At 36.5% G+C, this 144,179-nt stretch overlaps 1 protein-coding gene across 1 annotated transcript; it reads right to left on the reverse strand.

Moving 5' to 3' along the window:
• Positions 1-29,235: 29,235 nt before the first annotated feature.
• Positions 29,236-95,507, reverse strand: Fsip2 (fibrous sheath interacting protein 2). The gene is made up of 23 exons (XM_057755786.1): positions 95,409-95,507; positions 95,002-95,127; positions 91,090-91,251; positions 89,515-89,604; positions 88,290-88,429; positions 86,622-86,763; positions 85,960-86,070; positions 82,416-82,539; positions 81,218-81,301; positions 78,163-78,278; positions 77,119-77,155; positions 76,065-76,168; positions 74,270-74,333; positions 70,131-70,188; positions 66,843-66,876; positions 56,117-65,057; positions 46,041-55,333; positions 42,276-42,773; positions 38,191-38,282; positions 36,455-36,501; positions 33,320-33,363; positions 30,944-31,013; positions 29,236-29,372 (listed from the first exon to the last, which is right to left on the reverse strand). Exons 1-23 carry the CDS (start codon positions 95,505-95,507, stop codon positions 29,236-29,238), a joined length of 20,613 nt encoding a protein of 6,870 aa, XP_057611769.1.
• Positions 95,508-144,179: the final 48,672 nt, after the last annotated feature.

A 144,179-nucleotide genomic window follows, 5' to 3' on the forward strand; every position in this document is an offset into this window, starting at 1 on the left:
GGTTGTTCCCCACAAACTGACAGCAAAGCCCCATTGCTGAAGACGATACCTCTACAACTCATTGAACATGGAGTTGTCAAGCTGGTACCTACATAGAACCTTCAGCTCTATGGTCCAGTGTCTTTGACAGGAAGGTACTCTGCATGTTCTCAAAAGAGAAATGTAAACACCAAGCTGGTCGCAGACCCTTCAGCTACAATAGTGTACTTTCTGCAGGTATACTATGGCAATGGTGGCATGAAGCTGTGGAGGCCCCAAAATGAGAAACTATTTCAACCTCGTCTGAAGGTCAGAGAGTTTTACCTTGCTCATATATGTTGACAGCAAGTGCGGCTGTGTGTCCTAACGTAGGGTATGGTTCCATGGTCTTTTTGACATTAAGATGGCCCATTCAGGTAGCTCCACTTCACCCTGACCAATGGAAAGGATATTCAAGCCTACTTTTGCTTCTTCTTTTGACCTAGGAAGTGGCTGCCTTCAGGTTGCTTGGTTTAGGGTGGACTCATTGCCTAAACAGCAGAATGCTTTTCTCATGGATTAGTGGATTGATGGCTCAAAATATTGAAGCAAATAACTGTTTTAATTGTCCTTTGTATGATGTTAAAGCAGTCTTTTGATTTCTTCCCCCTGTTGTATCAGGGTATAGAAATGTATGGAAAATTAAATGCAGGAGAATTTATGTATTCACTGAACCTCCCTCCCGGTACTACCCTATGTTTTCTGTTTTACTACGTTCACTTGTGTCTTCATGCCCTTTACTAACTCTTCTGATCCCAATGCCCCTACCCTGGTTAGTGGTATCTTTGTCGAAGCTGGTCTTGACACAAAGCAGTTGAGGTAATCAGCCATCAGCTGATTCAACTTAAGGCCCAGTTAAATACTGACACTGGATGAAGACACAGAAAGAATATAAAAGCCAGAGGGGATGGAGGGGATGGTGGACCCCCAGAAAACAAGGTGCTCTAAATCAGTATGATCAAAGCTCATATGAACTCACAGAGCTTGAAGCAGTATGCACAGGGCCTGCACATGTTCACACAAGGTCCTCTGCATTTATATTATGGTTTCCAGTGTTTTTACGGTATTCCTGAGAGTACGAATGAGTGGGTCATGTGCCTTCTATTGGACTCTTTTTATTCATTCTATTTTAAAATGAATGAATGAATGAATGAGCTAATGAGGACCTAGACACTAAGGTGAGGGGTTAAGTGTCAAGCTGTATAATTTATATCTGCTGGGAGATGGAGGATTGCTTTTTTATTTCAATAAAATGACACTAGGTATGTCAGTCACCCCAGGGCTTGTCTTGTGCTGAGGAGTGGTTGACCAACAGATGATGAAATCCATAATATTTTTGTGTGCTTTTGTTTGGTTATGCTTTTTTTTCCTTTTGGGGTGTGGTTGTGTTTTATTTACTGGGTTTAGAGATTTTTTTTTGCAGTATTTGATTTTTGGCTTCATAGGAGATGGAAATAATATGATCAAAGTATATTTAAATTTGAGTATTGTTTTAAATAATAAAAAATTTAGTAATAAAAAAGTCGCAAGATTTTTTTGTTCACACTCCCGAAGCTCATGGAGCTAAAGTCAAAATAGACAAATAGGATTGTGTCAACATAAAGACAAAAACTGAATGTCCTCAAGTGAACAACAGAGAAAGATGCAAATTGTGAATAGTGAGAAGTTGTTCTAATCCATATCTAAAACCAAATTGATAACCTTGATCAACTTGATCAATGGGGCAGAACTCTGTAGTTTAACTCTATCCCTCCTGAAATATGACCCTAATGTGATAGCATTTATAAGTAAGAACTTTTTGAGGTGTTTATGCCATAAGGAGTCTCTATATTGAACAGGATTGAGTCACTTCTGATAAATGTATCACAGTTCACCTCCTGTCCGGCCTTTCACCATGTTAAGGGGTAGCAGAAAGGACCTCATCAGGCTAAGGAGGCCCTTATTTTTTTTTTTTTTTTTTGGTTTTTCGAGACAGGGTTTCTCTGTGGTTTTGGAGCCTGTCCTGGAACTAGCTCTTGTAGACCAGGCTGGTCTCGAACTCACAGAGATCCACCTGCCTCTGCCTCCCAAGTGCTGGGATTAAAGGCGCGCGCCACCACCGCCCGGCAGGAGGCCCTTATTCTAGAACCTTCCTACTTCCTAAGTTGTAAGAAATAAACTTTGTCCTTTAAAAAGTCCTTAGAGTATAAATTTTTGTGGTAGCAGCACAACTCATAGAAGATTGCCATAATATGACACAATCTAGCTAGAGAATTTGCCCATAAATATTGACTCCCCTACAGTCATACTCAATGGCAAATTCTGTTACCCATCAGAGTTTATTCAAAAGGTGGAGACAAACAGGCTTAAGTAACACTTCCTGAGGCTGATGTAATTTTCCTACTCTCAGCTCCAAATGCTACTACTAACTTTTTCCAACTGCAGCAAGAAATTTATGCTCTTTTGCCAGGATCAGGTCATGGTAGTACCCTTGATCAAGAAGGCCCAGATGATCATGATAAATTTCCAGCACCTTGAACTTTTGCTTGAAGAGAATTGGACCCACACCACCAAGAGACCTCTGGTGTTCTTATGCCAAGAGCAGTCCCATATGCCATTTGTTTTTGTAGGTCTTGATTCTTAAGTGTCTGTACTGCTAAGAAACCTTACCAATATTATCAAACTTGATATAATAGTTTATTTTAGCTAATCTAGAGGCATGTGAATCCTTTATGTCATTAGTGGCTGGATTAAGTAAAATCAAAACATAGAGTCCAGCTTGAAGGAGACTACTCAATACGGTATTCTGAAAAATCTATAGAATCTACTGAAGATTGAGCTCATTAATACAGGGCAATTATTATTAACTGATAAAATTAGAGGGCTTATACATGTATGTATAATGCATACACACTTACAAATGTGTGGGTGTCTCTATTTCCTCAGCAAAGATAATTCACACACTTCTCACATTTTCAAAGCAGCCTTGAGCTCCAACATGATTAAAGGCAATGATTTACAGAAACCATCTTTGGTAAGGCATGTTCACTATAGTCATACAATATAAAGTTCTGGATGCCATAACATAGGTTATATCAATACTGATCTGCCTGCAAGTAGTCCAACATGTTAGAGTGTCAGAAGGCAGCTGAGAAACCAGTCTGAAGTTGTGAGGTCACATTCATAAAAAACACTTGAGATACAGTAGTAAAATTCTTCGGTCTGGTGCATTCTCCTCTGGGAAGTAAGCAAGAGGTTCCCAGTTCAGATTTGAATTTCTTTCTTTCTGACTCCCTGAAATGTGAATATTATCTGAAACTCAGAAAAAATACAAAAAGAAAGATGTAGGATGCAGGGGAATGATTGATGTATGAACAATTTTTTATCACTAAATAAAATGATAAGACGTAGTGTAGGAGTCTTCGAGGAGTTGGACATTATCTGCCTAATAATTTTTATGTCAGCATGAGTGAAAAGACTTTAAAAAGATGATGGATTGACTTGGGCTTCAATTTAGCCGTTAGTTATAGTTATGGACAAATTTCACTCTCCAGTGGTAGATGGGTAGATGCAGGTCATTGAGCTGCATGATTAGATCCTGATACATATGGCAGCCACTTGTCTGTCTCAAGATGAATCTCAACTCATCAAGTAAATGTTGTGCGCTGATATTTTATTTATTTATTTTGTTTTCATTTCTATGAGAAAGCTTTTTGTGGAAACTGAGTCTGGGCCTGTTCACACAATAGCTGCAGAACTTCTGAGAGCCTGGTTGGCTTGAACATTTCTGGGAAATCAAAGAGGTTGGGGGCGAGACTTATATTAAGAAATTTGCTTGGAATATCTTTGAAACAATTTTTTGTTTCCATGATTCTTGAGATGCCCTCGCGGTATCTCTCTCACTTCCCTGGTGAAAACACTTGGCTTTGTTTTTTGGTGAGCATGGGTTACCCACACTTTCCTTGGCCATATTTTTATGCATGCTCTCTGTTCTATATATGCTTTCCATCTTTAAACTTTCCCCTGCGCTGCTCTATATAATCTCTGCCTCTTTACGATGGTTGACACATGATGTACTGGATGCCAGGTCTCCCTAAAATTTCTTCCACTAAGTAAACTGTCACCTTTCATAAAGGCTCAAGGAAGGACAGAATGCAGCCCAGCATGACACAGGTAGCCCTGGCCCTGTTTCTGGCAGAACCCTCATTTCTGTCTTAAAATTTAACATAATGGCGTTTATGCCCATAATCCCACAGCATCCTGGCCTTCTGAGTCTCCTACTGAAGTGCTGGTTAGGGCCTGGAAGAGCATGCTGGGATTATGTTACCTCCCCCAAACAGTTCTAAGTTTCTCTTATAAGCCAATATCAAAGACTTGTCTGCATATTCACCAATATATCAAATTTGTATATACTAATCCACTTCTTGTGACAGTTTTCCATTTTTTATTACATAAATACTGGGTATATTAAGAAGAGAAAAGGGATGTTTTGTCTCACAGTTTTAGTGATTTTAGTCTGTGCTCAGTTGGTCCTGTGGTTTTGAAGGAGACCTCTCATAGAGACTTCGATGGAGAGAGCTGCTCAGGTCTTTTCCAAGGTGCGGAAGAAAGGTGTGAAAGGAACCAGACTAACATAATCTCCGTTGAGGGCACACCTCCAGCAACACCAAACTCTCCCACTAGGGCTCATGCCTTAAAGGCTTCTTCTTCCATGACTACAGGTTGGAATCAAGGATTTAACACACAGGCCTTTGGGGGATACCTACCCAAGCAATGGCAGTAATGTAAGCATATACATTCTCTTTAAAAAGAAAGTAAACCAGGGATTTTCAACTTCCTAGAGGCTGTTTGTTGTTTACAATGAGAGTGTTAACTTACATCTGTTAATAGTCTAAAACTGTAAGAATGTGAGCTTACATCTATTATTGGCCTAAAAATGTAATTTTTCTGCGTTAGGCCTCTTGTCTACCAAATACCTTGTATTAAGTTTCTAATACTTTATATTGATAATTTTATACCTGTATAGTCTTCCTTGTGTGCTTGTGCATGTGTGTGCATGCACGCACAGTGATTCCTTAGGCAATGGATAGATTAGAGGATGCAGTACTCTTAGCTAACCTGTGGACTCTTGATTTGCCTTTAGACAAGAAACATAGCCAATATTATCTCCTAACCCCTCAATGTAATTAACACATTTATTCTCTTCAATCTCTCCTTTTCTGCAGGGAAGGGAACTTATCAAAGACTTACTCCATAGTTGCTGACTTAACACACGTTGGACTTTATTACGTTTGGAAGCATTACCAGTTGCTTGGACTTTATTACATTTGGAAGCATTACTGGTTGCTTGTATCTAGTAGGCAAGACGACCAGGAAAAAGTGACATCAATATCAAAAAGTTCTGTCCTTAATTTTCCTTTAATGTTTTTGAATCTTTAATTATGGCAACTAAATAATTGACACACATGTGATCTCCTTATTAACTCAAGCTCCCACCCATCTCAAACAATGCAGTCTCCAGACTATTTTGGATAACACAGATATAAATTTATAAGTAAAAAAAATAGTTTCCCGAGCCTGTTTAATACATTAAAATAATGTATCTCATCAGCCTGAACTAGTCATCATGATAAATTTATTTTCTGCCTATTATATTTTTTCCCACATGACTTTATTTTAGATTGAAATAGAATCTATGGTTCCCATGGTCCATTTTTCATCACTATGACAAATACCTAAGAGAAACTATTTAAAGGGAGCAAAGATTTCTCTGAGCTCTTGAATTCAGAGGCATTCACCAAGGTCCACAGTGAGCTAGCTCTGTTGGTTCTCAGCCATGGTGAGGGAGAGTTTTTTGATGGATGAAAGGAGAGAAACAGAAAGGATCAGGACTCAGGGTGTCTTTCCAGGAAAAATGCTTAGTGCTGTATTTCCTCTAGCAAAGCCCATGTCTTACTTTCTACCATTCACCATTGAAGCCACCAATTTATCAACCCACCAATCAATTAATTATTTATGAAGTTAGTGCTTTTATAATCCAACCACTTCTCCAACGCTCCACTTCTGATTATGCTGCGTTTCTTTCTTTTTTTTATTTATTATGTAAACAATATTCTGTCTGTGTGTATGTCTGCAGGCCAGAAGAGGGCACCAGACCTCATTACAGATGGTTGTGAGCCACCATGTGGTTGCTGGGAATTGAACTCAGGACCTTTGGAAGAGCAGGCAATGCTCTTAACCTCTGAGCCATCTCTCCAGCCCCCATGCTGCGTTTCTGATGACGTCTTCTACCTCATATTTAAACCACAGCACTAACTCAAGCCTGCCATTGTACAGTGAGTGTCCATGACACATGACAATGCTTTGTGTTTTGTTCCATCATGTTTAAAACTTACTAAGTCAAACAAGACATAGTGGAACATGTCTGTAATACTAGTGTTCAAGATTGAAGCATGAGGATCATAAGTTCAAGGACAATCTGGGCTACCAAGTGATGCTCTGTTACTAAACAAAAGCAATAAACAAACACAATGTTAAAAACAAGTATGTCAGAAAACAGAGAAAATAAGCTCAAGATACTGTATTTTCCTTTAATGTTAAAAGAAGATAAATATCAAGACTAGTGTGTCATTTCCTTCCTTGACTTCAAGATTTTTTTCCTGCAAGACTTTACATAATATTTAATTTTTCAGTGGATTTTTGATATATTTACTTAATAACATAAATTCTCTTTTTTTCCCCTCTCACCAAACCGTCCTTTACATCCCTCCCTACTTCCATTAATTCATGGTCTCTTTTTTTTTACCAATTATTGTGCATGCATTCATATATTTGTATATACATATATATTCCTTAATGTAACCTGTTTAGTCTGTGTAATGTTACTTGTCTGTATGCGTTCGGGGTTGACCATTCAGCACTGGACAGCCAGTTGGTATGCTCTGACTCTCAGAGCTCTCAGTCCTTATTTTAATTTTCAACCTGGAGGCACAGACCACAAAGATCAATGATTGATATTCCGCCCCTACTTGGGCTTCATGATAGATACTTAGAACTTACTATATATTTAGAAAATCTTTGCCAACTTGATTGATTCATGACATTTTCTAGTTGTATGCTTGCTACATCTATGGTAGAGTACATTTCAGGGCTTTTATTATTTAAGTCTGAAGAGTTTCTCTGTAATGACTCGATTCTTACACGTTTATAAATTAAATGTGATCTTTACTCTCCCTTAAAAATAGGGTTTGTAACTATGTTTGTTAACATTTAGTCAACACGAATAGTTAATCTAAAGAGCTTCCAGATTGCTTCCTCTGTCTTATTGCCATCCCACCAAGATCACTGGCTTTTAATCAATTATTATTATGCCTATGTATGCTTACCAGAGATTTCAATTAAAAAATCACTATTAGGTTAACACAATAATTTAAACCTGTCAACTACTGTTAGTTTTTAATTTTACACTAATGCATCCTTTTAAAAGCTCTCTTGTGTCTGTGCTCTCTGACACTTTGTCTTAAACCAAAGCTGCCTGAGAATTCCATGAAAAAGACCATGCCAGGTACTTAGAGGTTCCAGCTTCTCTTCTGGCATCGCAGAGACAAATTTGAAGCTACACCGGTTCCCCTAGTCATAAATTCCAGAATTCTAGTTAAGAAGCAGATGGGCTTGTGAGGCAGCCAGATTCAAGACAGTCAAACAAGAACTGATTACTAAGCATGCAATGAGCTCATATGGATAGATGGTTTTTATTCTGAGTATGGCTGATGCTTGAATGTTCTATGCTATTGTAGCTTCAGGAAAACTTCCATTTATCTGTAACATAAACGTTTGATAGACTGTCCTTTGCAAGCAAAAATCAAATGCTTGAAATTATCTCATTTCTTTGCCTGGTCCTTTAGAGGTTGAAAATTCCTTTCTGTGATTATGATTCATGTCTTCCAAGCTATGTGTTGAAAACTCCCCTCTCTCTCTCTGCCTGTAGATCAGTACTTTATTTTTAGCTACTGCTCTAGTGCTAAGAGTGCTACCAATCTCCTTCCTGCCATGCCCTTGTCATGATTATAATAAACTAACCTTCTGAAACTGTAAGTAAGCCTCAGTTAAATGCTTTTATTAAGAGAAAGAAGAAGAAATAAGAAGGAGGGAGAAGAAAGAAGGAGGAGGAGGACGAGGAGGAGGAGGAGGGGAAGGAAGAAAAGAAGAAGAAGAGGAGGAGGAGGAGGAGGAGGAGGAGGAGGAGGAGGAGGAGGAGGAGGAGGAGAAAGAAGAAGAGCAGGAGCAGAAAGAAGAAGAGCAGGAGCCGGACGGGATGTTCAAGACACCCCTTAGCAGAGTGATGGATTTCTGAAGGGAACAAATGGGAAGAATGAGTAAAAAAAAGCATATTCAAGGAGGAGGATGTGATCATTGGTTACTTTTATGGATATTCTTTTAATTTCTTTAACCCTTGAGCATTTATTTCCTCATGTAAATTTCAGAATCCTTTATAGAATTCCATACTGTGTTTATATAGATTTAAATCGATAAATTAACTTAAAGAAAATGGCATTGTATTTGCAACACTGGTGGTTTGTATCATTAATTACAAACAGCTGCAATAAAATAGCTATTCTATTATGCTCTTTAGGGTATTATACCTTTTGCTCTCTTTTACAGCAGGGTTTTAAAACTATGTGTGAAATTCTCACATGTTTTGTTAGATAAATATATATGATTTTGCTATTGTGTTATGATTGGTTGTTTTTCTAATAAAATACTACTAATTTATAAACACATTAAATCCAAAACATTGCCTTGTTTTACTGAAGTTACTTAAATTTGTTTCCATTTCCACAAAGGAATGTAAGTGTTTTACTCTAACCTGTGTGTAGCTTTAAGTCAGGTTATGCGTGCATAGAGACTGCAATTTCCCGGCGACTTCTCACTGATGTGTTACATACAGCATTTCCTGAGAACAAAAGTTTAATTATGAGCTTGCGGTTAATTTCTTCTATAAGAATATTATTGTTTTCTTTAGCATAGAAACCCTTTTATAAATAAAGATGTAGAAGTGGCTTAATGTTAAATGTTAGGTTAAATCTTATTGCAGTTTAGATACATTGTGTAGCAGCAAAACCAAAACAGGGTGTTTTTGTCTTGGAAGTCACACCTGTCCCCAGCTTGTGCAGTTCTCTAGAGTCACCTTACACATTGCAGCACCCCGATGACTCACCAGGTGTCAGAGACACCCTTCACCTATATCAAATCAACTCTTTCTCTCATGGTATTTGTCAAGAAAATTGGTCATAAAATCCCAACAGTACTAATGATATCATCATTGTATAACTTACTTTAAAAGGTTTCAGTGGGGCTTGTAGGATACACCTCTGTGATTGTGCTAAACTATGGGGCTGTGATGTTGTAGTCTCTCAGTTGTGTGAGTGGTGGAAGAACATAGGTGGAGCTTAGGAACAGAGCCCCACACATTAAGAAGAAAGTTATGATGAGAAAAGAGAAAACCTGGGTTCACATCCCATCGTTTGATACACATTATTCTCTCCGTCAGAGGAGTTTGAGATGAGTGCTCCCCTTTACCCTCAGTAGTATCCTGTAACCTACACTAATGCTTGGAATTAGTGTCTTACCTATCTGATATGCTCACATGTAGTAGGAATCAATAGCTACTTGGAAATTCTGTTTGGTAATAAAGCAGTTGGTTACTTAGTGACCTTGGCTGGGAAGGGAAGGCATTTGATGGCTATAGTATGAGACAGTTCAAGAGCTAATTGCGACAGTAATGAATACCTAAGTTGTGTTGGATTATTTTTGTGGATTTAAATATGAATTTAAAGAAACTTAAAAAAAGGACAGACAAAACAATGCCACAATTACATATAAAGGAAACAAGTTAGTGTCTAATAGAGGACACTTTAAAAGTAGGCACAATTTTATCGAGGATCACAGATTTTGGAGGGTCTTTGTGAGCTATGGGAAGAACTTTGGCTTATTGCAAAAGAAGCCTACAATGGTTTTTAGTTGAAAATGAATCACATAAATGTAAGAAGCTGGTTGTAAATCTGCTGTGATGGTCTGGGAGATGGTAAATGTCAGTTGCAGAGAATATTGTAGGAGTTTTGAATTTCCTATAGATGGACCAATTCAGACACATCACAAGCATCTGAGGTCACCAGCCAGTTGGCGAGGCTGGCCATCTAGATCAGTGGTTTTCAACCTTCTGCATGCTGTGATCCTTTAATCCAGTTCCTCATGCTGTGGTGACCTTCAACCATAAAGTTATTTCATTGCTACTTCATTACTATAATTTTGCTATGGTTGTGAATTGTAATGTAAATATCTGTGCCTTCTGATGGTATTAGGTGATGTGAGGTAGAGTGCTAATTGTGTTTATAATGAGAGATTATATGTAAATAAAATGTGTTGGTGTCACATTAAGGGTATTAAGAACTTTTAGAAGAGGCTATGATATACCTATTGCAGAAAATTATGTTAATTTGCACCAAAATTTTAATTTCCACTTATAATCTACTAAAGAAGGTATTTTTAAGTTATCAGTTTAAATAATTATATAAAGTGAGCTACACACTGAAAAAGAATTAGAAAAATATTGTTATATTTGATAACAATTATTGCTTGATTTATATTTGAATGAATAAATTACTTTTAATGATTAATTTTTTTATTAGTTATGAAAGTGTATGCATGCTTGTGAGCATGTGTGCCACCTGTGTGCATGTGTTTATGGAGGTCAGAGGAGGATATCAGATCCTCTAGAGTCATAAACACAGGCAGTTGTGGGATTCCTGATGTGGGTGCTGGGAACTGAACTCTGAATTACTGAGCCATCTCTCCAACCACAAGAAAATTATAAGTTGATAAAAACAACTGGCTAAGATATTTTGTTATATTTGCATGTAGTAAATTAGCTTTCCCTGGGGTGGACAATTTGAAGGAAATTATTTTCTTCTATATTCCAATGACATTTTAGAAACAACAATGCACAAAATAACAAACAATAGCGTATGATCAAGACTTCAAGTGTAAGTTTTCTTAAGATTGAAAAGTTGGTTTGAACATTGGGAATGAGATACAATAGACCCAGAATTATCAAAAACTATTTAAAACTGAAGAAAGTATACCATTTGATGTCAGGATTTATCATCAAAACAATGTCATGTTACTTAAATTCAGACATGCAGATCGATGACAGAAAATGAAGAGCCAGATGCTGAGTTGTCATTACAGAACTGATGATGGCATCGAGGGAATTCAGGGTAAAATGACAGCATTTTTATGAAAATATTATGGGAAAATTAAACGTATGAGATAAACGTTGAATACTAAAGTCTTAATTTGTACTATTTATTATACGTCATTTAAGATTGAACATTAATTCTAAAAATAAAGCTTTAGAGATTCTTCTTTAGGAAGAAAATAATGAAAAATCTTTTATCTTTGGGTAAAGATATTTAAGATTTTTTTCTAAAAGTTATAAGCCATAAAGCATGAAAATGACATATGGGACTGTCATGATTCAAATAATAGTGCTTTTCAACAGACAGTACAAGGTAATATAAAGGCAAGTTTCAGGGTAGAAGGAAAATATAAAAACCTTTGTCATAAGAAAACTTGTATACAAATATAAAAAGCACAGTGATTTCTCTATTAGAAGAATATTATTTAATAAAAAAGTATAAACAAGTTTTGATCTTTTCTTTAGCCAATGTTAAGAGAACTCTAAACAGGTAAATGTAATGATGTTAAATGTCATTAGTACCTAGCCAGTTAAAACATTATAAGACATCACTTGGCATCGTTGAGAGTAATTAACACCCACAAAGAGTATCTGTGTCAATAGCAGTGAGGATTTGGAGTAAGGGAAATTCATGTGGTATTGTTCAGTATGAATCCATTATTAAAGGCTGGAGAGGCTGTGGAGAGTGGGGAACAGTTAGGGAACTAGGTCAGTGATGTGTGTGCTTGTGATGCCTTGTCTTGGGCTTTTTTGACTAAAGGTGCTCTACTTTCTCTCCATCAGGTGATGAGGAGTCTTTGTCTGCACATTTCTCTTTCCACATGTTCTGCCTCTCCAGAGATGGTGCTAGAAACTATAAAATAAAAATCTGGACCCAGGAGCCAAAATGAATCCTCCTCACATGATTTTGTCCATATGTGTTGTCACAGCAGTCATAAGTCATAATTTCATAACTTGCACAGTAGAAATTTCAAAGTATTCAGACACTTTGGAAAATATTTTAAACATTTCCTATTAAAAATAAATGTAAACTTATGCTAGATAATAATTTTATCCTTAGGTAATCTCAATGAATTATTAAAATATATAGCCTCCAAGGTCATTTATATGAGTTTTCTCTTATTTTTTTTGCAATAGTAAAATCCAATTTATGAGTAGATAGAATGGAATATTTGTGAAAGGAAAGCCACAGGTATGAAAAAAGTAATTTTCCATAATACATGTTAGGTAAAGAATGCACACAGAAACACAAGGCATATTTTACGATGTCACACACAGAGGATGAAGAAAGTAGATATGTTTCTATAGCCAATATTTGTTAGGGCCAGACAATAGAGGAGTAGTCCTGATGAATGTCTCAAAAGAACACCCTAAGGATGAAATTTTACATCAAAATTTGATCATGGATGTAGTTCATATTTCATTGCTAACTTATTTAAACATATTTTAATCAAAGAATTATTGCTTGTAGACGATAACTTCAAAAACTGATAAGGCAAAAACTTTTTTGCATTGTATCAGAATTGCATTAATTTTCTTAGTTTATAAGTAACATAATTGCCATATCGCTTCTGTTTGTATAGATAGTATATTGCTTCATTTCTTTGTTAGATTGATTTATTAGATAGTATTATAATGCATGGGATACTTAAAATTTTTTACTTGCTATTTGTAGCATACCATAATTCTATTTCAATTAATGTTTAGTAAGTTCATTACAAAGAGAAAAACTTAATTTTCATGAGCTTTTAACTTTGCTAAACCACCTCACTTTAGAAAATATGCTATTGGTTTATTTAGTGTAATTATTGTGAGTGCTTTATTTTTTCATCTTGTGACACAGTTTCCAGATATAGAAATCATAGTTGATACAACTTTACATGGAAAGTACCAGTCAACATAAATAAGTGTTTAGTTTGGCAAACTACTTTATCAAATGATAGTCCCATCAGACAAAATTTAGCTATAGGAAAAATAAAAATAACATTCATTATGTAACATGCAAGATTCTAAGTACTTAGTTAAGTTGAATGAACGACATAGAAATGTATAATAATATGTATTTAATAACTTTTTTATTTCAAATATAATAAAAGTACATAGATTATATAGTCTTTTAACCCATTCTGAAATCAATAACAGCCATTGGAACTGTAATTCAAATCTAGAAAAAGCAGCTCCAGAGTCTATATTGCTCAGTGTTTATTTTTCTTATCATTTTAAATGACAAAAACATAAAGTTTAAGCCATAACTTATATACAAGTAGAGTGAAATGGATTATAATAAAACATTCCACAATCAATGATTCCATCAATTAAATCTCAATGTACAACAAGAAATAAAAGCTAAACTTTGTTCTATTGCCATAAGGACTACAAAGGGAAACTGGTAACAAAGGAAGAAAAACATTTAAAAAAAATAAAATAAAAATCAATGAATTAAATTTAAAAATCCCAAGTTTTAATATCTAATGGTATAGAGTAAACATTCCAGTTTTTGAAAGAGAAACACAAGTGTCTAGCTAACAAAGACTAGTCAAAACGATACTGAAACTCAACAAGGCAAACACCCAATCCCTCGGTTCCATGTACAGCATCTCTATCTCACAATGGACATAGTGACCTCAAAGATTCCAAGTACACTCGCTGTACAGTGTTGCAACACACAACACAGAGCCTCTGTCTTGGGTCAGTTCCACTTTAAGCCTGCAGTTTTCTCTGGGTTGGAGTCCCGTGGTTCTGGCCTATCCACATTCCTGGGTCTATATTAGAACTTCGGCCTCACCTTCATAGCTTCACGAAGTTTTCTCTTACAGCCTCTCCACAGAGAATTTTATCCCGCCATACATTGTCTCTTCCCCATGGTCCCCTGGGACTGTGGCAATAGGACTCTTAACGTTCTTGCGTCTTTCCTGCCATCAGTACCAGTGCTACATGGGCGCTGCTGCCAAGTTGTACTGCCACATTTTCATAGAGCCTGATGCCTTTGGACTCAGTTGCTCAGACTTTGCCTGTCTCCCCAAGGGACCCTGCAGAAGCGCTTCCCCCAGTGCTTGTTTTCAAGCAGGGGACAGCTTCAGTACCTTTCTCAGCTTTGGATCTCTTCTTTCAAATCCTTGTGCTTTTTCATGAGTTGAAATTTTTTATTTTAAAATTAATTTTTAATTTATTTTAATTAAAATAAAATTGTAATTTATTTATGTGTGTTTGCACATGTGTATTTGTCTGTTCAAGGAGGTCAGAAAAACACGTAGGATCCTCTGAAGCTGAAGGTACGGGTGGTAGTTAGCTGCCCAATGTGGGTTCTAGTGATTAGACTCCAGTCGTCTGCAAAACCAGCAAGAGTTATTAGCTGTAAAACTATCTCTAAGCCTGTGAGTTGAGTATTTTTCTTTCAAGGTCTACAAAAAATTGTGTTGGAATTTTGATGGGAATTGCATTGAATCCATAGATGGTTTTTGGTAAGACAGCCATTTTTACTACGTTAATTCTCCTGATCCATGAACATGGGAGATCTTTACATCTTCTGATATCATGTCCAATTTCTTTCTTCAAAGTCTTGAAATTCTGGCCATATAGTGTTGTAGGAGGGTACTTGTTTGTTCCCAGCCACTTAAACCTGAAATAATCACACAGAAACTATATTATTTAAATCACTGCTTGGCCTATTCTAGCTTCTTATTGGCTCACTCTTACATTTTAATTTAACCCATTTCTATTAACCTGTGTATTGCCATGTGCCTGTGGCTTACCGGCATGGTTCTGGCATGTCTGTTCCTAGCGGCAGTTACATGGCATCTTCCTGATTCTGCCTTCTTTCTCCCAGAATTCAGTTTAGTTTTCCCTGCCTACTTCTACTCTGCTCTGCCAGACCTAAGACAGAGTCTTTATTCATTAACCAATAAAAACAACACATATACAGAAGATCATCCCATATCAGTATAGGTCTTTCACCAGATGGTTAGGGTTATCCTAAGTTATTTTATATTGTGTGTTGCTATTGTGTAGGGTGTTGTTTCCCTGATTTCTTTTTCAGTCATTTTATCATTTTTATATGAGGGCTACTGATTTTTGGAGTTAATCTTTTATCCAGCCAGTTCACTAAAGGTGTTTATTACTTGTAGGAGTTCTCTGGTAGAATTTTTTGGGTTTCTTATGTATACTATCATATCATCTGTAAATACTGACACTTTAGCTTCTTTTAAAATTTGTATCCTCTTGATCTGCTTTTGTTGAAGCTAGAGCTTCAATTACAATATTTAATAGATATAGAGAGAGTAAGACTCCTAGCAGTAGTAAGCACTTGGCCTGAACTGGCCACTTCTTGTGACCAGTCAAGACTCCCAGTAGAGGGATTAGGACACCAACTCAGCCCCAGACCCTTTGTAGATGTTAGTGAACTTACCATATTAAAAATAGTTCTAATATGTTTTGTAGGTGTTGACTCCTGTACCAAAAAGACTTTTTTTTCTTTAAAAAAAATTGTAATTGCCTCATGATTGGCTTTCTTACTTACTTTCCTGTATAAAAGTTTATATAACATTTACCCCAAACTCTCATTCTTCCACGAGTTTTTACATTATTTCTTCACAAATTTAAAAATTTTACACTTAAGGTTCTTGATGTATAAGAAATTAGACCAAGTTCAAAGAGAACATCTATCAGTCAGAATCTATTACAAATAATGGAAGATTTAATACAAGAACTTATTTTCATAATGGAAGTGAAAAAGATGAGAGGAACAGTCTTGGGTTAGAGAATCGTAAGTCCATAAATCTTTTACCTTCTGTGGGGAATTCAATGGAAGAAGGACACAACTACAACTTCAACCCAGAGGAGAGCATATCTGACCATCCTGTATAGCCTTGTTAAATTATTTTTCAGTTGTGCTCAGCATTCAGAGGAGAAATCCAGACAACCTAGTACTTCTGAAATTTCAAATTCCAAACATGTCCAGGGTTTCATATTTCAGAGAAAATAATGTACAATTTCTATTCTAGAAATGTGGAAAGGAACTAGATTTCAAATGATGCTCTCCTAACCACAGAAAGGTCACAGACCACGTGATATGGAAGCTGCTGTACTCTATAGCCTATTTATCTTCCACAGTTACTGCAACTTGGAAAAATTAGTCTGCATTGACAGTAAATTGGCAAAGAGCTGGAAGGTGATCAAGCATTCCTCACAGCAGAATATTTTAATGCTTGTTAGTTATTAAAATTTAACCACCCAGAAAGTTCATGGGGCTCTTTAAACGTCACATAATTATCTTAGGTTGATGCTTAGTAGACTTTGTTTGAACAGGTACTGGTACAACAAAGTCCTTGCACATTGGTTATCTCAGCAAGGGTGCTGAGGACTAAGGCTGCCTAACGACTGCACGAATTTCCATCTATAATGGGAAGGCAAGGGGAGACGCATCCACTGGAGTAATTGGCTTCTCAAACTTCAGGGTATATCAGCATCAGAACGCACAGATTTCTGAACAGCTGATCTAATCATGACAAGTTTAAGAATTTATATATTTTAAAAGGGGTTAGTGGATATTAACATTGCTGGAATTTGATTTGTGTAGAGGAAGACTCAAAAATGTAACACTAGATCAATAAAAGCCAGGAACGGAGATTTTGGGTAACTACAGTCTGTCGGATGGTATTCTGATATTCTGGTGGGCTATAGGGATCTGGTTGTCACTCCATTTCCACAATCCTGAGCTTTCTCAGTTGCCTAAGATGAGCAAATTTGAGAAGTACATGATATCTAAAGTTGTGCTAGCTTCTGAAGAATTTAAGATCTACAGATGCCCTTATCCATTGGTGTTCAGCAAGACCTTTCATGAAGTGGGAAATCTGACTATATATTTTCACATCCACATAAAAGGCTAAAATAAAGTTTCTTAGCAATAGAGTTCTGTGAGAACTGGGTTTTATTTTTCATTCTTAAATTTCAATTAAATTAATGTACTATACAATATTCAAATAAATCTTGAAACATAGAATAACAGTTCCCTATTCGATCATAAAACAAAATGGGGAGAAAAATGTATGTATGAAATGAATGTGATATCTCTACGTGTTCATATTGTTCTGAAATAATTGTGCAATAAATCTACAAAACAAAGCATTTTATAAAAAGCAACACAGGATGCAATTAAGGATGTTGAAACTCTTATGCAAAATAAAGATATAAAGTCCAGGTATAATGAGTAAAATTTATGATTCAATTACATGAAATACTCACTTTTCAATGTTAACAGAAACTAAAACTGTAGTTGGCCTAATTATAAATTGTAATAGAAAAAAATACAATTTCGCTAATAAATCATACCATATTTCACTGTTACTATTACCTGGCACTTAAATATGATATTCTAATATTAATTCATGGAATACAATTGAACCTTAAAGCATTAAACTTTATGTTTACATGTTTAGAACGACGAAAAATACATCTTATTCAAAAGGTAGTTAGCTGGAGGCTTTCTTTCTGAGAGATGTTTACTTATTGCATAAAATTTCTCTTCTGTTTTAAAATTGAATTCTATGAACAGAAAAAGTTAGATTTTTGCTTCATTTTGAAAAATCCATTATTGTTGATTATGAACTCAGGCTGCTTGGCAATAATGACTCCCAACTGTATTTCCAAGGCTACAAAAACAATCCATTTATTTAAAGGTTACAATTTAAGTGCTGACACCCTTATTAAAAAATGCAAGCTTAAGAATATTATAGTGGCATATGAAGGTTGTTCCATTCTTGTGCACAGTTTGTGGATTGCTGTTCAATTTCTTCAAGATTTGGTTTCTTGAAGTATTTTTAGAAAAATAAGAGTAGTTATAGCTTTATTATTATATATATCACAAGAAGTTTAATTTTTTCTAATTTTTTGAGATAGGGTTTCTCTTAGCTTTGGACTTTGTCTGGGAACTAGCTTGTGTAGACCAGGTGATCTCAAACTCACAGAGATCCGCCTGCTTTTGCCTCCCAAGTACTGGGATTAAAGAATTCTTAATGAGAATATTTTAAATTATAGAACTGAACAAAGCAGTTTGTCTGATACTGTTTTCTATGTGGTTTTACGTGTACTTATGAAAGATTTTCAATGTGCTATTTTATTCAAAATACCAAGCAGTGCTTTGCTTAAAGTACACAAATTGTGTACATGTAATTTTTGTAACTGTTGTGCGTATCTGATTAAAAAAGAAGTTAAACTTTTTTCTTTAATTTTACCTAATAGATGTAAAGAGTTTTGTTAACACCGAGAAGCTGGCTACATTGGGAAGTAAATACCTCGTGTTGGGAAATAGTAAAAATAAATAAATAAGAAAGAAAGAAAGAAAGAAAGAAAGAAAGAAAGAAAGAAAGAAAGAGAAAATGTAGTTGCAAAACACAGAGGGGACAAAGACTTGTTTCGTAGAGACTATTCTCAGGAGTATTCTGAGAAGAGAAACCTACACATGGGAAAGGCAAGCTGTCCCTAAGGACTCTGCCCCCATGGCACAGACTCCCCTCACTAGGTGCCACATCTCAGCACAACGGCGACTAAGACTCAACATGAATCTGAGTGACAATAAATCATACTTAATTCATAGGGCTCTCTGCCTCTCTGTGGAGTCCTCCCCTCGCTTGTTTCAGGTCTTGACTCCAAGTTATTGGTTGAATAGCTCTTGACAGATCTTCTGTTTATAACAAATCTCTCCACTATCACTCTGCAGGCCTTTCTTTGTCTTAATCCTCTTTATAGTGCTTACATTGTTCTACAGTATGACTTCCATAAAACTGGGAACTTTCTGTTTGGTTTAGTATCCACGATGAGTGCTTTAAATACTACTTTAAAATGGTAGGTACATAAATGTGTGGTACATAATCCTGAGAGGAACTCCATATTAGGGAGGGAAACTGCCAGGTTAGAATCAATAGAGGAAGCACTTGGTATTAGAGACCGAATAGCTGCACAGCATGTCAGACTACAGCATGAGAGATGACTTAGTATTTAAAACAAAACTCTGCTCTGGTGAGATGGCTCAGTGGGGAAAAGCATTCCGCATTAAGTCTGACTACCTGAATTTGGTTTCCAGGAGCCACATAAAAGAAGGAGAGTACCAACTCCTACAGACTGTCCTTTGATCTACACACGTGTGTGTGTGTGTGATGTGCACATACTGAGCCCCTACCCTCAACACACACAACAAATAAATATAAGCAAATTTTAATTTGTTTTCTCTGAGGTTTCAGACAGCAAGGGGAATAGACTTACAGTTTTACCTCCTTCCGTTGTTTTCTTCACACGTTACTTTTTACCAGCACCTTAGAGTGGATATCTTCTCTAACATGCTATTACAGTTTTATGGGTTTTTTGGTATTGAAAAATATAATGAATTAAAACTTTATTACCTGCTGTCTTGGCCTCCAATCTGCTTAACCTTTTATTGCAGTTATTACAACCTCACACAGCCTCTGGACTATTCCAGACATTAAGAGTTCTCCTCAAATTTTACATCACATTTATGTTCTTGAATATAATTCAATGCTTTTAAAAACACTTCTTAGCAATATAATTTTAATTTTAATAATATATGACTTGTTTCTGTTCCTTTCTGCATATAATCTGTGGGAAAATATAAGCAATGTATATTACTCAGTTTTTAACAGTAATTGTTGGCATAATTTGATCATTAAATTATGAACTGATTCTTATTATATTTTGGAGAGAGACTGAGAGTAAAATCAGATGAAAGCCAGACCATTTCCAATGCATAACTCGCTCTCCCTCCAGCAACCTCAACAGCTACTGGGCACAGATAGTTAGAGCCTTGCCAAGGACTGGAAGGATTTAGGATCAATCAGCGTGAGTCAAGTATAGTTTCATAGCTTGTCTTTCAGAAGTCCCCGCTTCAGGTTAGCACCAGTGGAGACACAGGAAGCCTTTCTATTCAGTACAGAATTACCCCGCTCATCATTCCCCTTCAAAACTCTGCCAAAATATCAAGTGTGGCTTTCTCTATAGCTACATGGCAAATGGAATAAATGCTTATTGCTTTTGTGTTCTTATTTATGTGAAATACATTTAGTCTCACAAATCCTTTATTAATGGCCTAATAATTTTGATGTAGTTGATGCTACAAAATACATATTTATTATGATATAGTTGGGTGATATTTAAATTTATAAACATCCATTGGTTGTTGTTGCCATCACTACTTCTAAGTAAATAATTCTTTGACCATTTCATTCATGTGTGTAATAAATTCTGGACAGACGTGTCTCCCCACCCTCTGTTTGAATCTCTGGCTACACAGTGAAGTAGAAGCTAACTACTTATAGCAGAAATGGACACACTCTGTCACTCAACTGGTATCATTGACCTAAATGAAATGAGATTTTTTATTTTTAACTTTTAGTAGTGAATTAAAAGGGAAGGCTTTAGAATACTTTCGCAGCAATCTGAGTGTTCTCAGAATACTGTTAAGAGAGCGGCAGCCTAATATCTTTGCCAATATTCAGTTTAATCGTAACAGCTGCCGGGCTCTACCATTAGCTACAGTTTTATCTTAAAATTGAGATAACCATTTTGAGAAGCAAATAAATTGCTTTATATGATACTTGTGTTGCTTGCCTCCTTTATTGAACTTCCTTGCCACATCTGGAAAATACAGCTGCTTTCTTGTTCCTTACACTGCAAATAAGATAAATTGTAGGAAAATATATTATAAAAGAAAATAGTTTATTCAGTATTTAGATTTGGCTTTCTGCAAGTTATAAACATATGAGTCTCAGAAAATTAATATAAAGTTTATACTAAGATATACTCATAATGATCAATTGTTCTAACCATGTTGCAATAAAATTTGAAATTTGTTTTTCAGTAAAAAATGAACAAAATATATTTTAAACATATTTTTATATTTTAAGATATAGTTTAAAGAAATCTGAACTTGTGAATTTTGCAGTCCCTTATGTGGTCATTTGTAATAAAGGATAATATATGAGACTTGTTTAGAATTTTATTAGATCCTTAGGGTTCTTATTAACAATGTGAATCTGGAAATTGTGAAACATTATTTCTAATGATGTAATAAACTGGTTAGGAGTACAAAAGCGACTTATCTAAACTATTATTGTCATCAGCTGAAAACTAAACTCACATGCTGCTTTGCTTCATGTGTGTGCTTGAATGCCCCCTTGGCTGTTTTCAAAGGCCCAGCACATTTATACTGGTTGTGTTCCAGTTCAGGTGGAGTTTACGGGCACAATAAGGACTGTATGTAGGGTCTTTCTTTTCTATAAATGGCAGAAAATTAGGCCAGGGATGTCCTGCCTCTTTATGGGACAGCCAGAAGATAGCCAAATTTATATGAGATAATTCTTCTCAGACACTAAAAAAAAAAAAAAAAAATAGCTTAAGCCAGTAATTGTTTTAGAAAAGAAAATTAAAGTAAATTCTTTTGGTACCCCAATGATCTGTCTTTTCTTCCTCCCTCCCTCCCTCCCTCCCTCCCTCCCTCCCTCCCTCCCTCCTTCCTTTCTCTCTCTCTTTCTCTTTTTTATTAAGCAGCCTGAGCTGATCTAGAACTCCCCACGTAAACCAGCATCACCTCTGACTAACAGAGATCTACTTGTTTCTGCCTCCCAAGGGCTGGGATTAAAGGAGTGGACACCTACCCCAGAGGGGAGCAAATTTCTTTTTGCAGCACAAGAAACAGATCCAACAAGACTGCCACAACCCACAACTGAGCTCAGAGAACATAGGGTCAAGTCCGTCAAGGAATGGTCAGAACACTGAATGTGGGGGGAAAGAGAGAAAGAGAGGGAGGGAGGGACAGAGAGAGAGAGAGAGGGAGAGAGAGAGAGCAGAATCTGAAGATGTACAAAGAGATCCTTGTATTCTAGAACCTCCAACTGCGTACTGATTTGTGCAGGTCTGTAGAAGCATGAAAGGAAAACACTGAAAAACAGAAAAAGAGCTACCAGGAAACACTAACATAAGTCATTTACAATTTTCATACAAAAGGCCCTCTAGCGTGTAGATAGTTTTAGTATGGTAATAGAAGTTATGATAAAAAATGGTTTAGGTGTGTATAGAACTTTGAATTCACTAAGGTCTAATAGCTAACACAGTACTTTTTCCAAATTTGCCAAATACATATGGACTAAATATTGTGAATGTACTTCTTACCTGATAATTGTTCTTATTGTATATAGTTTTACTATATTAGAGTTAATACATTTCCTTTTTATTTAGACAAAATGGGAGAGATGCTGTGGGATATTTATACATTGTGTGAGGATATATTGCTGTTTCATAAAAAGCTGAATGGCCAATAGCTAGGCAGGAGGTATAGGCGGAAGAGGAAAGGAAGAGGAGGAGGAATTTAGGGACATAAGATGACAGAAGACACAAAGTGAAAATATAGGTGCACGATGGAAGAGAGTTAATGCCATATAATAGAACACAGATTAATATAAATGGGTTGTATTAAGTTATAAGAGCTAGTTGGAAACAAGCCTAAGATATAGACCAAGCTTTCATAACTAATAATAAGTCTTCATGTCATTATTTGGGAATAACTGGTGGGATAGTAAAAGAGTCTTTACTATTATTTTGGAAAACATGATAAAGCAATTTGTCATGTCTCCTTTCCATTTTCCATAATAATTCTGAACAACTCATGTGTTGAAAATGAACATCTTTTAACCATATGCCTGAATGACCACTTAAAAATAGTTGTAATGCCTAACATTTTTTGTGTATGTGTGACAGATAATTAAACTAAATAAAGCCTTGGAAATTTTTGAAGAGTTTTGTTTTTACTAGAATACACCCTAACAATTTTTATCAATATATGCTTTTTCCCCTGAATGTACAGACGTGTTGTTGTCAACTCATTATGACCCCATTGTTCAATATTCTGTGTTTATTAACCCTTCATAATCTCCATTCTGTATTTGTGTGACTAAGAGGTAACCTTAAGTATAGTAGGGATGGATACAGGCCAAAAACTGAAGATAAATGACTGACTTGTAACACAGAAGTAAGAATATTGATAGAGACATAGTCTTGACTAGAAAGACAAAGTATCCTGCTTTTGAAATCTACATGGAATTGAACATGTTAAGTGCCCAAGAGCTCATTCATAAAGTAGTCTGGACTGTACTTTATGATTTTGATATAGACTGCTCTTTGACCTCAAGTTCACAGCTATTGGCTTATGCTTTTGAGTAAAGCAAAATATACCCAATGATATCTTCCTGTTGTGCAACTGTTAGTGATTTTTAAGCACCATATGATAAAATAGTGGGTTATATGAGACAGATACATGTTTAGGGCAATTAAATTACCTGTCTCCATTATTTTATACCAAGAATTTTGAACAATGTTGACAGATAGATAGGTTTCGGTTAATAATACACACGGGGGATGTGGGTAAATATTTCAGGAGCTTTCTGATGTTATTCTCAGCCTACATAATTTGAAACTGGCACTTAGTCTTTTAGTATCACATGTTTTTTTCTTTTAAAAGAACAGTGGAAAAATTTGATACATTTTCTAAGGCATAGTGAGTAGTCAGAAAGCCAAAGTGCTTCTCCCTAGCTGTGGGATCTAAGATCACATTACACATACATGATTTATTCTTGACCTACCAGGTGGCAACATTTGGTAGGGTCAGAATTTCCAAAGAGTATTAGTGGAACATTTTATACATGAATGTATGTGTGTGTGTGTGTGTGTGTGTGTGTATGTGTGTGTGAGTGTGTGTGAGAGAGAGTGTGTGTGCATATGAGAACAGAGTGGTAATTTCAACAGTGGTAGAAAGAATTTGTTTCCCCAAATGAGATTTATTCTAAATAGACATTAAACTGCATTCTCTACAGTTTTTCCTGGATGTGTGACACATATATGTTAATGCAAAATGTTTAAATGGAGTCCTTGTTCTACTATGTAAAAGCTTTTCATCCAAAATTTACAACTTGACATTTTGTCCGTGGTGGATGTTTGCACTTTGACCTTTTACTATAGAGTGTCAGAAGGAGAAAGAACTGTGAAAATTTTACAAACAGATATTACAAAGTGCCTTCACAAGTGAACATTTTAATAACTAGTTTATGCTAACACTGGCAGGTTTTACCTTCCTAAAATCATTTGGTTTTTACATCATAGAAATTTTACTGACCAAATGGAATGAAGTTATGTTGCTCATAACATTTCACATTGAACTATTCTTCAATTTGTCAAAGGTTTTTAAAATACTTTACTTATTTACCAAAGTATCATTAGAAGATGCTTTCAAATCATAGCTTGTACTTGCAAAGCTGTTGAAGTTGAGATTAAATAAATTATTGACAATACCTTTTGTTTTTATGTAATATTTTGTTTAAATATTAATAATCTAACTTTCAGTGAAATGTAATGAAAGTTTAATTATCTTCATATACAGAAGCTAACTATATTGACTATTGTACTATAGTAAGCACCAAGGCAGGGCACTTATCACTTAATATACTTTATTAAAAATTAAACTTGGACTCCCAGGTTATTTGAAACATAACCTAGGAGCATTATGTTTAGAGGTATACAATCCAATCTGAAATTTGACTTGGTGAAGGCTTTATAGACTATATCATATGTATTAGTGATAGAATTAGAAATTATTTTCTTTTTCTGATATTTATTTTTCCAGGAAATGTATGCTTAAAATCTTAACTTTGAGTCTGAAGGTTAAGAAACAATCTCATTCCCACATGGTTGTGTAATACTCTTTGAAAAGAAACAAAGTGCTTCTATGAGGTTAGAAAATTCTAAATGAAATGATTATTTCACATGTACCTAAACAATTGGGTTTGATGTACTGAAACAACTGTAGCAAGTGGGTTTATTTAAGAATTTTTATCATTAAATGTATACTTTTGCCTATATATCAATGGCTAACCATGATGACAGATTTTGATGTTGTACTATCAGAAAAGTGAAGCTTGCCTGACAATGAATGGCGAATAAGGAAGAAACAGGCTGGAGAGAGAAACTGGTGGTTAAGAGCACTTGTTTTTTTGAGGACTCAATTTGATTTCCAGAATCCACATGGCAGCTTTTTATTTCCTCCCCATTTTAAACTTAAATCAGTCAGATGATTTATTACAATGCCGTTATCAGCTAATGTATATTACTACCTATTATACTGAGCTAAAATGCTACAGGTTGTTTTTTTTTTTTTTAATTGAAAGTAGATATTTTTTTTTTTCAGGCATTATATTCTGGTTATAGGAGCTTCCAAGATCTTCACCATCTTCCTCCCATCAGAATCCACACTCTTTTGGTCAGGTCTCTGGGATAGCCAGCCTCTGGTTCCTGGCTCTCCAGGCAGTGCTGAGGTGGGCTTCCTCTTGTGGCATGGGTGTCAAGTTAGACCAGTCATTCACTGGTTGGTCACTTCTACAAGCTCTGTACCACCTTTAGCCCAGCACATCTTGTAGGCTGGACAAATTGTTGGAGGCTTTGTGGCTGGGCTGGTGTCCCAGTCCCTACACTGGAAGCCTTGCCACTTTACAGGAGATGGCTGGATCAGGATCCCTATCCTCATTACTAGCAGTCTTAGATATGGTAACCCGTGAAGATTCCTGGGAGTTTTCATTGCATTTGGGTTTCTACCTGGTCACCTGAAATGTCCCCCAATTCCAGTCATCTCTCCTAGTACTCCCCTCCCCTTCCCCTTCTGTTTCTTTCCCTATTTACCTGCAGATCTTCCTCAGAATTTGCTCTATTTCCTCTTCTCACGGAGATCTCCTGTTACCTAGCCTCTCTGGGTCTGTTGATTATAGCATGATTATTTTTTATTTAGAGTTAATATCCACTTATAGTGAATAAGTACTATGTTTCTGTTTCTGGGCCTGAGCTGGAGAGATGGCTCAGTCACTAAAGGCTAGTCTCACAAGCAAAACTATGACAGTTTGGAAGTATTCATATTTTTAAATTTTAGAAACATTTTTGGATAATTGGTACTAATTATTCTTTGAATATTGTTACTCTGCATCTATGAAGACATGGGCTACTAGGCTTTTCTATGGGATATTTTTTAATGAAATTCATTTATTTGTTTATCTTTTCAACTTCATCTTGATTCATATTTTGCAAGGTTGCATGTCTTGAAGAATTTATCTCTTTCCTTCAATTATGCAATATGTTGTATAGCATTGTTCATAATAACTCAGTGTAATTGTTTTGTGCTTCTGAGGTCTATGTTCTAATTTTCTTACTTCATTTAGATCTTCTTTCCTTTCATAGGTTAGGTAGGATTCTTTTATGCTTTGTTCAAAGAAACTTTTCATTTGCTGACTTTACTTCTCTATATTATATATTTCTGTTCTGATATATATATTTCTTATCTTATTTTTGGATTCATTTGTTCTTATTTTTATGAACCAGTGGGAGAGAAACTGATCATTTTTCAGCCTTTTCTTCATTTTTAAAAACAATCTTCTTTTATTTTACATACCAATCCCAGTTCCCTCTCTCTCCCCTCCTCCTGCTCTCCCTGCCTTCCCTCCATCCCACTCCCAGTCCATTTCTCAGAGTGGGTGAGACCTCCTTGGGGGAGTCAACAAAGTCTTTCATATCACTTGAAACAGGACCAAGGTCCTCCTCTCTGTATGTAGTAGGTTGAGCAAGGTATTCCTCCATAGGGAATGGGTCACAAAAAGCCAATTCATGCACGAGGGATAAATAGTGGTTCTAGGGCCAGTGGCCCCACAAACTGCCCATGCCACACAGCTGTCACCCACATCATAGGGCCTAGTTTGGTCCTATGCAGCTTCCCCAACTGTTGGCCCAGAGTCAGGGAGCTCCCACTAGCTGGGCTGGAGAGAAGGTCTGGTGTTTCCTTTATCATTAGTCGTAACATTTATCTGTTTAACATTCCTCTTCAGTGCTTTTTCTTTGAATCCTGTCAGGTCTGCTTTATTATATTTTGATTTTCATTTTTCTCAAGGCATGTTAAAAATCCGTTTTTGATTTCCTGTTTGGCTCAGTCATTGTTGAAGAGAATTTTGTTTGGTTTCTATGGTTTTATGGATTTACCGGATTACTTTTTGTTATTGGTTACTTTAAATTTCATTATACTGTGTTCAGCAAAGATACATGAACACCAGTCCATGAATTTGATTAATACTGGTAAAAAAAACAATCCTCAAAAAATGGTTAGAAGAAGCCGGGCTATGGTGGCGCACGCCTTTAATCCCAGCATTCGGGAGGCAGAGGCAGGCAGAGGCAGGCGGATCTCTGTGAGTTCGAGACCAACCTGGTCTACAGAGCTAGTTCCAGGACAGGCTCCAAAGCCACAGAGAAACCCTGTCTCGGAAAAACAACAACAAAAAAAAAATGATTAGAAGATTCCAGCAAAGTTCCTGATTTTCAGTCCATATTAGAAGCCTGAAGCTGAGCCCTAATGTCAAAAAACAAATGTAGCAGTGGTCAGGATGGACCAGATGAGTCTCTCACCAGAGGAATTAATGACAAGCGGAAAAAGCAAAGCTTTTTTTTTGGGCTGCTCAGATTTTAGAGCGGTTCTTCCTCTTCAAATAATCTCACCATGAAAATCCCTCCCAGGAGTGCCCAGCAATTTGCCTTTAAATGGTTCCAGAATTCATACAGTTCTTGCATATAGCTTCCTTATACTTTCTTTACCCCATCCCTTCTTTTACTTATTATTAAAATTAGTATCAATATTTTTAAAAATCCTAGTTAATACTTTTAATATCTGTCATAGTAAATCTTTGTCAACATAAATCCAGACATATTTGGGAAAGGAGAATGTTAATTGAAAAAGATGTAGCTGCAAGATTGGTCTGTAGCCAAGTCTTGATTTAATTATTGATTGATATGGATAGGCACAAATTACTGTAAACAGTGCCACTGCTGGGCAGGTGGTCCTGGCTTGTGTAAGTAAGAACATAGGTTAAGCAACTGAGAAGCAAACCAGTAAGAAACATTCCTCCATGGATTCTACCGCAATTCCTGCTTCTATGCTCCCGCCCTTGGCTTCTATTATTGGACTGTTAGGATGAAAGTCATTGATATATATACAGTGTATATGGCAAATGGCTATAAAGATAACACAATTTAATTTTGAAGTTTAAAATAAAGAAATGATAGTTTTTTAAGATACAGTTTTATCCTAATTTAGACACTATGCTATATATATGAATATCTATACTTGTAGGTGTATGTATTGACAATTATGGTACTGTATTATGTATATTTTTATATATTTTATATAAATTAATGTTTCTATGTATTAATTAAAATCAGTACCAAATCTAACATTGACAAAACAACTACTCAGGTTCAAGGAACACTGTTGAAGAGGGGCAGAAAGATTGTAGGATCCAGGGAACAGAAAATGTGCTGTGACGCTGTGTCTCCTGGTAATTTCAGATGTTACACCTATTAAGTTTCATCAGCATGACTGACCATAAGCTGACAGGGACGACAACAGTAGACATGCCAGCATGGGAGGGAGAAAGAATTCAAGGTCTCCACCCTTCACAAAGAACCACAGGCAGCTAAGGAAAGCTAAGAGCAGGCGAAAGAGGCTTACCCAGGAAAGAGCACACCAACTGGTTATTCAACATCAAGTGGTCATCCCTGAAATTATGCATTCAAGTAACATCATACAGAAAGGACAGGTTATATGTATGAATATATATGTATACTCATATAAATATATTCTTGTAAAGGCAATTAATAAAAAAAGAACCATGAATTTGAAAGAGAGCAAGAAGGAGTGTATGGGAGGAGTTGAAGGGAGAAGAGGGATGGGAAATGATGTAATTATAATCTAAAAAGTAAAATAATAAAAAAATTGTTAAAATACAAGCCTTTATCTAAAGTATATATTTTAAGTTGAAGTATTATAATAACTGGACAGCATGTTCTACTTTAAATATCATTTTATTTTATAGGGAATCACAATTTTATCAAGTGGGGAAACTTTAGTGCTTATCCTGGTGAGGTGGTGAGGAGGATTTTGGAATACTGCCGCTAGATCGGGAGAACACCTTTGACAGAGTTGAAGATACCTTGGCCAGCACTTTAGACCCTTGCCTGGAAATAGTGTTCTTGGATGTTTCTGTATAAAAAAAGATGATGTTAGTGAACTGAGAGATAATTGGAGTTGTTACTTTACAGCAATAACTTTGAATTAAGAAGCTGGCATTCATTTGTAAATTTATCTGTGCAAGATCAAGCACAGCTACAGTGTTTTCTCTTGTCTTGTTAAACACCCCCTTAGGAATCGTGCACAGTAATGCACACTGGTCCTCCTGTCTGTTCTTATGCCAGTACCAGGCTGTTTTCAGTACTGTAGCTCTGTAGTAGAGTTCATGCATGATGAACTTCGGTCAAAGACCTTGCTTAAGACAATACAGGTAAAATGAGTCTAAGCTAAGAATATGGTTCAGTAATTTTTTTCTCTCATGGTGTAGTATCTACTTGACCTTGAGGCATCTCCATTAAGTGTGCAAAGCCCACTTCTTCTCCTTCCTGAACACTATTTGAAAGTGCCTAATGAGTTAAAAATGGAGATACATTTCAGTGCTCTGTATGTGGGTTCTATGACAGAGTATGCAAGTATGAGAAGATATACGTTGTAAGAAGAAATATCTTCAAATTCTGTAATTTCTCTATGTTGTATAAATTTCCTTTTGAAAGTCCATAGATATAATTCATTGACCTGTAAGATATGACTGTATAGGTAATGAAAATGTCAGTATTTGCATTCAGTTTTCTGTATCAGTTTATATTAACCTTAATCTTTTAGAAAATATCTCAATTTATTATAACTTGTAATAGAACTTGAAAACACATAGAATATCAAAACTCAACATCTTCCTAACTGCAATATATAAATTTCAAGAGTCAGCAATCTTTTTTTATTTTATTTTTCGAGACAGGGTTTCTCCATAGCTTTTTGGTTCCTGTCCTGGAACTAGCTCTTGTAGACCAGGCTGGACTCGAACTCACAGAGATCTGCCTGCCTCTGCCTCCCGAGTGCTGGGATTAAAGGCGTGCGCCACCACCGCCCGGCAAGAGTCAGCAAACTTTATTTACATATACATATTTGGTTTCTCTCTCTCTCTCTCTCTCTCTCTCTCTCTCTCTCTCTCTCTCTCTCTCTTTTTAAAGAAAGCTCTTAAAAGGTTGCTAAACTTCTATCTTTCTAGTGACCAAAGGGTGCCGCCAGTTCCACTGAGTCACAGTCCTTATTCCACTTTTATTACATCATCCATCTTGTTCATGAAGTCATGCTTCTTGTGAACAAGGCTGCTTCTGAATGACCATAGACCCTAAGAATCTGGAACTCTACGTAGCTCAGCAGCTGTGTAACCTTGGAGAGCTCATTTTGGTTTTCCTCAGTTATTCCCATTTAATTCTTTGGTACCATATGGATGGCTGTGGCCTAACAAATGTTAGTTAAATTGTCTGTTGGTCCTTGGTATCCAAATTTAAAGACAATTTATATAATAAACTGTAGACTTTTATACAAATAATATGAATATTATATCAATACCATATCAATAATGTCCAATCCAAGGGCCACTCATCCTGGAAAGATCAATGATAAAAATGTCTGCATTCACAATAAAGTTAATAAGAGTTTAATTTTATTGGCAGTTAAAAGTTTCTGTATGTAGTTTGTACCTGGAATGTTTTCCTTTGAGGGACGTGCACTGGTGGCCGTATTTTTTGATCCTTCAAAGATGGTGTGAAACTGCCAAGACAAATTGGTATACTTAACCACGAACAGTAAAGATCACATTTGACAACCAATACCCCAATACATATCAACTATTGTATAATTTCATGCTGGTGAAATCTGTATTCTGCTTCAAATAAGCTCTCTTTGAGGCTCAAGCAAGTAAACTTGCAAGTCATAGTTCTGAGGATTTGTCTTTGCGATGGGTGATGACCTTGCTTATAATCTCATGACACCCGAAGGCTGAGCTCTCTTGACTCTTGTAAAATGTCACTTGCCTACCTCTTCCTTTGCGTTGATTGCAATGCATTGCAAACATGTTTCTGAGACAAGGAAAAATGATACAGGAGAAGCTAAAATGCTTCATGTCACAAGTCTCAACTTTTTCTGTGGAAAGTTTAGCAATTTACATGTTCTGAAACAATAGAGTCACTTGTTTTGGTATTTCTAGGAACATGCCAGGTACTTGTTTTATTCTGGAGAATTGTGCCATTTCTTTGAATAAAGAGGAGTAACTGTCCGGAAAGGCTAGATACAGTCACTGCCAAGACTCGAGTTCTCAAAATCTTTGTATACCTTCAAGTGCTCAAGAGAAACTTCAGACAGACATGTAGGTATTGCCTTTGCTAAGTCTCTCTATGGTTCGAGACAGGGTTTCTCTGTAGCTTTGGAGACTGTCTTGGAACTTGCTTTGTAGACCAGTCTGGCCTCGAACTCACAGAGATCCGTCTGTCTCTGCCTCCCACAAGAGTGCTGGGATTAAAGGTGTGTGTCACCACTGCCAGGCTAGTTAAGTGTTCAACTCTTAACAGTCCCTCCCACTTTCATCATCTGGTGAAGATGCCCTGGGGCTCTAGTCTGCTTGTGTGTTTCATACTCTTCAGGTTTGCATTACTTCCATTTTCAATTCCATAAACAAAGAACAGAAACAAAACAACAAGTCCACCCCGTAGTTTTCATAAGCTTGGAAGCTTTATGTACTCTGGTAAATTTAGGGGGCATCTTATCTTCATGAATGACACTTGCTATGGTAGCAGAAAAAGCAATCCATTCTCTATTCCCACGGGTTAAGTATCAAGGCCTTTCTAAGCAAACTTAATTCTATCTTTCCTTTCTATGAAGTTTCAATGTTGTGTCAGGAAATAGTTAAAGAAAATTTAAGAAATGATATTGACTTCTCTTTGAAATTTGATTTCTCAACCAAAACTTCTACTGTTTATTTTCAGATCCTCAGTATTGCCCACAGATTTCAGTTGTAATCAACTCGTGACTATGTGAGTGTGAAGGTTGCTTACTCAACTTTCTTTAGAAATGCCATTTTCACAAAAGTTTGGGCATCGAAAAGGCAACAAACAAGTAAGTACAACAGTGGAAGGGTGTAGACTTGCTAGGAATTTAGCATCAGCCAAAAAATATCAATGATTCCCAGACTATAACTCCAGAGCCTCTCTTTCATTGACCTACAATTTTCAATTTCATTTTCTCCATGGTATAAATCAATTGAGATTGGAGATTGTTAAATAGATGCTCACATTCATAAAAGATGATGTTGAATGTAGAAGTAACTGATTTCTTTGGAAAATTTACAAAAATATCTTTAAGCGTGATATAGGATTTTATGGACTGGGTCTGAAATTTGTACTCTACTGTAAAGTCGGTGAGTTGCTGGTGACTTTGTAATTCTGTATTCATGTATGTGGGGGAAATTATGAAACTGGATTAAAATAAACCAAGAAGACACCATGAGAAAGAACAAAACAAATAAAAAATACAGCTGGAGCTAGTAAAAAGGTTGAGGTAGAGGAGCATTCCTCAGTCCACACCATGTAGTAGTTAGCTGTGTGTGAAGAGCCAGTCTGTAGGAGCGTGGGAACATGGGTGAAACCAGATGTTCATAGCCCTTTTGACTCATCTTTGAAGTTACTGTGTTTGTCCTGTCTCTAGCTACCAAATCAGCACTGGACCCTTAGCCCTGGGCAGAATCGAAGAACTTATTCCATTAGGGTTCTCTTCAGAATCAGAAAAAGCCACGAATGGAACTGTAATTAATGTTGAGAATCAGAGGCTTATTATGCTCACCCAAACAACGGATTTTGACAAAAAACAGAGGGTCAATAACTTTCATTAAGGGATGTTTTCAGATATTAAGGACAGGTTTTATTCAGATGGGGAGAAATTTGATTGTGAAGTGATTTGAATAGTGCCATGTTTCCTGATGTTCCTAAATAATGCTACTCAGACATTGATAGAATTTAAAAATTGAGCTATTTTACAACTGAACCCAAGTGTAGAGAAATCAGAGGATATTGAAAGATATTTACCTGAACACTGCTTGAGTCCCCTACTTGTGTCTCCTGAATATGTTCTGTAAAAGTCAGGAAAATACTTTTTCTTACATATACACATACATACATTTATAGACACATACACATTCATAGACACACACACATTCATAAGTACATACACACATATATTTGTTGATACCAATCCAATATTTTTATCTCAAATAATATAATATAGGCATACTGGGCAATTATTATTTTAATGACTAGACAGTTGGAACAGATTTGAAACAAGTAAGAGCACTAGAATTTTGGAAGGTGTATTTGCCTTTCATTTGGAAATCATGAAAAATGAGTGTGATGTGTCAGGACAAGCAAGCTCTGTGCTTCAGTAACTACATATCCATGGAGAGCCACTTAATTCCTGTTTGTTTTTTTAACCTATAAAAGAGATGTTGCCCTAATGATAGTTCCTAAGGGCCTTTAAACTCTAACATACTTTATATTTATTTAATTAGAAGAGAGTCAGACATGATGATACACGCTTTCAATCTCAGCCGAGGAAGTCTGGTATCTGTGAGTTCAAGGCCGGCCTGATCTCTAAAACAAGGTCCTGTTTAACCAGAACTACATGGTAAGACTCTGTATCTATGGGAATAACAAAGTTATAATGTTTTAAAGCAGGGCATCTTTGAGCTAATACTCCGACAGAATCCAATGGAATCCCTTTAGATTAAAAAGCTGCCTGAGGTTTCAAGAGAGTTGAGCGCATCACTGAAACACAAGGAAGCAGCAGTAAGTTTACCAGCAAAGTTTCTCAGAGACCCGTGATTAGTAGGGCCACTAATCTGCCAGTAGAGGATCTCTGTAGTCTTAGCTGCACTGCTGAGACCTGGGTGACAAATTTAAATGCAACCATTCTGACTCAGTTTCTTTATACATAAAATGGAAATGAGACTATTTCCTTTGGCTATAACATAGAAGACGTGATGCAGCAACAGGAATCACAGCACATTCAAGTATGAAGTATGCCATACGTATGAAGTCATTAAAAGCCATCACAAGTGAATATTATAAATTATCTTTTGGGATCAGTATAGATTCTAGCAAGAGGGTAAAAAACACTTCAAGTAATTCTTTTAAGAATTACTAACTATTTAATTCCTAAAGGATCTGATTTTACTTTATATTTCAGATGACTGAGCTGACTTCTGACTTTTTCTTTGAAGTGATTGAGAATGTTCGGGTGCGATAAGAGGGCACAAACTGCAAACACAATTTTTTTATGTTTCTACAGTGCACAGGTATTGGACTTTCAGGACAGTTAAGAACGCTCTTTTGATTAAGAGATATATAAAAGTTCCAATTATTTAAGTAACTCGGTTATTCACAGTTACTTGAAATTTTGTTTTATATTTTATGAAACTAGGAATTAGTACATTCATAAACTCCATTGAAATATATACTGAAAACTCCAACGACTCACATGTCATTTCAGCTTAAATATCTAATGAAAACCTGAATCTCATGACTCCAACTGTTCTCACATGCTTCCTCCCTACTCCTGTAGCTTCTTACAAAGCTTTATCACTCAATCTTTTCAACGTCTATATGCCAAATGCTGTTTTAGGCTCCAGTGGACATCAATTCAGCAAGCTTGCATTTGATACAAAGCAGTCAAGATCAAATAATTAAAATACACAGTCTTTTAGCCAGCTGAAGGAGAGAAATAGAAAGCAGAGCTGTGGCCTATGTAAGGTCACAGAAGGCAATTAATTTCAATTTCAGGGATGGTGATCTAAAGAGATCGCTCTGGGAAAGTGACATGGAAAAATTCTACAAGTGAGGGGGAATAAGGCAGACTAAGAGGAAAGAAAATTCCAAAAATGTTGGCAAATGAAAGGCTCTGTACGATTGAAGGACAACAAAGAGGTCAGGAATCAGAGTTTGATGTAGTAGACGAAGGCCCAGGGAAAACAGAGGATGAGTTACGAAACGTAACTGGGGTAGCATGAACTAAGGTCTTGTAAACATCACAATGTCTTGAAATTATGTCATTAGTAAAACTGGAAGGGACTTAACAACCTCTGGATTTATCTTACATTCTGATCATTAGATTCGTCAACTCAAGTTAACGTGTAAATTCCATAAGGACAAACTTTGTCAAGATTATTTACACATGGAATATTATAACAATAAAAAAGAACTTTTTGATGAACCTTAAGATTAATAAATGAATAAATGACTTGGTCAGTGACAATATCACTGAAAAATATAAGAAATATGCATAATCCAAACATCAACGTTAGGCAAAACAAAATAATACAGAAAATTTAACCACAGGGAATGAGGCCCAGAGTGGATTCTTAGACAAAGAGTTGGAGATGTTGGATCTCACCTCCTGCTTGACTGTCTTCAATAATGAAGTCAAGGAATTTGCAGTAAGTAGTTGTAACTCAGGAACCTCACTGGTGATTACCATTATCCACACATTATGATATGGTGCTGCTGTTCAGACAGAATCACTGCTGACAGCTGTGGAAATTATTTTGACATCTACATTGAGAGAAGGTGGTTTCTTGAGTAGGTTGCAGAGCAGTAGTTAGGATAAACTTGTGGTTTGAGATTCAAGGTCATGCTTTAGTGAAAATGACTCTATACCTCTTCTATATATTGTTTACTTTTTACTTCCTGAATTCTGAACAAATATTGTAGTAAAACTTCCTAAAAATGTTGTAATAACTTCATATAAACTGATAGTTAAAAACAGTTCATGCCAGCCAGATTTCAATGAGAACAACTCTATTTCGTCTTTAAAAGACCTTTTGCATCTTAGTAGGGGTAAACTCTAATACAAGGAAAGCATAACTTTTCAATGAGCTAATTCCAGTTCTAGTCCAGATATAAATTAGCATAGCAACACGTGTTTCTTTATTCACAGGAGAATGGTCAATGTAAATTTACATACCAGACTAAATTCATGTAAGACAAAGCATTTGGATGAAAGGATAATGGATAACTTCCTAAAAGTAGGCATGCTTAATAGAAAAGTAAATTAGTATCACTTTCAAATCCAATGTCAATCATTTTCCAAGTAGGAAATAATTCAGTTATCAAAATATACAAAAAAGTTACATTTTCATCAATTTCTAAAAGTTAAGAAAAATATCCAACCTTCTAACGTATTAGTCTTCACATTTGGTTTAAACTCTTCTGCTTCACTAAAATAAAATAAAAAGGAACAATTTTTAATTTGTTTGTTTAACAAATGAAGAAGCTACTAGTTAACAATACTTGCTGTGTTTGAAAGCACAGCAAGTATAGCATAATGCTAAAATTCAAAATGGAGAATGATTTATAAACTGATTTCCCCACTTATAAATTTATTACTAAATATACATAGAATTTACAACATTAGATCATTGCAAGGTACAGCTTTGTGTCATTGGGCACAGTTACAGGGCTGTGCAAACATCACTCCCGCCTCGAGACATGTTTTGTGGTTAAGCACTAGCACCCATTTCCTTTCTTTTCCTCCAGAAAAATCACTCTTTTACTTGATATCTTTAGGATTTTGAATACTCCAGACAAGTAGAGTCAAAATTATATTTGGCATTTTGTGACTTATTCTAATTATTCCATTGTCGTCCATATTTTAGTATGTGAGGATTTTCTTTAAATAGTAGATAATATTTAAAAGACTAAGACACTTTTTCTCTTGAACTCATCCACTGATAACACATTAAGGTTGCCTTTCTCTTTGATTTATTTTGAATCACGCTGGTACTGATACATGCTCGCTAACATTTGTGTCAGTACCTGCTTTCGGTTCTTTGTAGAATATATTCAGAATTGCTGAGTCACATGGTAATTCCATGTTAAGTTATTTAGGGAAGGTCCACATTGATTTTCACAGTGATTTCACAATTTTGTAATTTTAGTATCACTGAGTAAAGGCTTCAGTTTCTCTCTATCCTTAATGCTTATTTTCTTTTCCTTCTTCTGTTCTTTTTCCCCACCTCTTTCCTTTCAGTGACTGTCATGGTTTCAAACTGGCATCTTCTGTGATTTGATTTACATTTCCTTAGTGATTAATGCTGTGGAGAACCTGTGCTGTCTGTATGTCCTTTCAGAGGAATTTTCTGTTCAAATATGTATTTTTAAAAATTGGTTTTGTTGTTTTATTTTGAAGTATGGGGAGTGGTTTAAATATTGACCTCATGCATATATAAATATAAGTTATATACACCACACACACATCAAACACACCCCATACACTTAACACACATATGTGTGAGTAAATATTGCAATTACACCATGCACACAAATGTACATATATATATGTACATGTATTTTTCATTCCTTGTATTGATTTTCATTCTGAATTGACATTAATCACACTGTCACAATACAGTATACTGCTAAATCTATTTAATAACTTATACTTTCAGTTTTGTGCTTTTATATTAATACAGCTAGTTTGTGCTCCTAAAATTAATCTCTGAGCACTCTGACTAAACCTTTTTCCATGTCTTCTTCAGATCCTTCTCATAAAGCAGTGCTATATACCTTTAGCTTACTTCACAAAGCCGAGCAGCAATCTTTCTATGCTGACTGCACACTACCTGGTCATCCTTCAGGTAATAATAACAATACCCACAAACACCACCATATCACATTAGCCACTGTCTGATCCGTGACATTTATCCCAGAGAGCAAGTGTCTGGAAAATATGTGGAGGCTTGGTAACTAGAAATGTAGCATGGCATGCTAAGAGAAAACTTGAGACAGAATCAAGAGATTAGAATCAGAAGGATCTGATTCTGGACACCTGATTAACGACAGATTTACTAACAGACCCAGTTTGCATCTCAGATTTCTAGACTTGTTCTGCATTAAGTTTTATTTACCCAGAAAGGAGGTCTTCTTGGTTGTAGGATGAAGTGCTCATAATTCTATGTATGAAGTAATGTGTTGGTTCAGGAACAAGGATCTCTTCTTTCTGTAAAATCATAGATCAGGTATTACACACAGAGAACTTGATATGTATTTTCTCCTCCACTGCATTTTTATACTCCAATCAAGACGTTAATGAAAAGAAAGTTTTACAGATTACTTAAAATATTTTCTAAATAGATAAAAATAGAGATGGTCCCTTTAATTCTAATTAAAATTCCTCTTCTAGTGTAAGTTGTTTTGAACTGGTTCTGTAAAGATAATATATTCTAAATTTTGATATTAGATTTTGAACCCATTTTAAACACCAACCTAGTACTGATACTAAAAAATGTGACATTTTAAACCTTATGTAATATTTTAAACACTGTTTATTACATTATATTAGAAGAGCAGAGATACAACTCTGAGAATTTCATAAGTTTGTCTGATCAGACATTTTATCACATATCTATTTGTTGGGAAATCATAATGGTTTTGATTAGACTGAAATTAGATGTGTTCATTTTCTGTGGTTTACTGCAGATTTGGTATTTGTCTAAACATAAAAGTACAAAAGCTATGCTGGGATGTTTAATTAAGGCGATTGTCTCAAAGGAAATAGCCTATAATATGATTTCTAAAAATATTAGTACTGACTTTTGGACAAGATTAAACCAGAAGGGTCATTGAGAAGTTTAAAGCATTAATATATTTGTGATATTCAAAATACCACATAAAACTTGCTACATTGAGGTTAGTTGTCAAAAACTATGTAAGAAAAACATTCACCATGTAATTTATGAGGGTAACATATCTATTAAGCAAAAGTCTGTTTTCAGACATGCTGCAGGATATTGGATCACACCAGGTGAACCCTGAGATTACATTAAATATTGGAAAAACCTGTTTCTAGTTGTGATGTGGCTCAGGTCAAGCACATACCTTTTATCCAGGAGCTTTCTTCTTGAATATTGTAAACAGGATTAAATAAAGTCAATCATAGGTCAAGGGACAGGAGGATCTCTATAAATCAGTTGTTTTCTAAATTCTGGAGTTACAATGAACAATGTTGTGGCACATGACTTTAATCCTACCACCCAGCGAAATAAAATTAGATATAGCTCCTAACTGCTGTGTTTGCACACTATAGAAATCACACATCATGTTCATAGAATATTACAAAGACTCTCTACAAGGTTACTAGAAAGGCAACTAATTTCCAATGGGAGCAGGAACAAAGAACAGCTTTTTCAACTACCAATAAGTTCTTCTCCATTCATGCAATACTGACCAATATTGAGTCAGTGGAGCCTAAATATGGATATCATTTTTTTTTTTTTTGGTAAATTGGCAACTGGGGATGTTTCATAAGGCAAGAAGAAGTCTGCCAACTTTTGTGTCCTTTTGGCTTTTATTAAAAACACTTTGCATATACTGAGAATAAATATGTTCTCTTTTGAGAAAAAAATCTGGACATTTTACAAGGTATGGGGTACCTGTGATTCAGTCATTGCCAACTGCTCTAATGTCATAAGGGCACCCTTACCGTGATGGGTTGGGTATGTTCAAGTGCAGAGACCTTCATAGGCTTAGCTATTGAAGGAAGCATATTACAGTGAAACTGGTGCCTATCTAAATTCCTTCATGACTAGGATATGGTAGCAAATGTGTCTGTTCCTTCCCACACGGAGGAAATAGCTCAGTTGCCATCTTTAAGCAGTTCATTCATCCCCCAAAGAGACACATATTTATCTGTTGGAACTAACAGAATAACAATGGTATTGGCTAATACACAGTTTACTGATGATTCATCAACCACTGATGGAACCAAAACTAATGGAAAATGGCAAGCCTATAGAGCAGGGATGGATGGCCAATACTGAGGAAGGAAAAACAAAATCAGGGCAGTGCTATCAGCTATAAGACAAACAATTAGAAAAGCAAAATGAAAACCTCTGTCTTCTCCAATGCACGGTACATGTGCAATGGTATAGTTATAAGGTCATCAAACTAGAAAACCACTAACTGGCAGAAAAGTGGCAGGAATATCTAATCATTGGGACATGAATGGAGATGGTGTAACCTAGCAGAACTTAGTAAAGACAGCAAATTTTATGTAGCTCATACAGAATAGAAAAAATATCCAAAATAATGAAATAGTGGAGAAATCGGCATCATGTTTAATTAAGACTAGAATATTAAATTTTACCAGGGAACAAATTCAGAATAATTCAGCAAGAAAGACAGATTACACATTAGAAAAACTTGAAAGTTTACCCCTAACATTAAACAATAAAAGGAAAATGGAGAACCAATTTAAACCAGACAAACCCTATGAGAATAACTATTATAAGGAACCCATAGCCAGGTAATGATTCACACCTTTAATCTTAGCACTTGCAAAGGAGAGGCAGGCACATAAGAATTATAATGATTTAAATTTAAAACATACTTGCAAAATGCAGGCTGAAATTCAAAGTGCATGCCCTTGTGATCTAAAAATAAGTACACTCAAACATCGAATTTATATGTAAAGAGAAAATTTCTCTTTACATATAAACTGTCCATATATACTAAGGTGTATTTAGTTTCAAAATTTCAAAAGATGTTTTTATTTAAAAGACAAATCTTTTTCTTTTGCCAAAAAAAAAAAAAAATTACCCTAAAGGTAAAACATGCAAAAAAGGAACCCACAGAGTTTGGGTTCAGGTAGGGTTTTGATTTTTATCTTTCCAGGAGAATAAAAAAATTCTGACTGAAGAATCCAGAATCCAGTGAACATCTACACTGCCCCTCCCCCACCGCGCATGCGCAAAAGAGTAAATCGGCCAAGTAGTATCGTCCATTTCCAGCAGGCAGGCCTGAAATCCCAACTTGGACTCCCAGAGTAGTGACCCCAAAATTCAGCTTCAGATTACAATCTGCTCAGGACATTTACATCCTGAGTTCAGATCAGATCGATACATTTTACAGAACCTTGAACTCAAAAATACTTAACCGTTGAACTACCAAATACAGCCTAGCTGGACATTGTGGAAAGCTTGGCCGGAGTAGCTTCATTATTGTAAACAGCTTTGCTGTGTTAGGGCCAAAATCCGTTCCTTTTTATTCAGACAAAACTAGGGAACTTTTACAGGATATTCGATCACTCTGTGAACCCCAGGATTACATTACTTACTGGAAATAAAATTGTGTCTAGTTCTCGTGTAACTCAGGCCTATCCCACACCTTTAATCCAAGAGCTTTCTGCTTGAGTACTGTAAACAGGATTACAAAGCCAACAATATGCCAGGAGGCAGAGCATCAACCAGCTGATAGGAAATGAAGCTAGGATTAAACCTTAAGTAAGATGGAGTCAGGAGGATGGATAGAGAGATGAGCAGCAAGTGGAAATGAGGAGTCTTGAGCTGAAATTTTTGTTGTTCAAGATGGCCTCGGAGAAAGCTCTCTTCCTGGGATGTCAATGGAGCAGGAAGGACAGCCAGGGGCTTTCTCTGCCTCCCTGAGCTAGCAGACTTCCACCCCAGCGTGTGGCTCTTGAGTCTTTATTGGTAAAATTGAACATGCGAGATTTAGTTACAAACAACAAAGACCCAGACAATGATTTTCTTTTCGTTTCCATTTGTTGTTTTCAGTGCTATGGGTTGGACCTAGGTCTTAACATAAACTGTGTCACAATCTGACTTTCCACAGATTTTGAACTTCTGTATAACTTCGACACATATTTGGATTCGTCCTGTTTACACTAAACTCTCTATGAATGTCCAGCAAATATTTATAGCCTCAAACAGATATTTATTTAATAAATAAGACTGAATGTCCCCAAGAAGTGTCTCTTTTCCATTTTATATTCAGCTACCAGTTCTAGGTTTCTTTGTATTAAATACTTAATTGAGTTTCATGTTCAGTTAATTATTTTCCCTATGCTATGTATCTACAGGCTTATGCAGATAATGACTCTAGCATGCTTTGCTAGACAGTCAAGGTGCAACCCAGAACAGAGTGTATGAGGTTGTCTACTCTTCCAAGTTTCTGGGAGTCACCTTTTGTCACTTACCTTATATTGTAACTTCTCCCTAGAAGACGGTTCTTCTGCTAAGCTTTTGGAGGAGGCCATGTCAAGCTCAGCAACAGCTCTTTTAACATGTGTCTTGTTAGGTTCCACCACCATCTGGTTTTCAGTTGTTTCAATGCTGTCAATATTTTCACCGGATGTGGGGTGACAGCATTTACTTAGTGCTAAGAACTTTCTCAGGCTGCTGGTGCTCGTGGTTGTCTTGGGAGACACAACTTGGGTTTCTAAGTGTTTCACAACCTTTGCGGCATGACCTCCAGATGTTTCCCTTAAACACTGGTGTCCGACAACCTCTCCTAAGACAATTTCCTCTTCATCAGACACCGTGTCCTCTTTGAAGCTAGTTTCTGAAGCTTTTTGGCTAATGTCGTGAGCTACTAAGCGAACGATGAGCTCTTTTTTGTTGTGGATGTCTTTCAAAAGCTCTACTCTGGTGATATCAGGCCTTCTTACGTTTTGAAATGAATTTCTGCCAACAGCCTGGAATTGAAAGTACAATTAAGTATTAAAAATAAACGTGTCAATCTCTTTTCTTATTTACTTTGTGTCATTGCTATGTTTCATGATTTCTAACTTCAATCTAGCAAATACTTTCAAATTTCACATACTGGCATATTTTCATTATTTCAAAAGAAGGAAATAGATAAAAATCACATGCAAGGCCAGTTTTTATCTAACATTATTTTTACATTAAGATGATATTACTCCGTTTTAACTTATTCCAAATATCCAGTCTAACAGAATAGTTTAAGCTCTATATTTTGTTGTAAAATAAATTTATTGCTTTCTATTTTTGTAATTCCCTCCAAAGTTGTTTCAGAACTACATAATTAACTTTTTGTTTCTAATAAGTAATCTTATAAAAATCTAGACATTCATTTTTAAAGAAGAGGCAGGATTTTAGTGGATTCTAATTATAAAGGCAATGACCCATTGGGATTGTAGTCTTTAGATTATTTATTTTTCACTCCATAATCACATTTTTTAAAAAGTAACTAAATCTTTTTTCTTTTTATAATTCATTTAATCCCAATTATTTTTTAATATAGAATAATTCAAGAAAAAGTAATTATAACTCAGTAACCAAATTATTCCTTTTTGGTGGCCTTTTCTATATCACAGAAGCTATAAGTTAATTTATAATTAATCTTCAGCTCAACCTTCATTTTCAGCTTTCCAAACCACATTTTCAAGTTACAATATTAAAATGATATCTTCTGTGGGAATAAACTATTTAGAAACAACTCTTGAAAAATTCAAAATAATCAACTTTATTTATTATTTGTAAAAAAAATTAGTAAGGTTAGAAAATCCAAATATATGCAATATAGTTTGGGGATTGTTATTGCAGGCAGTTTAAATGAAAAACGTGGCGTCACTAAGCAGAATACTGAGCCATGAGACAAAACCAAGTGCCTAAAGTACCTGACATCACCCACAGACTATTTTCTGTCCCTTTGTTGACAGAAGACATGCTCACAATCACATTGGCAGGTAAGATTTCTGTCCGAGTTCCATGAGGCTGCTGGTTGTTTTATTGTTCCTGGCATTACTGCTGCCACTATTATCAAATGGATTTTTCTCTCCTCACAAGGAAAATGACATTTGTGTTTAAAAACTCACTGTGATTGAAAGTTGGTAGTCAGGAAAAAATGTTCTGGATGGTTTTTATAGATAATTAAAGTTTATTTTAGTAATATTTTATAGGATGATCATAGAAAATTTATAGTCAGGGAATTTCTTATGTATAATTAACTTATTATGGGCCTTAAGTAATTTTCAATATTATACTGGAAAAAATTGAAGTATTTTTTTTTCTCCAGAGAAAATAGTTTTATATTGGTTCAGTGCCATGGCACAGAACACATTCATAAAGAAAAACCAAAAATGTACACATTCAATGTAAGGAATTTGAAAAGAACCTCCATGCCAGGAATGGGTTACATTTTATTGAACTGTTCACCCAAGGGGGTCTTATAGAATCCTTCAAATATTGCAGGCTATTGATAAGCCTATTGGTTACCCTCTGTAACTTGACAGCAAAATGCTATTGCTCTAGACACCACACACATACGTCTTCAAACATGGAGAGATAGGGCCGGTGCCTACTGATGGAGAAAAGTAGTTATTAATATCATCCAGCTACAAACCCTGGGCCCTGCACCAGTGATCTGACTGTAAGATATAAGTTATTGATGTGGGATTCCCCTCTGTATGCTGTGAATACCATTGGTGAATAAAGAAACTGCTTTAGCCTGTTGATAGGGCAGAACTTAGGTAGGAAGGGAAAACTAAAATGAATGCTGGGAGGAAGAAGGTGGAGTCTGAGAGAAGCCATGGAGCCTCACCACAAACAGATGCCGGAACCAGTAAGCCACTGCCCCATGGCAATACACAGATTAATGGAGATGGGTTAAGTTAACATGTAAAAGCTAGCAGATAAGAAGTTTGAGCTAATAGGTCAAGCAATGATTTAATTAATACAGTCTCTGCGTGGTTATTTCAGGGCTGAGCAGCCAGGAAGCAACAAGTGGCCTTCCTCCAACAAGTTATAGCAATAAACAAACCAATTTTTGATTAGATGTAAATCCAATCAAATGAGATAGAACCCAGGTCTGAAACTGTTCAAGTGATTAAAGACCTGACACTAGAGAGATCATGGGCCTAGGGAAAATCCAGTCACTATTATTCTGTAAACGAAGATAATTAGATGGTTTCTCATGACATATTGCTATAGATTAGTGTGCCTCATTCATCCCTCATCAGAGAATAATCCTCTTGGTAGTTAACACAGAGACCCACAACTAGAAAATGCACATAAGAGACTTTGTAGCACTGAGCCCTAAAAGTCTTGTCTTTAGCAAACCCCTACCTGTAAGGTCCAGGTATCTATGGGGAGAGGAGAGGGAAAGACTGTTCAGAGTCACAGGTGGTGGATGGTTGCAAGGAAATGGCATCTTCTAGACGCAACACAGCAGGTCTGTTACACATATGAATTCACAGAGTGTGGCAGCATGCACAAGTTCAAATACAACAAAACTCCAGTGTTGAGAAGAGGAAGTGGATACATAGTACCACTCCTCAGCAAGAAGCTATTTGCAATTGGTAACACGCTGGGAAAGGGAAAATCAGTTTTCTCTAAAAGAAAGTCACTACATGTATCAACCATTTCCCAGGGCAAGCCTTATGGCCAGGAGTCATTTTTGCATGTTGTTTGTTGTTGTTGTTTGTTTTGGTATGTTTTCTCTTATGGTTTTCTTTCTGTTTCTTTGTTTTTTAAGATAGAAGAAAAGAGAAAGAAAGAATATGAATTAGGGTGAATTTGGAGGAATTGAGGATACAAGAGGAACTGGGACAAGGATGTGAATAAAATGTACTACATAAAAGAATTGAAATAAAAATAATAAAAGAAAAATAGTACTGTAGTGCCCTAAATAAATGGCTTTTAATAAATGTTCTTAAAATATTCTAAATATAATTATATTCCAGTTGTTCTAGTTTTAATAAAGATCCATAGTTATGTTTCCTTGCTTCAAAGAAAATAGTTTTAGGGGATTATCTTATAAAAACTAGCCTTAGGCCTTTAGTCCTTGAAAATCCTGACTGTAGAGATGAACCGCTGTAACCCATTCCCTGTGTGACTGACAGAAATAACAAGTTTATCTTTCTTTATATCTAGGAAAAAAAAAGGAAAATCGTAGACCTGGCTCACTGTTGGCCTATTTCCTCCATTGCTGCGATACTTACCTCTAAGGGTTTTACATCTAGCCGTCCTGTCCTATCCAATGAGATGCGTCTTTCTTTCTGTCTTGTTCCTAATTCAGACACGTCTGTGGAAGAGTGACCTTTTCCACTTATGGAAGCTCTTCTCAGCTCTGCTATGCTATATCCAGTTCTCTTTATACAGTCCATCTTAAGTGTTTCCAGAGGCTGAGTCTTCATAGAAATAACTGCTAAGTGTTCTGAGATGATATTTGGATCTATTTTCAGTGGTTTATTTCCGACATGTGGAATTATTCTAACAGGAAGTTCATCTTCTAATACATCATCTGACTCTTTGTCAGAGTCAGAGTTCATTTGTGCAGCGTGCTTTTGTGCTTTTTCAATGATTCGATTTGTGTCTAGATCTCCAAAAGCAGCAACGTAAGTACTCTTGGTGCTAACCCTACATGAAGGAACATTCGAAACTCCATCAACAATTAAGCTAGCCACTTTCTTAGGGAAGGACTTCTTTGTATCTTTCACATCGTAGACCTCATTATGTGTTCCAGATTGTTTTATTATATTATTGTAAACAGACTCAATAACCTGAGAAATCATTTCAATGTTTTCTGGATCTAAAGATTGTTCTTCAGAATTAGAATCCACAAGACTGATGTTACTTCTGGAAATTTCAGCTGTTACAGATTTTGTCAACTGAGATGCAATTTTATTTAACTCAGGCTTCGTTAAATTGTCTCTGTCTTTGCTTGCAGCACCAGGATGCTTTACTAGTTTAGCCAAAAACAAAGCCAAAGCTTCCTCCAAAGCTCTGGAGTCTAACATTAAATCTTTTATAGATGAAGGTTTTTCCTGAGACTTAAGTTCATCAATAATTTTCACCACCTTTTCCATAATTTTGACAGCTTCCAAAACTAATCCAGAACTTGAGAGTTCTTCATCTGCTTGAGGTTGAAATTCAGAATTGGAAATCTCCTTCACCATTAACGTACCTATTATGTCAGAAAGGACATTACTCTTCCCCTTTAAGTCTTCAAATACAGATGTAGGAGAGCCAGAGTGTTTTAAAAGGTTGGCATAAACAGAATCAGCTACCTTTTCAATTGTTGCACCGTCCGCTAAAGGCACAGGTTCTGATTCCTTGGCAGGTTTTACAACTTTGATCTTACTTTTGGAGATGCATTCTTGGATTGACTTTAATATTTTTGAGCTTATTTTTTGCATTTCAGTTTCTTGAGATTTAGTTCTTTCTGTACACATTTTTGGAAACACAGATAAGAGCTTTGATAAAAATTTTACAGCAATTGCTTCTATTACGTTATAAGATAGTTTACAAGGACGTCGTGGCTGTGACGGAGTAGTTAAGGCAACATTGGTGAGGATATTTTCAACAACATCGTCCACTTCAGCACACTGATATGGAGTCAGCTCACCACCAAAATAGTTCTGTAACTGATTGCCGGCCACTTCTCGGAGGACTAAATCAACCACAGTTTTTGAAAGGAGTTTGCATCCACTAACTATACAGTCTTGGATAGTTTCCTGTGATCCAAACTGTGGCAAAAGATTATTATAAATTGTCTGAACCACCAGTTGAATAATTTCATCATCATTTGGATGCAGGGATTCTACATACTGTATAATCAGATCTTCATTTTTGGCAATCTCTGCTGCAACTGTACTTACTAACTTCATTTGAAGGAAGTCAAGTTGTGTCAAAAAATTTGGTTGAGATATTTTTGTTTTGACATTGGATAGCTTTGAAAACACTTTCGCTAAAAGAGCTGAAATCACATCATCCAAAAATTTAAAAGGCAACTTTATAGTGTATGGAGATGAGGTTTGACATTCTTTACTGACTGTTTGCACTACCTTCTGTACCTTTTCCTCAACATCTTTTGTTTCCAGAGGCACGCATGCTGAAGCTGGTACCTCATCAGAAAATATCAAGTTAAGCTGATGCTGAAAAATTTCACTTATCACTGTGCTAGTTAGCCTTTTTGCTAGATTTTCCCCATTGCTGTTGATGTTCTTGCAAATAGACTCTTGAGATGTGCATTCCTTTAGAACATCGCAAACACAGGAGTGTACGATTTTATTGACAATTGATTTTTCAATTGATGGCATTCTCTCTAAGGAAGGCATCTTGTCAGAAGAGGATCGTTCAGCTGTTGTATGCACACTTGGCACCTTATCCACAGTTTCATTATTCGTGCTGGATGATGGTACATCTGTACTTGCTTCTTTAGATCCGGCAGGTAATGTATGAACTGATGATTCTTTAATTGCTTGGGAGATAATCTCAGTCCCCTTCTCTGGCCTAAATACCTTGATTTCTGCGTCTGAGAACTGCTTCAGCATTGAGTCAATGAGTCTCATAGCTGTGTCATAAAGTTCACCTTGATTTTGTTTATCACTTTGATCTGGCACTCTATCATGTGTTTTTGTTTCTGGTGGTGATGTAAATACTAGCTTGTCCACCATTTCAGTGATGACATCTTCTAGAAACTTAGCAGGAATAATTGTGGGTTTACTTCCTGATGAGGATGGCGGATGGTCTGGTTTTTTAGGTTGACTTTTAATCTCTTTCTCTCTTTCTACCTCACTCTCGTCTTTTCGTTTAGCTTCAGTTTCTTCACTTGCTTTCTTTTTAGGAGCAATATCTTTGCTGACTGATGGGGATCTATCCTTTGCTGTAACAGGCTGTGCAGAATCTTGAAGTATCAGCAAAGTTTTATCACCTAGGAGGCTTTTGCTGTATATTGGTCTGGAAATGTCCAATGGCTCTTGAGAAGATATTATTAAAACATTATCATAAATGTTCTCAATGACATTTTGAACGCGTTCAGTTTCTGAATACAGTTCTTCATCGACATCCACTTCATCTCCAGACCTCATTCTTTCTTCCTTGACTAGCTGCTGGGCTGCTTTTCCAATTTTTTCTGTCATTGTCTCTTTGCTCTCACTCTTGGGCTTGTCATCTATGTTCTCTACACTTTTACTGGTATTGTCCATTTTCCTTTCATTGTCTGTTACAAAATCTGATCCATGTACCTCTTTCTCAGAAATGTTATCAACAGTAGCAGTAGCAACCGAATAATGGGTGTATATTTCAGTCATCTGCCCCTGCTCATTGATTAGAACTAAATTCTCTTTTTCAGTTTCACTACTTTTACATATGTCTGTCAAAGGTTCAACCTGAATTTCCTTACTTTTCACACTGGTCGCTGGAGACATAACTTGTGAGGCAGCCTCATGTTCTTGAGTGGCAGATTTTGGTTTGTTTTCAGCATCTTTCTTTGTATCTGTGACATCTGCAGTTGATCCTGACATCAGGTTGATGATATTGGTTTTCATAATGGCAGTTATACAGTTAAGCATTGCGCTTTTGGTTTCATCTTTTCTCATTGATAAGTCTTTAGCCAGAGCAAGCTGGGTCTGCTTTAAGGATCTACTAATCTGCATGGAGGTTTTCCGTGGTAGACGCTGAACCCTTTGACTGATACTTTCTGGATCTAGAAATGAAAAGAAAGTTGAACACCAGGCTCCTGAAAGTAGTGGCTGAATCTTGAATGCAGAGATTGCCTTCTGTGCTAAAGAAGAAACCATTTCTATAGCAATTTTACCGGTGTCACCTTTCTGAATTCCATCAGATCCCAACTTCCCTATGAACTGATCATAAACAAAATTAGATATCTCATCAACTGTCTCCTTCCCAATTGGTGGGAATGAAAATATTTCTTCAGCGTGTGGTAAAACCTTGATTTCACTTTTCCTAAACTCCCGTATGAGAGAGTTTGCGAAGTTGATAGCTAAGTTCACAATTTCTGGCTCTGGCATATCATTTTTCCTAGAATCTTCAGTAAGACATGCAAAAGAACAAAATTTGTGAGCAAGGTCAACAATTACATCTTCTAAAAATGCAGCTGAAAATAGCGAAGGCTGAGCCTTTTCTTTCCCAGACTTAGCAACAACAGAAGTTTTGCCATAATCAGGTAAGTTACCATCAGGTGGGCCTTCATCATATAAAAATGGTCGCAAATGATGATCCATGATTTCTTTAATAATGAAACCAGCTATTTTACTGAGAAATGAACCTCCCTTTTTCTGTGACTCTTTCTGTATTTCGGCTTGGAATTCAGAGTTTTTCAAAATATTATTACATACAGAGTCAATGAAGTTGTCAGTAGTTCCCACTGCGGTCTCCTCTTCAGTGGCAAATCTGATCTCATGTTCAGAAATTTCTTTTAAAATCTCATCAGTCAGTTTTGAAGCTGCAGCCATGAATTCGTCAGTATCATCTGGCCCAACCTCTTTCTCCTTTAGTTTATCCGTAGTGTCATCTGAAGGGAAGATATTTACTAAAAGCTTATAAATCATATTTTCTATCAGAGAAGAAGGAAGCACTGTCATGCATGATGGCAAGGCACTGGTATCTTTCAAGATGACATTGAGCACATTTTTGATGATATTTTCAGCTCGAGGGAAAGAGTAGGAAGAAGGCATTAATTCCCCTGAAACTAATGACTGCACCTGATAGTCATAAATTTCTTCCAGTATAAAATGATATATTTTTCCTCCAAAACAAGTGGCGTCATTTTGTATAGCCCTATGTAGTTGAATCTGTGATTTATATTCATCTAATATATTTTCATAAATTGAGTTGACCGTTTTTTGAACCATTTCTTTATATGTCTCTGAAAACCATAGACTCTTATCCAAATTTTCTGCAAGTAAAATTTCAGATGTAGTGAACTCTAAAATAATTGATTTTACTAATGTTGTAACAAGGTCCATTATTTTGGTTATAGCTCTCTCTGGGGTTTCATCAGCCAAGGAATTCTGTATGAATGACTGAAGAATATTACATAAAAGCTCAGAAATTACCTCCTCCAAAAAGGCAGCAGAGTTCACAATGAAAGACAATTCTCTTTGCTTAGGGTTTTTTGCTTTCTTCTTGCGGGGTTGAGCAACTGAAGCTGAAAGAAAGCTTTTATCTCCCGATAAGAAGGACTCTAGATGATGATTGAAGATCTCTTTTATTATGAAACTTGCTATTTTTGAGACAGGTATGCTACTTATACCTTTTTTATCTTTTGTAAGAGACTGGTATAGATCTGAATGAGAAAGATCAGCGTAAATGGAGTCGACCATTGACTGTATGTCTTTTTCTGAAATCATACTTTGCTTCTCATTTCCATGTTTTACAATACATATTGCATGTTTTGAAATTATTGACATGATTTCATTTATCAGTTTCATGACTGTGTTACTTAAGTTTGATGGAGGAGTATCAGAAGGCCCTACACTGGAACGTGTTGGGCTTATCTGTGATATAAGTTGAGTGACTATTTTTTCTAAATGAATATGCGAGAGCATCGTAGTATATATTGTTGATGCTTGCCTTCGGAATCTTGACTTACTAATATCATAATGGACTCTATTTATCAAAACATTTTGACTAAGTTTGGAATGTAAACTTAAAGGCAAATTTGCTGCAAGATCTGGTGGAATTTGGAAGTCAAAAATTTCAGTCAGAATAATTTTGGTTATCCGGCCAGCCAATGCCTTTGTGTCGCTTAGAAAATCTTTATGAGGCATTATTTCCATTTCATAGTCTTCCAAAACTTTGCTGTACACAGTGTCAATAATGTTCTTGAGTACATCGCTCCTTACTGGGGAAATACACAGCCGTTCCTCAGCATTCTCGATAGTTGTAACCTGCGCTTTTGAAAATTCCTCTGTTATCCAATATATGAGAGCTTCAGCTTTATCAAACAAAACAGCTTCTGAATTTCTTGTTGACTCCACTTGTACAATGCCAACCACTCTGTGAAATATTTTGCTTATGACTCCAGAGACCACATCTTCCAAAAATGTTGACGAATAAGCACTAGCGTAAGTTAACTGCTGCTTGTCGGCAAACCATTTGGACACTGGAGCGGATGATTGCCTCTTTTCCAGGAATGGCTGAAGATGCTGTTCACAGACATATTTAATAATCAAACCTGCAATTTTATCGATGAAAACATCATTGCTTTTGGTGATATTTTGTTCCACTGATTCTTGAGAATCGGAGTTTTCTAAAATATTTGTGGAAACAGAATCAACAAGATGGCGAACATCCTCTTCTGAGTAAAAGGACTTGGCTGCCTCTTCATCTTTCGAAAATCTAATTTCATGTTGGGAAATCTTTGTTCTAATATCACTGATCAGATTGGAAGCAATTTCATTAAAATTTACTCCTTTATCTTTTGGAGCTCCTATATGTGAAACAGTTTTAGAAAAAGGGAAAACTTTAGATAATAGTATGCTGACCATATCGTCCAAAAATGTGTATGGTAGCAATGTATTATATGGAGGCAGACTCTGGTTTGACTTACTGGATTTATTGATGTTACCAAGAGCATTATAAAAAGTATTATCAGCCATTGAATTAGAATAAGAAGCAGCTGACAAATCTCCAGAAAACAGTGGGTGAAGAAGGTAGTCTGAAATAGCTGCTGTGATTAATTTGGTAATATTTTCCACAAAAGCATCACTATTTTCAGACTCGTCAATGTCAGGATCTAGCCCATGCTGCTTCAGAACATTTCTATATACCGAGGTGACAAGTTCGTCTACAATATCTGCATCACTAAATGGAAAGGATGATTGCTTATCACATAGAATAGGAATCTTAGCTTGGTCTAAATGGTTATTCACCGAGTTTACTATTTTTTGGGTCATATTTTCCAGTTCAGCCTTAATATTAGGCTTAGGACTAAAAATCTTTGAGAAAACTCTGGTAACAATTTCCCCTATGAATTTATCAGGGTTAATGCCAAAAGAGGATGACTTCTGCAGTTTGTGAGACTCCACAACTTCATTGAGAACTTGTTTGACCATATAAGATACATCATCCAGCGGAGTTTTTGGGCGAGGTAAACTTTCTCCACATAAAAATGGTTGAAGATGGTTTTCAATAATCTCTTGGATAATAAAACTGGCTATTTGGTCAATCATAATTGGACTTCGGCTAATTATATTCTTTTGTATTAAATCAAGAGAACCAGACATTTTAAAAATATTTCTGTAAACAGAATCTACCATCTTTTGGAGGTTTTTATCTGTGTGGAGATTTTGGTTATCACAGATGGTGAACCAGATTTTATGTTTTGAAATGGCTGACATAACCTTATTTGTTATACAGTTGGACATTTCATCAAAATCTGAACTCATTATACATTGTTTTTTCAAAGATGAAGGCTTAATAGTCAGGGGAAGAAGCTGAGCTAAAAGTCTTCTGATGACATATTCTAAAAATGAGTGTGGTAACATGGTGCTATAACCCTTTGAAGACACGGGTTCAGAAATAAATTTCCTTAGATTATTTTGAAGTTTATGTAGTATGATTCCAGCATTGAGCGTATGATATGAATTTGATTTGAGCTTTCCTTTGAAGCAAGATGGAAGCTGATAGTCTACAATCTCTAACAATATTCTATTAAACATTTGTTCAGCTACTGAAGGATTATCATATGGCAGATTATTACCACAGGTTACTTGAAATTCATATTGTTGTAAAACGTCATAATAAATAGAATCAACAATCTTAGTAACACATCCTTTATGTGCTGATGGGAAATAGAGCCTTTCTTCAGGATACCTTAGAACAGTAATTTGAGCATCATTTAAATCATTCACCACATTGCTGATAAGCGATGTATTTATCTCATTGAGCCAGGTTTCAGTGATGTTCGTATTTTTCCTCCACAATGAGGTAGACAGCTTAAAAAATAATTCTGACATTATGTCCTCCAAAAATGTGGCTGAATATACACTGCAATTTACACCTCTTTGACATAGCTTATGAAAGTCTACTGTGTTCATTCCCCTCGATTCTTGTCTTCCAGGAAGTGGTAAAGAGAAAGGTTTTACAGCATGTTGTTTGCCACACGCTGTCTGCATTTTAAAGCTAGTTGCACTGGGATTATTCAAGGACCTGTTCAAAACATTATTGTCATAGCTCACAAATCCTACTTGGCCATTAGTTTGTCCCGATTCTATGAATTCACTCCTTTTTGCTTTTGGAGAAAAAGGCTGTATTTCTCCTGTTTTGTAGTTCATGCATTTGTTTTCAAAAGGAGCTTGTTGAAAACCATGCGATAGCTTATCCATCAAAGATTTAACCAAACTGTGGGATACAACATTCAGTATACGATCGGATGATAATACATCTTGATCCATGTCTGCCAGGTTTTCCAAAACATCCGACATGTAATCTCCTTGAAATTGTTCATAGTCCATTGGTGCCTTACAATAATCAAAATCTCTACCTTGAGCACTTCGAAGTAATTTTACATGTTGGCATTCTTCTGCTAGTTCACGAGAAAGAGAACTATCTTCAAGAAATGCAGTGTCCGTGAATTTTTCTAGAAGTGTTCTAATAAGTTTCTCACACACAATATTGAGAAGAAAAATTGATTTGGGGGAAAGCCCTAGATTATTTGTAAGTATTTTATTACCTTGTTGGTTATTTGAGGTAAGACATGTTCTAGCTAGTTTACCAGAACTCATACCCCCATCTGGAAATTCATCTGGTAAAAATAAATCTAAAACAATATTAAAGACTTCATTGACAACTTCTTTGGATTCATGAGATTTTAGGTTACCAACCAGACTGTTTAACTTACATGTCAGGTAATTTAATTTATTTCTTTGAGCAAGGTAGTCAGTTAGGTGAGGACATGATTCCCAGTCTCTGGCGTCTATCTGACTTTCCATGGTATTGGCTTTGCAGAAAAAGGGCACACTATTTCGACATGTAGAATATGGTTTGTTTCTTACATTATTTTCAAAATGGCGATTTATCCCTAGTCCTTTGGACAATACAAAAATCACTCCTTTTAAGAGATCTTGAAAGATATCATCAAAGTCAGAAGAAGTCAAACCTGGACAGAACCTGTACTTGGGTTTTATGGAAGCCTGAAATGCTTTGTCAACACTTATAATGTTACCATTAGAAAGAATGTCAATAATAACTTCAAAAATACTTAAAGCGAGTTCTCCAATGGAAATGGACCTGCTCTTATACACTTGAGAATGAATTGAGATATATTTGTTAGATATTACATCTTGGATTTCCCATGCTTTGTCTTTGATATCCTCTTTGGTGCCATCAGAAATGTTTGAAATCAAGTAGCAGATGACTGAGTCAGAGAGATGTTCACAAAACTGATACATTGAAGAGTTACTATATATGCTTTTTAGAGGCTCTTTTGAGTTATAATTTTTCTTTGGAAGTGAAGAAACGTGAGACAAGTTCTCCTCGGTTAAAACTAAAAAATAAATGTAACAAGGAAACATAAGCATTTTTTTAGAATGGATTAAAGAAAACTAAGGATATTCAATACATTGACAATTTATCTTGCTCCTATTAAAGTAAAAGTTAAAACTTAATAAATAAAGAAGTAGGATTTTCCTTAAGTATTTCACAATTGTGAAATCTTAGTCTTAGCCAATATATTGAGAAAAACGGGTCTTCCATATTCAAATTTTTAAGTCATGGGTTGATGTCTGCCTTGACTGTGTACGGACACTAAGAGAACAGATGTTTCAGGTTTGCTGAAACATCCTTCCGTAGCTCCGTGAAATGATTATTTAAAAGTATATCAATTCAAAATATTTGCTGCATTTTACTTGTAAGTCTAAAGATTTGTGTTACTCTATCATCTTGAATAAAATACAAGTGTACCAACTCCAGAAAGTGAATGATAGGTTGCAGCTGGAAAGGCATGTCTAAGTACTTGGCAAACTTTTCAATTCATAGTGCATGCTCCTCCAAAGTTCTCTACTCTAAATTTCTTTTCATTTTTTACTTTATTTGAAAGCCTACAGGAGAAAAAAAAAACAAACCACATCTTTTATATTTAATGCACTAACAGTTAACTTAGTGACATTTTTATACACCATGGAAATTTAAAAGTAACCAAATTCTACAGTTCTAAAACTATTTTCAGAAAAACAAAAAGTAGACTCTCAGACAAGCGATCTTTTGAATATACCTTTTACTGTCTTCTTAAAATTATCTCAACTTAAAAATTAACTTATCTGTTGCTTACCTGCTGCTCTGGCATTCTTCAGATGTGTGACCACAGACGTAGCGACATGTCTTGCCACCAAATGCATTTCATTTGGACCCAGTTCATGATCAACAAAAGCAATCGTGTCAGTGTCTTCCAAAGCCTCCACTGTCATTTTGGGGCTTTTATTTTTCCATTTGTGTAATAAAGAAAGATCCCCTTGGCAGGCTTCAAGACCTTCACTTTTTTCATCATCTATACAGGGCATCCGTTGACACCACATTTGGAGCAAATTTTTCTCATTCTTTTGTCCTCCATATACTGCAGACAAAGGATGCTGTTCTGACATAAAAAATGGTCTCATGGTCTCCAGGCTTTCTTCAGGGTATGGCTGGTGAGGAAAGCCATAGCTCGAGAGCACTGTGTTAACAATATTATCTGCTGCTACACATATTTTGAGTGCGGAAGCATTTGTTTTAATTTCACTTGGCTCTATTGGTTTTGCAGTCTCATAATGAAAAACCCTTGGGTTTTCCCCTTTCCCCATTTCAATGAATGACATCACTTGTTTCAGTGATTCTTCTGTGGAATCATTTGCTTTCTTAAACAATTTTTGTAACACACTGCCTTCAGGGAGAGAATTGTTACCTTTTGTGACTTCCTCAAAAAGTCCAAAGCTGGATTGCCTTTGACTCTGGTCTTCTTCTTTGTTTCTAGAACATGATGGCCCAGATTTTGAATTGGGCCTTCCCATTGACTCTGGGCTTTTATCTTTATTTTCCACACAGGAACTTGTGTGTGGGGGTGAATTAGGTTTCATCCCATACTTTTCTTTTGTACCATTCTCTGAACTAAGCCCCAAGCCAGATACACTCCTTTGCGGAACATGACTCCTCACACTGGTGTTTCTCACCTTTGATGTAGGCATTTTCACGTGAGATGCAAATTCAACCTGGTTAACAATGTAAACATTCTCAGTCCTTTTGAACCAGCTTTTGTTTGGAAGGTTTGTGATCAAAGACTCACTGAAATGAGTGCATTGGTCTATCAGTGTACCAATGATCTCACTTGCGGCAATGTTCTCTTTCAATATGCTGAATGGATATGGCTCCATTTGGCTTATTTCGTTGTCGAGCTTATTCTTGATTATACTAAGCATGTCACTGACAGTAGTGACAGAATACCTGAGTAACTCCGCATGGAATGAATGGGCCTGGAGGAGTGTGTTCTGCACATTTTCCTTGGCTAGAGCAGTACTTGGCTTGAGTTCATCACTAAACTTCCTAAATGGTTGTAACTTTGGCAACATTTTTTTGCTTAATTGTCTCTGTTGCACTTGAAAAAGATTGTCTATAGGCATTTTCACTATTTCAGAAAACTCATATTTAGAGATATGCTTAAACTTCAAGTCCACAAATGACTCTAACATGTTTAAGACTCTTTCTACAATCTCTTGCACAATTTGGTGGCTCATAGACACTTGATCTTTCATCTTCGTGTTGAAAGTCTGCATGCCACTGAGAATGTGCTTGGTTGGAGCACCATGCTTACTTTTAGCAGCAACGCGTTCCTTCCTACTTGGTAGGATCCCCTTACTGTCTTGAGTAGGTAGCTGAGACAAGAAGCACAGCTGTAATTTTTCAAATAGCATTTCAACAATTTCCCGTCCAAACAGATTGATTTGTGATTTCGTGTCCTCAGCTCTAGTAGCTCCGCCTTTAAAGTGATCATAGAATCTGTTTTCACAGTCTTCAAGAGGCGGTAAATTTAAAAGCGAAAGTGAATACTCCAAATCTTTTGCTTTAATTGAAATTTCGGTCAAAATGTTTTCAGCTACGGTTAAAAGTTTAGACTTTTCATTTCCTGTATCACTTGTTTCTGTTTGCCATTTGTCAAACATTTTTTTAAAGATACCTTCTTTAGGAAAAATCTGTTCTAGCTGGGAGGAGACATTTTCTAAGTAAAAACACGCCTGCTGCTCAGGTGGGAAGCCTGCACCCACATTTTGCTTTGGTTGGTGGAAATCACCTAGATTTGAGACATTACTTGGAGAAGCCAAATTGTGGTTGTTTGTAGCATATAATTCTTGCAACACTTCATTAATAATTTTTCTTGCTTCAAAAATTTGATCAGTGGGAAGTGCTTTTGTATTTAACATGGCTCTTTTTTGTGCTACTCTTTCAAGTTCTTTCATAATTATTTCTAAAATATCAGTTATTATATTCTTGGCATAAATTCTTAATTCTGAAGCTGGTAGCTTGATTTTCAGTATCATTTGGGCATCCGCTGTTGGAGTTTGTGGCAGCCCAATGGCGGTTTTGGATCGGTTCTCTCTGGGAGACTTCTCTCCAGCACCTAATTTGGTCTTGCTTCTGGACTTAGTACTGCAAATGCCTAGATGCGGTTTTGTTTTTAATTTAGAGAGAGAGGTAATTTTTGACCTTGCTTTTAAACTTGTTTTGCACCCTGGCCTAGGACTGTTCTTAGGGCTAAGTTTAGAATTATGCAGCCGAAGAAGGTACATGTCATCATAACTACCTTCAGGGGGAAATTTCTCTTCTAGATGCAGGGAAACAAAATTTGACAACTTATCAAGAACTATTTGAACTAAGTATTTTCCAATTTGCAGTGGTGAATATGGCAAAAAAGCATTTTCTAACACCAGAAGGTTTAAATTATCTGCATAAAGGTGCACTTGTGGTACCCCGATTCTAGGGGAATTACTTCTTTTCCTTACGGGCTTAGTTTCTCTAAAGCATGGTGGTTTCGCTGATGAGATGTCATTGTTGTCACGCATTTCTACCTCTCTCCAGCTTTTAGTTTTTTTGTACAATGATGTCACAACTACAGAGTGCATTTCTCCCAAAATATTTTCAAGTATATCATTTGATAGGCTGTTAATATGAGACTGAAAGAATCTCTTCTGTGTTATATTTGATGTTTTACTTTTAGGTTTAGACACAATGTAGGGCATTTCATTAAATGGCGGCAAGTGGCCTATGATTTCCATTATGTTTTGACTCAACTTCTTCAAAACCTCTTCTACTGCACTAAATATTTCAGTTTTTTCTCTTGGTTTTGATTCTCCTTTTCTCATAAATACTTCTTCCAAGACAGCTCTTTGGAGTTCCTTTTCCGTTGTTATTGGGTTTTCTCCTAAGGGGTCATTTGTAAACGGTGGTAATGTGGTCGTTTTTTCCGTCCCTTCGTATCCCAGTAAGACTTCATTTGGTATGGTTAACTGGGAACACCCAGGCTTCTCTGGTGAGGATAAAAAACCATCCCTTAAAGATCCTTTGTTGTGCAAAATTTTTAGGATGCTATCAACAATTTCACTCACAATGATATTTTTTTGAAATAAAATGTTGTTTGAATATGTGTGCACACTTTGCATCTCTAAGTCTAAATCATTTTTAATGAGCTTCAAAATAGCACTGGCAATGAAATCAGCATAGTCCTTAAGGCTAGATTGTGATAAGTGGGTTGCGGCTCCAAAGTTTTCTCTGCAACTGGCAAAAACAGGTTCTGCAAGCTCTTGGCTAGGGTCTGTTTTGGTGGTTGATAATTTTAGGACATTCACATCAGATTCAAATTTATCTGATTCATGAAAAAAGCTGTCATCTTGTTTACCATTTTCAAATGCTGGGCTAACAAATACATTTTCTTTATTAGACTGAGAGGCAGGAGTCATTAATGAATTTATTCTTTCTGTGGCAAAAGACTGTAACCGATTAAAAATAGTCTCCGTAATGAAGTTTGCATTTTCCTCACATGGGTCAGGCGCAGGTTCCCTGGTGTCTTCATTTCTCTCCGCATGCACCTGATAAACATCAGCTTTAGCTAAATTCTTATGTTTTGGGTGTAAAGAATACCCTGGTTGTTTTTCATCGCTTTGTGTAATAAAAAGAGATTGTTGGCACTGTGATTTTGGAGACATATCATAGAAGGCCAATCTCGAGGAAGAAGAATCTTTTGCATTTATGACAAGCATGACCAAGGAACTAAGGTTATGAAGCACAATATCCACTATATCTTTGGATACCAAGATGACGTCTGTCTTAGGAACTGACACTTTAGGGATAATATTTGTACCCATAACAACTGGTTCGTAATTTGCTTCTGAGTGTTTGCTAGGAATACTGTATTGCAGAGTGGGCGTGGCGAATGAGAGATTATTCTGATATATAATGTTTTCATAAATATCACATAAGATTCCTTCAATGGTGTCTTGAATTTGAAACTCAAGTATTTTTCGATATTCTGCCTTATTGACTAGCCTTTCAACAACTCCTTCGTGCCGATCTGAAGAGTTTTCTCTGTCGGAACTGGTGCTCTCACACTTGCCTCTGCATGACACAATATCAAGCACTGTGTTAACAACCTGACTTACAATATTCTCAGAAAACACAAGGTTATTTGTCAGGAGAGGACTTTCTTGTTCTTTATCCAATTCATGTTTGATACCTTGTAAAATTTTCCTAGCCACTTCTTTTGCGTAAATATTTAATTTGGAAAAAGACAGTTGGCACCACGACTCCATCTGTCCCGGGTTACTATGACTCACTGAACAGCAGGGAAATTGCTTATCAGAATGAGAGTCTTCTCCTGATAATGCTTGGCTTACCATTCCCTCTTCCTGCTGTACTGCCAAAGTCACTGGGACTCTGAAATCGACTTGGGGATGAAAGAGAGATTCTACTTTGGAAGCAGCAAAAGTTTCTAAATTTTCTAATATTGCCTGTACAATATCTTCAACTACATTTATTTTGGTCTGTCTGTCAACATTCCAACTCGACTGGATATCACACGGATTTTCGTTTGGCACACGGACAGGTCTGTTTCCTGGATAGGCATGCTCACGAAAGGAAACGTTGGTTGAAAAGATGATGGTTTCACAACTGTTTTCACTCACATGCTTTCCTGTTGTGGCAGCTGAATAAAGCTTGTGAAATACGGTCCTAACAACATCATTTACCACTACAGTTACATCTGCGTCAGACACTAAAGGGGCCATCAGCGGATCCATAAATTGAGACGTTTGAGTAGTTGATACAGGTACATTATGAGGCATACTACTAAAATGAGGATGTGAGATGGAAATAGTATTTAATTGATTGATTAAAGCACTTTGAAAAATTTCATTCAAAATATTTCTTATAATAGGAACAATCGGGGATTTGTGTGGTTCTTTGAGTTTCACTTCAATTTTGCTTAAGGTTCTTTCTAGAACCCACTGGTCAGTACAAAAGGTCCTAGTTTCTTCTCTGGATGATGTTATATCTCTGATGAATTCTCTATTTTGTGTGTCATCATCTAGAAATGACTCTGATTCAGCTCCTCCAGGAAGGAAATTTCCATAAACTGGTCGATACCTGTAGTTTTCAATGCCTTTGCTCTCAGATTCAGCTTCAGTAAACATATCTTTAGATACTACACCTAAAATTAAATCAACTATGTTTGTAAGCATTTGTGTCTCCTGTGGTGAGCTTTTTATATTTTCCTTACAATCTGATGGGTTAATATTTAATTCTGTTTGAATGGCTTTCAGAATAGCGCTTGATACCCTCTTTGCATGAGTGTATAAAGTGGACTGCAGTGATTTATCATGGGAATCTGTGGGACAAGTTTTGCTTTCAAGTTCCCAACCCGTCTCATTCTCTTTCTTATCTTCATCATTGAGACCACCAACATTTTCCATGTTTCCACTGGCAAACCTTTCCAATTTAGTAAAAACCATGTTCAGAATATCTAAGGCAACGGTCTTCAGTTTATTTGGGCACATTTCTTTTGAGTTCTCAGTTTTTGAAGACCCTGGGATATCACCTTTTGCTTTGTTTTTGGTGGTGTCTTTATTCCCCATCATCATTTTGGAAATTATGTTGGAGATGATGTTTGTACATTTGGCCATTTCCTCCAAAGTTGAAGCAAATGATAGGCTATCAATGTCAAGGGATTCGGAGATAGTTTTCAACCCAGAATTTACAACGTTGCTATCTATGTCGATATCACATAATTTTGCAAGGACATATTCCAGAATTGCTTTGGAAATGAGTTGAACATTAGATAGTGTTGGAGGATCCTTAGTTGAGTTCTCTGTGTTTTGCTTACTACAAGATGGTTGAGAATCTGGCTGAGCACCTGTGAGTTTGCTTAACATTTCATGCAGTGTTTCTCCAATTTCTTCTAACACCTGCAACTTGGGACTCTCTTTCAATTCCTTTCCATTAGTGACACTGTGGTAAAGACAAGGTGTAGCCAAGTATCGTCGAAAAGAATTTTTATCCTGCTTACTTGACAAAATGTTTTGTTTATTAACATTGTCAGACCCACACAACATTGTAGGTACTGCCTTGTCTATAGAAGTTGAAGTACTTGATTGATCTTCATTTGTACTTGATATCATTTCACAAATACATGCTAGTAATGGACTTTCCATAATGTCATTGACACTTCTAACATGGGAGTCTATTGTTTCATTGGAATCAGCAAACAACCCTTTGCTTGTACGACACTTGGTATGGTCTGCCTCCCTAAGATTTGGGATTATCTTGCTGAGTTCTAGTTCATTCTGTATAGCATCTAAAACAATGTTGACTATTTTCATTGTGTAAGTACTAAGTTGAGAATGTAATGATTTCTCTGCCAGTAAAGATTTTTTACCTAACTGCAGTTTTGGACAAATAAATAACTTCAGCCTTTTGAAAATTGTATTAATGATCTTATCAGTAATATCATTTACACGCTTAGGTTCACATCCTCCAGATCTTAACTGGGAAGACTTTTCAATCTCTACATTGAGTGAGGATAAATATTTCATTTTCTTTTCACTGTCAAACCATACTTTGAATGGCGTTTTATTTGGTATTTCTTTTGCCGTTTGGGGAGTATCAGAATGATCCGGACAAGTTTGATGAACAGATGAAATGGCATTTTTAATAGTTTTAGGAATGTACTTTGAAGCCTTATGAAGTATATTTATCACAGAATCTGTTATTTCATGTGCAAATGCACAGATTTCTGACCCCGAGAAGTGCTGTTCCATCCATTCTTGATCAGATAGTCCTTGAGACTTTTCTGAGACAAAAGCAGAGGTTTCTTCATCAATTTTGCTTCCTGGGTGATGAGATGAAACCGAAGACATATCCTTGAGCATTTCTGTTAAAATGTGTTTGACTATGTTTTCTGAAGCCTTTTGTATTTGATACTTTTGATCTTGGCTGAAAATCGAAGGATCATTAGTCAAGCACTGTTGTGTCCTTACAATGTCTTCACTACTAAGAGATAACTCCAACTTTAATCCCCAGTCATGAGATCCAACTTTACTTTGACATGTAGGTTTTGTTGGTAGTTTATGGCTTCTTTTGGATTCAAAATAAGTATCCCTTTTTGTAGGCCAGTGATTAGGAATCTGCTCTTGTGATTTTATTTTTTCATCAGTGAAGGATGAATCAAGCACACTTTTCACAAGGTTATCTATTTCCTCATCATCATCTTCAGAATAAAGAACCATGCCTGGGACATTAATAGGGGGAAATGGTTTTTTAGTTCTAAGACCATTTAAGGTCCTTGCGGCAGTGAGTCTATACTTTTCTTCAGCATCAGGAAGATTTCTTACTCTGGGTTGTCTATGTTTTTTAACATCTGCTTTTGCTGGCACCCGGTGAAGCTGAGTTAAGACATCATCCAGTAGCTGAAGAAGTACTACTGTTTCTTCAGATGCAATAAGTCTCTCATTATTAAGCTCAGTTTGTACATAGCCTAGTATAGTGCTTATTGCTTCTTCTACATAACCAACTAGAGAGGATTGTGAAAAAATATTTGATATTAAGTTTTGTATCTCTTCTTTCACAATTTGATTAGCAGCATCAGATTCAGAACTAGTCTTTTGGTCAGTTTTTTGATAGAATTTATGTGGTGGCTCTGTCTTAATTTGTTGATGGAAATGTTTAGTTGTGTCTTCAGGAGGAAGGTCACTTTTCTTATAAGATGCAAGCGTCATTAACTTCTCTAAAATGGTATGTACCATGTCGTCTGCCACATCACACATTGGTTCCAAGGTGTAAGTCAGCGTTTCTTCTGAAGTCTTCGTATCCAAGGATGAGTAATATTCACCACTAGCTGATAAAGTGGGTTTAGTATCGATGGTCAGATCTTCTTGTGAAATTATCTGCACACACTTTCTCTCAACCGCCGACTCCAGCTTCTCAAGCATGTTTTCCACAATCTCCGAAGCGACTGAACATATGTCAACATTAGAGAGCATGTCCTCCCTTTCTGTGTCACACGGGTCCACAAAGACTTCAGCGGTCACAGAGGAAAGAGAAGGGATGGCCTGGGTTAAGTCAGACATGATTTCTTGAAAAATACTTTCTAAAATGAGCTGCGTTTCTCCCTTCAAGTGACATTTAAAATTGACAAAAACGTTCTTTAGATTTTTCATCTGATCCATGGCCTTTGATTTTTTATCATACAGAAACGGGCTCTCTAAACTATCTGTTTCTGTGGTAGCATCTTTAGATTTCTTGGTGCTGGTTTCTAACGATGGTAAAAGGTGACTATCCGATTTGCTGCTTCCTATCTTAGGAAATGGATATTCCAAGCTGGTTTTGTTGTAATTGACTTGTGAGGATATCGATTGTCCTCTCACTTGATATGTTTTGTCAATAACTGTTTTTTCCACGTGTGCTGAAGGGGGTTTCAAAGGCGTGGGTGGTTTCTTGACTGGCATGTCACCAGCAAATATGCATGGCTCTGCTTGAAATGTTTTAGCCGTGAAGCGTCTGTATGTAAAACCCTCACTGCACGTACTACAAAAACTTGAGCTATCCGAAGAAAGGTCTGAGTCATCAGACACTGGATAAGCACTACTCTGTACTCTTTCTTCATATTTTATGATGGCTGGATATAATATACTGGTCACTGTAGCTACAACCCACGTCATTATGTTTTGAATTATGCCATTTAGTTCTTCAGAAGTTATCTAGAAAGAAGATATTCAAATAAAAGAAGTCATATAAACATTTATTCCATATTTGGAAGATACGGGGCTAGCATTCAATTTTCATGTTAAACAATTATATAACAATAATATCATAAGTAGAATACCAGCACCATTTATAAAAAAATTAAAGACAGAATCTACTCATAATTTCAGACTGTTTTAAACTGCTTTACTTCATACCAGAGGGAAATATTTTGAGCATAAAATTTCATTTTATTTATATACCTTAAGAAACTATAAAAACTATTTCCCAATGTTCATAACTTGAGCAAATATCTTTATATTTAAAGTTATCAAATTGCTATTTAGTCACAACTCACAAAATGTTTTAGAAAAAAATGTGATATCAGACCTGTGATATATTTTGAAAACAGATAAATTTGTTTCAAAGTATTTCTCCAAAAAGATATTGTAAAAGTATTTTGAATTCTTCAGAGGCATCTGTCTAACTTCTATATCAGGATGAAAAATAAACCATCTTAGTATCTATTCCATGCCATATCAATAAGTACACAGTCTGTTTTTATGGAATACAGAATTATTACATTTTAAACTAGCTGTGTAGCTAACATGACTTATCAGTAAAAATGATCCAGGAAAGTAGAAAATAGATGAATGAATATGCAAGACACGATAGAAAGGCTGGCAGGCTGCTCTCATCTAAAATATATCTACGGTCAGCCTCACAAGAAAAGATCAAATCTTTGTAGTACCCTCTCTGCTGATCCATTTTGAAGCTCATAGGAAGCGCCTAATGAAAGGCCACTCAGCTCTAATTCCCCAATTCCTTAAAATAGTTTTTCACTACTATTGTAGATGATGACTAACGTCTCGAGAAGCACAGATCAAGACAAGTTTAAGTATAAAAATCTAGGTTACATAAATATACCCTTAATTGAAAGTTCTATTAATAAATCATAAATTTTAAGATAGGAGATACTTATTCTAAATGAACAATACTGAACATACACATTAAAATATCTAATGTATTTTCTTACACAAGATATAATGAACAACAGAACCATACTGATGTTCTTAAACTAGGTGAAGGATAAAGCTTTTCCAATTGTAATATAAAAAAGAAGGCAACATCTAAAGTTTTGCATGCAACAAAATGAGGTTAAAGGAATCTTAGTTCTTCCATTTCTTTCAATTATATTAAACAGAAGCTTTCCGTGTGCCCTATAAATTATTAACTGCGCAGGATTCAATGGGAAAAGACCAACTGCTGTGATATTCCTCAATATCCCTGACTACTCGGACTAGACAGAGTTAAATGTTATTAAAATATTCCTTCTTTTATTTTCCTGCCTCAAGTCTCAGCTCACAGGTGAGCAAGTACCTGTACCTGTGCTCTTTGGTAGCAGGTTCTTCCTATGAGAATTGCTAGAGACGGACTCAGGTATCTCAACTCATTCTCTCCGGAGTTCACCATCAATATTTGCAAAGCTACACTGATTAATAATATCTCATGAGAGATGAGATCCTGTTATCTCATTCTGCTTCTCAGGGCTAGGTCCCTGAATGCTTCTCCATGTTATACCCAAGAGACTGTCCTAAAGCACCAAGAGTATTTTTTGATAACAACTTTCCACTAAAAGGAAACTATTAAAATTATCTAAAAGTTAACTTCTAATACAAGAAAAGACAAAGGGTATGACCAACAAATATTCGCAGATGATTATTGGCATCTGATTTACATTTTTCTAGAATGGCATATGGCAATTAGTATACTGTCTTATCAGTAAATTTTATGATACATACTTTATCCTGCAAGCAATTCTGTAGATTTTGCTGCCTGTAAAGTTAAGAAATAGTTATGATTTGTTAAGTTAGAAGACATGATTTATAAAAATACTTTTAAAGTTCATATCACTTATTGTTTCTTTTTTATGAGAGTTCTACATAAACACAAAATACCCTAAACTTTGCTTTGTTCTCTTGAATGTTCTTATGTAATGTTTTCCTAAGACATGTGCCTTTAGAATCAAAAATGTGCTTTATTTACTCAGGAGAGTTGAACAACAACATATTACATAAACAGCCTGTGTCTGGTAGTTGGAACTCTGATAAACCTTTGATATGTATGTTTTCCAGTTTTCCAGAGAGTAACACATGATAAGAAAAGAAGGAAAAGATGATCAGTCTATCCTATCTGCTAACAGAGACAATGGGTTTTATGATCATAGCTCTCTTGTAACCCTTTATCTGCATTTTCAGATCCTAAAATCCGATCCTCCTTTTGCTGCATCTCACAGCAGAAAGAGAACGTGTGAACTACTTACTGTTCACTACCTACTGGCTAGAATCATGGCTTTCTGGCTGCATTCAACGCTAGCATCAGTCATCATCATGCAATGATGTGATGAACACATTCTTTCATGTGTTGTAATTAGATTTACTATTATATACTAAAGGGTAGATTTATAAAAATGTGTAAGAACGCAATAATTAAAAATTATGTTAAATAAGTCTAGACATTTATTTCTAATCATTCCAAACATTAACTATTTGCCTAATCTCTAATACATTCCAAAATTATTTTTCTCAAAATCTAAAACAAAATGTGGAAAAAAAACACATCTGTTTAAATATTGCAACGTACCTGTGTGGCAAGAAAACAAAACAAAATACTTCAATAGTTTCAGCTCAGGAATGTTTTTGGGAGCATGGCATAGTAGCTGGATTTTCAGCCAGATGGGGGACTGAGTTAGAAAGATTGAGTTCATGATGAGTTAGGCTAGGACTAAGGCAGGAGAGAGGAGGAAAAAGAGAGAAGAAACAGGGGAGAAAGATGCTTGAAGAGAGGAAAGAAACAGGAGAGGGGGGGCGACAACAGTCCACAGACCAGAACTTTTCTCAGATTTAGTTTGTTAATAAACTGCAAGTTCCAAACCTTCCTTCTTTTATTTATTCATTACTTTGGTTGTCTAAACTTAACTTTTAGTTTACTTTTTCTGTCTTAAGGCATAGACTAGAGTCCTATAGTTCTCTGCACTAACAGTATACCATGTGTCCAAACAGGGAGCAAAGACCTCTGAGAGACATAAAGAAATGACTGAAAAGATGGAATTAAATATTGACTCTATTAAGCTGCCAGTGTAGCTGAGTGAATGGTGCCTAGCATGAGCGAGGCACATCACTAAATCCCCAGCAACCTCCACAGAAGCAATTGTTTTTTAAAGCGAGCTATAAAATCAAAGATAATGGAAAAGTAAAGACATCCAAAAATTCATTATTTTCATAAAAGAAATGGACACTGACAAAAAACAGTCAGAACCATAATTCTTCAATCATTATAAAAATGAAAACTTACACTATTTCAAACATTTATTTCAGAATGATGTGAATATAATATAGGGAGTTTTAAACTGGCCTATATTGCTTTCTTAAAATAGTTCATCATAATCACAGTCATTAATTCTGTAAATTTTAATATTTTCCTAAGATGCGGCATTGTTCTTTAAATACAGCATGCTCTCAATAGATCTTTGATAAATAGATTATAAAAATGTGCCTATGTATACCAAATCTCAAATGAAGACTATTTTTGAATGGTCTCTTGCCTTAAATTTTGCCCATGTGTTGCTGACAAAGTAATTAATTATATGCTAATTTAATCATAATAGTAGTGTCCTGAACTTTTGAAATTTAGATTAATAAACAATTAATACAGATTCTAAGCATATTCTATATGGCAGAGGATTTCAAACTTAATCATCTGATGCCTACTTAGTACAGTTCTGCTCCCACTGCCGATACATTTTATCTATTTCTATGTTATAAATTTTCATTTCTAACAGCAGTCTTTTGCAATTACACTTCTTAAAAGAACAAATAAGTAGGAGCTGAAAGGTAGCTGACATTGGAACAAATATGGGGTCCCCATGGTAAAGTCATAATATTCATGATATATAGGTAAATTTGTACTTGTGATGAATAGAGTCTGACGAGACAGTAAAGGAGGTTAGAATGTTCCTCCTCTAGCATTTCTTTATCACATAAATACAAATAATCATTGTGTGCACATGATGGGCTTCTTCCCTCCTCATTTTACTTGTCTGGGTGAGAGTCATTCTTTCTGACTATCAAACGTGCTGTGTATTCTGTGAGCATGCACTGAGTTCTACATATCGATGCCCATCAACCTCAAGCTCAAAGTCATCATCGGCACAGCTTAGTTCAAACATAAAAATCATTTATCATCAGAGATGTTTTCTATTGTATGTCCATTTGCATAAGAATCTAGGTTTGTAAACTGTGCAGTTTAGTCTATATTTCATTTGATTTGTTGAGTTCTTTTTAAAATTTTAGCATTGGGTTGCTGAGCCGACAGTCCTGTCTGCAAATAGCTTGCTGTGCACGAACACAGGATTTAGATCCTGAGACCATACATAAAAGCTGGTCAGCTGCAGAGAGAGACTCTGCTTCATTAAAATAACATATCAAGAGAAGAGAAAGACAACAGGTGATGTTGACTTCTGTCTGCCCACACCTGCATGCACACGTGCACCCCCACATAACCATTTTTTAAACGATCACAGTGTTTCTAAAGCAGTAGTCACTTCTTTTCAAGTTGAAAAAATGCCAAAATATCTGCTCCCCAGTATTCGAGAAATGAAAAGCTTTGTTGCCTAACATCTCTTCTCGAAACGTTGCAGTGTCCAGCGCTAGTATTATTTTGGAGAACACTACAAAACTTTAAAGAAAGAGAAAGATGATCAAGTAATCGAAATGCTATGATGAACAATTTTATCAATGTTTAGAAGCCCATAGTTTCAAAAGTCGTAGATAAATATTTGAGGGAGAAATCCAAAGAAACCCTGAAGTAAAGGGAACAGATGCTGGTTCAGAGAACAGAGGACTGGATAGGAGGAAGGAGGATGGCCTTCACTTTGTCAACAATTCAAGCTCACTCTTCAAGTTTTCAAGCAATGAGGTTTCAGTAAATCTAAGTAGATTACAAAAAGGAGAAGGTTTCATGTAGTCATGTACTTAAGCAGTTACCAAAATATGAATGCAAAGTTCTATGTTAATAATTTGGATACTTACATAGTTGAGTAAACAGGAGAAGAAAAAATACCCGGGGGTGGAGGACCACCCTGCGATCCTAAGCATCAAGAAAAGAAAACGATAATTTATATTCATCCTCAATAGCATTTAAAATGGAAACAACATCATCAAATAACCTGTTCTCGCTGGTAACTGAGTAGTATACAAGCTTTTCAGGATATTACGCAGCAGTTTCCAAAGTTCTTAGCACAGAGTTCAATATACTGTAAAATCCGAACTCCTTAACCACCTCTCAATGCCTAGTCTTTTGTGTGTATCCTTTAGCCTATAGACAGAGTCAAACTTAATATTCTACTGTAATATCCTTCCAATGCCTCTGGACTATTGTTGCCTTGGTCATTTCCTTTGGAGAACCTTGCATTTATACTTCTTATTTTTAAAGGTTCTGCTGAGTCTGTGGTAAATCCTTTGAAATCTTTTCTTGCAACTCACCTAAACAAATAGACATCCTTCTTTAGCATTTTGAAATCACACTACCATGCTCACATTAAAGACTTTATAAGGACTGGAAAGAGGGATCGTGGGGTTAGAGCGCATACTGCTCTCACAGAGAACCCAAGTTCCGTTGCCAGAAGCCATGCCAAACAGCTTACAAAGGCTTGGACCTCCCACAGTTGGGGATCCAATACCATCCTCTCATTTTTTCAGGACCCTGAACTTGCTCACTTGCACCCACAGACATACACACAAATAATTTTTGATGGAGGAAGATCATTGGTTAAAAAATAAAGAAACTGCTTGGCCCTCATAGGTTAGAACATAGGTAGGTGGAGTAAACAGAACAGAATGCTGGGAGGAAGAGGAAGTGAGCTCAGACTCCATAGCTCTCCTCTCTGGGGCAGATGCGATGAAGCTCCGACCCAGGATGGACATAGGCTAGAATCTTCCCGGTGAGCGCACCTTGGGGTGCTACACACATGAATAGAAATGGGCCAAGCAGTGTTTAAATGAATAGAGTTTGTATGTTGTTATTTTGGGGCATAAGCTAGCCAGGCGGCCCAGGAGCTGGGGCGGCAGGAACGCAGCCCGCAGCTCCTGCTACAAATTTTTACAAATGAAATATGTATTAAACTTAAAAAACCAAAAATTCCTGTTTCTATAATTACAAGCTTACTCGTGTATCTTGAAAATGTAATAGTTTTACCATAATATTTTCAGCAACATCTATTCATGGAATATACTATTTGGTTTATGCTTCCTTAGCAGTTGTTCATCAGTTTGTCATTTGCCTTGTTCCACTGAAATATCCGAGTTACTTTGTATGTAACATAATATTCTGTTTCTGTCTATGGTTGATAAAGACGTAGGCAAGATCTTTCTTCAGAACATCTGCACTGCTTTACTGGATAAAATATGTAGATTTGTGTATGCTAATTATGCAAATAAACAGGAAACAAAGGTCTTAGAATTAACTGTCAAGAGAAAATTTGTGTTTATATTTAGAGATATTTCAAAATTAATTAGCAATTCTTAATTTTTTCAAATAGTGAATAGCATATATATAAACTATATTAAATTCTATACCTTTTTCAGTTTGTGTGGCTTTGTTTCCATGTATTTCATGGTTTTGGAGAAGATACTGAGATTACGAGTGCACAGAAAAAAGTCAAATGTAGTGGCGTACACTTTTAAAGCCTGTGCTGGGGAGATGGACTAAAGCAGATCCCGTGAACTCTGTAGAGAGCCTGCTTATCCTGGTATGCTCCAATACCAGGCCAGTGTGAATCCCTCATTAAAAGGAAACCCTCTCTCTCTTTCTCTGTCTCTTCGTCTCTCTCTCTCTCTCTCTCTCTCTCTCTCTCTCTCTCTCTCTCTCTCCTCTCGTAACATGAAAGAGTGTTCATTAACAGTAATCACCACAGAAAATCACTTTACTGAATGGGCTCAAGTAATGACTAAATGAGCCAATTTGTCAAGCCAAGAGTTGGAATTTTTTAAGACACTGGGTCCTGTTTCAGGTTGGTATTTTGTTATAGGAACAAAAATGCACTAATACAAAGAATATATATATTGATGATGAGTAGATAAAGAACATTGGTATGTAGAGTAGAGTTATCCTTTGGTATCATTAGGATATTGGTTTGAGGACAAAGATGAAGTTCATGGATCTGCAGGTCCTTGGTACAAAATAACATAGGATTTTCACATAACCTATCCTTATCTCCTGCACATTGTACTCTAATTTATAATAGTACAAAATAAACAATGCACAGTGCATTTATAAATGGTTGTTATTCTGCATTTTTATATAATAACAACAGTATAAAAGTACACATGCTGTGTATAGATGCAACAAGCATTGAAATCAAGCCAGGCGGTGGTGGCGCACACCTTTAATCCCAGCACTCGGGAGGCAGAGGCAGGCAGATCTCTGAGTCTGAGGCCAGCCTGGTCTACAAGAGCTAGTTCCAGGACAGGAACCAAAAGCTACGGAGAAACCCTGTCTCGAAAAATTCAAAAAAAAAAAAAAAAAACCAACCAAACAAACAAAAAAAACAAAAACAAGTATTGAAATCAACAGTATATAACTCAGCTTTGTGTATTTGTTAATATGTTAGTATGTTAGTATGTTGTTATGGACACTTTGCTGTACACTGAAAGATGGATCTTCAGGTGAGAGCAGAAGGGTAAAAAGCTTAAGGGTGTCTTGGAAGGAAAAACAAAAGAAAAGGGAAGCACACAAATCTGGAGAGCATTATGTCCCATGAAGTAAGTCATGAAGGGAAGCACACAAATCTGGAGAGCATTATGTCCCATGAAGTAAGTCAGAGGTGCTGAACTGCAACTCTCGCATGTTCTCCTTTACATGTGGCACATGGACTATCAAACGCATCAAAGCTGAATATGACAGACTTGAAGGAAAGGGACATGAAGTGATATTGGTCACAGTTTTGTCTTTTGTAAAACTAATAAATATTATGGATTCATTATGCAGTGTGATTTTTGTTAGCAGTATTTTGTTGAAGGAATATATTCTGTGTTCTAACCACACACACGCAAAACATATGCACAAGTGTAACTGAGGTGAAAGATATATCAACTGCCTTAGTGTATATATATATATATATATATATATACACATATATATGTGTGTGTGTGTATCAATAACTTGATATGTCTTAAATGATTAGGAAGGTTATTATGAATTCATAAAATTTTATTTGTAAACTATGCCTCAAAGTCTGGAAGATAGGAAAAGATAAGCTACTAGACAAGTGAAAAAGACATAAAAATATAACCATAAAATGTTAGGAAATGTTGTCTCAATTTTGATGTGATGATAAGAAATATCTCATTAAAACCCACATGAAATTAAAACACATGAAACCTTTGAAGGCTTTTGGAACATTGAGAAAGAGAGGACAGAAAACATAGAGGATCTACCGAAACAGGGAGGATGCTTTGCCGCTGTGCTTCCTAGAAAACTCAGAAATGACACCTGTAAACTCTCACCAAAATCACTTCCTGGACGTTAGCAAAACACAGACAAATTAATAGACATTCTACAGTAGACGGTGGGACGTCCAGGTGGTTTCAACCCTACACAAAGAACTCTGGGTAACTAATAAATGTTCACAGCAGAAGAGTCTTCCTCTGGGACTCAGGGATGAGCATGTCAATTGCTCAGCCCTGAAAACAAACATACAAGTAACATCATTCAGAATAAACATGTTGTACTTAAGCATCTAGGAATATATATGTATATAAATATACATTAATTATATATATTTCTTAATAAGAAGAAGTCAGGATATATGGCAGGGTTTAGAGGGAAGTAGGAAAAGGGGGAAATGATATGATTGTAGCAAAACCTCAAAAATAAATAATCAGAATCAGAAAACTCTTTCCTCATGCCTCAAATAATGGCGTAGTTTTATGCACACTCTTTATTGTATTTATAAACTTGGTTTGTGTGTGTCTAGATGTTTCTTCCATTACAGGGTCAAAGCTCTAAGAAACAGTCCTGACTACCTTTTCCATCTATGTTCAGTTCACTGTACAAGACCGAGCAGAAATCACTGCGTTCAGACTTTAACTGGCAGAGAATGTGGAACGGTACAGCAAGCGGCTGGTGGAAGACTGTTTTAACAGCTGCATGATTTCCAGCTGATGCTTACCTGGCTCAGCAACGTAACTTGATCTTTTGCTTGGTCTTCCATTCCAGTCCCCTTGCATCTCCTTCTACATAAACAGCAACAAGAGATTTCTCCAAATTTTTATCACCAACTTACATTTCTATGTTTAAATTTAAATTAATATTGTTAAGTTTCTCACAAATTTCCATTTGTAAGAAATATTTATTTTGTGCTTATTTTTACCTATTTTTTATAGAATTAAAATTAATATAATAAAAAATGTCCACAATACTATAACTCACACAGCTGATGATTTCCTACCTTTGATACTCAGCATATACTTTATTCATGTCAAATACAGTATCATTAGAAAATTTAATGAAATTAGATATGGTTGGAATTGGCATTAGGAATGGAAAGTGAAGACTTATATGGTCTTATACAAGAGGAAGGTTCTATGTCCCTGCTATGGTGCCTCTTTTCTACAATATAGCATTTTCTGGTAACTCTAAATTAACACATCAAGAAGGCAAAGTAGTTAATTTAATAGGAAGTAGTGTAGCAATTCAGTGGTGCTGAAAAAGAGAGCATGTACCCTTCATGAGTGATTGTGAGTTTCTGTACCTTTCTGGGCACTATACCTGCTTTCAGTAAAAAAAATAGACAATAAGCATCTTCATTTTTCAATATTTGAAATGTGAAAGCAAGCAATAAGAAAAATATCTGGTGATTTTAGGTTTTGCCCTGAGTGCCATAGAACAGTCAAATTTGGTATCTGTGAGCATCTGCTACCCATTAAGGAGTAACACGGAAAGTGAGTAGAGCACACAATGCTCAGAGAGGTGGACAGCACAGTTCAGACATACTGTTTCTGTGTAGTGAGGTGAACTGGTTCCTTGTACGTAACGAAGTGTTCTCATTGTGCAGCCTGGAGTATTGCAATAATCAATCAGCACTGTATATTATCATGCCGATTTTTACTTACAATCGCATGAACAAACTTGACACGTGCTTTTTTGGCCTCTTTTTCCTTGTAATGTTGTGAAAATGGATGAAACAAAAGTGTGGCTACAATATGTTTTAAGATACTGTTTTAACAGGTCTTCCTGATTTATTAAAAGTTAGGTGCTTTAAAGTATGGTAAACAATGTGGCTATTCCAACAGTTAAAATTTTTCCTGATAGTAATTTGACAAAGCTAGTGACATCACAGATTAGTGAACTAACTATGCAAATATTTCTTTATGATAAAATGTATCTCAGAGGCATACCATCATGGTGAGCAAAACACATTTTAGATATTCTGCATTTTTATTCTACATTATTTGATGTCAGCTCTTCTGCATTATGGGTCACATAAAATTATGTCTTTTTCTTCTTTAATATGAATAATTCATTTGGAGATAATCTATTAAATATCTTCTATCAAAATGTTTGAAAACCATGTAAACTCCTTAGCATAATAAATTAACACCATGATAATATTGATTTTATTCCTAAGGTAATAGGTTGACAATTTATAAATAATATTCATTTCATATGTAATGGCTATACATTTGGGTTCCAGTGATAACTTTTTATGTGCAGATTATCTGATTACTGATGAAAACTGATAAATCAGTGTCATTAGAAACCATCCAAGAAGCTCACCTGAGTCCTCTGAGGGTTATGTGTAGGTTCACCCTGATGATGGGTTATTACATTTTTACAATTGTATGATAAAGTTCATGGATTAAGTTATACTATAAGGTTAAAGAGTGGCATTTTCATATATTAAAATGACCATAAGGTATCTCATGTATTCTGATTCAATTTAGAGTAAATTAAATGTTACATACCTCTTCTTTTTGAGGCCCCAAAGATGCGTGTGAAAGTCTAGTAGTCTTTGTGGGTGAATTTTGAGCTGAAATAACTGAATTTCTGGCTGATGTGTTTAAAGGGACTGGAGAGATAAGAAATAGTTTTTAACAAGGCAGGGAACCCTGACTGCTCTTGGGGCTGGAGAGGGAGAAGAGGAGTGGGGGGAGGGGGAGAGGGCAGGAGGAGGGGGAGGAAAATGGGAGGCGGGGAGGAGGCAGAAATTTTTTTTTTCAAAAATAAATAAATAAATAAATAAAAAATGAAAGCACTCTAGTGCCAAAGGAGAATCATAATTTGCAGGCTTGCTCTAACATTCTTCCCACTAAACCGCTACCCTCACCAGAATAATCACAGTCAGCAATCTGTTTAAGTTAAGCTAACTTCTCCAAGGATAATATCTTTCTAGATGCCAGTTCTTCCCAAATGCTTCCAAAGAAAAAGTCTGAAATCCTTATCTTGTGATGAGCGAAAGAGCTTACTCTCATGAAACAAACAAGGCCCATTGACAAAATCGACTGTTTTAATTGTATTTAGTCTGCAATGACAACTTACAGCTTGTACTAGAAAATAAACAAAGCTGGATTTTAAATTGATTTTAGGCAAAAAGCAAAGTGACAAAAAGCTGTTTTAAGAAGATGTTTTCTTTTTTTTATGATAGTTTGAGCATTGAGTTTATTTAGTGGATTGCGAAAGGGAAGGGGGTGAAGGAGAGGGGGAGGAAGGGAGAAAGAGAAGGAGGGAGGGAGGGAGGGAGAGAGAGAGAGAGAGAGACAGACAGACAGACAGACAGAAAGAAAGAATAGGGAGAAGAGGCAGCAGAAGAGCAATGGGACAGAGAGAAAGATTTTCTTTCACAGCAAGATGTGTAGTAAACTAAAAAGAGGAAGAAGTGATTGGAGGAAGGCTACTTCAAAAATAAAAAAGTCGAACTAATCATTCCTTTTAAAATTAGGTAAAACGCTTTTAAAACCATACAATGGAGTATAATTATATACTTAATAACAAAATGAGTAGTACTGTTCAAAATCTTACCTCTTTCATCACTTGTTTTTTTCGTCATTCCATTTCTCTATATGATAAAACATTAAATAGAAAATATAAGTAACAGTACTTCAGGAAGACCTTTGTATCTTCTATCAGAAAATCAAATTAATCCAGATGCTTTCTCCTCTTCCTGCTCTAAGTTTGTCATCAAAAGTGTACCAGGCACAGTGCATATCACTGACTTCCCAGGATACTTTTTGCTGTCTCAAATCTAGTTCAATATTGAGTTCAATTTCTAGCAATATAGACCTTACTCCTCTTCCAGTTTGTACTTTATTTAAAGGCACAGTGAGACATTCAATGGATAGTTCCAAAACTTAGTCATTCAACAGGATACAGGGAGCTATACTTCTACCAGTTCAAACATCCTGCAACACTATAAAATGCTTATTTAAAATACTCATTAGGACCAGAGTAAAAATTAGTCACTCCCAATGAAGGAAATACTTTCTTTATGCTTCCCTGGATTCTGTGTCCTCAAGACGGGTGCTGCCTCACTCACCTTTGCATAGAATTGACTCAATTTGCATTCAATTCAATAAGAAAATTAAAACAATTTTCTTTCTTTTTTTTTTTTCTTCCGAGACAGGGTTTCTCTGTGGCTTTGGAGCTTGTCCTGGAACCACTCTGTAGACGAGGCTGGTCTCGAATTCACAGAGATCCGCCTGCCTCTGCCTCCCAAGTGCTGGGATTAAAGGCGTGCGCCACCATCGCCTGGCTAAAACAATTTTCTTATTTTTCCACGTTTTAGCTTATCCCAGTGCTTGGTCTACATGAGCATACATTTTTTAGACTACCAACAAATAGAAGTATTATCATCACTGTTGGTAATGGGCTGGATTTGCTTCTGTTAAATTTCACAGTACATGAGTAATATAGCTAAGCTGACACTTCCTTGCCCGGGGAGTGGAACCCTTTTTCTTGCAAGAACGCATTTTCCCTAATAACGCCAGGTTAGTAAAAGAGGTCACATGTGTAAATGGAACTTAAGCAGAGGAAGTAACACTAACCACATCATTGAAACATTTTTACCTTTTGTTCTAAATTGCTGTTCTGTACCTCTGGCTGGTAAGCAACTGAGGATCCTGATATTTTCGTGACATTCTTCGAACTACTCTGAGACTGATTAACAAGAGTGGACGCTTGTCCTAGGAGTAAATGAGAAGAAATCCTTTGGTTTTGAACACGCTGTTAAGTGCAACAAACTGTATTTCCTTAAAGTAGTTATTTAAATTTTAAATATTCTTGAGCAACAATACTTCTAAAAGAGACACAGACAACTGAAAGTATCATTCAATCAGTGATATAATATAATAATATATTGGGATTCCTCATAGAAATGTTCCCCGCGATGGCTGTCATTAATCCATCTCCATCTTCAAGAGTACTGATCTATAACTCAAGATTATTTTGTGTTTTCTGAAATTTTGCATGAATGAAATGATACAGTGTGTACACTTGTCCTTTGCTTTTGTTTTTGGGTAAGTAAAATGATTTTTTTTAGGCAACATACTGTTGTGTAGATCGATATACCATACGTTGTGTAGATACCATACTGTTGTGTAGATAGATATACCATACGTTGTGTAGATACCATACTGTTGTGTAGATACCATACGTTGTGTAGATAGATATACTATACGTTGTGTAGATACCATACTGTTGTGTAGATAGATATACCATACGTTGTGTAGATACCATACTGTTGTGTAGATACCATACGTTGTGTAGATAGATATACTATACGTTGTGTAGATACCATACTGTTGTGTAGATAGATATACCATACGTTGTGTAGATACCATACTGTTGTGTAGATACCATACGTTGTGTAGATAGATATACTATACGTTGTGTAGATACCATACTGTTGTGTAGATAGATATACCATACGTTGTGTAGATACCATACTGTTGTGTAGATACCATACGTTGTGTAGATAGATATACTATACGTTGTGTAGATACCATACTGTTGTGTAGATAGATATACCATACGTTGTGTAGATACCATACTGTTGTGTAGATACCATACGTTGTGTAGATAGATATACTATACGTTGTGTAGATACCATACTGTTGTGTAGATAGATATACCATACGTTGTAGTCTACCATCAGTTCAAAGACATCTTAGTTGTTTTCAATTTTGGCCATTTCTGAAAAGAACTGTGAATTTTTATACATATATCTAACATATCAATAGATCAATATGACATATTGATCTATAAAACTATTGATTTGTCTCTCTATCTATTTCAGTTAAATTGAATAAATCTTTATCCTAAAAACTACCTGGGCCATATGGCGATTATACCTTTAAGTCACCTTAAAGACTTTATCAAAGTGATCGCCCTATTCCAACGTCTGTCACCGTTGGGTCTAAGTACTTTTCTTTACATATTTCTATCGATACTTAATAAGTAGAGAAAATAATTCATTTAAAGACATAGTAAAAAATGTAAAAAAGTAATGATACAAACAGGCGGCTCTAAATTCAGTAAAAATGAAAAACAAGACTGAGCAGGGAAAGGAAAAGACATCAACCAACACAGCAGAGATTACAGATAATTGCCAAATGATTAAGAAAGAAGTACAATACAAGAGGGATGATATGAAAGCTTACATAAAACACAATGCTCTTGAAAACTTACATGTCAGCTTCTACTTATGAATAATTAAAATGTGAGTAAATTACTGTCAAACAGATAAATATATTAATGACTCTAAAAACATTTTCTGCAAAAAATGTACCAGACACAAATTATTTCTTGACTTTAAGTGACTTCATAGATTGAAGCAAATTTCTAAGGGAAATTAAATTTGCACAAACTTTCAAACACTAAAGTGCAAACATTGGCTCGCTCTCATTGTTTTAAATTACCATGTTTTTATTAAACATAATTTTGCTGTGCAAACACACCATACTTTCTTTATTCTTTTGTTGAAGGACACCAATCTTGATTTTATGATTTATTTTGAACAGTACTGAAATAAACATTGATGTGCAGGTCTCTGTATCATTTGTTTGAGTTTTTAGTGGAAATACCCAAAAATGATTTAGCTAGTTTACGTGGTAGATCTATTTTTAAGTTTTTAGGAAAATCCATACAGATTTTCAAAGTGATTAGACTGATTTATGTTCCCACCAGCACATAGAGACAGACTTCCTTCACTTTTTGAAATCCACACCCTCATTAGCATGTGTTGTTATTTGTTTTTTAATGACTGCAATTTGGTCTGGAGTGGAAAAGAATGTCAGTGCTTTGATTTCCATCTCGCCAGGTGTTTCGGCTTGCATTTTTCTAATGATGTTGATTTATTTCATCAGTTTGGTAGCCATTTGTACCTCATCTTTTGAAGTGTCTATTCATTAGTTTACTTACAAGTTGGATTGGTTGATTTCCTGTTTTCTTTTCTTTGTGTGTCTGTCTGTGTGTGTGTGTGTGTGAATGTATTTATTCCAAATGCTAACCCAAGATTATACGTGTAGTTAGAAAACATTTTACTCTGTTCTGTCCTCCATTTAATCATTCTATTGTCTAAAACATATTTCAAGTGAAGTCATTTAATTCTGTGCAATCACATTTGGTAATTCTTGCCTATGCCTAGGTCTTTAATATTTTAACTAACAGTTTTTTATCTAGCAGTTGTGTTTGTTTGATATATATGGAATTGAATTTTGTATAAGGCAAGATTTGGGCATCTAGTTTATTTTTCCACTTGTAGATATCCGGCTTTCCCAGATCCATTTGCTGAACTCAACATCGTATTCTCCAGTTCAGACTTTTAACAACTCTGTCAAAAATCAGTTGGCTATTTGGTAGTGTTGGCTTATAAGATATTCTGTTTTATTCAATTATTCTACATGTTCTTTTTTGTGGCATTACTGTGTTATTTTTGTTATTATGGTTATCTTAAGTTTCTTCTGCTATAATAAAAAAAACTTGACCAAAAGCAGCTTTGGGAATAAAGAATGTATTTCATCTTACCACTATAGTCTATCAGGAAGGGAAGTCAAGGCAGGAACTGAAGCAGAAGCCATGGAGGAGTGCTGCTTATTGAGTATGTATTAAAATATTCAATTACCTGACGTTCCTTTACATGTCCTATCTTCACCATCAGGATAAACTACTTTTATATCATCAAAATGCTTCTTTTTCTTCATAGAAGCTTAAAAACATAATAAGACATTATTAGTGGTGATAATAGAATTACCCAAGACCAAATATCCTTTTTTGATCAAGAGGAAGTAAGTCCTTTTTAATCTGTATGTGGTATTTGGGGGACAGAGAGGAGAAGATGGAGAAATGGAAAATAGAAAGAGGTGACTATTTCTGAGATATTATGTCTTTAACTTAAAAGGCATACTTGGAGAGAATATTTTTATTTTGGAAAGAAGGAAACCTACACCTAACCCTGAGTTTCTGTAAGGATTACAGGTCAGCATAATGACACTGATGAAGATTTATCAGTCCACAATGACTCTGAGATTCTTGAATTTGACTTTGAGATGAGTAAAAGCAAAAATATGTGGCTATGTATATAGGTATTCATATGTTGGTTCACTTGGTAAAAGACAACACTACTGTGCTACACAATTGTAAAAATAATTGTCTTTATTCCTTGTCACTTTGAATTATGAAAAAAATAATATGCTGTTTTCTAAAGAAGATATGATGTAGCAATGTTTAAGATTGTTAATTCAAGGCCTGATGGTAGTGGCACATGCCTTTAATCCCAGCACTGGGGAGGCAGAGGCAGGCGGATCTCTGTGAGTTCAAGGCCAGCCTGGTCTATGTAGTGAGTCCTGATGTGAACTGGGCACACTCAGTCACGCTCTGCCGCTTTCACACCTTCCTCCATTCTTGTCTATGTTTCCCTGATTTTTTCTACAACCTTTCTCCTTCTTTACCTTCTTAGTTCACCAGGTGTTTTCTATTCTTACTAGTTGACAACATACCAAAACACAATGTTAATGTATATAAATAATTATTTTACACATTAGTTTTAATGTGTTAGTAGTAAAATATACATTATACTAAGATTAAGGAAATTGGTGTAAAAATGGAAGGGAAATCAAATTTGTCACTTGAACCAGTTGATAACATTATTTTAGTCTTGGTGTATGCGTGTATGCGTATGTGTGTGTATGTGTGTGATCTTTTCAACTTGAATAGTCGTGTGGAAATCGTTAGTTTAGGACCCCGTATAAAGTGGGGAGGGAGTACAAGTATGTAAGATATTACATGTTACACAGATCGACTTAGTGGCACAGTATTCTCACATTCATAAGGAGCTCCATTCTGTACTTTATATTCAAATGCATTTCTTTCCATGTCATCTTTTAAGCCAGTATCCTGCATTTTTTGTAAATGATAGGCCATTTTTTTCTCTAGCAGTGCTTGTTTCTAAAATAGTAAAGAAAATATACTGGTGAGTATTAATTTGACATTTATAAGTTCCAAACAAATATTTAAACCATATAGTATAGTAGAAATAAACACTTATTTTTGTCTTGTGACTTGTAAATTTAGAGTATTTAGAGAGCAGTAAGGAATCCATTTCTATTTCTGATTGCACACTTAGGTAGGTACAGTTTACATCACTGAATACTTCAGAAGAATGATTGCAGTTTTAGAAATGTAACTTTTCTTTGTGACTCTCTGGGATATTATTGACCATGCACATGTCAGAAGAGTGATAGATACACAGAGAGAGCCCCTATACATCTTATTCAGCATTCTGTAAGAAAAAGGATCAGTGCACATAAAGTAGTACACAAGAGAACATAACAGAACATCCTGAGGGGTAAGAGAGGAGAGAGCTTTGCATTTCCATAAAGATGAAAATTATATGCATTTTTACAAGCCCCATTATAAAGGCTTCATGAGTCATACTGGCTAGAATGCTAAAAATGGCCCTTGCTTCAATTATAGGCAATACCTAGTTCCAATAAACAGTAATACTAGCCTCAGCTAGTAAATCATAAAAAGTTTGATTAATCAAAATTATTTCCAAAGTTATAGAAAGAATGAACACAAGAAGTCAATATAAGGCCATCAAGTTGCAGAATGTTAGGCCTGTAAAGAGACAGGGCCATGTGACCTATAAAAATATATTATTCAGTTATAATTAACTTAGAAAAGATGAACTTAGACTTCAAGTTGAAATTTTCAGTGCACCCAGCAAAGATGCATTTTGTATGAATTCCATGATCTTAGAGGAAGGGAGAACACTCAGACTTTCATGGAGATAGACAGCGTTTGAAGTAGTTAGGGTTCTGGCAAGAGGAAAGCATGTAATTTGTATGCAGTTGATCTTCACTGCAAACTTGTCGGGATTGAGGATCACCGTGAATATTTACCACACTGTGGGTCTGCAAGGTTGTTTACTGAGAAGAGCAGATACACCCTAAATGTGGGTGGTACTATTCCATGGGCTGGAACCTCAGAAGAAAAAGGAGAAAGCTGAGGTGAACACAGACATTCATTTTTTTTTCTGAGCTTCCAAGCAGATGCACAGTGACCAGCTGTACTGATCCTGCATTATTTCCCTAAGATACAGAGAGACTGTATCCTCTCAAACTGAAAGCCATAATAGACTCTCCATTCCTTAAGTCACTGCTTGTTGGGTATTTGACCACAGAGAGAAAAGTAACTAATATGAGATAGAACAAATATTTTACAATTGGTGCCTAAAAAAAACTCCAAAATTGCTACAAATGGTGAACTCAGAGTTTCAAGAGAAACCCAGTCAGGGTTACAAGCTAGCTGAATATTGTGCTGCACTGATACCAGATCTAGACAAAGAAACTACATGAGATAAAAAAAAAAAAATAAAGCTAGGGGCTGGAGAGATGGCTCAGTGGTTAAGAGCATTGCCTGCTCTTCCAAAGGTCCTGAGTTCAATTCCCAGCAACCACATGGTGGCTCACAACCATCTGTAATGGGGTCTGCTGCCCTCTTCTGGCCTGCAAGCATACACACAGACAGAATATTTGCATACATAATAAATAAATATTTAAAAAAAAATAAAGCTAAGATTTCTTCTGCAAAATTCTACACAAATTTCTGGCAATTTATATCAAACTATATATCATAAAAATTACAATAAAATTTGGCCAAATGAATTGATTTAATGACAGTTTAATATTTCACTTATTTTATACACACCAAAGAACCATAAACAACAAACCATTCAACAAAATCATCAAAGAAAATATTTGACAAACCACGAACATTCCTTTCTGATAAAACTTTTGGCTATCTAGTAATATAATTTTTTGTTTGTTTGTTAGTTTTTCAAGACAGGTTTTTTTTGTGTAACAGCTCTTGCTGTCCTGGAACTCACTTTGCAGACCAGACTGGCCTCGAACTCACAGAGATCTGCCTGCCTCTGCTTCCCAAGTGCTGTGATTAAAGGCGTGTGCCACAAAGCCTGGCTTAGTAATAAAAAATTTTAAGGCTTATGAAAAGTGTAAGAGACACAGAGAACCTCAAAGCTAATTCTAGTAAAAGTAATGTTTTACTTTTGAGATGCATGGCATGGGAAGCTGCTGTGCCTAGTACTATTCCATTATTCTATTATTAAAACCTACTGCAATTAACTGTTTTACGTGTGTGTACAGAGCTGGTGAAACACTGAATATGAGGTGTTATTATGCAGATTATATTAAGTAAGACAAGCCTACTTATTCACATCATTAGTGAATCTCAAACAAGGCTAAGATACACATGTGAGAAGCAGAATGGAAAATAAAGTAAAAACTTCAATTTATGATATTTTTATAGAAAAATAAAACAACTACTTCAATTTCCAATATTTTGTGAAGTTTAAGTATAATGATATATTGCAACACAAATCAAACTTTGTAAAATTTACACCTAAATTTGTCAAGAATAGTTTACCCCAAATTTAGAATTTTAGATGTACATTTATTAACATGAAAGATCATTTCGTGTGCTTTGTTAAATAAAGAAGCCACCTACAAACTATAGGATATAAAATCAAAAGCAGGAGGGGACTTGGGTGTTAGGAGCACTTGCAGAGAATCTGTGCTCAGTTTCCAGCACCCACACAACCATATGGAATTCAAGTTACTGGGAACTGGACTCCCTCTTCTGGTCTCTGCACATGCAAGCATGAGGTGCACATACATATATGCTGTTAAACATATACATAAACTAAAAATAAATAAAGCTTTTTAAAAAAGATATAATTTAGGATTAAATGCATATTCACAAGAGCATTGTGTGTGTGTGTGTGTGTATGTGTGTGTGTGTACTTAACAGTAAGCTGGTAAAGGGTTCTACTTGCTGCTGTTTTTTCTTATTCTGCTTTACATTCTAAATCACAAAGCACAACATATTATTAAACATAGAAAGAGTGGAACTTTTAAAAAATGAAGAAAAAACAAAGAATTTTTACCAAAACCTTAGAATTCTCTAAAAGAACGTTTTTATGAAAGTAAGATTTTTATGAGAACTAAAGCTAGCTTTATTAGAAGACGAATGTGAAAGAGGTTTCATCAAATAATGGGACAGTGCTTTCTACCTCACGACACGCAATAGACTGAGCACGTGGAAATGTGCTCATCTGGATACAGTGGCTGCTGCAGTGGGCACAAGGCCAGCCTCGCAGTGGGCTGAAGTCGGCAGCTTTCCTGGAGCCCTAGCCACACAGCAACACCCGGGCTTTTGGTTCTTAAGTTTTTAACATTTAGTTTTGCAGAATATATAGTTTTTGAATAATTTGTCATGCAAATATTTACTCTGAAAATCCAAGCTCCTTTTCAAACATCCCAAGAAAGCCCTCAAAGCTAACATTACCTTTCTGTCGCTCTCTTCTCGGCTTCTGCGCCTTTGTTCCTCTACCCGCTGCTCTCTCTTGACATCCTCTCCAATCTTCGTGAGCAGCAGCATCTCCTTTGTCTTCCATTCCTAGGGGCCACAGAATTACCGTGGAGGGGAGAGGGCGTTTTGTTTTCACGGCAGGTGCGCTTTGTCCATCACCAAGAAAAAACACTGACAAGTCAAGGGCCCAACACTTCTGGGGACAGATGTATGAAAGCCATTCAGCGCTTTTCCAATGGGCTAAGACAGCCAGCAAGAGGCTGGGCGCCGGCTGTCAGCTGCCAATCCTGTTCACCTGAGTGCGGTTCCCAGGGCCCTCGCAGCAGAGGAAAGAACTGACTCCCGTAAGCTGTCTGGACTTCTCCACTGCATTATGCGGTGTGCACACACAAATGAATAATTTTAAATTTCAAATGAAAATTAGCCATGGTTCATTTTTTACCAAAGGCAATTTAAAAATTATTTCCTATGCACACTGAAGTGAATGTAAAGGGAAACAATGCATAGTAACTTTTTTACACTGATCTTTAAAAATAATCATTCATTATGCCGTTTGTGGTATCTGCCTCTATCGTTGTTTATTTGCAAATGGAAAAACTGTGTATTTTCCCCTCACAACACTTACAGTCACGTCTTACCTGTTCGATTTTTCTCCGAAGATTGAGTTTTTTTCTTGTATACTCCCGCTGCCGTCTCTCTTCCCTGTCCATGCGGAGCAGGCGCTGCTCTTCTGCTGTGCGCTCCAGTTGTTCCAGTTCCTTACTGATCATATCCAAATACCTGAGTGAGGATGAACATAGGATTGCAGGTGAACTGGCAGCTTTATCACAATACTCCAAGCCAGGTCCTGCCTTGCTTGCTATGGTTTGAATGACATAATTTTCATAGGGTTTTTATATTTTGTTGTTTTGTTGGTTCCATTTATCATTTTTCAGATCAGATGTATTCGTAATGTTTGACTTATTCTTAATTCTTTTTGGATACATATTTGTTACTTAGGTTAAAGAAATAGTGGGGTGGGGAAAAAGCTGATTCTGTGTTTTACACAGTGAACCGTACCTCGGTGGGTTTAGGAACCTGGACTTCCACACACAACAGAAAACAAGGCTTGCAACACATCCACTGAAAGAATCCTCTCAGAACAGCATGAGCTCTAGGCTCTTGGGAGCAACACAAAACTCCCACTGAAGGTCCGGGACAACAGTGCTGGAGCACGAATTCTAAATGTTCATAATCACAAAAACCCACGGTCAGATGTTAGGGGGTGAAAGCTGAGAGATCAGAGAAGCAGTCCTGCCATCCACTACAGAGACATTTACCGCTACCAAATCCTCAGACTACAAGGGGTGATTCTGTCTCTATGAATTCTCACATTGCAGCTGGGCTCCTGTCTCCTCCCACCTTATATTCCTCTCTCTGCCCAGCCATATCACTCCTGTCTCCACCTCCTAAGTGCTAGAATTAAAGGCATATTATCCTAAGGTACTGATATCACCCTTGTGTGAGCTGTTTCTCTTTTAGACAGATTCAATCTCATGTAGCCCAGAGTGGCCTTGGACTCACAGAGATCTGTCTGCCTCTGTCTCCTGTATGCTGGGATTACAAGTGTGTTCACCACTGCCTGGCCTCTATGACTAACTGGTAGTTTACCTCTGCACTCTGATCCTCAGACAAGTTTTATTTGTTAGATTACAAACAAAATATCACTCTACAGTGTGTCTTATGGCACTGTTGGGAAACAAAACTATACAATATAAAACTCTCACTCTTAATAAAGGAAAAAGACTGGAACATAGGTTTTCATTCAGAAAAATTAATTTGGTAATGTAATGCTAATTAATGACTATGAATGGGAAATATTTGAATATGTTTCAGTTATTTTAGAATGTTCGTGTTTTCTTCAGATATACTAAAACTCCTGTTTTCATTTGAACTGATTTAGTGCTGTCAGTCCCTAAAGGGGGATTTTTAAAAGTTGCTTTTCGTTTTAGCTGCTGCTAAAATAATTTCTTCTATAGAGTGGCTCTGAGATCTGGTGCTTCTTTCAGCTCTCATTTCAGTATCTCTTGGGTTCCCAGAAATCTCAGCTCCCCTGGAAGAAGTATCCACTCATAGCTTTAGGACCAAGATTCCCAATCCTTGCACCTCTCTGATTTCCTTCCCTTTCCTTACCAAGGAACAAAGGTCAATTGAACACTATTTACTGCTTAAGAAAATAAAAGTCTTGCTTACAATGCTTTTGAGTATAATTTTATTGCAAACATGTGCACGCACACACACACACAATGCAAGAGCTTCAGGCTCACCTGTGTCTTAACAAACGTTCTTGGTCCTTAATAGACTGTGTGTTGTCCTGTAACAACCAGTTTTGGAACCGTGTGACGTCAGAACAGTGAGAATATTGGCTGGTTTCTTGCAGTTTGTGCAGCTGTTTCGTAATCAATTGCTATTTTTTTTAAATAAAAGAATGCCAGAAATATATAATATTTTTACATTTCCCAGAAATATAATCATTAAAATTCCTATATTTTATAAATGGTAAATTGTTTAACTGCATTTAATTCTGTTTTGAATCCATTACAAAAGCCGACAGCTGAACTAAAGTAAGGATTTATCACTCTAAAAACAGAAGACAACTATTTTATTTCATCATCAATACTACATTTTCTGTCTCTGTCTATTTTTCCATTTATTTTTGATTTTTATGACACAATGTCTCAAAATATATAACCCAGGTTGGCCTGGAACTCACAGTTCTCTGGTTCTAGTTTGCAGAGTGCTGGGATTTCAGGTGGGCACTCAACTGATCTGAGTCATTCTTGTTTTTATCTAACATTCTTACTTTGTAATATAAAATTATGAGCTCATGCTTTCCTAATTTTTAGCTCTCTTGACTTTAAATAAGCATATAAATCCAACTACACATGCCAGAGAGAGAGAGAGAGAGAGAGAGAGAGAGAGAGAGAGAGAGAGAGAGAGAGAGAAAGGGTATATACAACTTTGATTCAGGACTAAAAGAAACAAGCATAGCCTAAGAATTCTGTTTCACTTTTATGAGTTTTTGTGAATGAATACAGTATTCATACATAGATCCAAACTCACGGTCTACGGTTCTTCCATGTTATGTAGGAAATCACATATGTAACAAAGAAAAACAGCTGTTTCTAAGACTATTTCGGATTTAGCTTCGGAATTTTTCTAGTACAAGAGACAGCTTCTACTGCCAGCTAAGGTATAACTAGCTTATCTGACCTGCTGACTTTTTTGGTTTACTGAATTACTTACTACATTAACACCTAAATATAAATAATAATACTAAATATTAGTATATTCATTTTATAATCTAATCTTTTTTCCTTACTGGGCAAAAGTTGCAACCTCCAAATATTATTTCTTCTCCAAATTTTGTATAGAATATTATTTAATTAGCAATTAAACTTCAAAATATAAGACGATATTTTACACACTCAGTTATATACAAAACCTTTTTTATCGTCTATTTAAACCACTGATTTTAAATGCATAACTTACCTGTTCTCGTAAGTAGTTCCTTTCAAAGTCTAATTTTAAGCTCGTAAGATATTGCCGGTACTTATTCAGTTCCCTCAAACTACATACAATCTAAAAATAAAACCAATAATGTATCAATATTTTAAATGTACGAAGACTGAAAGTCATAACAGTTGCCTATTAGAGGGAAGAAAGCAATGAAAATTTTTATGACACCAAACGTGGGGCTCGAATCCACAACCCTGATTTTAAGAATCTCATGCTCTACTAACTGAGCTAGCTGGGCTGCCATAAATCAAAGAAAAGCAGCCTACAAATCACAATTCCAGAGAATCTAGACAACAATGAGAACCCTAAGAGAGATATACATAGATCTAATCTACATGGGAAGTAGAAAAGGACAAGATCTCCTGAGTAAATTGGGAGCATGGGGACCTTAGGAGAGGGTTGAAGGGGAGGGGAGATGCAGGGAGGGGAGCAGAGAAAAATGTAGAGCACAATAAAAAGCAATAAAAAAGAAAATTTTAGTGACACATTGGTGCAAAGAGTAAGAAATTATTAACGGTTTGATAAGTGGTGACTCTACATTTGTAAGCAATAAGCTTCTATTTAGAAATAAAACTTTATTATAAAAAGGATGTTATTATTCACTTATAACCTTAGTTATTAAAATGGTAATTCTAATTCATTATAATTGGATTATGATTGTAAATATAATGTCCAAGTGCAATAAGAGTAATCTCTCAGGATGCTAACAAACTACCTTTCCTACATTTCTATCTCAATATTTTAAAAAAATAAATCACATATAACAAAACAGTACCATTACAGACAGCAAAAGGAGAACTATGAATCAGCGGGGAACATTAATATTCCTTTGCCTCTTCAAAATACTCGACAACAATATTTTGATATTAAACAGAAAAGGGTGAAAGAAATAATGACGTGTGGAGTCCTGATCTCTGAGTATTCTATAAAGCTGATCAAGAAAGCTAATGGTGATAACTTCTGAAAGACAATTCCCAGAAAGACGTTGTACCTGACAAGCTGGCCTACACTAGGACTTCAGTGATGTTTGTGTGTGTGTGTGTGGGGGGGGGAAGGCTGCAGATACTCAGTCTAAGAATAACTGATCTGAAAGAGTCTTTCGACATTCTTTGCCCGCCTGTATTGGGACTAACAGATAAAAGCCCCTTTTGACCTCTTAACAAAACCCTATTTTCTACTCCTTAAAGGGCAAAGAATGTTATTCACAAAGCATCCAAGGCCTACAGCTGAGACTTCTTTGACTATAATCACTTCTCTGATATTTCCACCATCATATTTTAAAAGTCTCTTGATTTATGATTTTCTTTGTTTAGTCATGAGGCTACTTCCACATTATAACATGGAATTTGGGGTAACTGAAATCGGTGTTCCTGATCATTCCTGAGCAATGGTCAATTATTTTCAACTCCAGAAGAAATCATTTCTTCTTCCATTAGAGGAGAAAGCTGTGTTTTATGCACCAACAGACTATTTTTCCTAAGTGTAGGGGAACAAACACAAAATGATATGTTTTCTCCGATTAAGGAAAACAAGCAAGCGACCACCTACTTTGTTATTGCTGGTGATGTAGCCTCCTTTTTTCAGTCTTCTCAGAATATCTTTGCGCTTATAGTATGTTCTTAAATGTGGGTCATGGAGACTTTTATATTGGGTTTCCAAGAGTCGGCAGTAAGGATCACTTAGGTTAAAACCATAGGAAGGTCGAAAAAGCTGCATACACAGATATTAAAATATTGCAAATATAAATTAATGTATTTCCACTTTTAATTAACCTGCTGACATGACTAAAAAAAATCAGACAGTTTAAATGCAGTTTAAATTTGAACTGGGAATAAGCAAGCAACAAGAGGACTTACTCAGACAAGTTTCTCTTCTTCCCCTCACCCACATGAAGTAATTTAAACAGTTGGCCCCACTAAGCCAGTTTGTTCCCTGATGCATCACCTTATGGCCATGAGACAAAAACCAGGATGAGGAAAAGAATAGGAATACTGTATGGTTTGTTTTAAGAAAGAAAACCAATACTAGAAGTCTGTCTTTTCTTTCTCCCTCTAGATTAAGACTCTATACATAAAAGAAAAAAAAAAGGATAATGTTAACTACTATGTTTCAATCATCTTAAAGTGAAGAAAAATAATGCAAAAATCTTTTATAAGATAAATGGAAATAACACATATTAGCAGTGTAGAACTTAGATGCCAAATGCCAAGGATGCCCTATCATACAACAAAAGTATATGCTCAACTATGTTCATAGCAGCATTGTTTGTAATAGCCAGAACTTGGAAACAACCCAGATGCCCTTCAATGGAAGAATGGATGAAGAAAGTATGGAATATATACATATTAGAGTACTACTCAGCAGTAAAAAACAATGACTTCCTGAATTTTGCAGGCAAATGGACGGAGATAGAAAACACTATCCTGAGTGAGGTGAGCCAGACCCAAAAAGAGGAACATGGGATGTACTCACTCATATTTGGTTTCTAGCCATGAATAGGGGACGTTGAGCCTATTATGCGTGATCCTAGAGAAGCTAATTAAGAAGGTGAACCCCCCAAAAAACACTTAGGCGATGAAAGGAGACAGAGACAAAGACCCACATTGCAGCACCGGACTGAAATCTCAAGGTCCAAATCAAGAGCAGGAGACAGAGCATGAGCAAGGAACTCAGGACCGCGAGGGGTGCACCCACACACTGAGACAATGGGGATGTTCTATCGGGAACTCACCAAGGTCAGCTGGCCTGGGTCTGAAAAAGCATGGGATAAAACCGGACTTGCTGAACATAATGGACAATGAGGACTACTGAGAACTCAAGAACAATGGCAATGGGTTTTTGATCCTACTGCACGTACTGGCTTTGTGGGAGCCTAGGCAGTTTGGATGCTCACCTTACTAGACCTGGATGGAGGTGGGTGGTCCTTGGACTTCCCACAGGGCAGGGAACCCGGATTACTCTTAGGGATGATGAGGGAGGGGGACTTGATGGGGGATGGGGAGGGAAATGGGAGGTGGTGGCGGGGAGAAGGAAGAAATCTTTAATAAATAGATAAATAAATAAAGAAGAAAACCAGTGTCTATACTCTACAATTCCACTAAATACTAATTTTAAGGCATATTTAGAGAAAATAGGTTTGTATCCTCTGTTAACAGCGAACACAACCTCATACAACAAATACTAATGTATAATCATGATTTTACAGTACAATTATAAGTATGAATATTATCATATAAACAGCATAGTAAGCATAACCCATAAAGGAATGAAATGACAGTCAACTAATGTTCGTGATCCTTATGATTTTCCTTTGAAGGAAACACTTAAATTATTCAGTCTCATTTATCAACTTAAACATTATCAGAGTAAGGTTCAGGTGTGAGTTCTCAGTTAATTTTTCAAGGGGAGAAGGATGGTAAGAACTTGTACAATCACTTCTGAAGACGAAAGGTACCGAATAGAAGAATGTGTGAAAATGTGCTAATGCTGTCTTTGTATTTTTTCAGCTCTAATGCTTACTAATACATTGCCAAGTCAGACAACAGATGATGATGTTGACATTGAAGCATGTGGGGGGAGCTGAGAATCTGAAGAGCATTGCTGTTTATGGGCATTTAATTCAGTTCACACTGCCGCATAATATTGTGCACCAACTTAGAGGGCCCTGAAGGTGCCAGTTTGTGATCTGTAAATAAAGGTCTATGTGTTCAGTCCACTTCTTGAATGCTGGAGAATCAGGCAGAGTAGGGCTCTAGAAAGGGCTAGAAGGCAGAAGCAAAGCTTTGTGTTGGGCAAACAGGCAAGTCTAAGACAAGATTGCAAAGTAGGTCCTTATTTGCATTTAACACTCCATTGTTAACTCACAGAAGTCGTAATTCCACAAGTTCAACATCTTTCAAAGGGCCTAATCGGTAAAGTAGGTAGAAGGACTACAAAAGCTTCCCAGAGAGCTTCCGTCCTCCAGTTGCTTAAAGTCTAACTTTGTGAGAAGTGGACAAGATAAGAGGTGCACATCATTAAGGGAAATAATATGTCAAGAAAGGAATTTGATGTCTGTCTCAGATGGTAACATTTGGCTGTCAACTCTTTATAAATGTTGACTTTTAACAATGACAAACATGTTTCTCAATAATAATTAAAGTAACACTTGACATAATAAGCCTTCTTCAGAATTATTTAGTCAAGAACTGGAGGTGGCTAAGGATGGGACAAAAATATTAATCATTTTAAGGGAAGTAGGCAGTATCATATGAATGAAATGTATGTCCTGGCAATGCTGAAGCATGCATGGGCACCTGTATATGGTGGTTCTGTGGAACTTGTCCATATTGGGTTTCACGGTCTAATGATGAGGATGACTGACAGGGTCTCTCCTTCAATAGGGCACCAGATCTCATTACAGATGGTTGTGAGTCACTATGTGGTTACTGGGAATTGAAATCAGGACATTTGGTTGTTTTTTTTTTGTTTGTTTTTGTTTTTGTTTTTCGAGACAGGGTTTCTCTGTAACTTTGGTGCCTGTCCTGGAACTAGCTCTTGTAGACCAGGCTGGCCTCGAACTCCCAGAAATCCACCTACCTCTGCCTCCCGAGTGCTGGGATTAAAGGCGTGCGCCACCACCGCCCAGCTGAAATCAGGACATTTGGAAGAGCAGGCAGTGCTCTTAACCGCTGAGAATTTGATATAAGTAATGAGTACAATTATTTAGCCTAAAGAAATGTGGGTTCTAGGAAAAAATAAATTAGTGACTGTGATGTAGTTTACAAGTGATCATCTAGAATGACTCAGATTAAGAAATTAGAAGAAAAAAAAGGAGTAAACCAAGTTTGGCAACAAATTGGACAATAAAAATGAGTGGTGGTTGTTTGTTTAAATGGGCATAAACCACTAGAAGAACTCATTCTGAAGCTATGCATGGAGGAAGAGGGCTGAGATGATCACCGGGTTTCATCCTCACAGAGGCAGAGTCTTTTTCCATTTATGAGAATTATAATACTAAACAAGAAAAATAACTTTAAATCTATTTTTTAACTTACTGCATGGGATAGCATTTGACTCAAAAGAAAACCACACAACAAAAATGTCTTTCATTGAGAGTTTAGTCCCTGTATTGATTAAAATACTAGTCTTAATTAGTAGAAACTATTAATAGCCTTTTAATCAAAAAATTCTAAGAAAAAAGTTAATACATAGACATATAAATGGCTTATAACTAAACGTTAATATGTTGCATGTAATATAAATTAAAGTAGGGCTGAGGAATTAAATCCTTTCGATCATGATCCTATAAAGCCATACTGGATGAAGTTGCTTTATGCACACCCTAAACGATACCTGTGGCCAGGCTGTCTGCCTGTTAGTATATAGTCTCCTAATCGACTCTGCTGTGTTCTCTAACAGCAAGGAGCCTACAGTACTGGGACGCAAGACAACTAACGTGATTATAAAAAGCTGCCTTACCTTTTCACTGATATTCGTAGTAAAATATACAGTGTCAGTTCCTGGGATCATAGGCAGCTTGACCCCAAGAGGAAGATCCAGCAGCTGAGCGGCTCCTACCCCTGGAATGGACGTCTTGTGTACCCTCTGTGAAACATAATCAGATAACTTGTCGTTTCTTTCGGTAGTAGTCTTATGCTTTGGCCCATCTTCTCCCACAACAGAGATAGAAATCCAAGAATCAAAGGAAAGGCCTGCAGGGCACACCCTTACAGGGTCCCTCTCTTCAGCCAGCCTAAGGCACCCTGCCCTAGCCAGACAGGGGCTGGTAAGGCGGTTGCTGCTCCCAACCCGAGCCCCACAGTGACCACTCCCAGGCCGGACTGAGGCCCAGGACATCCACACTGGCCTGAGGCCACCCCACTCACTTCTCCGCATTGCTGACTGTCCTCAGCCACGCTGCTGGAGGCTGCTTTGTTGGCAGCAACATTGGCGGTTTTGGAGCAGGCGCTGAGGTACAGCTCCATGGCGGCCTGAGCCTCCCGTCCTCCCTTGACGCTTCCTGGCTTCCTTCACCGTGGTCCCACAGTTCCGAATGACCGGTGCCAGTTCCCTGCGGCCCCACGAGCGCACGTTCCACCTAGAACAGTAGAGGTCACGCAGCAGATCGAGTGGCTAAGATTGGGAGATTCGACCCCAGAGAACCGGACTGTGACGACCTCGGTGGAAAGTCTGGTTCTCTTGGAAACCGTCAAACCTTAGATAATCCAAACAAACAGAAAATGTAAAATTGGGCTGGGTAGGAGGCTGAGAAAACAGAGCCAAGAGCTAGCTAATTTCTTCACCAAAAAAACTACAAGTGTTCCCAAGCATATCTAGAGCCAGAGGCCCGCCTGGCTATATGTTCATCTTCTGCAGTAAAACTTCGTACCATCCCACACCCCAGTTCTCCCAACTTTGCATATCAGGCTCACTTGCCACAAACGATCCTGTTTCATTTTCCTTCCTCTGTTCTTCCCTTTCTCTTTCTCATCTTTCTGTGTTCTCTACTTTACCCTCTTTCCTCCTGTCCCCAGCCATCCAGCCCAGTTTTGTAAAGCTCTCAGCCCTCTGAGACAGTCATGACTGGACAGGGTACAACACAACTGTATAAAATGTGGTGCTTGTCTTTGAGCAGTTGCATGGACATAGTAGTTTCTAGGCAGTCATTTGATTGGTCGAAAACTAGGCAGTCATTTGATTGTTCAGGAGGTTCCTTGACCCATTGGTCCATTCTGAGTCATTTAAAGCTGTTAACTCTGTGTACTAAAAACCTCCTTAAATTTATAACTATCTTATCAATAACTTACATTTTATTTTCAAATATTAAGGGTGTGATAATCTGAAAAATGACATCCCTCCAAATGTGAGAGTAGAAATTACTATTAGATAGGGATGCAAAGACTGAATGAAACCGTATTGCTTTCAAAATTAAGAATTACAGTAGATGATGGGGAAGACGGTGCCCTAGCTAGATATTTTCTGTCAACAAGTAAAATTTCCAGAACCTGGAATGGGTTACATTTTGTGGAGCTGCTGGACAAAATGCTCCCTCGGAAATGCCCAAGTATCACAGGATGTAGTCAAGGCTATGGGTTGCTTTCTACAAACTGGTTGTAAGGCCCTACTGCTTATGACGATATTTATGTTGCTGAATGTGAATAAATAAATCTGGCGTCTAACTAGACGCTTCATTCCTGCTGTCCAGATTCTGTGGTGCTGGAAGGCACTCTGCAGACCACCAGAGGGGAAAGATAATCATCAACATTAATTAGCTACAACCTTTGCTACCACCCCAGCAACCTGTCTACAAGAATTCCTGGCAGAATAGTGGCCCGAAAGGTAAAGACGTAACCAATCCCTTATTTTCTTATTGGGTGTAAGGCTTACTCTGTGTGATAGGACCCATACCTGACACTGCTAAAATGGCCACAAACCTGGCGCTAGATAGGTCAAGAGCATTTGGCGGACAGCCAACTACTTTTATTCTGCTAAAAGAGCCTAGCAGGAAAATGACTTCTCATGGTATTGCTAATCCTCAGACCAGTGTCTTACTCAACCCTCATCAGAGAAGTTTCTCTTTGCAGCAGAAGATAATATAGAAACCCAGTGTCTCTCAGACTCAAGGACTGATAGACATAGGAAATAAAAAAAAAAAAAAAACTGAGCCAAGCGTTCACAAGGTCTGTACAAATATGAGCCAGTTAGAGTCTCAGCACTGAGAGGAGTATATATCAACCACACACAGGGAGGTGTCATGTCCAGGAGTAGTTAACCAACTCAAAATGAAGTCCACAGTTTTTTTAAGACTTTTTATTCATTTTATTTTGACTTATTAATTTGTTGAATGTTTTGATTTTTGTTTTTGTATACTTTGTATTAGTTTAGAGATAGAGAGAATGTAAAGTTGGGTGAATAGGAAGATGGGGAGGACCTGGGAGTAGCTTGGGGAGAGTAATACATGAGCATATTATATTATATGAAAAAAATTAAAAACAAAAATTATAATTGTGTTTAAATTTGTACTCCAAATCAAAACTTCATAGAGCTCACTATCGTGCTAACTGTCTAATTTAGTTTATTCTTATTAGACTTTAACAAATATTGAGTTCACAGGTTTTTTGTTTTTCTTGTCTTTTCAAAACCACATCATGTTATGTACAACCACTACAGAAATAAGGTGGTGCTTTTCAATATTTTCAAAGAATAAACACTTGTTTTAACACACTTAAATAAAATGCCTCTAATTGTGGTTTTGTAATTTCCTTACTTTTTAATCTTCATAATGCTAAATTAAAGGAGATTTGTTTTTTGTTGACATGGAATAATTGTCAGTGACTCATGTCGTTGGATTGTAACCATTCTAATGCATGTGTGCAGAACAAGTGCCAATTAAAATATCACTACATCCTTATCATTCCCTGCCAGCTGGCTGCTTGTATTAACATTGCAGGGATCACAGTGCTATTTAAGGTAGCTGCTTATCACTTGTGGCTTGATTTTATGTTGTTGCTAATATTTTCATATAATTAGTGAACAGTCAGAGAAAAGCTTTATCTTTAGTGCGGCTTCACAAACAAGGAAGTTGAGAATAAAGTGAGTCTTTGGAGACATTCTGTAAGAAACAAAACAACAGAAATCCTCTCTCATCTCCTCCACACTGAGGCTGCTCTGTGCAAAAGTACCTGGCCTGCTCAGCTGCTCACTCTGTTGGGCTAACGGTTGTGTGCAGTTGTCACGCTCTTTCCAATCTCTTTCTTGACAATTCTTCTCAGTCGTAGTCTTTTAGATAGATTCCCTATGTAATGGCTAGATTTTTGCCAACTTGGCACAAGCTAGAGTTATTTGTGAAGAAGGAACCTTCAAATGAGAAAATGTCCCACTATTTCGGCCTGTGGGCAAGCCTGTTTCTATATATGAATTACATTGATGTGGGAGGATCCACGTCACTGTGGTCAATGTCACCCTTTCACAGGTGGGCCTGGGTATAAAAAAAAATTAGTTTGAGCAAGTCTTGGATAGCAAGTCGGTAAACAGCATTTGCCATGATCTTTTATCAGCTTCTGTCTCCAGGTTCCCGTCCTGTTGGCCTTCCTGTCTTGGCTTTCCTCAACAAACTGTGGCTCAGTACACGTGAACCAAATAACCCCTTTCCTCCTTCAACAGCTATAGGGCATAATGATTTATCATGGCTATGAAAACCCTACCTAAGATCTCCTACAAGCAAAAATTGCTGGGTTTTGCCTCATAGTTCTCTTTCAAAGAATCTTTGTAAGTGTTAAAAATTCAGTCATTTAAGAAGATATTTTCTGTTTAGTGTTTAAACCAAAAGTGACTGAAAGATGAGAGTAGCAACCTTTTATTTTCCCACATTAAATATGACTGGGTTTCACCTCTATTATGGCTGGTCATTTGTAAACTTTAAATGAAACTATGAAGGTTGATAACGGTTGCTTTGATTGCTACCTGTTGGCTTTATGTTGAGGTAGCATCTTACTAATCCCCACCTAAACAAGCCTTGTAGTTTTAATTCTCACACCTCAGCTTCCCAAGTGGTGGGATTTCAGTCTGCATCACAGCAATACGGTTGCAATTTTCACTCTGTTTTTAAATTTGGTGAGCAGTGGGTTGACTTCTTTTCGTGGATTATCTCATTGGGCCCTTACAAAGCAGGTATGTTTATATCCATTCCTCTTCCATTTAGAAGGGAAGATGGTAAGTTTTTCTGAGGGAAAAGAAGATAAGTGATTCATAAAATCTTACCAGGAAACATGAATGTAAATAATTGCCCTCCCGTAGATAAACTGACGGCATTTCCTTTGCACGGGTTCTTGGGTTTGGGCAAGGTACGTCTGGTTTAGGATTGTACTTTAACAAGAGGTCTTATTTTTAGGTTCAGAGGATAAGTCCATTATTGTCACAGTGGCAGGGATTGTGACATGCAGGCAGGTACTGTAGCAATAGCTCAGAGCTATATCTTGATCTGTATATATAGAGAAAGAGAGACCCTGACCCTGGTATGGCCCACTCCCAGTGACACATCTCATCCAACAAAGCCACACCTCTTAAACCCTTACAAATGGTGCCTTTCACTGATGCCTAAGCATTCCAGTCTGTGAGCCTATGGGGGCATTCCTATTAAAACCACCCCACTTACTAAATCATTTACAGACATGTTATAACAACAGATCAAATATGCTTCTACACTCTCTGGGGCATAATCCTCCTACGTACACACAGGCAAATGCTCCATTGTATCCCTTTTTTAATTTTTACTTGTTTTATGTACTCCCAAGCACCTATAATCCAATTCAAATTATCTTCAGAAAATAATCTTGTATATCTTAAAATAGCCAATTGTTCAACAGTTATTTCCTATTTAATGTAGGAAAGTGCACAGGGGTGAATCTTCTCTCCTCAAATTCTGGTTTTAAATAAATCTCATAATCCTTTGTTAGCAGTGAAATTCAGTGAGACCCACAGACACTCGTTAAGTTCCTGCATTATTCATTACTTGACTATAGAGACTAATGAGTAATTAATATAAATGAAAATTCTGTTAAAATATCTAAATATGCATAATGAATCTAAATATTAATCCTAGCTGATTTACCAGGAAAGCAATTTACAATCACACCTATTTTTAATATAATGATATTTTTGGCTCAATAAATTGCTTCGAGAAAAAAAATTCATGAAAAAATTTAAAACCATGTTTCCTATAAAAATTTTATTCAGAGAAGAGGAAGGGAGCCTGATAGAGCCAAAGTTCAGGGAGGAGTGTAGGCTATGAAATAGGTCTTCTCGACATGGCTTGGGCCATATGTCCAAGACCTGTACAAAGCCAACCCAGCCAACATTCCAGCATGGATGCTGGGGGCGGGCTCATGAGGTCCTCCTCCTAACTGATTAAACAGCTGGCACTTGATGGTTCCTAGAGCGGGGGAGTCATTCACTCCCTGGCCTCTAGTGGATTTGCTCTGCACTAGATCTTCAGGCAAGCTTTGTTTATTAAAACACAAATAAGACAGCACTATATTGTACAAATCAGACTCAGTGAGTGGTTTTTAAGAAAGCACGTGAAGACTGAAGAGGAACATAGTATAGGAAGACATCTGGAAAGAGTTGAGAAACGGTGGTATATATAATGAAAGTTTATGACATAAAACAATAAAAACTGCATTGTTTAGCCTCACAGTTTTGCTATGGTCTACAGATGTAACAACAAGTCTCTTATTATGAAATCTATTTTACTTCAATTATTAATCTGTAGAAACCACGTTCTGTGTTTAAAACCTGACCCTGCCTTAGCCATTATGCCACAAAAAAGTAAAATAGTTGTCAAATACCGTGATTAGAACATACCAACTATTCACAAGGGAGTAAACTATTTTTTCTCACCATAATTATAATACCTTTAAGTAACCATGCCCTATTCCTGTTCTTTCTCAGTCTTTGATGACCACCATTCTCTTAACTTCTGTGAATTTAAATTAGATATTTAGATTACATGGGCATGAGATCATGTAATATTGTTTTTTTCTGGTTTTCTATAGTATGTTGGGATGGTTAACAGTAATGTTATCATTCACTTCAAAACATGAATGAAAGTACTTGGGATGTTTTCAGTGTGAATCAATGACAAAATTTCAAAGTCGTAGATATACTAATCACCAACTGAATCATTACACAGCTTATACATACATATGTTGGATCCCATAATTTGTAAACTTGTTAAGTATAAAAACCAAATAAAAGAATAAAAGTTTTCCTTTTAGATAGGCAGAAGATATTATGCAAAGTAATTTCAGAATTAAATATTAAATTCCTGGCTGATGGTGAATCAAGTGGAACCATCTCCATTTAGAGTCAGGTATCTCTCCGCAGTAAAATCATTGTTAGTTCTTTTCAGGACAAGTTGGTGTTACTTTAATGTGGCTGACATTCATTTGCAATTATTGTTAGCTATACCACTCTCATAGATTCATCTGGATATATAAAGTTATTGTTGATTCATTGAGCTATTAGCTTCTCAGGATGGGGGAATTGTATCACTCTAGAAATCCCTCCTTTAGTATAATTTATTGATAAGGATAAAAAATTCTTCTCTAAGATTCTCTTTCAAAATTCCCAAGAACTTCTCATTTTTCTGATGTCATTTTTGTATTAAATTCATATTAATTGTTAATTAAATGCTCAAAATCTAAACATAAAGAAAATATAAAGCAGAGTAATATTACAAAGACATGTAACTAAATTAACACAAGAGTAAATAAAACAGAGAAAACAGCTTTTAAAATTATCAGGAGAGAATTTTTTTCTTTTCCCATTTCTTTCTGTTTTATTCATTTAGTATCTGCAGTCTTGAGAGTCAAAGACATAGCCCAGCTTGATATCAGTTTTTCTTGAATTCGTGTTAGATGGAGGACTGATAAACCCTGCACACTCAGACGTCCTTAGGAGGAGATGTTAGGTCTAATTAGATCTAAAATGCAACCCAACAGCAATGGAAGAAATATAACATTCTTATGGCAATCCCCTGCAAGCTTCATGGAAAACATTTTTAACTAAATATTATATACCAGAATGGCACAGACACACTTGTTCATGTATCATTTCTTCCATTAATTAGATTATGCAAAATTCTTAATCTAGTAAAATAATATATTAGAAGCTACCTCCCTCACATTATTGGATAACAAGGTGAGAAAATTCTAACAAAATATTGTGCTTCTGTAAGGTGCGTTTTATGTAAATTCCTTGTGAGTATCCATAACACGGCGACTAGTATTTATCTTATAAACATTCAATTAGTGTCTATGATGTCCTAGGTACAGAGTTATAAAAATGGGAAAAGATTTTCCAATACCCTGAGGCATCTGAACCCAGATATCCTCCATTCCTTAGTAGGCATTACAATGCTTTATCTATGGAAAACCAGTTACTAGCATTGTAATTACTTGGGGTAACATTTTCTGTGCTTTTACCTGAGATTATGTATATCCTTGGTGTTAAGGTGTATTTCTTTAATGCACAAAGGGTGAATCCTATTTTCATATTCAATCTGTTAGTTGTATTTTGTTATTGGGAAACTGAGGCCATTGATGTTTGTTGTAAGGAGGCTGCTTGTCCATATATTGAGAGTTATCAATGAGCAGTGTTTCTGGTTCCTGCTATTTTATTGTTAATTTGTGGGTTCTCCTCACCTCTTTTGATTTGCTGGTCTGAGATTACTTATTTTTTATGCTTTTCTGAGTGTAATTCATCTATAGTTGTTGGAATTTTTGTTTCTAGTACCTTCTGGATTTGTAGATAGATACCTCTTCAATTTGGTTTTATCATGGAATGTTTTTTATTAACCATCTTTTGTCGTTGAAAATTCTCCTGGATATAGTAGTATGATCTGGTATCTGTAATTTTCCCCAGGGTTGGGTTTTCTTTGTTGATGCATTTCCACTTTCATGTCTTAAACAGTTTTATAAATTTCATTCCACTGATGTTTGTATTTTCTTTAATGGATTTATTTATATCCCCTTTAGTGTACTTTATCATATTCATTGTGAGGGCCCATTGAAGTGGGTCCTCTTCACATTAACTGAAGGTCAGAGGGATTAAGCTTACTCTTGTTCTTTCACAGTTTTTGATTGGGGGTCTGACTTAAGGTGTGACCTAGTGTGTAGTTACTTGGTGTTTGGGGTATTGAGATGGCCCACAGAGGTGGATCCATACCACACTGACTGAAGGTGAGAGAATTAAAGTCTATCCCTGCTCCTTCAAGGATACAACAGGAGGTTTGGCCCAGGGAGTGACTGCCTATAGAATGCTTGATCTAAGGTGTAGTTGCTGCATGACCTGCTTAAACAGAAGAATGGTTAACTCAGGAAACAGTGGATTAATATTTCAAATATTGAAGCAAGTAATTGCTCTGCTTATTCTCTGTGTTATGTTAAAACAATCTTTTGCCTTCTTCCTCCTAGTTTGGACTGGGGTCTATAAGCATATAGAAAATAAATACAGGCAAATTCAGTATTCACTGGCTTGCCCTCCCAGTTCTATCCTATATCTCTGTATTTATTTTAATATCTCTGCTCCTCATACCTACAGTTTTTAATTCATATGTCTCTAGCCTGGAATGTGTGCTCCCCACTGAGTACTTTGACATACATTGCCCAGAACAAGACCCAGACAGATGGTTTATCAATGTGGAGCTTAATTCCTTTCTTGTGTTTCTGCTAATTCCATGGTCAATGTGGCCAGTGGGTTTTCTGGGAGAGACTGCTTTGGGTGTTCAACTTATCTTTTATCTTAACTCTACTTTTTAAAATTCTATAGTAATTTTTCTTCTTTCTTTTCTTCTGTTAATTTAGGCTCTTTGTTTTAAGTTTTAATTGCCTCATTAGGTAGAACAGTTGGTCTTTAAGATAGTTCTACTTTTCTGTCATTTGTTATTACAAACTTCCTTACTATCATTGTATGTTTTTATTTGTCTCAACAAACAATTTAAAATTTTAACCTGGACTTACTCGTATCATTGATTATTTATGAATAAGTTTGCTACTTTCTGAGTATTAGTATAATTTCTATTATCAAATGATTTCCATTTATATCATACCGTGGTCAAAGATTTTTCTGTTTTGAGCACTAATCTCTTTCTAGCTTTTTGAGGTTCTTTTGGGGAACTATTATATAATATATATTGTAGGCGGAGACTGATTGTTTATTCACAGATGCCCAGACCTGAAATAATCACACAGAAACTATATTAAACACGACACTGTTTGGCTAATAGCTTAAGTGTATTTTTAGTTAGCTCTTACATCTTAAATTAAACCATTTCTATTATTTTATATTTTACCGCGAGGCTTGTGGTTTACCAGTAAGGTTCTGGCAGCCTCTGTCTCCATTAGCAGCTACATGGCATCTCTTTGACTGCATCTACTCTTTCTCTATATCTCTATTTGGATTTTCTGCTTGACTTTAGTCTGTTAAGCCATTGGCCGAAAGCAACTTCTTTATTTACCAATGGCGATAAAACATATTCAGAGCATACTGAGGGGAATCCCACATCAATATATTGTATAATTTTCCATGTGAAATATAAAGGGCTTTATTTATTTCACAAAGTCACATTTATAGAGCAGCTTGAAACATGAGATTAAGCATCAATGCAATAACATTCTTCTTGTTAAATGAATTTCATGGTATATTTTATTATTTAATTAAAAAATTTTTAGTATGACACATGAACTGATTTTAACTATAGGGTAGAACAGTATTGGTAGTTATGGTTGAATCCTTTGGTAACAGATTATCTAATGTGAGGTACTATGTGATATATCAGGTATTATGCTTGTTTATGCTTGTATAGTTTTTTAAAAAATGAACAAGAAGTGGTATGAAAAGACCGTGGTTTGGGGGACATTTGATCACACCGCGAACCCTGTTTGTATTTGCATTAATTAAACAAAATGAGTCTTGGGTCAGAAGACTGAGTTAGCAAGTAGTTGACAGAATATAGCCACAGAGTATCAAAGAGCACACAGAAAAATTACAGGAAGCAGCCAGGAATGAGTTGGAGTGATGTGGCTTTTATGCTTTGGTGGAACAGAAGGACATGCTCTTTTGGAGACTCCGGCAAGGAGAGAGGGGAAGCTGGTTGCAACTCAACCACTCTGAGCTCTCAGGTTTTCACCCCAGCCTTAGAATCTTGAGTCTTATTTGTAAATAGAACAATAGAGATTTAGTTAAAACCACCTTTAGTGACAGCAACAGAGCTAGAGACTACGGGAACAGAACTCCTAGCAGGCTCCAGCCCGAACAGTCAGGGCCCTGCCCGAGAAGCAGTAACTACAGAAGCACAATTTCTGACTGAAAGAGCAGTACACTGAGGCACAGGCATGGTGCTGGTTAAAACAACACTGCAGTGGTAGAATATTGTTTGGGATGCACAACGGTGTGATGCGGTGGGTCAGCTAACACTCCGCTCATGAGGTGCAGATCAGGTACTTAGGTAATAGGGGTGCCTGTTGTCAAACCTTCAGTTTCTACTATGACTCAGTAGAAGGTCAAGAATTATCTCCCGAAATCCTGAAGGACTAAACTTAAATGTACTTTTAAGGGCTTTTTCAAAGGCTCCAAGCAACATTCCAGTCCGCTGCTATTAGATGCACTACATTTTATGTGTTTGATTATATATGCCAGATCATACGACGTGTCCTGGATCATTTGTGCTTAGCTGTATGTATGGAGAACAGCCATGCATACTTTGTAGTGCCTTCTCTTGTTCTGGGTTCCACATAAAACTATTGGCATTTTTGATAACCCTGCAAATGATCCAGAACAATAACTCCTGCCCCCAAATGTCTCACCAGCTACCAGGGTATCTCTCAATCCAGTCAAGTTGACACATAAAATTAACCATAAACCATCATAATCTGTCTTTCAAAGCAGTATAGTATAGATCATAGATAAAAAAGGAGTTGAACCAAATCTGTCAGTGTCTATATATAATCCACATAGAACTGTGACCAGTCTTTACAGGTATGTGTCTCAAAAATATACGGTTTTCATTTCTTGATCTTAGCCTTTCATAAAAAGTTTCTCATGTGACTTATTCATCCATCTGACTGTTAAGGGTGGCGCCATATCCATTCAACTTGTTCCATATTGCACACACTTGAGCTACCACCAAAGGGTAAGGCTATCCCAGCTGATTGTTAATCTGCATTATTTATCCAGACCAACTTTCAGAGTCCCAACCTCAATTTGCTGAACAAATCCTACAAATTAATAAAGTCTACTTAGTAAGCACATAAATATCTTTTAAAAGCATCTTTTGACCTTCCCACCTAACTCAAGGCACTAATCCAGATGTAACCAGATGTATTAGTCACTGTCCATGCTTCATTTCGATTCACAAAGAAGGCTGGAGAAGCAGTGCAATGTGTAGTTACTCTATCTAGGGAGTTGAAACTGACCCATTTTCATATTCTGACTCACCTGGCATTGATGACTTCAACTAAAATTAGGGGCAAATTAGGTACCAACTTTCTTAATGGAAACTACTATTACTAGGAAATTTGCTGGGTGCATGAACATAAAACCAAATTTCTCATTTTACACAAATACACAATCAAATGAGAGGTGCATAAGCCATTTTCAAACTACTTATGAATAATCCAGAGGCAAAAAAAATCACTGAGTTTGTAGAAAACAAGTCCATTTATGGTTAGCTTTCACACAATATATACAGCTCTGGGAATATGAACCTAATAGAAAACAGTATCACTAATTACATCTCTCTTCCCAATAGGATCAGTATTGGACTCAGGTAGAAAGTGCTTCTAATGTCAAGCTATAAGGTCATAAGTTTAATCTAAATAATTGAGTCAAATGCTTGGTTTTGATTGACTATATGAGGACAGTTAACCTAATGTTTCCTTCCTTTCTAGGCTTTCTTCACACCCTCATAAAATGACTGCGAATAAAGGTATGGAAGATATATGGGTTTCTTTGTTGGATAAATATAGAAATGAGACATCCTTGCATTTTAGATAGGTCTGTGAGAAAGGTCAAAAATAATGGCAAACAATTCATGGCTAGAGCTATTCACAGAGGAATTTCAGAGCCAACAGACAGTGAAATTTATGATACTCATCACAGTTTTAGAGAGACAGCATACTAGAGAATTTCCCTTCTGGAGGAAGGTGGTAGCCATAATTCTAGAATATAAGGGATCATTACTGTTTCTCCTTTCATGGTTCTCTGAAGAGTCTGAAACCTCGCTTCCTCAGCAATAGATTATTTTGGTCTTTTTACATACAGAATCTGTATGCTTGATTGCAATAATTAAATCTTTACCTTTAATCCGCTTATCTCCTTCAGACAGACCAACTTTATATTCAATAGTTAAGTGTAGCAGAATGAGGCACTTATTTAAAACTTAAGCAAGTTTTATGAGTTTGAAGGAGACATAAATGAATCCCTTTTGGGAGTGCTTAATGGTTCATCAGTCCTGGAAGACAAGCATCTCTGCTCTAATCCTAGCTTCTGGGCTTCTGGGCATAAATATCCTGCCCATCAACTAACACACATAGTTCAATTCAGGGCATGAATAACAATGTTTATTAAAACGTTATCTATATGGACAAGGAGATGAAGACAATCTTAATTGCTATATTTTAGTAAAAGGATGGGCTAACATGGTCTACGTACAAAATTGCATTCTGTGAACAAGATAGAAACTACAAAGTACATAGACACAAAGAATGGGGATGACACTTTAAGTAGTTTAAAGTATCAAAAGTGGCAAAATAAGCTATATTCATGTTTAAAGTATGTTAATTTGGAATGATCTTAGGATGGGATATACTGAGGGATATTATTTTACCCAGAGACTTAATTTAAAAAAAATTAAATTATTTTCACCCTTTTACTAATTCATATTTCAACTAAGTGCTAATAAGCTCAAGGACTATACAACTGATGACTTCTATGGCTTGATCAGATGTGCCATAAACAAAGAAATTGAAATCTTTTCTGTCTTTTGCTGTTTCTATGTGATTTGTCATTATAATCAATAATATTTTCATGGTATTCATTTCATTTATGGACAAGACAGGCAATGTGAATGACGACAGCAGATACTAAAGAAAATGCTTGCTAGATATCATGTTTCAAGTCCATAATTCCATATGTGAATTTTTTTGCTTCTTTGTTTTTGTTTTGCAATTCAGGGTTTCTCTGTTAAACAGGCATGGCTGTGCTAGAACTCACTCTGTAGACAGGCTGGCCTCCAACTCACACCTCTGCCTCCCAAGTGCTGGGATTAAAGGTGTGCGCCACCACTGCCCAGTTTACACATGAAGTTTTAACTGTCCATATATGGAAAACGAAGCCTATAAATTGTTTTAGTTGTTCAAATTTACCTATGACTATTTCACAATCACTAATAACCACGGAAAGGAATATATTTTAATGAAATGGGACCCTGGACTAAGAATTTGAACCCAAAGGATAATAAAGATGCTTAGATAATCTCAGAATGTCATTGAAAACAGCCCTTTAATAAGGTAGAGAAAATGGAAAGAATATAATTTACCTGAAGTTTTGTTTATCATACCGAGTTTAATCTCCAAACCTAGAGTGATACCCTGGTAATTAAAGTCTGAAGAGATCAAGAGTTGAATTAGAGATTTTGATTTGTAATGAGGATATGCATTCCTTATATTAATCCATAAACCTAAGCATGGGATTTCTAACCTGTATATTAGTTTTTAATCAACACACAGTAATTGCATATATTCATGGGGTAAAATGGGATAATTTAATATTTATAGAAAGTATGAAGAACTAATCAGGGTAACCTCTATCATCATCTAGTTATTTCTTTATGTTTGGTTCTTAAGCTGTCTCTCATCTAATTCTTTCTATAGAATTCTAGAACATGCTACTCCTATTTGACTGTATAAAAAGATTACCCTTTCAGATGTTGGAGATCAAAAATTATATCAAACAAATATTTATACCAAAATATTAATGTTCTAATACTTCAATTGGGTATTGACTAAGAGACATTTATCAATTGCTGATGTGACATAGACTAAATATATGCATAAATATATTTGTATGTATAATGCATATGTATAGTATATACAGTAAAGATAGGCAATTTCAGGAATAACCCAAATAAAATTCATTGGTTCATACCATAATGAATAGAAGTCTACACATTTCATATAAAGTGGAAAAATAGGTTAGCTTTGCTTCTCTGAGAAGGACTCTCAGCTTTTATCACTTACACTGATGGGGCGGGGCCTAGTGAATCTAGTCAGTTTTAGGGAATTTCTATATCTTTTCTGAGTTGTTTGCCTTCCCGCTTAAGGAACTTCCCTGTAGAGTCCGTCTCAGAGGAGCAAAGCAAAGCTAAAGAAAGACCCCCAGACAAGCCAAGCTGCAAAGACGTCTCTAAGACCAGCTGAGCTCCTTGGAAGAGGTTTAGACCAGCTAAGGCACCTGGAAGAGACACTCTCCAGCCAGTTGTAGTGTGCTCCGGGTTTCCTAGCTTTTCTGAGCTGTTATCCATGCCAGGGTGAGCCTTGGTGTTGGAGTTGTCTGTGAGTCATTATACCAGAAAGTCATACCATGCAACAAACCTCACACAAGGTGTTTACTGGAGAGAAGAACAGAATGGCAGCTGCCTCTGGACAGGAAGAGAGACAGTAGAGGGCTGGATGTAAGGGCAGGCTTTATAGGGTTTTTGGAGCATGCTCAGTGAGTTAGTGGGAAAGCACAGTATGGTTGGAGGTATTGATTAACCATTAATGCTCAGTCACAGGAATGGGGTTTTCCAAGTCTGAGGACTAGGGATCAGGCCAGGGGCAGGGTGTTTTTCCTTTGGTCTGTTACCCTACACATTACTCCTATGGTAAGTAACTACCCCTCACCCATACTATTGTGAATAACCCAAATAAAATTCATTGGTTCTTAAAAAAAGTAGAAAAATAAATCTATATTAATTTGCAGTAATAATTGAAGATTTTAACATACAACCACACATTTCTTAATTATTAAGGCAAGTATTTATTTAACACATACAATGAATCAGAGACTGTTTCAATTCATTGTGGTACACTAATTAATCAATGAAACAAAGTATTGTCTTCATGGTGCTGATCATTTAATTTAGGTTGAAAATAATGGCAGATATATCAAACATGGTTAACAAATTTGAAATAATTTTAAGCTTAACATTCAAAGATTCTCTAGATATTCTGCAATGACTTTTGAAAAATGATGAAATAGTTAAACTGGCATCAGATTGTCCCACAAAGTCAGTGAATTTGTTTACAATACTGTTTTTCTCATAACTTTTCTTTGTAATGACAACAATTTGCTGTCTTAGTTTCCTAGCATGCTGAGAGAAGGTACTACAAACCATGGGCCTTAAAGTAGAAATTAATTTTTTTTGCTGTTCAAATGTCTTGAAGTCAGAAATCTGAGTGTTGGCAAGGTCATCTGTCTGAGGTCTGTAAGAGCCCCTCTTGTCTCTTGCTGACTTTTTGTGATTTACTCGAGGTCCCTGGGGTTCTCCGCTTACAGCTGCAGCACTGTCTGCCCTCATCATCACTTAACGGTCGCCTGTATCTATTTCTTCACGTAATGTGCTCCTCTGTGCATGTGCTGATGCTCCAACTTGCCTTTTATAAATACACCAGGGTTATTCGATTAGGTTTAACCCTAATAACCTTAATTTGCTTTTGTTTGCAATTACCCTGTTTCTAGTAAGATTACATTCCCAGGAAACAAACACCAGAGATGGGAAATTCAATTTGACCTTTATTTTGGTGGCAATATTTTTTTTAACATACAACCACACATTTCTTAATTATTAAGGCAAGTATTTATTTAACACATACTATGAATCAGAGACTGTTTCAATTCATTGTGGTACACTAATTAATCAATGAAACAAAGTATTGTCTTCATGGTGCTGATCATTTAAAAAACAAACTGTTGTCAGTGCAAAACACAACACTCATCCTAAATGAGATAAGAAATACTTTATTGTGGTTTTGAGTATAATGGACCACAGCCCTGGGATACAGATTTAGGTTATGCCAAATTCCAGGTTCCAAGGTGGTAACAGTTTAACGAGGTATTTATAATAACTGAAAGAAGCAAGTAATAAATTAATACACTTTTGAAATGCATTAATGGGAACTAATTCATGGATTAAAGCAAAGTTAAGGAAAATTTTGCTGTAGGGTTCAGATGTTTTCTGATGACGATACTCTAACTTTCAATACATAGATGCTCGTGATCAGCTCAGTCATTTCATTCTAAATGCTTTTACCTGTTAGTCACAGAGATGTTAGGTTAGGCAGAGGTGGGAAAAGAATGGCTTCCAAGAGGGTTGAAAACAACCTTAGATAAATTTATAGTTGGGCTCTGGGCCTATAAGATTCCAACCCCTATAGTCACTGAAGTTCTAACCAATTTATCACCTTTGCTAAGGTTCTTTTCAGGACGCTCCTTTCCAAAGACACAAAGCAGGCAGGAAGATAATAAATAATAAAGTGTATAAACACATATGTGTATGTTAGAAGAAAATAATCCAACAGAGAAGGGAGTTCATTAGTGTGTGGGGTACTGCCTGGGAAGCAGTGTTGACCATCGTGGTAGCGACAGCACATTCTGAAAATGTGTGAGTGGTAGGGGACTCGCATGCAGATATCTGATTTTAGCATGTAGAAGGTTGAGAGAAACATATAAATCTAGGGCATACATGCTGCAGTAAACCTGGTATGACCAGAACAGAGAATTCAGTATGATACAAGGGACCTGTGATGGTGATATCCACCTAAGAGGAGGCAAATGATTGTCTATATTTTGGTAAGCTAGGAATTAAAAATGGTATGTTGTAAAATGAGCTTCTCTAAGAAAGAATGGGTGAATGCGAGCACTGCGCAGGAAGAAGGGTGGCGGTGGAGGTGGCGATAGTTCTAATTGAGGAAAGTGGGAGGAATCTGGATGCATGTTTACCTAGCTGATGCATTGCCTGACTAATCTGCTAGAAAGGATAGAAAAGTTGAAGAGTTTAAGAAAAAATTTAAGGTTACAGACTAAAACTACAGGAGAAATGCCACCTGCTGTTACTGAAATGGCAAGTGTCCTAGAGACTTCACTGTGGGATGAGACTGACTGAGTTGGATGGTCTAACAAGCATCCAGAGGCTGGTGGAGAGGGGCAAGTTCCCAACAAGAACTGGGGAACTGAGCAAAGGATCTGAGTTAAAGTACGTGGTTGATATTTTAAAGCCACTGGGCCTCTTACTTTTCCAACAGTCATTTGCGGAAAGGACCATAATAACATTGCTCCTATTTGGAGCAGTTTGCAAACTTTACAACATTGGAAACAATCTTACCAAGTTTGGCTTATGTGAGTGAACAGGTTTCCCAGACAATGACACTGCTCTGGGAAGTTGTAGGACCATGAGGAGGTGGGACCTCGCAGTAGAAAGTAGGGCACTGGAGGTTACACACCCTCAGGATTCTAGCCCTGCTCTGCTACAGGTTCTTGCTAAGGGTCTTTGGCTCGCAGTCAGTTTCCCAGTTGTAAACAAGTTGTTTTCTGCAACCACTGTCGTCATTGGTGTCACCAGCTGTCGTGCTTTACTACCATGATAGGCTGTACCCTCCAGAAGTTGAGCCAGAGCTGATCACTACTTCCCTTTTTACCCCAGGTATTGAGTTACTGTGATCAGAATAATGGCTAGGTTCCTCTTGACAGAAGGAACTCAGCCACTGCCACTATTAAGTGCTTAGCACGGCTGAAACTTAGATTGTCTCTCAAACAGCCAGTTGTGGTGGAACTTGGATTATAGTTGGTTTTTTTTTCTTTTAATTTTTTTCACCCTGAAAAGTCCTTTAGCTGATCTGTATTACAAGTGACATTTTATTACCAACTTGCCTTGAGTACATCTTCATTATGACTTCTAAAATTTCTAGATAACCTGATGAACAAGCAAAGTGTTCCTCAACAGGATATCAAGGATGATATGACTATAGCCACAGTGTTAATAAATCACTGTTGATTTATTTTGGATTGGCTAGCCTAATAGTAAAATAGTAAGCAGCATTTCCAAGAATGGTATCATCTATAAGTTTTTGTGTGCAGTACTGAAATATAGAATTGCTATGTATGGTGCTGTGCATGCTATACTTGGAATGCACAGTTCTGTGGTCAAGGTTAGCAATAAGTTTCAAGTATTAGTTACCTTTCTGCTGCTGTGGTAAGGCAGCAAGACACAGCAGCTTGTAGAAGAGTTAATTGGGGCTTAGGGTTCCAAGTGGATAAGAGTCCATCATGGCAGGGGGGCAAGGCTAGGAACTGCAGGTAGCAGGCAGCAAGCAGAGTGGCAGGAACTGGAAGCTGTGAGCTCACACCTTGAATCACAAATGTGAAGTAGAGAGAATGAACCAGAAATGGCACAGAGTCTCGAAACTCTCAAATCATGTCTTCTGTAACATAACAGTCCAACCAATGCCCGGCCTCCTAAAGCTCTCCAAACATTACCACCTACTAGGGGATAAAGTATTCAAATGCCAGTAACTTCCTGGAGCATTTTTCATTCATACAGCCACGGTTACACCTCTCACCAGCTCAATGACCATTTACTCATTATTTGCACATTTACACTATGCTGAATTAGAAGTTCCAGTTCTTTAAGAGAAATCTGCTTCTGTTCAGAGAAACTGTGGAGACTGCCCAAAACATCACAGAAATGAACTGAACCGAGACTCTCCTTTCTCTAACCTATCAAGAGTTTCCTAGCACAAAGCACATCCCATAATAAGACCAGCTTCACGTTCTACACACCGCAGCTGTAAGGTTAAGGATCTTTTTTTCTTGAAACAAGATAAGTCTAACTTTGATTTCATGTGGGTCGCTAAAGGTCATCAGCTCTGGAGATGACTAATATGTTTAAGGTTTTCAGCCAAACTAAAAAGCAGATAAGAAGTAGGGTGAAAATGTCTCTCTGGTCTTTTGAAAATCATAACATCTGTGCAAATTACATTTTGTCTATAATAAGCCCTATTATATCAGAGGGCAATTTAAATCGGGAAACTGTGCCCTGGATTGAGTACTCATGCTTATTTCTATTACTGTACAACTCGTGAAGGTAATGCCTTTGGAATTAAAGAGCTTCCTTTTTAGACATGTGCTAAGCATACATACTAATGTGTTAAAGTATGGCATTTTCATTCCTGTACATAAGGCGCTTTGATCATATCCAAGCCTCCTCCTCAGACCCATGCCTGTTGATCTCCTCTTCCAAACCAGTCTGCCTTCTTGTGTGTCCCTTTCATGTATCTTTACTAAATATGATTTTTAAAAACAACCCACAGTACATTTAAAGGGAATGATTTTTGTGTCTTCATTGGAAGCAGTTGTTGTGCCCCTGCCTTACTTGTGAGTGTCTGTTTAATTGATACACTGTTATCTGAGTAGTTCATGTAACAGAAACCGGAAAGGGGCAATGGCAGCAGTGGAGACACGAGGATAAAAATACCATCTGTTTTTAATATTTATTTCTCATCCTCCTCTGTGGTCTAAATAACTGAAAAGCTGTGTTTTCAAAAATTTCTGACAGCCCCACTAATAATTCAAAGAGATTTAATCAGTTGCCTCTCTAATGTCTTGAATGTGTTCCATGATACTGTCAAAGGAATTCCTTTATGATGATGGGCAAAATAATCCATATTTTAGGCAGATTTATAATAAAGCAAGTTTAAAGCATTTTGTTTGAAAAGTATCAAAATTTGTAATACAGGAGTTCTGAGAACATAAGTCAAGGGTTCACTTTCTGATTTTACATGGGATTATGGAAATCAAGCTGCACACGACAGTTTCTCTTTAAAAGCTACACTATCTGCACATGATGGCATACCCTTATATTCTTAGAAGGCACATGTCACTCCATACAGCTAGATTTGGCTTGAGGTCAGTCTTGAGACTATGAAACAAATACTCATATTGCCCTGTGGACATGTGATTCATAAGTTCACATTGATTGATAAAGAACTAACATCAAAATATAAGCACACGTTTTCCTATTTGACAGTACTAGTATTAGCAGTTAGAAAGCCCAATCAATTCTGTAAGATAAATACCATATTAAAAGATGTTCATATTTGAATTGAATATGTATTGCCTCTTTCCATACCATTGCTATAAGGCATTTCAAATATTGTAACCGATGATATTAAATTTTAATGAAAATTTCCAAAGGCTCATTTAGAATCTTCCTTTGTCTCTGTAACATACATTATAATCAAAATGAAATTGAGTTCATTTCTGTAGTCTCTCTTGTTAGAAAATTACTTTTGTATATCTTAACATGTCAGTTAAAAATCCCCATGGGGAATTTAATTTTGATCTTTTATAGCAACAGTAAAAACAATATATTCTGAGAAAGTTAAATTGACTGTGACTTCTCAGACAACACATTGATTTCATACCAAATGTCATCTCCCAAAGAGTCAAATGTCATGATACAGACCTGGCGTATGAACAATGGAGTAAATGAAATGTGCAGTAGCAAATATTGGCTTTAAAATTTTTTGTATATATCCTTATTTTCGCAGTATTACGATATCACTCACAAATTGAGTGCTGAATTATTCTTGTCAACTACATCGTAAATACACAAGCCAGCAATGTGTGGGAGGAGGGGAGGGAAATGGGAAACGGGGAGCAGTTGGAAATTTTAATTAAAAAAGAATAAAAAAAAAATACACAAGCCATGTTAAAACATATTCTGATTATATAAGTCATTTTGCAAATGACGGGGACCTATTTTACATTTTTGAATAATGAGTATAGGTGTTTCAAATAAAAAGAGACATTATACCAAGAAATGAATTCAGTTCTTCTTATAAAAGATTGTCAGGCAACTTGGTTGTATCAAATGATCCTGAGAATGGCATCAGACTGCAACTAATAAGAATGGGAATTTCATGTAGCCTTATTTTCACAGATTCATATACATATGTGTACTTAAATATATCTTCATTATGATTCATAATCAATAAGCATGAATTTGAATTACAAGAATAAAAGTTCAGTGCTCTAAGATTGTATTTATTCTGTGCTAAGGTAAATAATATTATAATTAGATTAACTATTCTGGAAATATTGACATGCTATATTCAAAGTTCTACAAGCAATAAGAAATGCAAGCACATATATAAATATGATGCATATATATATGCAAGGATATAATGTTAAAAAAATCTATTGGATACTGAGTTTCTGAAAATTTACTTGCATTTAGATAGCAGGATATTATATTGTTTTGAATTTTGAGTCACATTATTAATTTAACAAAGATCAGTTTCCTTTTTAAGTCAAGTGGATTAAAATGTGTCTGGGGGAGTATGTGTGCCTACGTATGAAGATAACAGAGAAAGCTAGAATTCCACCTCCATCACTCTCTGATTGTTTTCTTCCAGGCAGGCTCTCTCTCTCTCTCAGACCCTAAGTTTGTGATTCCAGCCCACAGCTAGCAAATTCCAGCAGTCCCTCCCTCTGTGATCTGCTCAGTGTTAGGAGAGAAGCAGGAAGGAGACCAAGTCAGACTAGTTACATGGATGCAGAAATCTGAGCTCAAGTCCTCATGCTTGAGCATCAGAGTGCGTGTCTGAGGAGTCATCTCTCCATCCAGTACATCTCCTTTAGGCTATTAAAATAGTATTGTTCAACTGGGCATTGTGGCTCATTCCTGTCAGCTCAGGGCTCATGAGGCCGAGGCAGAAGAATGACCATAGTTTAAAGTCACACTGGGGTACACAGCAAGACTATGTCACAAAACAAAACAAACGAAAAATGTCCTATTTGCAAAGTCCAAGGTATTAATTACCTTTCTGTTGTTGTGATAAAATATCATAACCAGAAAGAACTCATAGAAGAAAGTTTAATTTGGTTTGCATATTCATAGGGAGAGTTCATAATGGCATGGTAGGAATGACAGCATGCGGCCAGAAGAGAAAACAGAGATCACATCTGCCATCACAAAGACAGAACACAGAGCAAACTGGTACTTGGGAAAGGCCATAAACTCTCGAAGTCCTTCGCCAGTGACACCCTTCCTCCCGCAGCCCCCAACAGTTCTTGGGATGAAATATTCACATACTGAACCTATGTGGACATTTGTCATTCAAACAATCACATGCAATAACAACATATTTTTCCTCAAATTCCTTGACTCTCAGTAGGTGTTTTTGTTTGTGCCTATTTTAAGTGATTCAATAATTTAGGCTTAAAATTACTGGTCTGTAAATTATATATGTATATGTACATGAAAATGAATATGTATACATCACATCACTTTGGGGACATCTTTGCAGTGATACTCTCAGTTCAGAGACATTTTACTGAGCTGTCATTCACATGATAGAAGCTGGCAAACTAGAGTCAGGAGTGCAATTAAGTGATTTTGTCGTAAATTCACCAGTTCATACAGACTTTAGTGTGATTATCTGGACAGTGAAATTCCTCAGAGTTAATTTATTTCATATGGTCCTCAACAAAACTTAATGTTCATTTATTCATGTTACATTTCTACCCAACCCAAGGGCTCCCAAAATTTCTGGAATAATATTGCAGTTGGAAAACTTCTTAGTTTAATCTGAGTTCTTAGGTTCTATGTGTATCTTTGAGTACATAGTAACACACTACTGTGGTCATCCCAATAAATACAACACTGTCTCTAGAATTAACTATTCTAATCCAATCAATATTTTTAACATTATTTTTATTCTTTGGCATTTGACAGGTCTGTACCCTGACTTTCACTCCCATTACGAGTTGTCATCCTCCCCTGTTGCTCAACTTCTTCTTCCAAATAAGTGATAAGTATTTTTGAATCTTTTGACAACTCATGGGAATTAATTATGACTGTCTACCTAGGCGTAAGTCAGGGAGGGTATTTACTAGAACATAGTCAACTGAGAAGTGGCTCTACCACTGAAGAAAACAATCACTCCCTTTCACCATCCGTTAACTGCCCACAGTTCCTCCATGAGGAGCGGTTCCTCACAGCTCCTCATGCAGGCATGATGCAATCGTGTACAGTAGTTGTGCAGGCAATCACAACTGCAGTCAGGACATGTTGTGATGGCCTTTTCATGTTCAGAATATGCTGTTTTGAAGCATTTCTCTTGACCCTCTTCTCTTACACCTCCGTTCCTCGTCTGTTCCACTCCTGAACCCCATCAGGTTCCTGTATTCTGAGCTTTTGGAGGATAAAATATAAATGCCTATTAATGGCCTATTACTTAAAATTTCACCAGTTATGACTCTCTGAATTAACTTCTGCTATTGCCAAAAGTGCCTTCTCTGATAAAGGCAGAGATCAACACTCATCTAAATGCATTAGTGTTTAGAAGGCAATTTAACACTATGACCATCTGAGCATAGCAGCAACAGTAGTTTTTGTGCTGTGGCCTATGATCCCCCAAGCCACAAGTTGTTGGCCAGGTTTATAGCATTGGGCTTGAGTTCCTTCCAGTGGCATGGGCCTCAAACCCAAGAAGAAAACAGCTGATTACCCTCCTAATAGGCCACTATTGTACCAATGCTCACAGCTCATGGTGTCTATAGGTAGGTAAGACCATGGGTGAGTTTTCTTCCCAGATAGCTCTCGTAGTATCTTCCAATCCTTTGAATGTTAATCAACATGGAGGAAACTTCTAGCTTGAGTTGCAGACAAAGGATGTTGTATCTTCAGCAATAGACTTTTATGTTCAAATTCTGATTGGTAACCAAGGACATCACTATATTCTTTGGAAACCTATAGGAGTCTCATATACCTACTGCTGGGATTTTTATTTAATATCTTTTGGCTTCTGGAAGGTGCAGTATGTATTCACATAGGATGCATGTGTTCAAACTTACAGAATTATGTATTTTTAAAAAGTAGATTAACAAAATAGTTGGTTCCCATATGGTATTGTCATACACTCCTTTCTCTCTACATTTTCTTTGTCTTCATACAATGGCTGGCATTCCATTCTTTTCACTTTTTACAAGTTGATGTACCCATAAATTAATTCTTGACAAAATCTATCTCTCTTGTGGAAGAGAATTATTTTTCCTTTAGGTCTGTCTCACAGCACTGTGCACTACATCTCTTCATCAATAGAAACACCATCATTTCTCTCATCATGAGCTCATATTCTTCATACTTCTCTATTTTATAAAACATGTTTTTGAAGTTTATTTGTGCTTTTCTCTTTATTGCCTTTTGTGTGTGTTGACTGCTTGCTTTCTCCTTTCTCTGCTCGCTCCTGTTGTTAAGTAGGTTCGGAAATCATTTAATGGTGAATTTCTTCCCTATAACATTTTGTTGGACAGAAAAGTATAGACTTCCTGTAGTGGCCTACCTGTTGATTATTTCATCCATAGTATTTATTTAACTTCCGACATTTTCTATAGGACATACGTCTCTTCATTTTCTCCTTCCTATCAATGTAGTTAGTTATTAGATTTATAAACTTAATATACCTTGAAATTGGAAAACTTTTCTATATAAACCTGAGCTTCTGCATGTGTTCACCTGTATCCTTTGCTTTGTTTTATTTGTTATTTAGTTTATATCGTATCATGTAGCAATTTAAACAAGTTCATGCATCATCCTTAGTATTCTAAGTCACTTGTACTTTATCTTCATCTGCTTTGTACCAGCACCACACCAATAATTTTTAAGGTCAGCTGCAATTAATAACACATATTTGTTCATATTTTAAAAGTAGTTTATTGCTGGGCAGTGGTGGCGCACGCCTTTAATCCCAGCACTCGGGAGGCAGAGGCAGGCGGATCTCTGTGAGTTCGAGGCCAGCCTGGTCTACAAGAGCTAGTTCCAGGACAGGTTCCAAAAAGCTACAGAGAAACCCTGTCTTGAAAAAATCCAAAAAAAAAAAAAAAAGTAGTTTATGATAATTTCATACACATTTATACTTTTTACATAAACATACAAATAATCAAAAAATATGAAAAAGTACTAAAAACTGAGCTGGAAAGGTCGATCAGCATCTAAGACCTACTACAGCTCTTGTAGAGGACCAAAGTCGCAATCCCAGCACACATGTTGGCCAGCTCACAGCTGCCTGTAAATCTAAATTAAGAGAAATCAGATGACTCATACACACACTCTCTCTCTCTCTCTTTCTCTCTCTCTCTCTCTCTCTCTCTCACACACACACACACACACACACATTTATGCCATTTTAAACAAACTACGTACTTAAATGTTCAATGTAATTTAATGTATTAATGATTCATTAAAATACTTGATCATATTGTCTTTGCTTTCGAATATAAATACTTTTGTTATCTATTAAAAAAGGATAAATATAGATTCAACATTTTTCTTTTATGGAATGGTACTATTTCCAGGACATATTTGAGTCATTATGAGAACTAATTTTTTTGACAGCATCCTATATTATTTAATTTAAAAATAAAAGTTTTGGTAGTGATAAAATAAAAATATGAACTGGAGAAGATGTTTATTACTAAGGCTTTGATAGCTTTCCATGCATAAGGCGAATTCTCTAATGAAAGCAGTAGTAATATTAGTGATTGTAATTTTAATTAATGAATTAATTAGTGAATGTCTCCCAAGTGTTGGGACTAAAGACAACCTAGTATAGGTTGGATTTTTTTCAAATGAAATTATTTTATTTAGAATTGGATGCAGAGCAGATAGGAAATCTGTCTTTCATGAACCAAGAAAGCTTTTAAAAATTCCAAAACTACAATGACTTCTGCTTTTTTTGGTATTTCTTATTTTCATGTAGTTGTTATTTTTATAAAAATTCTATGGACATGCAAATGGTCAATACTAATAATTTTTTAATGAATTAGTACATATTTTAAGGATTTTCAATACACTGAATATTAATGTATATTGTAATCAACATTTTCATGGTTCTCATTATTATGAAAATAAAGGTATAAAATAAATAAAAATAAAATATGGCCATTCATGAATATGAATATGTTTCAGATATAAAAAGTAATTTTGAAATTATTAAAGTACAAACATTGCCAAAAACATGAAATATATGTGCATAATTGTAATAAAAAGTTGACTGGTAAATTACCATTTTATTATTTTTGCATATGTATTTATATATACTGAAAATTGTTTACATTACAAAATCACACACAAATTGTATATTGAATATCCAAGCATATCTCTGAGACCAGACTTTTTACATTCTTTGAAGTGTTAATAGAAATTTTCAAAGTTCTTCTGACTTGTGAAATTTCACACTGTAGGTAAGTGATATATTCCATCTTTGCTTCATTATTCTTTTACAAAGGGCTCTTAATTAGCCAATCACTTTAGCACTGCACAGTATGAAATGTGTGAGAAATTGTCTGTTAAGAAGCCTCTTTCTAATTATTTCTACACTGATCCTAACTGTACAGCAGTTCATTGAGACACTTATAGATTGGGTCTGGTTAATTTCATGGCGCAATATTTTGAATAAATTTTACAATAAAGTCTATTTTAAAACTTTTTTATGAACATGTTTGATAATCAAGAAAGGCATAGTATTTTTTTATGTTACAGTGAGGGTGGGATAAGGGGTTTGGAGAAGAATCTTTTTAAAAAAATCTTACAAAAGAATATATGAAGAGCCTGGCGGTGGTGGCGCACGCCTTTAATCCCAGCACTCGGGAGGCAGAGGCAGGCGAATCTCTGTGAGTTCGAGATCAGCCTGGTCTACAAGAGCTAGTTCCAGGACAGGCCCCAAAACCACAGAGAAACCCTGTCTCGAAAAACCAAAAAAAAAAAAAAAAAGAATATATGAAGAAAGGGAAGATTAGAGACACAGAAACAAATGAGACCATAAATTTAAGATAATATAGAAGCTACAAATGCTGTAGCTTGCTGGTGAATAAAAATCACCTATTATATTTTACAAGATCAGTATTTTACTGATTCAGTGCTTCTAAAACACAGCCTAAACATATTTTACTTTTATTATATTTTTTATTGTTTACTTTTAATATTTTAATGTAATTACGTGATTTTCTCCTTTCCTTTCCATCCTCCTTCCTTATACCCCCTGTCTCTTTTTCATTGATTGCTGAGGTATAATTTTCAGACTTTCTATGATTATTTTCCACTATAAAATGTAATTTAAAATGTTATTATTGGGTGATGGTCCCCCATCTAAGAATACCTACTGCTCTTCCAGAGACCCAAGTTCAGTTCCCAGGACCCACACTATTGGCTTTTTACTGCCTATAACTCCAGCTACCTGGGAAAAGATGTTCTCTTCCTACCTCCATAGGCTTCTGGACTCATATGCACATGCATACAAGTGAGTGAGTATTTGTGTACATACAGAGAGTGAGACAGAAAGACTGACAGAAAGAAAGAGATAGAGAGACAAACAGAAATAGAGAGAGAATGGATGAATTAAAAATAAGTGTTGAAAAAGTGTTGCTAGCAGAAGCTGGAGAGATGGCTCAGTGGTTAGGAGCACTTGTTGCTGCTACAGAAGACATGGGTTTGATTTCTAGCACCCCCATGTATAACTTCCTGTAAATCCAGTTTCAGGAGACTTGATGAGCTCCTCTTGCCTCTCCAGACACCAAGTACACATGTGGTGTGCATCTGTACATGTAGGTAAAACACTCACACATGTAGCATATATGTATATATGTGTGTGTGGTGTGTGTATGTATATATGTATATAGAATGTCATTGATCATTGTTTTTCATTTTTGTAAGAGAAAAATTCCATGATTTTGCTTTTGGAAAACAATATATACATTTATAAATATAGTACAAAGTACATTTTAGGACATCCACAACTTCCACATTCTTTTTCATGTAGATATTTCCATTCCTGTTTCCCTATAAAAAATGTAGCTCCTGTATGACTCCTAGAATCCTCACATGATACTGTTGTTGAGCTGTTTGAAGTCAATGCTCAGAGTCCAGTAAGCAGGACACTGCTGCACAAGCTAGAGCATCGCTCATTCATTATTATAAAGAAATATTATGAAATGTAATACATATATAAAAATCCATTTGAAGGCAACACTCTTGTCTCTTGCTTTGGTTTTTAAAACAGGGCTTCTCTAGATAATAGCCTTGGTCATCCTGGGACTTGCTCTGTAGACCAGGCTGATTCAAGGTCACAGAGATCCACCTGGCGAGGCACGCACCATCACTGCCTGGCTAAGACAACACCCTTGGTGATCTTAACATCTGTAGTCATGGCATTAATATTTACAGTGAGTTTTACCTATTTCACTGTTCTCTGAGAGTCATTATTTAGTTTATTTCTCAAAATTGTATCTATTAATCAAACAAGATAAACAGTGTTTCTGAAAAAAATCTGTTTAGTTGATAATATAACAGAATTGTGCCTATTTTACTTAAAGAAATCTGTGGGGTCTAGAATTCAGCAAATTAATATAAAACAAGTATACTTTAAAATAAAAAAGTTATAATTTTTTAAAAACTAGGCATTCTAATCTGAAATTAGTTTTACTCAGGGATTTATGAAATGCATTTATTTTGATGATATAAATTGAACAAAATACAGATTAATCAAGTGATTTCAGAAACATAGATGCCAGATAACCTGACATTAAGTCCTACCCCTTGTAAATTGTGTGACATTAGGCAATTTAAAAAGATGTTTCTGAGCTTCCAGTTCTACATCAGTTATTTTTGTGTACCTCATAAATTTTCAGAATCATTTTTAGAATATAATTATAGAGTGACAAAAATCTAGAGTGTTTAGACAAATCCCTAACTTGTACAAGGCTTTATATCTGAGAAAAAATAAAGAAGACAAATTTTATTGCAGCTTGTGTCAGCATGTCACAACACATCACCTCGTGCCTGTCAGTGCACAATGACACAGAGTAATAGGTTTATCTGCTTTATGTGTGAGCAACTACAAATTGTCTATATTTTAGGGCTCCATTAAATAGAAAGAAAATATACCTTGGCTATATCTGTGAATCTTCTTTAATGACTATTTTAAAAGATAGGCAAGTAAAAATACAAGAAAGATAACAATAAATGGAGCAAAATGATTTATTTCTAATCATTGATGTTTGGACCATTTGTTATCCTGATATCCCATTAGGGTAAATTGTAATATCTTCATGATACCCAGATATCATGTAATTTTAACAGCTTTGTAGATATATTACTGACATGTAATGGAATGTACACATTACATATACAACTTGTCAAATGTATAAAATATAAACATTTATGATACAGCATAACTAAAGTGCTAGTGTCTTATATGTGCTCCCAATGATGTTTGCAACTGCTTGTTTGTTTGTTTGTTTGTTTGTTTGTTTGTTTGAGACAGGGTTTCTCTGTAGCTTTGGAGCCTGTCCTGGAGCTAGCTCTTGTAGACCAGGCTGGCCTCGAACTCGCAGAGATCCACCTGCCTCTGCCTCCCTTGTGCTGGGATTAAAGGCATGCACCACCTCTGCCCAGTATGCCACTTTTGAAAGGTTTTTGGAGTGAAAAACAGTATTACTTTGCAGGAAAAAAAGATATACTAATTTTCAGTGTGACTGATTTGAAAAAAAATCCAGTAAAAATTCAGTATTACTAGGGAAAAATGATCTCTCTTCCAGCCAAATATTTTAGTAGAACTACGGGTCTTCTCACATTTATGATATCACTACTGGAAATGTTAAATTAAAATTGATCTGGAGTTGTCTCCATACTTTAAGAGCATGTTTATGAAATGCGACATAGTTCATTCTCTAAACAAACTGTAACCCCAGGAAGGACACAGTCATGCAATAAGTAATCAAGCTTGTCATTCTCAGTGACTTGACCTGTGGCCAGCTGGTCAGACCATATTGATAGGAGGTTTGTGAGTTAAGTGAGCTGCTGAGTTCAAGCAGATCAAGGTGTTCCTGTTCTATACATCCTTCTGTCTATAAATGCCCAGCTCTAGCGACATTTGGAGTGGAGCTCTCTAAACTTTTACTTCTGCTTAAAAAGTAAATTCTGGGGCTGGAGAGACGGCTCAGTGGTTAGGAGCATTGCCTGCTCTTCCAAAGGTCCTGAGTTCAATTTCCAGCAACCACATGGTGGCTCACAACCATCTGTAATGAGGTCTGGTTCCCTCTTCTGGTCTGCAGACATACACACAGACAGAATATTGTATACATAATAAATAAATAAATATATTTTAAAAAGTAAATTCTGCTTAAATTTACTCTTGCCTACGCCCCCACATCCCTCTATGTGTGTGTGTGTGTGTGTGTACATGTATTATATGTGGATGTCAGAGGACAATGTCTGTTGTAGGTCCTCACTTCCTGCCTTGAGATAGTATCTTTCTCATTGTTTATGATTGTATATCCCAGCCTAGCAGGACTGTGAGATTATGAGGGTTTTTCTGTCTCTGTCCCCCATCTTCTGGTTGGAAGGCACTGATATTACTCTACCTGGCGTTTCTGTGGATTCTAAACTCAGGTCTTCATGATTGGATAGCCATCACCTGACTTGCTAAGTCTTCTCCTCAGTCCTGAAAGTTCTTGTGTTGATTGGTTGGTCAGTTTTCATTTTGTTCTATGTGATAACTATATAAAGGTAAAATCATTTTCATTAAGATTGTCTTGAAGGTTCCAGAAATTATTGAACACTTCATAATCACTGTAGATAAAATTAAGCAATTATTATTATTACTTAATAAAATAATTTGATAGTGAGTTTATTAGCATAACTTTAATAATTTACATTGGAGAAATTTGATATCCATATTATTTATATGTATCTTTCTGAAATTTCTGAATTTTATATAAAATTTACTAATTTTGTTTTTATTTTTCTATTTTACTTTTATATTTACATATTTTGAATTCAAATTTTGCTTCAGTGACTTCTTAAAATTTGTGTGACTAGAATTTTTAAAGAGATATCACTTCTATTTTAGCATGGCATTTTACATTTCAAAGTTTCAATAATTGCTCCTAAGTCTGAGAGTAGTTTTAATTTTTACTTAGTTTTGGCCTTTCTTTTTTGCCTTTGTAATTGATTAACACCCTCCCATGGTAAGGTTAGTTGTGTAGTTTGTGATGGTCAGTGTGTATTTTAGAATGAAGGGGTGAGCTGAAAGTTCGGGTCTAACCAACTGGTCACAGATACTGCAGCAAGTTCAAGTGATGTACATCTTTTTATGGAGGACTGCAATGGACGTAAGAAGTGACCTTTCCATTGGTCCAGGGTCCACTGAGAGTTCATCCTTGAGTTCTCTCATCTGCTGAGAATATATCCTTGCAGGACGCAGACAGGTATAGCTGTAGTGGTTTAAAAAAATGGAGAAACAGAAGTGGATGCGGAGACATGGTGGCTCTACATTGACCTATGATCACTTTTGTCCATTCAGCATTGGGTCCCCGACAACAGCTGTGCTCCAGGTATTTAAGTTAGAATATCTCTGGATCAGTTGCTCTAAAGAAAATTCACTGCGTGAGAGTACAAGGTCTTCTTGGGTAGTTGGCAAAATATACTTACAGATGCTCTTGTTCTTCAGGTAGACTTGCAACCCATACAACATTCTTTCTGTTCTGAATTCAGATGCTATCCTGTAGGACAGGACTGTTGATACATGTTACAAATGAAGTAGGAGACTTTATACATTGTGGCCAATCACTCTGCTCTGAGATCTATTGGAAAGACATCATAAATAGTGTTCGGACCAATTAAGTCCTGGCCTTCAGCTGCTCTTCCCTGCTAGAGCCTTCTAATTGAAGTTACTAAAAGCTGTGCCTTGCCTAGAGGATCAGTGGATGGGATTTTCACCTGTTGGCCATTGACTGCAGGGTATTTAAGCCTCCATGGTGCTATTAAAGAAGGGCTTTTGTACCAGCGATTGGAGGTCCGTGTGTTGGTCTGTCTCTGCGTGTTTCCTCAACCTCCAGCCCCTTGCCCGAAGCTTGCGAACTGGATTCTAGCGCATAGAGCGCAGACGGGAGGCACGTTGCGTGGCAAAATAGCTAAAGAAAAGCACTTAGGAAAGTTTACAAAAATGTAATTTTTGCCAAGAATAAAATTTAAATTGTGTTCTTTATTTTTCCAATCTTAATTTTGGTAACATTTCATATCTAAGTTCCAAAATTATGGACAAACTCTACTATCCTATACTTGTCACACTTGCATTCAGATGATTTTAAGCATTCTTTCCATTAAACCTTATGCTAAGAGTGCCAGTTTTTTTGGAAAGTGAAATGCTGTTGCATTTTAATAAAAGCAGATATAGAGACAAATGAAAAGGTATCCAAATGACAGGCACTCTCTTGTTATAGCACTTACTTTTGCCTTCGGTTTGGACATCAAAGTATAACTATGTTTGGAGTTGCCTTCAGGACTAATTTCTCTTACCTCACAGGGCCTGAATAATAAGCAATTAGCTGTTCCTGTCGATAAGGGTTCCTGGGAAGAAGCTGTACTTGCAGAAGCTGATTGACTGATTAGAACATGAATAATGTGAAGAGGAAGTTCAGAACTAAACTATCTGGGACATCGTTCTTCCCCTTAATGGCCACTCATTATCTATGTGGTCCAAACCCTTGACTTCAGAATGCACAAAGAAACCCCCAAGTCTTCTCCAACCCGATGGCTAAGAATGCCCTTGGGCAGCATCTGAAGCCTGTAGCTGAGATGTTTCTGCATTGCTGCCACCGTGACCTAATGTCTCCACCTACATATTCGGAGGGTGACTTGATTTATGACTTTCTTTTTCATGCTATCAGACTTCATGAAACTACTGTCATGTTGAACCATTAAACTTGGTGTAACTCATATCTGGGATGAGCTCACTCATATTTGGCCTAGAATAAAGTATCTCTAATCCCCTTTGAATGTTTCTTGCATAGTTATTTGTGAAATAAGGTGTTTTGTTTCTTTTCTGGTCTTCTTATGTTCATTGCCTTTAATTTGACTTTTATACGAGCAGATACTTCAAGTGCCACATTAGCCGTTCGTGATGACAGCAGCCTCGTCTTCTTTCCACTGTTAAGAGGGAAGCTTCAATATTTTAATGATATGATATGACACTCGTCAAAAGATTTCAAATGTAAATTTCCTAGATAAATTATTCTCTTCTATTCCTAGTTTGCAAAATGTTTTACTTTAAGCAAATATTCAATTTTACCAAGCACTTCTAAGTCTATTGATATCGTTATATAATTTTTCCTACACCCTATTTATTATCAATATCCCAATTTGAATTAATTGATAAGCCTAGATATATAAGGATAACATATTCATTCTTATGAAAATGGGTAGTTCTTAATTTTTTAAATTGTGTTTGATATTTTTAAATTTAATATCATGAATAAGATTTCAGTATATAATAATTCCTGTGATGTCACCATCTTACTAATCTTAGTTACCTTACATGTTTCACCTTTAATGAAATGGACACTGTAGTGATTACTGACTAACACTGTGTCTTATTTTATAACATGCATTTGACACAGTTAAGGCTGTATATGTCCCTTCTGGTGCCATGGTCAGTAGGAGGGAGTCAAGAAATTAGCTCCACAATGACATCAGCAGCAGCGTAGGGAGTTAGTTCTTTTAAGCTTTCAGTGACACTGAGTCAATCAAATCTGGAATTCCTGACTTCGTTTCTGAAAAGAATTTAGGTCTAGCAAGTTTAGTGAAGCAATTTTATTAAAGATATGCTAATATAGGTTTAGGCATGAGGATGAAGAGAACAAGAGGTACTCAGATAAATACAAGACACACCCAAAAGAAGATATGATTTCCAAGGGAGCGTGAGGAAAGAAAGACTTGAGGGACTCCAGGGTGCTCCAGGGAGATCAAGCAACTGTCTTAGCTTTGGCCGTGTGACTTGCTGGAGGTAAAAAAGACTCTCTATTTGTGTCATGAAGCATCCTTCATTGTGGATATGCCCTTGGGATCTTTAAGCTTAGATTCATCAAGTCTCTTGACCTTCTGGTGTGTGTTTATTTTGTCCTTGACTTTGTCATCATCAGCGTGACTAAAACACAAGGATCCCTTTCAGGGTCTTGACCATTATTTTTTCCATCACTCAGTCTACTCTAGCCTTTGCCGACCTGGTCTGTATTCACTGATTCACCCAAGGACATCTCCATCTAGGGATCTTCACACTTTCTCTTTCCTTTCTTTGACCACCTTTTCAAGGCCATCGCTTTTCTTAACCAACCTGAGTAACATTTTTGTGTTGCCTCGGTGCCACCAACCATGATATCTCTGTCTCTTGAGTACTTTTCCACATTGTTATAAGCCACCACCACTATTTGCTTGTTTTCTTTTTCTCCGTAATATAGTAGAAGTGTCTTTGGAATCACTGGGTCACTTTTCTCTCTACTCTTGAGTCCCCAGTGGCTGGAGCCTTCTTACCACATAGTGAATACTTAGTAACATCTACTGCAGTGAATAAATGAACAATTAATTGAGTTCAGTAGGTCCATGACAGAAAGAATCACCTAGGAGTTGGAAGGCAGCTTTCCTAACATGACTGAGGGAAAATGCTATAAGTAAGATGAGGAAAGTACTAGGAAGAAGCAAAAAAATGAGAAGTAGCCAGAACTTTAAAAACAGTGAGGCCTTCGGAGAGAAGTAACTCTTAAAAGGGAGAGTATTTATTTAAACATATCACAGAATAAAGTTACTGTAATGTGTGGCAAATAAAATACAGGAGACTACACACTCAATGCCTCCTCTGCGTCTGGCTGGTGACTATGTCTCTGCCTTTCCTCTTCTGAGAATTCTCCTAGTCTGGTTTCCCCGCCTAGACTTCCTGCCTGGCTACTAGCCAATCAGCATTTTATTAAATCAATACAAATGACAAATCTTTACACTGTACAAAAGCCCTCTCCCAGAGCATTTCCCCCCTTTTTCCCCTTTCAAAACAAAAACCCTGAATCTAATCTCCTTTGCTTACCTTTCTTCATGACCATTATTCATAACGACTTGTAACCAATATGCTAAACAAAGACAAGCATCTATAATCCATTTTTGGGGAACCTAGGCATAGTTTTCTAGGCTACTTCCTGCTGATTGGGTGTTGGTAATCTTATGGGGACCCAAAGAAAATCTAGGATACGGTCAAGTCCTACCTGGAGTATTCTGTGAGATTGGATCATCTCAGCCAGCAGTCTTGAAGCTGTTCTGGATGCAGAACTCAGAAAAAACTGCAACAGAAGTCCTCTGAAACATTAAATCATCTGGACCATCTGTTCCCTTTGAAAAAATTTTCAGGGGATCTTCCTCAAAAAAACCTTATTTTTCTTAATCAAGAATAAATCCACCGCTTCTCATTTCCCATGGAAACAAAAGCAAAATCTCTTCTCCAAAGTAACATATCTTTTGACTTAAAATTTGAAGTTAAGGCATTTTCAAAACATATAGGTTAGATTAATTCAGCAGTACTTATAATCAAATGTCTTTTAGCAGCTGTTCCTCCTTCCTCAGCATTAACACGGTAACCGACAGTATCCAGATTCTTTGTATATTTTTCATCTTTATGTGGATTTAATTTAAACTCTATTTCTTTTCTTTTCTTTTTAATTTTTATTTTTTTGAGACTGGTTTTCTTTGTATATCTTTGGCTGTCATAGAACTCACTCTGTAGACCAGGTTGGCTTCGAACTTATAGAGATCTGCCTGCCTCTGCCTCTCAAGTGCTGAGATTAACCATGCCTGGCTACTCTGTCTCTCTGTCTCTCTCTCTTTTTTAAAAAAGTTTATCCTTTTTTCTTTTCTGTCTCAAGCTTACATATATTTTATTTTAAATACACTGTAAACCATAAACCATTTAGAGTTTTTTTTTTTTTTTTGTCTGAACTTTTCTTTACTGTATGTCTCTATCTTTTTCTGGGCACACAAGTCTTTAAGATGCTAAGCAACATGGTTAATATTAAAGCTGCAGCTTTGGCAGCTGGCTGCATCACATTCCTTGGCTTCCTGAGAGTCTAGCTTCATGGCAGAGGTACTGGCAGGACCCATGTTTATTGCCACAACTCTGTGGAGTCTCTAGGTCCATGGCACCGCCAAGAAACCTGATTCCAGCTGCTCAAAAACATGAAAGGTGGCAGGGCCTCTTAAAAGAGTTGTGAGCTTTCTCCTGCTAATGCTGAGCCAGGAAGCCTGTCTTAAAGGAACAGCATCTCTGTTTGTCTCTAGCAAATAGAGCCTACCCAAGAAAATGCTGCTACAAAGAAGCCGTTAACTCTGTTCTGTGTCTAGAATTCCTTCCCAGGTTCTCTCAGGTTTTATGTGATTGTAGTTGCCAAGCACTGAATGCCATATGTAGCTTGATTAATAAAAACCCCAAGACAGATATTCGACCTGAGGACCAGAAAAGCAAAGCAGCCAAACCGCTAGAGAGATCTTACCTCTAAGAAATCCTCAGACTGAAAGAGAATGAATTCCTGACTCCTTCCTTATATTCCTCTCAAGTGCTGGGATTAAAAGTATGTGACTCCCTAGTACTGAATTAAAGGTGTGAGCCACCACGGCCTGGCCTCTAGTGGCTTGGTTTTACCTTCTGGTCTTCAGGTAGGCTTTATTTATCAAAATACAAATGAAATATTACTACAGAATGTGTTCACTCCTACAAGAAAGAAAGAATGAATAAACAAAGAAGAGAATTTTGTGAATCTGAACATGGTCCAGGGTCCAGGCCAATGCAGTAGACGAGTGGGTTAAGGCTGTCTGCACAGGCTGGAGACATCACTGCAAAGGCGAATCACCACCGGTGACCTTGAAGTATAAGACTGCTGTCTTGTGAGTGTAAAGTAGGGCTTCCATAACTTTCTAGTTCCCAAAACTTCTTTCTTCTTTTATAAGGCAGAGAAGCCTTACAAACACAGTGAAACAATAACACAGGGACACAGGAGTTTCTTTATGTCCTTTATTTCTGCACAAATTATTTTCAGAAATAAGCATATGCAACCCAAACTTTCTTTCAAATTACCTTGAAATGTCTCATACCTTCTTTTATTCTTGGCAAATACTGACAGAATATGAGGCTCATTCTTCACACGTGAAGAATAATTACATGGCATTCATCCAAACCACCTCCAAACTTAGATTAAGATTCCCAGTTCTCTTAAATACAGCAGTATATAGAGAAGATTTTAAAATATCTGTAAATAAGCTCATTTTTTAAATATGTAGGAAGTGTCCACCAGTGTTCTCATTGTTTGGTTTGTTTGTTCATTTAGTGGGAAGCATTCTCTAAGACTGCGGCCTCAAGATGACCTTGAAAACTATATTATATATATGTACTAGTATATAGTTAGGCTATATTATACCAAGGAGAACTTTTCTACCTTTTGGAAGCAAAAGTAGACACATTTTCTGTTGCAGCTGTTGTGTTTAAACGTTTTCTTTGGTGCTGTGAGACTTGCATTCAATAACAGCTGTCTCTATTACTGCTAACTCTGTGACCTTAGTTAAAGCTTCTCATTTCTGTGTCTATGAATAAATTGTCTTCTTTCAGGAAATGGCTAACTCTTTACACAGTTAAAGAAAACATAATGTTGGTATAATATTTAGAAATTTCAAAGTTTACTTCTCTCTGGAGATGCTCAACAATAGATGACGATAAGTCATTTTGTTGTTTGTCAACACTGAAACTCTACCATCTGAAATTTCCAAGCTTTTCAAATTAAACATTTCACTGTAGTCAAAAATACATTTCAGTGTGTCCATCAGTTAGGGTTTCACAAATGTTCCAACTACCTTAGCCAAAGTGAAACAAGCACGCTAATTACTTTAACATGCTGACATAAAAGAGAACGGTGTTAAGACTGACATGCTATAAAATAACAGTTGAAGATACCACAAAGGCATTTGTAGGAAAGTATTGACATTCTCTGTATTTTGAATTGATTATCCTCTTTTGCTCCTTTTTACTCAGTTAAAATACTTTATTCTTAGGTTAGGCCAATTATGTAAATTAATGTGGTTCTAGAAAGGAAATATACCTGTTTTACATTTGTGACTATGAACAATTAGTGTTTACAAAATGTGGTAAGCAGAGAACTGAATCAGGACCATGGAGCTCTAGAAGAATATGAGACTATCTCCCAAAGAAGTTCTCATAAACCTACATAAAACTTTAGATTCTTCCTCTCTGGAAGAACATCTCTCCCTGGACGTCTCCACCTAAGTGCCATGGACACACCCACGGAATCTGTTATCTCGCTGAGCACCAAACTGCTTGGGAAGAGCCTGACACCCTCTGATTCTGAAACAATATTCTACTCTAAAATGAGCAACTGCATCGAGAAGTGGTACAATCTTTTCACTTTTGAGACATGGTATTTTCATGTTTCCCATAAAAGTCTCTAACCTACAGTTCTCTCCTGTCTCTGCCTCCTAAGGAACTGGGGTTATAGATACATCCTACATCAGCTTTCACAGCTTGTTGGAGAGGTAGCATGTCTCGTCTTCTCCGCATATAGAGGAAGAGACATCAAGAAGTGCTGTTTTAAGAACTGAACTTCTTTATGTTGTGTTTCACATTAGCAACTCCAGAAACTGAAAAACCCCACGTCTGGCACACAACCAACATCTTGGCATTGTGATATGAAGCTTTATCATCTATAAATGACGTGGGACACGTCGTAGCTATCCGGAGCTGTTTTGCTTGTGGACATGCCCAGAGTAACAGCAGAGGACTCTTTCATGAAGTCCTATAGACTCAAATTTAAGTAAGATCTTTACTTCCCCTGGCTGTGGGATTTGTTGCCACATACCGAGTTTGTCTTAATTAAAGTTTCTGACTTAACCAACCTTATTTAGTGAAGTTATGGAATGGGCAAAATGAACTAATGCTCAATTAGAGCAAACTTAGGTACGGGGGTGTTTCTGCGGAAGTACACTAGTAAGGCAGCTTTGGAGGGCTTTTGCTTACTTTTCGGTTTCACCTGGAGCCAGTTTTGCCCAGGGGCACTCAACCTTTATTTATGCCTGAACGGAACTGTGCTGAAGAAATGGAAACCAAATTTATTCTTGAAGAACACAGCTTTTGTTGCTCAGGGCATGAAGCCAAATGGTGCCGGAAGAGCGCGGTTGTGCTAACTTCTCTACTCCTAGGGAGCAGTGTGTGTTCCGTGAAAGTATGGTGACCTTGAGTTCCACAGAAACTCTCCCGCGTGCCACTTCCTTAAGAGTTCATGAAATCAAGTATTCATGACGGAAAAATAGAAAAGGGAAACAGCTAGATTTCTTTTCTTAAAAAAAAACCCATTTATTTGTATTATTTCCTTTTCTAACTTCTAAGAAAACAGAAACAGTCTAGAATTATCCTGAATGCCTGCCTTTGATCATCGCTGGTAAGGAAAGAATTATTCTGTAATTTGCTTTGTAAAGCCCATTTCCTGTAAGTTGCTACAGAGATAGCTGCCACATCTAATTGTGTTTGTGTAGTTTCTTAATTTGCATGAAAGAAGATAACAGACACGAAAACTCAGGAGAAAGACTAATGCAGATTACTAGCCCAGGCAGGCAAAATTTGTTATTCATTAAATGCTAATGAACCCAGCACCCCAGTTCTATTTGTCTCACTCTATTTGAGATTTGAAAGGTCTTGCAACACAGTTAAAGTCTACAATAAACAGATATGTAAAATTAGAATCCTGACTTCCCTAGTGCTTCTATTTGGTGAATATACAATTACTTTTGGAGTACACTAAGTAAACTCCTAAGGAAAAACATATTTTCTTTTTCTCTTTCTTTCTTTCTTTCTTTCTTTCTTTCTTTCTTTCTTTCTTTCTTTCTTTCTTTCTTTTCTTTCTCTACTTAAGAATAGAAAAAAATTTGGCTGCAATCGCTCTGACAACATAAAATGGTTTAGGAGAAAAGGCTTACTTTGTCTCACAATGTACCAGAGCAGGGATCGAGTGGCAAAATCTGGAAGGAGCTGGTCCCATCACCTCTACAGTTAAGAGCAGAGAATAAGTGCTGCTTGCGAATCGGTCCACTTTCTCTTCTTTTACACAGCCCAGAACCCAAGCCCGGTGGGTAGTGCCATGCAGGTTTAGGAGATGTCCCACATCAGTTAGTGGAATCAGGTGACGTGATGGCAGGACAGGACAGCACAGTCCAGACAGTTCCTCACTTAGATCGCCTTGCCAGCTCTTTCTATGCTGTATCAATGTGAAAATGAAAGCTAACCATTCCATTTTTGCATATGTGTGTTATTTTTAATGCTTCTATAACCTATACTTGCTTTTTGCCTGATTTGCCGATTATGAAAAAAAGGGGAAGAAGTATGAAGTGAAATGTGGATGAATCTAAACATAGTTTTTATTACTTAAGAAGTGTTTGTTAGGCCACTGAATTATATTTTTCTAGGACTGATGTCTAGAAAATGTAGCAGGTAACAATAACAGCTCATGCAATCTAGATAACTTAGTATTTTAAATTTATTTTTAACCTACTTGCTTTTAATTAGTTATTAGATTAATATTTCTTGGTGAATCTAGAGCATAATTCCATTATAGAGAATAAATGCCATCTGTTTACTACAAACTCTTGCATGCTCTTCATTGCCCATACATTGCAATACTTCAAACAATAACTCTAGGATCAAAAGTCTGCTTTTGAATCATTGCTCATTCTGCATGGAAACCACTGGGGTTCAAATATTAGCTAGCAACGCTGTTCTCATTGACTAAGTGCTTTGATGTTTATATAAAATCCAGAGATTCAATTTAAGAAAAGAACAACTAGAATGCCGTATACGAATAGTGTGCATTCCGGATTGCGTAACGTAGATGGATCCCTTCCTTTTCTTATTGCTGGGGTCAAACACCTGATGGGCATCACACTGAAGGAGAAGAGAATGCTCTTCACCCAGAGGCCCAGGAAATGACCTTTACCATGGTAGGGAGATCATTCCCAGGAGTGATAGGCACAGCTGCTGACGGCTGCTCATGAACCTCACAATTGTATTCATGGTCCACTCTTCACTCATAAACATCAATAGACAGACCTTGAGTAAGCTGGGAACAAATCCCTCTTTTAATGAAATGATAACTTTGGAGGGGAGATGCAGGAGGAACAAATGAGAAAACAGCTTCAAAGCAAAGCAAAGCACAACAACAGCAACAACAAAAACCCCATAGTTTAAGCTTAAAGCCTGATGCTATGACATAGGCACTTTATTTGTAATTGGTCTGTGCCTTGTTTCCTTTAGTTGGCAAATTGGAATAATCTACTTCATGTCATCATGGGACACAGTTGAACTCCATGACTCTAACATGGATATCACAAGCTTCTGATTCACTTTAGCCGTTTCCCAACAATTTTGAATATTTTAGGATGAGCTTATTTAATTATCCATGGCAGGAACCATGTACTTCTTTGGGAAACAAAGACTGAGAAAAGCAAGAATGACTCTTCTTTGGCAAGACCCTGGAGATCTGGATCTACTTGACAGAGACCTGTGAACAGTTCACTGCATGATTCTGGGTATGACCCCAGGAGCGTATGTACTGCCTGCTCTCCTTGCTTTCATCACGCTAGTCATGCTGGTAGCTCGAATGATTCACAGTAGATCATAAAGTTTATTATTACATATTTGCATAGCTTTTCTTGAAAGAATGGCTTTAACCACAGGAGTCTTTTAGAAAGGTTAGTAAATAGAAGGTATCAAGAATTAATGAGAACAGTCTAGAAACAGGGAATGAAGAAGAATCAGAAGAACCCACAGTACCCTCATTTCTGATAACTGTGCCAATGCCCCAAGAAGTTAAGAGAGATAGACATAAGGACTAGGGATAAACAGTACCAACTATTAAGAATAAATTTCAAAGTTCTATTGCCTATAGGATAAATGGAATAGCCTGTAATACCCCCAGAATAGATAGAGTAGGGCAGAATGCAGAGTGCAATGACCAGCAGCACTGACTGGTGAGTTGACTGTGAGAACCCAGATCCGACCTGAGGTAAATATTCACCACCAGAGTCAAAGCTCTTTCAGCCTGCATGACGCTGTAACCGCAAATGCTGCCAGCTGGGCACACTGTTCTGTAGGTGTGCCTAGTTAGAAAACTTCCTTTGTAACTTGCAAGAAGGCTTTTAACGGTAGAGATATAAATAAAAAAGGTAATGGTTACCAGTAGGAAGATTGGGGGAAGGAAGAGGAGAGAGGCAAAGGAACAAATTGGCAATTATTGTAACCATTTCTCTAAACATAAGGAAGTAAAACTGATTGATTCAAGCAAACTATTGAAACCATAATTAAAAATGGCCCAGGCTACCTGGGGCCACTTGTTTGAACAATAGTTGGTCACAATATCTTCACGGAGCCAACTTCATACATTTGTCCCAAGTCATTGAACCCCGTCTGAAGCAAGGCTTTCAGCATATTAATATACTATTTACTATTTTCATAAATAAATGATGACAGGGCTTTATTTTACCACCAGGAAATAGATAAAGGCATAGAACATTATTTAGTATGTGTTGGTTAATACAGCAAATATCTTACAAGCTACTATTGTGATCCTAAAATCTCCCTTGTTGTGAATCCTGTTATTAAAATATGATTAATATGGGGAGATTTCAAAATGTATTCAAAACCCATTTCTTCCATTTAGTTATTATTTTTAAAAAGAACATAATAGCAAACATTACTTTGTTCCCATTAGTATAATTTAAGGCAATTTTGAAAGTGATTAGCAGTATATTTGGAAGATATTTTCTCAAAGCGATATGTTACTGACACAAACTAAAATAAATCTACTTTGCCTATTAGAGACTGTTTCCAAGTGTCTGCTACCAGCTGTACTTTTTTCTACTGCTATAATTTCATGGTAAATGTACATGATGAGCTATATTTAAAGTGCTCAAATGCTAAACAGTGTCTGCTTCATAGAAAAAAATGTCATGTATACACACACACATATGTACACACACCACACTGGTTGATCTCCTTGACCTCGTGTTCAAACTCAAAATTACTTTTGAAAATCTCAAAAAAAAAATCACTTCTATGAAAGAAAAATTGAGAAATAAAACACTGTCTTTTATTGAGAATATACGCTGGGCTCTGTGACCTACTGAAATATTTGTGACAAGTTTAATCATCCAGAGATGGAGAAATTTGTGACAGACAGTTATTTTATTGGGTTACCAGACAGTTCACCATTGTTTGTGTATCAGGTTAGAATGAATACTTTGTTTTGCAGCAACGATTTATGGAAAGGCTCAAAGATCTTTGTTGTTAGTTAGGATTGCTGCGTTGAGGCAAACTGTCACGGGCCATAGGTCACCAACTCACAGGCTTCTTTGGGGTTTAAATTGGAATGAAAAATGACGAAGAAACTGTGAGTTTCTGAACGTGAGCTCTATAGAACTTTTAAAATTTTTCATCGATTAACAATTCGGCTCATCTTTTTGTAAGGAACGCTCCCTGCAGATACCTTCAACCTCAGCCTTCTAGACCAAACTCTGAGAAGTAGTGGGTTAAAATCTTAATAATTTTTAACATATTAAAAGAAAGATTTTTTTCCCAAATAGTTAGGTAGAAAGAATCAGCTGGACTTGCTTCTCAATTTCTTCTGATCTAGAGAGCACAAAAAGCAGCAGTGGTGAGAGTCTTATGCAGGCAGACTGGGAGATAGAAGGAAGAACATGCTGTTTAAATAACTTAAACTCATGAATATCTCTGAGGAGTTTAACCCATGAGAAGAAGGGCTCTAACATGATGCTCAGTCACCAGGTGTCATGAAACAGCTGTGACATCTGAATCACATCCTGAAACCCAGTGCCTCTTGGGAAATCTGCTCCTAAGGACTTCCTCCTTTCTTGTACTATATCAATGTCTAGAGTATTGCTCTGTCCACTTCTCCTTCTGCCTCCCATGTCCATTTCTCAAATTCTCTCAATGAAACATTGGAGTCTCTAGAAACAACCAGTTGTTATCTTTAAGTACTTAAATTATTGGGTGGATAATAAAATATTTTGATTCCTTCACTTAACACTTTTGTGTGAGTTCTCTCTCTCTCTCTCTCTCTCTCTCTCTCTCTCTCCTCTCTCTCCCTCTCTCTCATCTATCTATCTATCATCTATCTATCTATCTATCTATCTATCTATCTATCTATCTATCTATCATCTATCTATCTATCTAATTTATAGGCAAATAAATGCAACTGGAAAAATTATCCTGAGTGAGGTAACCCAGAAAGACAAATATGGCATGAATTCACTTGCATGTGGACTTTTGCTATTAAGTAAATGATTATCAAGCTACAACTCAAAGACCCAGAGAGGTCAGGTATATAGAAGGGCTCTAGAGAGGATTCATGAACCTCCCTGAGAAGGGGAAATAGAGTAAATTTTGCAGATTGACTGGGATTGGATGGGGACAGGAGTGGAAGTGATCTGGTCAGGGGGTCAAAGGGATGGAGAGAGACAATAGGGGACCAACAGGAATTTGGGCATCATTCAGGCCATGGTATGGGGACCCAGTGCAGTAGAAACTTTCTGGAATCTATAAGGTGACCCCGGTGGGGATTCCTAATAATGGAGGATACAGCATCTGAAAATGGTCATATTGTGTAGCCAGGCCTGACATCCAGTGCTGGACTGGGTTGAATTAGGTTGAGCAGTTGGCTAATGGAGTCTGTAGAGATCCTTAAACAACTCAAACTGATGCCAGTACAGTAGGTCTTTCTCTGAAAACTGACAGACGGGCCCATTGTTGAGGACAACATCCACCCAGACCATTAAACACTAAAGAGGATAAACTGGTGCCTCCATGGAGCCTTTACCCCTGCCTTCTAGTGTCTTTCCTGTAAGAAGGCTACAGGAAGAGGAATCCAGACACCAACCCAGCCAAAAAAACCCTAAACCTACAATTTGTCCTGCCTGCAAGCTATGCTGGGGAAAGCAGGGCAGAACTTGTGAGGGTGGTCAACCAGTGAACCAGTGTTTGGTTTTACTTGAGGGTCATACAAGGAAAGGAAGACAGTGTCCAACACTGTCTGATGGCCAGGAACTGGAGACTAGATAGCTCAGAGAACTGGGGAAAAACCAAGCATTCAAAAATGTCAATAAAATGATTTCCAATAATATTCTTCTATGTTCATAGATGAGTGCTGCCTTGGACAGTTCTTATCAGAAAGGCTCCTCTGGCAGCCAATGGGAGTGGGTACTGAGACCCACGGTCAGACGTCATGCTGAGAGATAGTCAGGGAACCCTGTAGAAAAGGGGGAAGAAACACTGTTGGAGTTAGAGGGGTGGAGGACACCAGGAGAACATGGTCCACCGAATCAACCAAAGCAAGACTCACGGCTGAAGCGGCAAGCACAAACCTGAATGGGTTCGTGCCAAGTCCTCTGCGTAGGTTATGACTGTTCACTGGGTGTTTTTGTGGGAGCAGGTTTATCTCTGACTCTTTTGCCTGCTCTGAAACCTCTTCCTCTTGCTAGATTACCTTGTCCAGCCTTGATATGAGGATTTTTGTCCCCTTGATTTGTTGTTTCTTGTTTTTCCCTATTTGGTTGTTACATCTTGGAGGCCTGCTCTTTTCTGAAAGGAAACAGAAGGGAAGTGGAACTCGGCCAGAGAGCAGCTGGGGGACAGAGGCAGGAGGAGTGCAGGGAGGGGAAACTGAATGAAATGTGTTATATGAGAGGAAAATCTATTTTCAATTTTTTTTAAAAGTGCCGAAAACCATAAAATAAAAGACATTGTTGAAACCTGAAGACGTGGAGGCGAGCCTGCAGTATACAGCTAATATTCGGGCATAGACCCTTCTGCCACCATCCAGACTTAGGGAGGAAGGACACCAACTCTGCCTAAGCTTTGAGGACACATTATAGAGGTCTCTACATACAAGAAACAGCTCTAATTTTCTGCCTTTCAATGCTCTAAATTATTCTCCAAAGTTTTGTGGAATAGTAAAGAACATTAACACATAGTTCTATATTCACCGAGTTTTACTTTTTATTTCTCTAATGGAATGTTTTTTTTCTGCCTGTTTTACTAACTCATCAAGAGAATTTTATTGACAAAAATAACTCCTCTTTTTCCCAACAGCTTATTTATCTCCAGAATGGGTTTCAGTTTGTGCTTTAGACAATTGAAAACTTCCTTTTATATTTTTTAGTAAATTTGAATTTAATTTAAAAATATATCTTTTATATTTTAATGCAGGACTTTGGTAGTTGATGAGAATGTTTAAATTTTTGTAATCCATTTTCTAACAATTGCAACCCATTCTAAAACTCAATCCCTTCCAGTGATTTAGTGCAATTTTCTACTCAGTTCGCATAGAGACATTTCACAGTGTAAAATACAATAAGGAAACAATGGTTACATTAAGTTAAAAACCCTACAAAGCAGTGAGAGCCATGAAGCCTATGAAGACATGCCAAGTGTGCCTCTAGTCCTGACTGCACTGCAGGCTGCAGCAGAAGCATGTTTGAATCTGGGAATTCCAGTCCTAGCCTGGCAACATAATAGAAGCCTACATCAAACAACAACAGACAACTACAGGCTTTGAAATATGTTCCAGGTTTTAACAAACTACTTCACTCAAATGCCTAACTCAGACATTGGCAATAACATATTCAAATATCAATTTCATAATTCAATACATATTAAATAGAGAAGAGGTTATTATAACTACAATCATCCTGTGTTTAAAGTGCCAAATTTATATTCATACTGTATGCCATCTTAAAGCAACCAACGTTACTCAACTTTCTTTACATTTTTTTTAAATTTATTTATTTTTTTATTGAAAAAAAATTTTCCACCTCCTCCCCGCCTCCCATTTCCCTCCCCCTCCTCCCGCCCCTCTCCCCCTCCCCCCACTCCTCTTCTCCTCCCTCTCCAGCCCCAAGAGCAGTCACGGTTCCCTGCCCTGTGGAAAGTCCAAGGTCCTCCCCACCTTTACATTTTTTTTTAACCTTCCTATACCATATTTTGTGAGCAGTTGGAGGGTGATTAATGAGTTATAGGTTTGGGCGGCAAGTCTTTCTTGGACTTTTCTTTGGAACACAAGTTTCGAATCAAAGACACGACGACTTATTATTAGTTATAAAAACTTGGCCTTAGCTTAGGCTTGTTTCCAACTAGCTCTTATAACTTTAATTAACCCATTTCTATTAATCTACATTTTACCCCATCTCTCTTTATCTCTCTTCAGTTCCATGTGTCTGACTTGCTCAACTCTCATTGGTGAAAACAATGCTCCTGGATTCATCCTGAGTGCTCCCTCTGCCTGGCAGTGCTGTCTGACTTCTCCTGCTGAGCTATTGGCCACTCAGCTTTTTATTAAACCCATCACAGTGACACATCCTCACACAGTGTAAACAAACAAACAACAATAGGTTTGAGTCTTTAGATTAACATACTTGCTGTTGTACTTGCACTGGGAAGGGACAGGAAAAGCCTTTTAGCTAAGGCCTATTTAAGGAGTTTCTGTCCTCTTATGCATCCCATTTAAGAATGAGCTACTGCCTTGACTTCACAGTTCTGCTAAATGGCAGACAGGTTAGGAAAATACAAGACATAATCAAAATAATGTATGCCACTATGACAATAAAGGGGTGTTGCTTAATTATAACCTTACTACTAAATTAAAAGATGTGAACAATTAAGAGTATCAATTCAAATCATCAAACTATTTTTTCTAAACTGGGATATTTCGACTTCTGTTTTTGAAAATAGTTCACTTGATTCAACACCATCAGTTTTTGGGTATTGATAGATCTATACAGTCCTGAATCTATCATGAAGTGGGTAAACTTTGAAAAGCTATTATATTATGAAGAAAAGTTGAATATAACTTTTAACATGACTGAAACACATTTTCTCCTTAAAACTTTAAAAAAAAAACCCTTAAATGTGGCAAAGGGAATAGAGCACATTAATCCACATCGTTCACTCTATAATTTAAGGGATTCTGAATGGGTTATTAACTATAATTTGACAACGCAGTTCAAAATGGGAAAGAACAAAAATGTTATTACAAAGCTTGATACTGTATTCCATTTGAAAATGTATAGCTATAACACTAATAAAAGCATTTAAAAGGGTTTTTCCCCCTTGATTGTGAAATTTAATTATATAGAGCATCCTTCATAAGAAAGTTTTAGTGAGAACTGTTAGGTAGTTGACACTCTTAGCTCAGCACAACCATTTATAACACCATTTCCTATTATTTGAAATGATATTAGTAACTGGAAGCTGCAGATATTCAGTGCTAATTGCTTTAGGAAAAAATATTCATGTTTGTAAAGTCTACTAATTAGGCCACACTTGAAACAAAATTAGCAATTTAATTTAAAGTTTTTCTTAATCAGAAGCCATCCAATTGGTAACCACACTGTTCAGAACTCACCTGTTAAGGAAAGAAATTGTGGAGCTTCCCAAAAAGAATAATTTTCTATTTGGATAGAAATATTTTCTTTAAAAGCAAGTTAAACACAAGATTAACCCTTACTTTTATACTTACAAATAACAATTAAGAGTTATTTATACTTAAAAACAGCTTTTTATTATTTATTCAAAGTTAATCACTTCATATATATAAAGTAAATATATGGGTATATTGTTTTGAGTACATATGTATACTGTATGTTTTGTAAGAATCTGTTCAAAATTTGTACCTTGCTTTTCGATTATGGATGCTTTGTTTTTGTTGACTTGAAATCCCATTATTATTTTAGGATTAATCCTATTCTGGATCTTGTCTTGCTTGCTTTATGTGTAAGGAGATCCTCTTCTGTATTAGCACAGCATGGAACACTGTTGAGCATATTGTAGGAGTCACTTCTATAATCCATCATGGGGCATACAGATAGCAAGAACTTGCTATTACGTTGCTCATCAAGTTCAGAAGTCTTTATGTCCACTTTCTTTCTTTTTACCCTGTGATATTTTGTTGATCATATCCAAGTCAATTGATGTATAGAGAGGATTCCTAGAAGAGAGAATATATCTTCATAGAACCAGAAATTCTGTTGTACTCTTTAGATTTATGTTTGTTTTCTATTTTGTTAGAACGTCACTAAAATATTGAGAGTTTTATTTTGTCTTGTCTTGGGTACTTGTCTTGCC

Source organism: Chionomys nivalis, chromosome 22, assembly GCF_950005125.1.
Source record: "Chionomys nivalis chromosome 22, mChiNiv1.1, whole genome shotgun sequence".
Classification (NCBI taxonomy): domain Eukaryota; kingdom Metazoa; phylum Chordata; class Mammalia; order Rodentia; family Cricetidae; genus Chionomys; species Chionomys nivalis.

Bases quoted from the DNA above. Each gene is read 5' to 3' on its own strand.
- Fsip2 (XM_057755786.1), bottom strand. From the start codon at position 95,507: ATGGAGCTGTACCTCAGCGCCTGCTCCAAAACCGCCAATGTTGCTGCC. The intron at 88,430-89,514 runs GTAAGTTATGCA...TAAAAAAAATAG, and splicing joins GGAACTACTTACGAGAACAG to CAATTGATTACGAAACAGCT. The intron at 66,877-70,130 runs GTAAGTATCCAA...TTAACTTTACAG, and splicing joins TCTCCTGTTTACTCAACTAT to GCAGCAAAATCTACAGAATT.